The sequence below is a fragment of the Pelophylax lessonae genome (assembly GCF_965119305.1).
Source record: "Pelophylax lessonae genome assembly, chromosome: 8".
Classification (NCBI taxonomy): Eukaryota; Metazoa; Chordata; class Amphibia; order Anura; family Ranidae; genus Pelophylax; species Pelophylax lessonae.
The window spans coordinates 26,978,283-27,122,461 of record NC_138775.1 but is presented as its reverse complement, the minus strand read 5'-3'; the positions used below and the strand labels follow the sequence as shown (position 1 = coordinate 27,122,461).

Genomic DNA, 144,179 nt, shown 5'->3' with positions numbered 1-144,179 from the left:
AGGGGTTTTGATCTCTAGGATGCCCTATAGTAAGGTTTTGCCACTGTCCCTGTGAAATCGTTGTGTTTTGGGTTTGGTGCCTCAAACCAAGGTTGTTGGGACTTTAAGGGCAAGAGTAAAAAAAAGTAAAGTATCCTAGAATAAAAATTGAACAGTTTATTATCAAAAAAGTTTTACAAGGTAATAGACAAGTTTGTCGTGGATGGGTTTACGGTCCATCGGTGAGAGAAGTGAAGAGGTTAGAAAGGTAATCTCCTGGACATTTTCCTCTGAACAAAGTTCCAAGCCTGAAATACACGCATGGAACAACAGAGACAAATGTTCCTCAAAAGTCACCATTTTTCACCTTGTCACCTACCTTTCTAACCTCTTCACTTCCCTCACCGATGGACCTTAAACCCATCCACAACTAACTTGTCTATTACCTTGTAAAACTTTTTTGAAAATAAACTGTTCAATTTTTATTCTATGATACTTTACTTTGTTTACTCGGGACAAGGGGGGAGAAAAGGCGGGACTTTAAATGAGACGCATGGTGGGACTAACCATGCGACTCCATCCCTAAATCATGTAGAACAAGGTAAAAAGGTTGGGACTTTGTGTGAGAGACATGGCCATGGTAGAGTAAAAATATCACATTTATTGCACTCATATTGGAGACCAATGGCATAAATTTTGTACAAGGTAATACATATGGTGTGTATAAAACGGGAGTAATAAAGGTAATACGTAATCCCCAGAACAGCTACAAAGAACCAACATAACAATTGACAACCATAGGAGTATTGGAGTAAAGTCCATGAACTAAGAGTATTAGAGTAATGTCATAACATCATAAGCTGATGCGTTTCGTGGCATAATCCCGCCACTTCTTCAGAGCAGATGCATGATCCATATCTAAGGATAGACAATATACATATATAAGGTATTACAAAGGATGATGGTTAGTGGAGGCTGAAAAGGGGAAAGGGAAGGGAGGAATAACCCCCACAGACCCAACTTACATGGTCGCCATAGCAACGGCTGACAATGGAGGCAGAAGGACCCAATTGTCTCCCCCGGGAGCTGAGGACGCCGAGGATCGCGACAGTAGCGGAAGGGGCCACACACCGGAAAATGTAAGATACAAGGAACTGTAGTACTCTTGATGATAACGTGTATCTGTATCAATGATTAAAAATGGAGTAAAGAAGTATATATCGTATAAAGGGTCATGATATAGCTTGTATCTTAAGAGTAGGAAATGTAAGAGGGGAATGTAATGTATATATGACGTATGAGGGGTCATAATACAGTTTACATAATAGGAATAAAAAATTATTAGAAGAAAATGAAATGTGTATGAAATTTGACTATGGAATCAAAAAAGAAAAAATGGTAAAAGTGGTTATGTTATATAATATATATAGCATTGTTTGCAAAAAATTATAAATAAGAAAATATATATGGGATATAGGCTGTGAAATATATAAGATGATATAAGAATGTGACTGGAAAGGAGTGTAAAGAAAGTGAAAAAGGGTTAGATTGAATGTTAAGAAATAGGACACTGAGATAAGTGAAGAGAGATGGTGATGAAAGGGTGGCGTTTTACAAAGCCCAAAGAGTGAATGTCCGATTGGAAACAAAATACCAGAGTGAGGTTAAAAAGGTGCTTGTAGTAGTGAAAGTGGGGTAAGAACCCCCTAATAAGGTAAGTGTGCTAAAGGGGTAGTCATACATAAGAAAAAAGTGATCCGGGAATAGTGTGTAACCCAAGGTGATAAGGATAAGAGGGAGAAGGTAAGTAAAGAGAGTACCAGAAATAGGAGCTGAACAAGGTGTGCTTAACCTCCGCCACGACCGCCGCCTCAAAGCGTCCAACATCACGTCGGTGCATACATAGAGAGAGCCGCAGGAACGGCAGACATGCTGAACCTTCCGGCGGACTTCCCCTTATGCACTGTGATTGAAAACAGTCGTCGGCGTGTGAGCGTCATATGACGCCACACGTCGGCGCAGAGCGTGGCGCCGATGCGTGGTGGCACCGCCCCCGCCCCTCCCAGAGGGGAGAATCTCCCGACCTCCAGAGGAGGGGAGAGAGGGAGGGGGGCATACAGCACGCATCGCAGCTCCCGGGGGGATAACGGGAAACAACCCGCCGGCCACCCAGCAGTGACAGAGCATCCATGTAAGGCAACAGGACAAATTAGCCAATTGATTGTAAACATGTGCACAGTATGTTATGTATCTGAAGGACACAAGAAAGCAAATAGTATATATATATTTTACAGCCTGTGTGCTTGGCTGGGGTGCGCAGAGCCCCCAACTGGTCCAGACCCAGTCTGTGTGACACAGTATACACTGGGGGACAAGGACCATCGCACCCAGTCAATACACACTCAATGGCTGTAAAAACCTGTCAGTAGAGGCCATGTCTCTCCATCCCTGAATCATTTGGGACAAGGGGGGAGAAAAGGCGGGACTTTAAATGAGACGCATGGTGGGACTAACCATGCGACTCCATCCCTAAATCATGTAGAACAAGGTAAAAAGGTTGGGACTTTGTGTGAGAGACATGGCCATGACAAGGTTGGTAGAGTAAAAAATATCACATTTATTGCACTCATATTGGAGACCAATGGCATAAATTTTTTTTGTACAAGGTAATACATATGGTGTGTATAAAACTGGAGTAATAAAGGTAATACGTAATCCCCAGAACAGCTACAAAGAACCAACATAACAATTGACAACCATAGGAGTATTGGAGTAAAGTCCATGAACTAAGAGTATTAGAGTAATGTCATAACATCATAAACTGACGCGTTTCGTGGCATAATCCCGCCACTTCTTCAGAGCATCTGGGGATTACGTATTACCTTTATTACTCCAGTTTTATACACACCATATGTATTACCTTGTACAAAATTTATGCCATTGGTCTCCAATATGAGTGCAATAAATGTGATATTTTTACTCTACCAACCTTGTCATGGCCATGTCTCTCACACAAAGTCCCAACCTTTTTACCTTGTTCTACTTTGTTTACTCTTGCCCTTAAAGTCCCAACAACCTTGGTTTGAGGCACCAAACCCAAAACACAATAAATTATAACTGAAGGCAAAAGGGTTTTTTGTTTTGGATAGAGGGGAGAGGGATTACAAAGCTTGTCAATTTTTTTTGTTGTACTCTGTGTTCCTGTTAGGGAGTAATACTCTCTCTATTTGTCCTGTTTACCATTATCATTGAAATTGAATGTAAAAGAAAATCCCAAATTTTGGTTAGTCCCCAGAAAAGTGATAGAGGGAAAATCTACCAACAGAGACACTAGTTCTGGTGAATCTCCCCAATGGGACAAACACGGCAAAAATAAGCCTTACAGCGGTTATAATCCTCCCTTACCGTACCCAAAATGAAAGTAAAGTTTGCCTATAGTTCTACTTTAATTGAACAAGCTGAAGTTACAAGCTGATTTGGTTACCATGGACAGCTGCACCAGATTTTGCACTCTCCAGTTTTAGTAAATCAACCTCAATGAGTAAATGGAGTTCTCGACCTTACCTTAGGCAGTAGGGTGGTGATATATTGCCTACGATCAGTTAGGCTGGACTCAATCCATTTGATGATGGCTTCAAAGATGACTTCCTCCCTTTTAACATTAATTTCATGGTCAGGGGATGGAAATGCTTCAAGCTGCAGCAGACAAAGGCATCCAACGCTTACAGAAGTGTTGAATGCCGAAGAAAGTGACGGAGGCTGCAGCGCTGGAATGTAGGTGTTTATAAGACCATATGGTTTTTAGGTGGTAGTCTATATCTTACCTTGCCATTGAGGGTGGTGGCTTTTGCATCACTTCTTATTTAATTCATTGGAGCTATAAGATCCCATTGATTGGTTTCTGGGTTATTATAACATTCTGCAGACTTCAGGTTAACGTGGCCATCAAACCTGCCCATGGCATAGATTCGGTTTTCCAGGACTGTCGTGTTAACATAGCAGCGTTCATTGGAGCCACTTGCTGACAGATCTTCCTGACTGGGTCAAACTGTCTTATGTTGTTGAGGAAATACATGCTGTCAAGCCCTCCAACCAGGTACACATAACCATTGAGGTATGCTGTTCCATGGTAGGCCCTGGGGCTTTCCATACCATATGTAATGTCAACCCAGCGGTCGACTATGCAGTCATAGACCATCATGGTGTTGGTGGGGACCTCAGAGTTATAGCCGCCAACGGCGAATAGTATGTCACTTGGCAGTCGTGGCCTTGTCAATGGGTTAATGAAACCTGACCCAGAGGGATCCATTCGTGTTTAAGTCATTCTTTGTAATCAGCACACTGGTGACAATATTCATACATTCTTGGTTGTACTTTATGTGGATGGTGGTCATCACGTTGTTCATCAAATACTGGTTGTCTATCAAGGCCATTCGAACCTGAGGAAGAAGAGAAAAAGGAGTTTTATATTGAAGAGGTCAACAAAATTTAAAAGACAATTATCGATGTACAACATTACAATAAAACATTGGCACCACATGAGCTGTGAAGTACAAAGTTTCCTTATCTAAAGAATACTATTAAGGAAGCGGACTTTATAAAGTAGTGTTTTAAATTCCATTTAGAATTTCACAGTACCAGAGGAGTGCTTCATTGGAGGGGTGGTGGTAAGGTACAGTGCCACTGGGTTCCACTAGGCCTCTGCAGTATATGATGTTCAGAGACAGTCTGTTCAGAATGGTGCAATGGAGACACCCTAAATAGGAATCCTACACATCCCTGCTCCTCTGAAACCTCTCCCTACACCTGCACCTGTGCTTTTCCTAACCAGCTCTCTCCCTACTTAGTGCTTTGTGAATGGTTCTGCAGTTTTCTGGGACCCAGAAGACTGTGGGGAGATAGGGGGAGAGAAGGAGAATTTCCGCTGAGATCCCCTAGGAGATCTCAGCAAGGGGGAGCAGGTACCTGTCAAAACTAGGTACCCGCTCCCCCCCCCCCCCCCCCACACACACACTCAAAAAAATTGACATGCCAAATGTGGCAGTGGAGGAGGACTTAAAGCCGAACTTTCCCTTTGGGGTGGGGTTCCACTTTAAGACGACCTAAAACATTTTGTGTACATTTTTGCAAACCATAAACAGGAAAGGGTTAAAACCCTTCACTCAAGAAGTTGTTTAACAAGGATTGTGATTGCACTGTGCAAGAATGCACCTACAAATCCCCACAACAAATTTGGACTATTGTTTTTCTTGCAGTGGGGCTGATTTACTAAAACTGGAGAGTGCAAAATCTGGTGCAGCTCTGCATAGAAAACAGTCAGCATTTAGGGTTTTTGTGAAAGCTTAAATTATAACTGAAGGCAAAAGGTTTTTTAGTTTTGGATAGAGGGGGAGAGGGATTAGAAAGCTTTTCAGTTTTTATTGTAGTCTGTGTTCCTGTTAGGGAGTAATACTCTCGCTATTTGTCCTGTTTACCATTATCATTGAAATTGAATGTAAAAGAAAATCCCAAATTTTGTTTTTTCGCCCCAGAAAAGTGATAGAGGGAAAATCTACCAATAGAGACACTAGTTCTGGTGAATCTCCCCAATGGGACAAACACGGCAAAAATAAACCTTACAGCGGTTATAATCCTCCCTTACCCTATCCAAAATGGAAAAAAAAGGTTTGCCTATAGTTCTACTTTAATTGAACAAGCTGAAGTTACAAGCTGATTGGCTACCATGGACAGCTGCACCAGATTTTGCACTCACCAGTTTTAGTAAATCAACCCATAATGAGTAAATGAAGTTCTCAACCTTACCTTAGGCAGTAGGGTGGTGATATATTGCCTACGATCAGTTAGGCTGTGCTCAATCCATTTGATGACGGCTTCAAAGATGATGTTTTTTTTTTTTTGGCTTTCAACTGGTGGTAAATATTAAAGGATATTTTCCATTTTTTTTTTATTATCGAAGAAAAACTTGCACAAAATAGTAAAAAATTAAAAAATAAAAATGAAATATAGCTGTATATTTCTTGCTATTACCATAACTTACCACCAAAGAAACACCCCAAAAAAATGTCCTGCTTCTGACAATCGCAGCGATACCACATATGTGTAGATTATTTGTTGTTTGTACCCATAATAGGGCCCAGAAACAATATTGTGCATTTTGCTTTTTTTTTCTCTTACCTAAAATACACTGACACTGACCTTTGACTCTGACCATGACCTCTGACCCTATCCTTGGCCCTAAATCTAACCCTTACACTGACCTAAATCAAATCCTGATTTAGCTTTATGTTTTTTTTTTTGTTTTTATATTTTCTTTATACCCACTGTCCTTTGTTACATTTCCCCCTATACATGTTTTTTCCCTCATTCAAGAGAAGAAAAACAACACAGGGGGAGCTGTACAGTGACTGATCACTGTGATAGGCAATTAGAGGCTATCATAGCAATCAGGTATTCAGGAACTGGGCCTTCTGGTTCCTGATCGTTAGTGCGGGACCTGAAAAACTCAGTGCGGCTCTGTGCTGGGAGCAGCACAAACATAACGCTGCATATATGTGACCCAACGGATAAAGATCCACTCCTTTGAGAATGCATATATGCATAGGGCTGTCGGAAATGGCTTAATAAAATGTAACACAAAAAGTGCATTTGTTAAATGTTTGCATTGAAGCCTGCAGGGCGTTGCAATTGAGTGTATCATTGGTGCAATGAACAGGCTCTTGGATTGTTTACCCCCCAGCCCCAGGACCGTACAGAGGTATGGACCTTCTGATAGGGTTGGAGGATGGCATTTGTGCTGCGCATTCTGTGACTCCATCTGTCGCGGTGGCAGATGGAACTTGTAGTCATCCCATTTCACTGGTCTTGGTCAATGGATTACATAGCAGTATGGAATACCTGCACGTGTGCAACTCAGTGTACTTTGCAAACAGGCAAGTAAGAATACTTTTGTAGCGCTATTTAGATCACTCTTGGCGGCTACTGGGGTATGATGACGCCACCTGTGTAGTATTTAGGAGCAGAGTATATAATCTGTGTGATCAGGACAGGATTTATAGTAAGTGCCAGTGCCTCCACTCAATCAGGGCTTGTGATTAGCAAGTGAAATCCCAATTGAGAAAACATATCCATATAGACAGTAATCCACACAGCAGAGTGTTTAAATGTCTATGTATTGAAGAAATAACATTCAGTGAGCCATACAGCATAAGATATTCTCCTCAGGAACATGAAATCATCAGCAGTGTCTCTGTGTGTCTCAGTGAGGGGATGTTACAGCACTTACAAGTCTGCTCTCCAGCAGGAACATGTCTGTCTCCTCATGTCTCTCTTCTTCACAGTCTTACCCATCAAACCTTGCTCTGCCCTTTTTGATGACCTCATCCTTCTTGCAGAGATAAAGAGCACACCGTTGCCATATTGAAAAAGGGCAAAACAAACACTGCATAACAGGAATACGCATTTGAAAGATGGGCAAAGAAATTATCACATCACTACATTCTCCCCCTGCTGAAAATCCTTCCGGCCCGGCAAGGATATACACATAAAAGAACAACAAAAATTAACATCGTTGTCGCCTTCTGCAGACCACTTCTCCAGAAGCAATCTGTTACAGAGCTTAGCTGCAAAGAAAGTATGGTTAGTAACAAATAGGCATCATGCTAACCAGTCTAGAATGAGCTGCAATCATGTCCGTCAGAACATGAGGTTGTACATAGTTCTGTACAGCATAGCAGGGTCTTCCCAAAGTGTCATAAGTAAACACCGGTGGAGGACGTCGAACACGATCTCCTCTCCTCAACCCCTCAGGCATAAATCCAGAGAACTCTGGGACAGCATTAGTGGGGAAACTTGGTGCTCCAACCATGCCTGGAACTGTAGGCACAACATTTTGGGCTGTTGGTTCAAAAGCCGGAGTAGCTGGGTTCAAACCTCCCCTCTGAGGAAGGCCCCCATCAGTACTAGGTGAAGGAACCTGTGCAGGAGACTCTAGTGGAGGTGTAAACCAGTCACTGTCATCACTCTGGTCTCCACTGTTGGCACAGGGCACATCATTAGAATCTGTAGCAATGTCAGATTGTGGCTCCTCATCAACAGTAGCAACTTGTGGTACCGGAAGCAAATGATTCCTATGCCAGGCTTTGATCCGACCCTCGGGTCCTCGAATCCTGTATACTGGAATCCTAGGCAGTTTTTCTACAACTTCAAACAACTCATTTCTCCAGCGATCAGCTAACTTATGTTTGGCTGAGGGTCCCAAATTGCGGAGAAACACTTTATCACCAGGTTGTAAGTCTTTGTAACGAACTTTGGAATCAAAACGCCTTTTATTGGCAGCATTTAGTTTCGCAGCATTTTCCTCAGCCATCTGATAGGCCTCTTTCAAACTCTGTTTAAGTCGTGCCACATACTGATAGTGATTTCTCTGTTCCACTCCATCAGTAGACACGCCTAACTGAATGTCAATAGGGAGACGGGCTTCTCTCCCAAACATAAGAAAATAAGGAGAAAAGCCAGTGGATTCATGTCTGGTGCAATTGTAGGCATGTACCATAGCTCCAACATGTCGGCTCCAGGTCTGCTTAGCACCATTAGGGAGGGTACCCAACATGTTCAACAAGGTACGATTGAAACGTTCAGGGAGAGCATCACCCTCTGGATGATAAGGGGTGGTGCGGCTCTTGTTGATGTTAAGCAATGTTAACAGCTCTTTAATTAGGCGACTTTCAAAGTCCCGCCCCTGGTCAGAGTGAAGCCGATTTGGCAATCCATAGTGAACAAAAAACTTCTCCCACAGCACTTTGGCTACAGTTACTGCTTTCTGATCTTTAGTGGGATAGGCTTGAGCATAGCGAGTATAGTGATCAGTCACAATCAAAATATTTCCCACACCACTGCTGTCATTGTCAATAGACAAAAAGTCCATGCACACTAAATCCATGGGACCAGAACTTTTCAAGTGTTCCATAGGAGCAGCTCGAGTAGGCAGAGTTTTCCGTTGCAGACATCTCACACAACGGCGGCAATAGTCCACAACAGCTTCCCTCATCCTTGGCCAAAAGAATCGGTCTTGGATTAATCCATAGGTTTTTTCAACTCCTAGATGCCCATGTTGATCATGCAAACTTCTCAAAACAGAGTTTCTATAGACTTGAGGGAGCACTAGCTGTCTTCTTCCAGGATGATCATGAAACAAATGTACCCTGTATAAAAGTCCATCAATTATTTTGAGCTTCTCCCATTCCTTAAGATAGTAGGTACTCTGCTCAGGTAGGTATTTTCTCATGTAGGTAGGATCTTTCCGGAAAACAGACTCTCTGACATGTCTGATTATTGGATCTCTTTTTTGTAGAAGGATCATATCTTTCTTTTGCAGCTGGATGTTTTCTGGCACCCCTAAAGCAGTGGGGCAGCAATACATGTTTGGAATACACTCTTCACCAGCTCCCAGGGAATCAATAGCTCGTAGGTCAGAGAAAACAATATTGTCTCCTTGTACAGCAGCTGTAGCACAATAGGCAGCCACAATAGGCCCAGGTACTTCCTCCCAGTCACTTTCTTCTAAGTTCATGGGTAATCCAGGGCGCCTAGAAAGAGCATCAGCCCCAATATTCTTGGGACCCGGCTTGTACTTGAGAGTGAATTGATAATTAGACAAGGCAGCAAGCCACCTATGACCAGTGGCATCTAGCTTAGCTGTAGTCAAAACATAAGTGAGGGGGTTGTTGTCGGTTCTCACCTCAAACTGAGTTCCATACAAGTAGTCATGCAGTTTTTCAACAATAGCCCACTTCAGGGCAAGAAATTCCAGTTTATGAACAGGATAATTCTTTTCTGCTGGGCTTAGACTGCGACTGATATAAGCAACAGGCCTTAGTCCTCCTGGGTACTCTTGATGTAAGACTCCTCCCAATCCATCATAGCTGGCATCCACATGCAGAATGTATGGCTTTTGTGGGTCTGCATAAGCCAACACTGGTGCTTCTGTAAGACTTTTCTTAAGCTGTAGAAAAGCTTCCTCACAAGCAGAAGTCCATCTCTCACTGAAATGGGTTTTGCGGTTTGTGTCCATGCCAGGGGTTTCTTTGAGCAAGTCATTAAGAGGCCGAGCAGTCTTGGAATAGCCTCTAATGAATCGACGATAATAGCCACAAAATCCCAAGAAGGACCTCAGTTCTGTCAGATTTGTGGGACGGGGCCAGGTTACCACAGCCTCCACCTTAGCAGGATCAGTTGCTACCCCTTCTGCAGATACGATGTGACCCACAAAGTTTACTGAAGAACGAGCAAACTTACATTTGTCCAGTGAAAGTTTCAGACCTTCCTTCCTCAAACGATCTAGCACTTTAAACAGTCTCTGGTCATGCTCCTCCAGAGTGGAGCCAAAGACAATTATGTCATCCAGGTAGACGATACATTGAGTGGGGCAAAGGTCTCCCAGGGTCCGATCCATTAGACGTTGAAAGGTTGCAGGTGCACCACTAATGCCCTGAGGCATGCGAACAAACTGGAAAAACCCTAGGGGGCAAATAAAAGCCGTCTTTTCTTGATCTTCCTCACTCATTGGGACCTGGTAATAACCAGATCTTAAGTCCATTACTGTGAACCATTTACTGCCTTGCAAGGCATCAAGAGCTTCCTCAATGCGAGGTAGCGTGTATTGATCTGGGACTGTTCGCCGATTTAGAGTCCTGTAGTCAACACATATTCGCACTCCACCATTTTTCTTTCTGACTACCACTATTGGGGATGCATACGGGCTTTTAGACTCAGCAATGATGTTTTCATGTTTCATTTTGTGCAAGCACTCTCGAACATCATCCAGATCTTTAAGAGGTATGCGCCTGGATCTTTCTCTAAATGGGGTGCTATCTGTTAGGCGAATACTGTGCTGAATACTTTTTGCACACCCAACATCCATGTCATCGGTAGAGAAAACATCATTGTATTCCATTAGCTGCTCTCCTAGTGCCTGTTGGTGTTCTGCAGGACTATCAGCATCATTCAAGTGAAAGTCTAATTTGATTTCTTTCTCCTTGACTTTGGCAGTGTAGGAGCTAATGGTTTCCACTGGGTAACAATAGGCTACCTCTTTCCAGGCTGGTATTATAACTGGGTGTGTGGTAATGTTTCGGACAGTCACAACATCCATTCTTGGACATTTTACACGATAGTCTTTCCTTTCTGGTACTATCTCCCAGCCATTCTTTGCAGCCTCTTTTGTATCAGTCTCTAGCAAAAAGAAACTACCATTTGCACTTGGTGAAATTTCCACATAAACCCGCAGCACTCTCACTCCCCCTGCTGGAAGCTCTATGGGACGCCATGGATTTCCCACACACCCTCCAGGAAGATCAGGAGCAAAAGTTTGGCAGATATTTTGAAGTTCTGGAGCAACAGGCAGTGAAGGTAGGGGAGTTCCCCGTTGGGGCTGAAGAAACCGTATGAAAGCAGCCTCAACAGCTTCAACATTGGAACCCACAATCATAGGAGCATACTCATTACCCCCAGGTGGAGGGCTCACATAAGCAATAACTTTAAGTGGGGGATCCTCCTCAGCTATCACGCCAGGAATGCGAAGCTCAACTTCTAGGCAACCATCCATAAAAACAGGATTTTCTCCCACACCATAAACAGGCAAAGTGTCCACGGGTTGCAAAGGGAGGTGGTTTAAGTGTTGCTGATAGAAGGGCCTGTATATGATTGTCAGCTGAGAACCAGTATCAAACAGAGCAGTAGTGGGTATATCATTAACAAACAAATTGAAAGTACATCTGCGGCCTACCCCAGGTAGCTTGGTAAAGGTTTGTTTTCTTGATCTTCCCTGTTTTCTTTGGTACATATGTCCAGCTTTACTGTGAATTTCAGAACTGTCAGCAAGCAGTGGACACTGACGAACTGTGTGGCCTGCTTGTCCACAGCGGAAACATTTAATGTGGAAGAGAGGCTTATCACTGGAGGTTTTATCAGCAGATAGAGCTCTAGGCTGTGGGAGTCTACCCATTTCTTTGTTCTTAGCAACAGTCTCATTTGTGGGCTCCACCCCAGCATTCTGTTTAACTTTGCTCTTGGAAGGGGTACTAAAAATAATATAAGACTCCTGTCTCTTTACTTCAGTCATAATTTCAGTGAAAGTAAAGTTCCTCTGTCTCAAAACCACTCTTAGAACTGGTGATATTGGGTGATGTGGCAGTAACCCCTTTATTATTTGAGCAGTCCTTAATCTGTCAACATCTGTAGGAGAGATGACCTTGTCAGTGAGCAATCTCCCCAGTAGTACTTCTAGCCTCCTCACAAACACAGAAACATCCTCTCCCTCTTTATGCTTTGTCTGTTTAAAGTCAGCAAGCATCTGATCCGGGTCACGGTGCAATCCGTAAGCATCTGTCAAAATATCAATATATTCTTGAGCACTGGTACTCACATGAGTCTCCTTGTAAGCTCTGATGATAATGGATGCTGGTGGTCTTAAACTTTCCATGATGCGCTGTTTTTTCTTTTCCTCTGGGCAGGTCCATTCCTCTATCACTTGCTGTGCAAAATCTCTCCACACCTCAAAGCTTTCTTCTCCAACAGGGACAGGTAGCACTCCTGAAAAAGCCTTTAATTTGCGATAAGAATCAGCATATAAGTTCTGGGCAATGACTTCAGTGACTTTTAGCAGAAGATGCTCAATATCTGTTTCCTGCTTAACAGCCGCAGCAGTCAGCATTACAGTTTCTCCTGATGAAGCAGTTGTATTCAATGGTTCACACTTTACAGGCAGGACTGGTAACTTACGCCTTACTGGAGGTGAACTTACTGGAAATACTACAGCACAACCAATTTCTTCAGCCCCTTTCGGATATATACAAAAGGGCCCTTTAACTGGATTTAAATTCACCTCACTGAGACAGAGATAATGGGTATACAGTTCATAACTCTCATCTTCCTCTCTTTTATCCACAGGAGCGGCATACTGCAAGGTTTCATTTGCTTTTAGCGCCTCCTGCAGTTTGTGGATGCTCACACGAATAGGTACATATGAAATAGCAAATGTCCTTTTAGGTGGCAGTCCCTCTTCCAGGGCCCACTGCCTCACAGCTTCTGTAGATAACAATGACATGGTCGTTCCTTAATGTCCTGATCCAAGATTTTTATCTCAGCAGTGCCTCCAAAATGTAGCGCTATTTAGATCACTCTTGGCGGCTACTGGGGTATGATGACGCCACCTGTGTAGTATTTAGGAGCAGAGTATATAATCTGTGTGATCAGGACAGGATTTATAGTAAGTGCCAGTGCCTCCACTCAATCAGGGCTTGTGATTAGCAAGTGAAATCCCAATTGAGAAAACATATCCATATAGACAGTAATCCACACAGCAGAGTGTTTAAATGTCTATGTATTGAAGAAATAACATTCAGTGAGCCATACAGCATAAGATATTCTCCTCAGGAACATGAAATCATCAGCAGTGTCTCTGTGTGTCTCAGTGAGGGGATGTTACAGCACTTACAAGTCTGCTCTCCAGCAGGAACATGTCTGTCTCCTCATGTCTCTCTTCTTCACAGTCTTACCCATCAAACCTTGCTCTGCCCTTTTTGATGACCTCATCCTTCTTGCAGAGATAAAGAGCACACCGTTGCCATATTGAAAAAGGGCAAAACAAACACTGCATAACAGGAATACGCATTTGAAAGATGGGCAAAGAAATTATCACATCACTACACTTTAATACAGAAGTATTCAAATATTATTATTATTGATACTTCTACAGTATACAAATTATCAGTATGTCTGTATTTTGAAGACTGCCAGTTCACAATTTTTATTTTTTAAATATAGACTTGCTTTAAGCCAGCAAGGGCACCAGCTATGGAAAAGTTTTGTCGGTTATCTCTGTGAGCTCTTTGGCATACCTTGGCATACTCTGGTGAAGTCTTCTCTTGATTGTTGACTTTGACACACATACACCTACCTCCTGGAGAGTGTTCTTGATCTGGCCAGCTATTGTAAAGGGTGTTTTCTTCAACAGGGAAATAATTCTTTGGTCATCCACCACAGTTGTTTTCCATGGTCTTCCAGGTCTTTTGGTGTTGCTGAGCTCACCGGTGCGTTATTTCTTTTTAAGGGTGTTCCAAACAGTTGATTTGGCCACACCTAATATTTTTGCTATCTCTCTGATGGGTGTGTATTGTTTTTTCAGCCTAATGATGGCTTGCTTCACTGATAGTGACAGCTCTTTGGATCTCATATTGAGAGTTGACAGCAACATATTCCAAATGCAAATAGCACACTTAAAATGAACTCTGGACCTTTTATCTGCTCCTTGTAAATGGGATAATGAGAGAATGTCACACACCTGGCCATGGAACAGCTGATCAGCCAATTGTGCCATTACTTTTGGTCCCTTAACCTCCCTGGCGGTATGATTCTTTCGGATTTTAGGTGCTGAAAGCGGTACCATTATTTTGCATGTAATTCTTGTGAATGAGCAGCCCAAACCAACTGTATACATTTATTTTATATATATATATACGTATATATATATATATACAGTATATATATATATACACACACACACACACATATATATATATATATATATATATATACATATACATAAAAAGTACAGTAAAACTGCAGGAAAGGGCACTGGGGGGCAAAGTAATGTGATTTTTTTTTTTATTTTGAATTGTATCAGTGTGTTCAGTGTGTTTTACATTTGAATTTGCCGCCGGTTCCACCCCCCTGCGAACGTCACGTCGCAGGAGACGGAAGCCGGGGCACGGAGAGGATCAGGAGGAAGAACCGCCGCCAGACACCGCCGGGATACATCGCTGGATCCTGCTGACAAGGTAAGTAACCTTGCTTACAGGATCCAGCGATGCTTCTGGCGGTACCCCGAGTGTGGCTCGGGGTTACCCCTTTTGGCTCTGAAATTTAACCCCAGAGCCACAGTCGGGAATACCGCTAAGAAGGTTAAAAAGTGGGAGGCACATATACAAACTGTTGTAATTCCTACACCTTTCACCTGATTTTGGATGTAAATACCCTCAAATTAAAGCTGAAAGTCTGCAGTTAAAGCTCATCTTGTTTGTTTCATTGTGGTGGTGTATATAGCCAAAAAGATTAGAATTGTGTCGATGTCCCAATATTTATGGACCTGACTGTAGGTGAAACTCAAGGGTAGGTCAGGGGTCTGACACACGTCACGCACCCCCTGATGTGGGGGGGGGGGGGTTGTTGGACTTCTATGCATCTTCTACTGGGAACTGAGGAGACCAGTTGCTGGAGTTTAGGGAGAGGAATGTTGTCTCAGTTTTTGCTTGGACATATGCAGCTCTAAAACCTGAATATATCTTTCAGCATTGATGATGTCTTTCCAGATGTGAAAGCTGCCCATTCCATACACACTAATGCCCCACCCCTCCATACTATCGGAGATGCTCGCTTTTGAACTGAGCATTGATAGAAAGCCATAAAGGTCCCTCTCCTTTTTAGAGTAAATGTGACTGGTGTTGCGCAACCTATGTTACATATAACAAAAAATCCAATCAGCAAAACAATATTAATTAGCCAAGTGATCAAAATCACATCCCAAATAAGTGCATACTGCTCATTTAGTCCATTATCAAAGTGTGCACAAAATATAAACATGCATAATAGTTCATAATGCAATAATAAAAGATGTGTATAATCCACTTGCTTCTATATATTGATTCTTGTGTGACAACTTGTAAACAAATGGTTTGGTTGCAACTCCTTATTACACCTAAGTGCTCCCAGTGCTCTCACCTTAGTGAGTAATCAAAAATGCCTTTTGATTACTATTGAATCAATCTCCATTGATGTTGGTTCAGTCCTGGTCCAGTCCTGGAGTCTCCTGTTTTTATAGGGTAGTGGTCCCTTTAGGGCGCCGTACGCCGCATGTGTCAGTATGTTAGGGCAAAACACAATAACCTCATCTATGGCACCTGTCTGTTCAATTTTTTTTAAAAAATGCTTTCTGATTGCATCATTTCCCGGGACTGTGATAGTGTGTCGGACAATCTGGTGCTAGCTGACGCTGGCTGGAGTGTACACTAACTGACTGACATCAATAGTGACACCAATACAGTGATCAGTGCTAGTATTGCACACTGTCACTGTACTGATGACACTGTCTGGGAAGTGCTGTCATATAGTAGGAATGAGGAGTGATAATTAATATTATAATTGTTGTTGTTGAGGCAAGAGTTTGCTAGCCGGTATGGAATGCAAAATTCCTCTATCCAAAAAGTGAAATATTCCCGCAGCAATACGGTTCATAGAGATGCATTTATTGAGTCCTGTGATGGATTAGGTAAAATATCTATTTTTCTGTGTCTATTTTTGTACATGTAAATATGCTTTCTTATTCCTTACTCAAAATGGCCACTAGCAGCTCCCCCTCCCATCGAGTGTAGCTCGTTTAACTAAGAAGGCGCCTCCATCCAGGACTACACCCAAGATGATGACACCTAGATCCTGGAGGAAGTTTACATTATATGGACATGCCCAATCAGAAGCTACAAGCAATCAGATAACGCTATCTTTATGTCGTTGTTGTCTGAACGAAGTATAACGAGTTATTTTTTTAATTGATTATTTTCTTTTTAACAGCATATACCAATCATAGTTAATACAGACTAAAATAGAGAATATATAGGTATATTTATTCACAAGACATGTATTCACAATAAATAGGTAGATTTGGGGTGACACAAAAATATAATTTCACATAAAATACAAATTTAAATGATAAATGCGAATGGGATATATTTGGTTCAGTAATAGGAGTAAAAAGAAAACAGTCAACCAACATACCCAACAGTCACTCCGCTGCAGTTGGAGTGAGAATAGGCTATGCAAAATGGGAGACTAATTCGCTAATATAGCGCTAAACCGGTTATAATAAAAAACTTTGAAAAACAAAAATAGGTTTTTAGAGAAAAATCTACTATAGTTAATATGACTGGGAAGGTAATCTATTTAACCTGAGCATATGATTTAAAGCATATAAGGAAACAACAATCAAATAATCGACAATGTATATTTACCACTTCAAAATGGCTGCTGGCTCAAATTGGTCTTTATCAGAGTCCTAAGATGGTTGCCTTTCCCAAAATGGTGGCTGGTTAGGGAGGAGTTTGCGTCTGGCGTCCTTCAGAGGTTCATGCGTCAAATAAGGGATGGAGCAAGATGGAGTATGTACAGTGGGTACGGAAAGTATTCAGACCCCCTTAAATTTTTCACTCTTTGTTATATTGCAGCCATTTGCTAAAATCATTTAAGTTCATTCTTCTTCCTCATGAATGTACACATAGCACCCCATACTGACAGAAAAACACAGAATTGTTGACATTGTTGCAGATTTATTAAAAAAGAAAAACTGAAATATCACATGGTCCTAAGTATTCAGACCCTTTGCTGTGACACTCATATATTTAACTCAGGTGCTTTCCATTTCTTCTGATCATCCTTGAGATGGTTCTACACCTTCATTTGAGTCCAGCTGTGTTTGATTATACTGATTGGACTTGATTAGGAAAGCCACACACCTGTCTATATAAGACCTTCCAGATCACAATGCATGTCAGAGCAAATGAGAATCATGAGGTCAAAGGAACTGCCTGAAGAGCTCAGAGACAGAATTGTGGCAAGGCACAGATCTGGCCAAGGTTACAAAAAGATTTCTGCTGCACTTAAGGTTCCTAAGAGCACAGTGGCCTCCATAATCCTCAAATGGAAGACGTTTGGGACGACCAGAACCCTTCCTCGAGCTGGCCGTCCGGCCAAACTGAGCTATCGGGGGAGAAGAGCCTTGGTGAGAGAGGTAAAGAAGAACCCAAAGATCACTGTGGCTGAGCTCCAGAGATGCAGTCAGGAGATGGGAGAAAGTTGTAGAAAGTCAACCATCACTGCAGCCCTCCACCAGTCGGGGCTTTATGGCAGAGTGGCCCGACGGAAGCCTCTCCTCAGTGTAAGACACATGAAAGCCCACATGGAGTTTGCTAAACACCTGAAGGACTCCCAAGACGGTGAGAAATAAAATTCTCTGGTCTGATGAGACCAAAATAGAACTTTTTGGCCTTAATTCTAAGCGGTATGTGTGGAGAAAACCAGGCACTGCTCATCACCTGTCCAATACAGTCCCAACAGTGAAGCATGGTGGTGGCAGCATCATGCTGTGGGGGTGTTTTTCAGCTGCAGGGACAGGACGACTAGTTGCAATCGAGGGAAAGATGAATGCGGCCAAGTACAGGGATATCCTGGACAAAAACCTTCTCCAGAGTGCTCTGGACCTCAGACTGGGCCGAAGGTTTACCTTCCAACAAGACAATGACCCTAAGCACACAGCTAAAATAACGAAGGAGTGGCTTCACAAAAATTCCGTGACTGTTCTTGAATGGCCCAGCCAGAGCCCTGACTTAAACCCAATTGAGCATCTCTGGAGAGACCTAAAAATGGCTGTCCACCAACGTTTACCATCCAACCTGACAGAACTGGAGAGGATCTGCAAGGAGGAATGGCAGAGGATCCCCAAATCCAGGTGTGAAAGACTCCTGGCTGTATTAGATCAAAAGGGGCCTTCTACTAAATACTGAGCAAAGGGTCTGAATACTTAGGACCATGTGATATTTCAGTTTTTCTTTTTTAATAAATCTGCAACAATGTCAACAATTCTGTGTTTTTCTGTCAGTATGGGGTGCTATGTGTACATTCATGAGGAAGAAGAATGAACTTAAATGATTTTAGCAAATGGCTGCAATATAACAAAGAGTGAAAAATTTAAGGGGGTCTGAATACTTTCCGTACCCACTGTACATACTCCATCTTGCTCCATCCCTTATTTGACGCATGAACCTCTGAAGGACGCCAGACGCAAACTCCTCCCTAACCAGCCACCATTTTGGGAAAGGCAACCATCTTAGGACTCTGATAAAGACCAATTTGAGCCAGCAGCCATTTTGAAGTGGTAAATATACATTGTCGATTATTTGATTGTTGTACTTTCCGTACCCACTGTATGAGTGTGGATGAATGGATGTCTGTCTGTTTGTGTTGATGTGTGTCTCATCTCTCCTCTGGGTTCTTTTTTATTATGTATGGAACAAAAGGGCCGTAAAAATTACAATAAGTCAAACCCAGAAGGAGAAACTTCCTTCCCATTGGTTGGGATAATTTAACCATTAACTGGTTGGGTCATTAGGCAACACCTCTACTAGTCACCATGTATGTTGGATATTAAAAATATGTGATAATAATTTCTTCATCTAGTTATAGTAATAATAGAAATTTTTAATCTGTCCAGATTCCCATGGTCCAGGCATTGCCATCTGATATCTTTGTAATATCTCTTGACAGGTTCAGTTCTGGTAACACCGTTTAATGGGTGTGAATATTTCTACCATATATATATATTTATATATATCTTAATTAAGACTTAGCGATAAATTATTAAATTGATACCTAATACCCTGGGATTATAATTGTTAGATATATGTTATACATTCAATCAAAAGGGTTATCTGCTAGAGAATTACTATGCTAGTTAATAATATAATCATCACATGGTCTGCGATCTATTATATGAAATGAAATTTAAACATCACTTACTATATAACTGATATAATATAACTCCCTTGGGGGATTGTCCGTATAATCATAAAATCCACATCCCCTCTTGGTATATGATGGGACACGGAGGTTGTAGATGCTTATGATTATATTAAATTCATTTGAAGATACAGTTCTAATAAGTCTTAGTTAATGATCACAAAATTAAGTAGAGTTTTTCTTTTCATGGTTCCTCTGTTATTTATCTTCCCATAGTTGAAACAATGGTTTCTTTGCTAGATAATTGATGACACAGCTGCTCTCCTGAAACTGGTCTAGTATCTGCCATTGTGTGGAAACACTTCATGGCCAAAACACAATGTTTACGATCTCCCCTGATACTTCCCTTTTCAAGATCAGAGGATATAGGTGTTTAAGGAAGTGTCAATAGTGGCTTAACACTGTTCAACAATAAACAATGTATCCTTGAAAACCAAGAGTTTCTGACTGAGCTTGTGGTGAGGTAATTTGAGGCCTATGGCATTTCATAATTCCTTACATGTAATATGAAAAATATATGTCTATTTCGTATCATAAGCCTGACAACCTACTTGCCCACGACACTAGCCGCTCGCCTATATAACCCCACGTACCCAGTAGCTATAAAGGAAGTATCATTTATCTGAACACGTTTTCAGTGTAGTTCTTCTCGTGCATGCACCAGATTATATAGGCCAAATCAGGAAGGGGGCAGATACTCACCAGACGATTGGTCTGATCCAAAACAGCTGGCGCCAAAAAGTGGGGCCCCTGGGTTGTGAACCAACGGACAGCCGACCGAGAGGACGCCGAGGTGGACCAATGCGGACGGGGCGGGAACTGATCACCTCCGAAGTACAGTAAGACATATTCTGATACCTTACCAGTACAACCTGTCTCCGTCGTTGGTCTATTTCTTTGTCTCATACGGCTGTCAGCGGTCACCAAAGACAGGTAGTAACTTGCCCGGAGCCTAATTTTCGAACCTGTCATTTTAAATATCTGATTATCTGCTGCCCGGTTTTGTGTTTGTGTAAATATGTTATCTGGTCTCGAAGGGAGAGAAATGACTCCCCCTTCCCTTCGCATCTGTGTGTTTGTGCAGAAAGGGAGGGAGAACCTGAGGAGGAGTGCTGTGCAGAGGGTATTGAATTGACACGCAAATTCCCTATTCGCGGCACCCCGGAAGTGTCGAGTGCACGTCACGGTTGGTGATAGTGCAGAGACTCTGCAAAGGCTTCCTCTTCTCGGAGAAAGCCCTCACCTGATATGTCATGTCCTAAATGTATATGTGGATTGATGTTTGGCATTAATGAGGGTGGCAGGGGTCTGTTGAAGGTGAAAGAATTAGGCTACAGCCAGGAGCTGTTAGTGCGCCACCCTCTGAAGCCTGAAATACCTGAGGTTTTATTCTTCTGCCTGAACGTTCACTAGGGAAAATAGGAAAGTCTGTATAGCAGAGATAGAGAGATGGGACAGAAAACAGTTAAACCATAAAAGGGAGTTTTAGCATGTGACCTGGTGACAGAAAGGGAGGGAGCAGAGCATGTGAAGAAATGGGAAAAGTTAGCAAAAGTATGTGGGATGACCGTGAGTGGAAGCTGGCTACAGCCGGGGGAGTGGCGGAGAATAATGATAAAGAAAAACAAGGTGTTCTGACAGGGAACAGTGGCTAGAGCAGGAAGTGCAGCACAAAGACAGACGGTATATGTGTATCGGTGTATGTGTATCATCAATGCATTAATAAGAATGAACCGTTATGTGTGCTGACTGAAAATAAACCAGCCACCGCCCTATGATGATTCTAACACCTGTCACTCCACTGAGTCCCTCCCAACCTCAAACGCCCCCCTTGCTGCCCATGTTTCCAAGCCCGGCCCAACCCACTAAAACACCCTCGATGGCCTCTTCCAGAGCAGCCATCGTGATACACCCAGTCAGGATACCGGAAGGCCTATACGCCCTGTAACCTCCGTGGACCTAGTCCTGAGGGCAGACAGTACCTATTACGTGCCTCCCCCACTGACCCAAACTCCTATCATGCCCAACATATTAGGGTCAAATGCTGATTCAATGGCAAGACCTGATGTGAGCTTGCACTCATACCCTCTTTCTCAATATCTCCCAGCGTCCATGCCGGAAGCTCCCTGTCTCTCCCTACCCAATTCCTAAGTACCTGATTACTTGGGACCTCGCTCCCCCAGCCTACCCGGTACCACGGGCATCAACAATAAATCCTGGGCCAGTACCCGATGCCCCAGTGATGTATATCACGTTCACTCCATCCCAAGCATCCACTCTAGTGACCACTCTGCCAGACCCAGAAAAACAATCCATGCCCTTTTACTAAAGGTTGGCCCAGGTAAAAAAAAAACCAGCAGCATGGAGAGACAGAGTCGGTTTATGTGAAATAAAGGCAGGGGATGCCTACTGGCCAATCATGGAATTAAGTTTCCAGGATGCAAGTATTGTCAATGACAATACCTATATTTCCGGTGTGGAATTCTGTGAACATTTACGTGAATGGGCAAGGGAGAGACTGGCCGGCCAAGCCACTAGCATTCAGGATAGTACCCAGAATTAGACAGAGTCAGTAGAAAAGTTTTATACCAGGTTGTCACAAGTCTTTTCAGATTTAGGATTCACCGTGCACAACAAAGTACATCTGTCTTCTGTCATCAGCCTTTGTGACGGGCCTTAAAGAGTCAATCAGGAAAGGCCTCATCATGGCCGCCCAGAGTCAAGGACCTTGTGTCAAATGGAGCCCTGATACCCTGCACATCTCCATGCAACACACCTTTGTTTCCTGTGAAGATGCGAACCCCTAAAGGGGAACCGGAAAAATACAGGAGGGTCCAAGATCTCCAAGCAGCCAATGAAGCCATGATTCTGGGCACACCAATTGTCCCAAACCCCCACACTCTGCTTGCAGGAGTACCCCCAACAGCAAAGTACTTCACAGTTGTGGATCTGGCAAACTCATTCTTCAGTGTTCCCCTCCATCCCTCCTGCAGGTACCTTTTCACATTTACCCATGACCCTTCCACCCTCCTTTCACTTCCTGAGGGGGGAATAGAGGATGAGCCAAGTCCTGACTTGTCACCCCATGACTGAATTGAATTCAAAGGAAGCTCGAGGCAACCATTTTGCAGATTCAGCAGCCAAACAAGCAGTCTGTGGACCGCGAGAAGTGGAAAGAAGGGTGATATCAGAAGATCACCCAGTACTAACCCTACAAACTTTACCAGTAGGCAAAACTTATCTGAAGGAATTACAGGAAGCAACATGCCCGGTCGAGAAGGAAATCTGGAAGCAGAGAGGAGCAACCCTCAAAGATGGACTATATGAGTGCAACAAGAAACCCTGCTTACCCAGGAACATATACCCGGCTGTTGTACAATGGGCACATGGAGCTGCCCATCAACAAATACTATGGGTCACCAGGAATCACTCCACTGACTAACAACTTCTGTAAGTCATGCACTATTTGTGCAAAGTGTAACCCGGGACGCACAGAGAAGACGCCACAGAAATACCTGGCAAAGCCCTTGTACCCTTTCCAAAGGATACAAATTGACCACATCCAAATGCCAAAGAGTGGATGATTTGAGTACACATTGGTAGGGGTGGACATGTTCAGTGGATGGCCGGAAGCTTACCCTGTAACCAACATGACCGCCAAGACAACTGCTAAGAAAATCCTCGCTGAAATAATTTGCAGATATTGGGTCCCAGAAATGATAGAGAGTGACCAGGGCCCCGCCTTCACAGCAGCAATAACCAATCAAGTGTGGGCTGCACTGGGAGTTACCTTAGCCTTCCACACCCCCTACCACCCCCAGAGTAGTGGGAAAGTTAAAAGGATGAACAGTACCCTGAAAACCTGAATGCTCAAAATGGCCCAAGAGACAGGTATGCGTTGGCCAGACAGTCTGCCCATTGCCCTATTCAGCGTCAGATACACACCGAGAGGGGAACATTCCCTTTCCCCTTATGAGATTTTATTTGGTTCAACTGTTACAATTGCAGTCTGATGTGTTGACTAACTATATAACCACATTATCATGAGAATTAACCCAAATACATGCCCAAGTGTTTTCTTCCATTCCAGATCCTGAATAAGATACAGATACACACCAACTGCTACCTGGAGATTGGGTACTGGTAAAGAAATTTGTGAGAAAGCATTCCCTTGAACCAAGATATGATGGTCCGCTCCAGGTTCTGCTGACCACAACCACTTCTGTCAAGTTGGCCGGGAAAAACACTTGGATACACGCTTCTCACTGCAAGAAGGTTCCAACCCCTGAAGACGAGGCCCAGCCTACGCCATGATGGCAGTGATATATATTTTTTTCCTGTTGAACTTAGCAAGGGCTCAACAAGCAGCCGTTACCAAGAAAGATAACTTGATTAATTATCTTAGCCATACTCGCACTAATAATCTGCTGTGTATTACCTTGCTTGAAGAAATTGCTGGAAAAGGCTGTAGACAATAGTATCTCAACCTTCCTAAACCAGGAAGAGGATGATCTCTATGCAGAAGAGGAGAAACTTTATACCCCATTACAGTCCTTCCTTGCAAAACATAAAAGTATTTTCCCGTAGGGACAGCATCTGACTTCCTCATGTGCAAAGCCTGTGACAAGGGGGGTGATGGGATAGCCATCACCCGTCTAACGTACAGCACAAAAGAGTTCCAAGGCACATATGGACAGATGAGTTAGGAGGGTGCAGGGACAGAGAAAATAGTAATTTCAAGGGGGGACTGTAATGGATTAGGTAAAATGTCTATTTTTCTGTGTCTATTTTTGTACATGTAAATATGCTTTTTTTATTCCTTACTCAAAATGGCCGCTAGCAGTTCTCCATTGTATCGAGTGAAGCTTGTGTAACTAAGATGGTGCCTCCATCCAGGACTACACCCAAGATGATGACACCTAGATCCTGGAGGAAGTTTACCTTATATGGACATGACCAATCAGAAGCTACAAGCTATCAGATAACGCTATGTTTATGACGTACTTGCCCACGACACTAGCAGCTCGCCTATATACCCCACGTACCTAGTAGCAATGAAGGAAGTATCCTTTACCTGAACACGTTTTCAGTGTGGTTCTTCTCGTGCATGCACCAGATTATATAGGCCAAATCAGGAAGGGGGCAGATACTCACCAGACGATTGGTCTGATCCAAAACAGTCCCAGCACAGAATCGTCCACAGAGTACTTGTAACAGATGATAAAATCCAGCCGAGTATTTGTAAATATTACAATGAACATCGAAGTCCCACTTGTCATTCATGTCATAGCAAGCATAGAGACACTACAATGCAGCATAATACGTCCAATCTATAATATGCACCTAGGTAGCTTCCATGCATGCAATATTCTGTGTTATATTCTATAGCTGAGCTCCCATAATGATGAATGAATGAAGGTGTGAATGTAATTTTAACAGCTAAAAACTTCCCCTGAAATACTAGTGAGAAAATCAGTCAGCGCAGATCGACACTTCCCTAGGTAATAAGGCGGAGATAGTTGAATAAATTATCACCTTTTTTATGCTCTATCCTAAAGTGCTACTGCAATTATTGTAAACAATCACTCTTACATAAACGTGACGAATCAGTGCCACAAAATTCCATGTAAAAAATATAATGATGAAACTTCACATTCATAAAGTGCATAACAAACATATACAGTGAATCCAAAATGAAGTATCATGTTAAAGCAATCTAAAAATCAAAAACCAAAAAATTGGCCCATATTTTCTAAAGTTCCAGAAAAAGAGTAAGAAAAAATTGTGCATGTAGTAATGTTCAAAATCTTCAAAAGCAAATCTGCACAATCCTTCCACTGATAACCCCAAACTGACTTTCCAGATGGAGTGGCTGGTAAGATTATAAACCGAATATAATAAAAATCTCTCGCGCTCAAACTCAAATAGCACAAATGCATGCCGCTGCTTCAATTGATCAAAAATAAACATATAGTGAAACTCACACCTAATTGATTGAACACACCAGCAAATAAAATGATAGTGAATAAATAATTAATGATTAATTATATAAAGTTTGAAGAAGGTACTTCTTAAAATTAGGAGTACTGTAACCATATTCCAAAATACAAACCAGCTTCAACGTCTTGTTATAAAAATATCCAGCAGATAACCCTATAGTTGGTATCCCCATCTTTGTAATCAGGCCCTCTCATAGAGATGTACGGAGGTGAAGAAAGGAGAATCCACATAGCGTAAATCCGCAAAACTGTATCAGTTTATTAAAAACCGCAATAGTATCACTCACATTTTAAAAGTGTCCCCCCGACACTAAGGATCAAGTGCTTTTTGTGTAAATGTATCCGTATTGCCTCCAGCTGTCACTCCAAAGCCACGAGCGTGATTCTGACATGCGCGGTGGTATCCAACGTCCTGTCTCCGCCCGACTAGTTTCGTCATTCGACGTCCTCACGGAACGGCAGGATGTTGGACACAGCCGGGCCATCTTTATAGTGGGGAATCCACCCACTCATAAGCACTAAATCCAAACATAGTATTCGTTATAAGAACATTTATTATTACATCGAATTAAAACATGACGTCCACTGAATATATCCCCAATCTATTGACACTTTTTATTATTGATTTGTAGAGCTAATATTTCTCAATACCCCAAGTACACATTTATGCACTCAGTGTCCACCTCTAATTATAACCAAATTCTTATTGTTTTTAATACATTTTTTTATCTGTATATACATATGAAATAAACCTAGATATATAAGCTCCAATTTATTATCCATTCCATTAATGTTGTTCTTATTATTATTAATAATAATAATAATAATGTTATACAGAATTTATATATTATTTTACCAAATGTCTTTATCTCTTAGAAGAAAAAACTTTAATATTATCAATCCTACTGAGTAAATAGCTCTTAAAGGGGAAGTGTGTCAATCTCAATCCCATTACTATTGTTATTAATCCACTACATTATCATGTCTCTTAGAGGGAAATTGTACTAATTTCATATTATCTGCTTCATTAAATATCTTTTAAAGGTGAAATATACTTTTATTCTACATTAGTAATTGCCAGGCATCCATGTTTAGTTTTATAAAAGTCTATTCATCTAACATTGTTAAAGAAATTAGAGGGAAAGCCTAAGAAATTAGATACTTAGTATATACTCATTTATGCCTATTTACAAAAGATATGTAACTGTAGAAGTACTTTCATTTCCTGAAATATACGTAACTGTAGAAGTAGTTTCATTTCCTGAAAAGATATGTAACCACTAGCTAGTTTCGTTTCAAGAAAAGTATCTAAGACAAGGCTTTCCCTCTTAGAAGGATGATGAATAAAGGTCAACCTTTATTCAGGGGAGGCCGAGTCAGATAAACAAAGTGTATTTTAAGTTAAGCTGGGGGGACAAAAATTAGACAAGCTAGTACCTTTTCTGTACCTTGTCTCCTCGTACAAGTAAATAAACTTCTTAACTTAATCCTGAGTGTGGTCTAAGGTAAATTTCCCTCACAAACTTGGTCCTTCAAGCCGGAACCCAAGATCCTATGACGGGACCAGATCACCGGTGACCGTTACCATATGGGGAGTCCCAACACACGGGATTCTTTTACTGCAGAATTGTCTGAATTGACGTCAACAGAGGCCGGTCTACCAACTGGTCCCTATCAGGTGATGGGTTCCCAAGAATTGGCAGAATAAAAGACCCATTTTGGTTCAAGGTAAGAGTGACTTATAATTTGTTTTAATTTGGTTAGAGAGTCTGTGTATGTATAATTGTCTGTGTGAGAAGATCTTTATAAGAATACCAATATTTTTTAGTGGAACACAGAACTCTGAGAGTCTGTGTAAGTCTGCGAGTTAACAAAAGTATTGTGTATAAATGTAAGAATACCAATATTTTTTAGTAGAACACAGAACTAGGAGGGTTGAAGAAGTGCAGTAAACCGCTCAGAGAGTCTGTGTATGTCTGCCAATTTACAAAAGTATTGTGTATATGTGTCTGTGTGAGACCTTAACTAACTCCGTGCGCATGTTAAAATGTACTAGAGATGTATGAAACAAGAAGAAATAAGTGAGAATACCAAATACATGTTATCTGAATTTAGATAGAATAAGTTTATTGTGGTGTCAGTGTCTTTAAGTGTTATACTTCGGAACTAAAAAAAAAAAAAAGGGTATTGTCAGTGTCTGCCAGTGCATGGCAGCCTTCCAGTGAAGAAGAGACCCTGACACCATAATATTTAGTGCTTTGTTTAACTACTGTTCTGTTTTAAGATGGGTAAAGTCCCTGGTAAGAGACCTCTGCCCAATGTACCTAAGCCTCCACGTAATAAGTAATATTATGAAGAAAAAGAAAGAGAGCGGAACAAATGACATAAGAGTTATAAAATGTAATTAACATGTAAAGAGTATGTTATGAGAATATTTCTATGGTATGATTAATATGTAGATCTATGAATTAATAATTTAGCAATCCCATGGTTTTCAGGGAATCCAGAGTGGGACATAAAGTATTTGAGAGCGGGAGGACTAAATTGGTTGCAGTCTGCCCCCATTAAACAAGTAGAACAACAATTCCCAGATAGCCAGCATGGTGTGGGAGGGGAACAGGGAGCAAGAGGAGAAGAAATTCCAAGGGAAGATAAGGCTGCCACAAGTACTTCATCGCCTGACTCCATAGTGGTGTATTCCCCTATTACATGACGATTAGTGTAGAAAGTAAGATCAGGGATGCATTTTCCATATATTATAATGGGAACTTATGTAGTAATTAAGCCCATAGATAAGCCTGAACTAAATGATATAATAATTGACAGAATTTTGGGATCTGACTTAGACTCGGAGTTGACTGGACACCAGTTTGCAACTTTGTTTTTGTTTGATAAATTGGGTGATAGACTGATATACAAATGAAACTGTTGTATCTTTGGGAAGCCTCAATTTGTAATAGTAATAGTATTGGTATCTGGACGGTAGAAGTTTTGGAGCGTTGTTTGAATATCAAAAACGATTAGCTGACTGCTCAGATTGTAAAACTGCATGTAAGATGTGTGTGTATGTCCTAATTGCTCGTAGCTAGCTAATATTGAGGACATGTTGCTTGTATGAAGATGTTGAATGCTTGTTGTATTGTCTTTATTAAATGACAATGTTACATGAATTAAGACAGAGAATTAAAGTTAAGTATGGCTGATTTGTAACATAAGATGTGTTACTTATGTTTGAGGGTCTGTGTAAGTTTAGCATTGGAAGAGTTAAGTAATGAAACTGAGACAAAAGTTCTATAAAGTTGTAAATGAGAAAAGTAAAGAAATACAAAAGGGTTATAGTGTAGGTACTGAAACTGAGAAAATGGTATATGAGAAAGACAGAAGTCTTTGTGTGTTTAAAAATAAATCATTTGTAGCAGAGATGGCTGCATGTCTGTCCAGATTCCTCCCCCTCCCTTCGCGTTTTTTGTGGAAGGAGAGAGAGAAATGGTGAAACTATTGCAGACATTCCATCCCTTTTTACTGTCTTTAAAGTGGAGTTCCGGCCTATTTTGCAACTTTAGTGATTCCTGGAGTGCTCGCTATGCTGATCAACAATTGGGCATTTTCAATTTTTTTCAGGGGTCCCTTACCTTATTTTCAGGGCATTTTTTATTGTACTTCCTCCTTCTCCCCCCCTCTGTGGCCACGGCCACCGACATCACTTCCGCCTTTGCATTGCATCCTGGGAGCTGTTTGTCATCACTCCCAGGAGGCTGGAATCAGGAAGAACTCCCAGAACACTCCCTGGAATCAGGAAGAAGGACACAGCAGATTACACTGCGGCTTCAGATGCCCACATCCAAGATGGCCACGCCCAGACAGCATTTTTAAAAGTAAGATTTTGACAAAAATCCAATACCGTACACCTTGTAAGTATGAGAATAGCAGTTCTGTAAAGGGCGATGGATTAGTATTATAGGGGTGTTTTTAGTTTAAAAGGGTATTTGAGGCCGGAACTCCGCTTTAAATGATTGTGTCTGTCTGTGAAGCAGAAGAGTTATGAATATCTAAGAAATGAGTAATATACTGTAACTAGTGTTGAGCGAACACGGACTGTATTATTCGTGTTCGTACCGAATAATTGGATTTTTTGTACCCGAACACGGACACGGACACTTTACTGTATGTTCGGGTAAAAATCCGTGTTCGGTCGTTTTATTTCCGGGTTTTGCATGCTTTGGCGCTCTTTTCATGGCGGGCTTTCAACAGCCAATCAACAATCGTTTAACTGGTGTGCCTTAAGCCATCCCAGCCATGCCTGCAAATGTCTCAGTAGCTGTGATTGGCCGTCTGAAGCATGTGACCAAGTCTTTATAAGTTCGAGGCAGCCGCAGCGGCGTCATTATGCTGCTTAGATTCAGGGACAGAGCACACATCAACGTGCTGGCTGCTGATTAGGGAAAGATAGGCAGGAAAAAACCATTTGTGTCCGGATAGAATTGAGGGACAGGTCGGAGTGTTTAGGCAGGGCGAGTTGTAGGCATTTTAGGGATAGAGTCTGCTGAATTATAGGGTCAGTGTCTTCTACAAACTACAATCGATATTGCTGTGTGGGGGGTGGGGTCTGCACTCAATCCTGATCTACGATCTCTTCTCAATCCTGTTAGGGACAGAGTCTGCTGAATTTTAGGGAAACTGTGTTCTACAAACTACAATCGATATTGCTGTGTGGTGTGGGATTGGAGATAGGCAGGTGTCAGTGATCCACATCCATTTTTCTGTGTGTGAGCTGCAGTGAACACAATCTTTTTGGGCTGCAGTGAACACAATCTTTTTGGGCTGCAGTGAACACAATCTTTTTGGGCTGCAGTGAACACAATCTTTTTGGGCTGCAGTGAACACAATCTTTTTGGGGTGCAGTGAACAAAATCTTTTTGGGGTGCAGTGAACACAATCCTTTTTGGTGTGCAGTGAACACAATCTTTGTGGGGTGCAGTGAACAAAATCCTTTGTGGGGTGCAGTGAACACAATCTTTTTGGGGTGCAGTGAACAAAATCCTTTTTGGGGTGCAGTGAACAACATCCTTTTTGGGGTGCAGTGAACACAATCTTTTTGGGGTGCAGTGAACAAAATCCTTTGTGGGGTGCAGTGAACACAATCTTTTTGGGGTGCAGTGAACACAATCTTTTTGGGGTGGAGTGAACAACATCCTTTTTGGGGTGCAGTGAACAAAATCCTTTTTGGGGTGCAGTGAACAAAATCATTTTTGGGGTGCAGTGAACACAATCTTTTTGGGGTGCAGTGAACACAATCTTTGTGGGGTGCAGTGAACACAATCTTTTTGGGGTGGAGTGAACAACATCCTTTTTGGGGTGCAGTGAACAACATCCTTTTTGGGGTGCAGTGAACACAATCTTTTTGGGGTGCAGTGAACACAATCTTTGTGGGGTACAGTGAACAGAATCTTTGTGGGGTGCAGTGAACACAATCTTTGGGGGGTACAGTGAACACAATCTTTGTGAGGTGCAGTGAACACAATCTTTGTGGGGTGCAGTGAACACAATCATTGTGGGGTGCAGTGAACTCAATCTTTGTGGGGTACAGTGAACACAATCTCATACTTCTGAAGGTTTGAGGGTGCTGCCTGTTCCATACTCCCCCTACTCCTCATCTAGCCTTTTAGGGGTACAAACAATAGTAATTGGGGCCTAGTGTGGTTGTGTACGTGTGATATACATACACTTTTTTGGGATCATATTTTCTATTCCGCTATTTAATCAAAAACCTTTGGGGATCAGTTAAATTGGGGGATAGTCTGTGTTGGTACGTGTGAGAGAGATCCACCTTTCCAAGTTGTTGGGGTTCATCTCATACTTCTGAAGGTTTGAGGGTGCTGCCTGTTCCATACTCCCCCTACTCCTAGCCTTTTAGGGGTACAAACAATAGTAATTGGGGCCTAGTGTGGTTGTGTACGTGTGATATACATACACTTTTTTGGGATCATATTTTCTATTCCGCTATTTAATCAAAAACCTTTGGGGATCAGTTAAATTGGGGGATAGTCTGTGTTGGTACGTGTGAGAGAGATCCACCTTTCCAAGTTGTTGGGGTTCATCTCATACTTCTGAAGGTTTGAGGGTGCTGCCTGTTCCATACTCCCCCTACTCCTAGCCTTTTAGGGGTACAAACAATAGTAATTGGGGCCTAGTGTGGTTGTGTACGTGTGATATACATACACTTTTTTGGGATCATATTTTCTATTCCGCTATTTAATCAAAAACCTTTGGGGATCAGTTAAATTGGGGGATAGTCTGTGTTGGTACGTGTGAGAGAGATCCACCTTTCCAAGTTGTTGGGGTTCATCTCATACTTCTGAAGGTTTGAGGGTGCTGCCTGTTCCATACTCCCCCTACTCCTAGCCTTTTAGGGGTACAAACAATAGTAATTGGGGCCTAGTGTGGTTGTGTACGTGTGATATACATACACTTTTTTGGGATCATATTTTCTATTCCGCTATTTAATCAAAAACCTCTGGGGATCAGTTAAATTGGGGGATAGTCTGTGTTGGTACGTGTGAGAGAGATCCACCTTTCCAAGTTGTTGGGGTTCATCTCATACTTCTGAAGGTTTGAGGGTGCTGCCTGTTCCATACTCCCCCTACTCCTAGCCTTTTAGGGGTACAAACAATAGTAATTGGGGCCTAGTGTGGTTGTGTACGTGTGATATACATACACTTTTTTGGGATCATATTTTCTATTCCGCTATTTAATCAAAAACCTCTGGGGATCAGTTAAATTGGGGGATAGTCTGTGTTGGTACGTGTGAGAGAGATCCACCTTTCCAAGTTGTTGGGGTTCATCTCATACTTCTGAAGGTTTGAGGGTGCTGCCTGTTCCATACTCCCCCTACTCCTAGCCTTTTAGGGGTACAAACAATAGTAATTGGGGCCTAGTGTGGTTGTGTACGTGTGATATACATACACTTTTTTGGGATCATATTTTCTATTCCGCTATTTAATCAAAAACCTTTGGGGATCAGTTAAATTGGGGGATAGTCTGTGTTGGTACGTGTGAGAGAGATCCACCTTTCCAAGTTGTTGGGGTTCATCTCATACTTCTGAAGGTTTGAGGGTGCTGCCTGTTCCATACTCCCCCTACTCCTCATCTAGCCTTTTAGGGGTACAAACAATAGTAATTGGGGCCTAGTGTGGTTGTGTACGTGCGAGATACATACACTTTTTTTGATCATATTTCCTATTCCGCTATTCAATAAAAACCTTTGAGGATCAATTGAATTGCGGGATAGTCTGTGTCGGTACGTGTGAGAGAGATCCACCTTTCCAAGTTGTTGGGGTTCATCTCATACTTCTGAAGGTTTGAGGGTGCTGCCTGTTCCATACTCCCCCTACTCCTCATCTAGCCTTTTAGGGGTACAAACAATAGTAATTGGGGCCTAGTGTGGTTGTGTACGTGTGATATACATACACTTTTTTTGGATCATATTTTCTATTCCGCTATTTAATCAAAAACCTTTGGGGATCAGTTAAATTGGGGGATAGTCTGTGTTGGTACGTGTGAGAGAGATCCACCTTTCCAAGTTGTTGGGGTTCATCTCATACTTCTGAAGGTTTGAGGGTGCTGCCTGTTCCATACTCCCCCTACTCCTCATCTAGCCTTTTAGGGGTACAAACAATAGTAATTGGGGCCTAGTGTGGTTGTGTACGTGCGAGATACATACACTTTTTTTGATCATATTTCCTATTCCGCTATTCAATAAAAACCTTTGAGGATCAATTGAATTGCGGGATAGTCTGTGTCGGTACGTGTGAGAGAGATCCACCTTTCCAAGTTGTTGGGGTTCATCTCATACTTCTGAAGGTTTGAGGGTGCTGCCTGTTCCATACCCCCCCTACTCCTCATCTAGCCTTTTAGGGGTACAAACAATAGTAATTGGGGCCTAGTGTGGTTGTGTACGTGCGAGATACATACACTTTTTTTGATCATATTTCCTATTCCGCTATTCAATAAAAACCTTTGAGGATCAATTGAATTGCGGGATAGTCTGTGTCGGTACGTGTGAGAGAGATCCACCTTTCCAAGTTGTTGGGGTTCATCTCATACTTCTGAAGGTTTGAGGGTGCTGCCTGTTCCATACCCCCCCTACTCCTCATCTAGCCTTTTAGGGGTACAAACAATAGTAATTGGGGCCTAGTGTGGTTGTGTACGTGCGAGATACATACACTTTTTTTGATCATATTTCCTATTCCGCTATTCAATAAAAACCTTTGAGGATCAATTGAATTGCGGGATAGTCTGTGTCGGTACGTGTGAGAGAGATCCACCTTTCCAAGTTGTTGGGGTTCATCTCATACTTCTGAAGGTTTGAGGGTGCTGCCTGTTCCATACTCCCCCTACTCCTCATCTAGCCTTTTAGGGGTACAAACAATAGTAATTGGGGCCTAGTGTGGTTGTGTACGTGTGATATACATACACTTTTTTTGGATCATATTTTCTATTCCGCTATTTAATCAAAAACCTTTGGGGATCAGTTAAATTGGGGGATAGTCTGTGTTGGTACGTGTGAGAGAGATCCACCTTTCCAAGTTGTTGGGGTTCATCTCATACTTCTGAAGGTTTGAGGGTGCTGCCTGTTCCATACTCCCCCTACTCCTAGCCTTTTAGGGGTACAAACAATAGTAATTGGGGCCTAGTGTGGTTGTGTACGTGTGATATACATACACTTTTTTGGGATCATATTTTCTATTCCGCTATTTAATCAAAAACCTTTGGGGATCAGTTAAATTGGGGGATAGTCTGTGTTGGTACGTGTGAGAGAGATCCACCTTTCCAAGTTGTTGGGGTTCATCTCATACTTCTGAAGGTTTGAGGGTGCTGCCTGTTCCATACTCCCCCTACTCCTAGCCTTTTAGGGGTACAAACAATAGTAATTGGGGCCTAGTGTGGTTGTGTACGTGTGATATACATACACTTTTTTGGGATCATATTTTCTATTCCGCTATTTAATCAAAAACCTTTGGGGATCAGTTAAATTGGGGGATAGTCTGTGTTGGTACGTGTGAGAGAGATCCACCTTTCCAAGTTGTTGGGGTTCATCTCATACTTCTGAAGGTTTGAGGGTGCTGCCTGTTCCATACTCCCCCTACTCCTAGCCTTTTAGGGGTACAAACAATAGTAATTGGGGCCTAGTGTGGTTGTGTACGTGTGATATACATACACTTTTTTTGGATCATATTTTCTATTCCGCTATTTAATCAAAAACCTTTGGGGATCAGTTAAATTGGGGGATAGTCTGTGTTGGTACGTGTGAGAGAGATCCACCTTTCCAAGTTGTTGGGGTTCATCTCATACTTCTGAAGGTTTGAGGGTGCTGCCTGTTCCATACTCCCCCTACTCCTAGCCTTTTAGGGGTACAAACAATAGTAATTGGGGCCTAGTGTGGTTGTGTACGTGTGATATACATACACTTTTTTGGGATCATATTTTCTATTCCGCTATTTAATCAAAAACCTTTGGGGATCAGTTAAATTGGGGGATAGTCTGTGTTGGTACGTGTGAGAGAGATCCACCTTTCCAAGTTGTTGGGGTTCATCTCATACTTCTGAAGGTTTGAGGGTGCTGCCTGTTCCATACTCCCCCTACTCCTAGCCTTTTAGGGGTACAAACAATAGTAATTGGGGCCTAGTGTGGTTGTGTACGTGTGATATACATACACTTTTTTGGGATCATATTTTCTATTCCGCTATTTAATCAAAAACCTCTGGGGATCAGTTAAATTGGGGGATAGTCTGTGTTGGTACGTGTGAGAGAGATCCACCTTTCCAAGTTGTTGGGGTTCATCTCATACTTCTGAAGGTTTGAGGGTGCTGCCTGTTCCATACTCCCCCTACTCCTAGCCTTTTAGGGGTACAAACAATAGTAATTGGGGCCTAGTGTGGTTGTGTACGTGTGATATACATACACTTTTTTGGGATCATATTTTCTATTCCGCTATTTAATCAAAAACCTTTGGGGATCAGTTAAATTGGGGGATAGTCTGTGTTGGTACGTGTGAGAGAGATCCACCTTTCCAAGTTGTTGGGGTTCATCTCATACTTCTGAAGGTTTGAGGGTGCTGCCTGTTCCATACTCCCCCTACTCCTCATCTAGCCTTTTAGGGGTACAAACAATAGTAATTGGGGCCTAGTGTGGTTGTGTACGTGCGAGATACATACACTTTTTTTGATCATATTTCCTATTCCGCTATTCAATAAAAACCTTTGAGGATCAATTGAATTGCGGGATAGTCTGTGTCGGTACGTGTGAGAGAGATCCACCTTTCCAAGTTGTTGGGGTTCATCTCATACTTCTGAAGGTTTGAGGGTGCTGCCTGTTCCATACTCCCCCTACTCCTCATCTAGCCTTTTAGGGGTACAAACAATAGTAATTGGGGCCTAGTGTGGTTGTGTACGTGTGATATACATACACTTTTTTTGGATCATATTTTCTATTCCGCTATTTAATCAAAAACCTTTGGGGATCAGTTAAATTGGGGGATAGTCTGTGTTGGTACGTGTGAGAGAGATCCACCTTTCCAAGTTGTTGGGGTTCATCTCATACTTCTGAAGGTTTGAGGGTGCTGCCTGTTCCATACTCCCCCTACTCCTCATCTAGCCTTTTAGGGGTACAAACAATAGTAATTGGGGCCTAGTGTGGTTGTGTACGTGCGAGATACATACACTTTTTTTGATCATATTTCCTATTCCGCTATTCAATAAAAACCTTTGAGGATCAATTGAATTGCGGGATAGTCTGTGTCGGTACGTGTGAGAGAGATCCACCTTTCCAAGTTGTTGGGGTTCATCTCATACTTCTGAAGGTTTGAGGGTGCTGCCTGTTCCATACCCCCCCTACTCCTCATCTAGCCTTTTAGGGGTACAAACAATAGTAATTGGGGCCTAGTGTGGTTGTGTACGTGCGAGATACATACACTTTTTTTGATCATATTTCCTATTCCGCTATTCAATAAAAACCTTTGAGGATCAATTGAATTGCGGGATAGTCTGTGTCGGTACGTGTGAGAGAGATCCACCTTTCCAAGTTGTTGGGGTTCATCTCATACTTCTGAAGGTTTGAGGGTGCTGCCTGTTCCATACCCCCCCTACTCCTCATCTAGCCTTTTAGGGGTACAAACAATAGTAATTGGGGCCTAGTGTGGTTGTGTACGTGCGAGATACATACACTTTTTTTGATCATATTTCCTATTCCGCTATTCAATAAAAACCTTTGAGGATCAATTGAATTGCGGGATAGTCTGTGTCGGTACGTGTGAGAGAGATCCACCTTTCCAAGTTGTTGGGGTTCATCTCATACTTCTGAAGGTTTGAGGGTGCTGCCTGTTCCATACTCCCCCTACTCCTCATCTAGCCTTTTAGGGGTACAAACAATAGTAATTGGGGCCTAGTGTGGTTGTGTACGTGTGATATACATACACTTTTTTTGATCATATTTCCTATTCCGCTATTCAATAAAAACCTTTGAGGATCAATTGAATTGCGGGATAGTCTGTGTCGGTACGTGTGAGAGAGATCCACCTTTCCAAGTTGTTGGGGTTCATCTCATACTTCTGAAGGTTTGAGGGTGCTGCCTGTTCCATACCCCCCCTACTCCTCATCTAGCCTTTTAGGGGTACAAACAATAGTAATTGGGGCCTAGTGTGGTTGTGTACGTGCGAGATACATACACTTTTTTTGATCATATTTCCTATTCCGCTATTCAATAAAAACCTTTGAGGATCAATTGAATTGCGGGATAGTCTGTGTCGGTACGTGTGAGAGAGATCCACCTTTCCAAGTTGTTGGGGTTCATCTCATACTTCTGAAGGTTTGAGGGTGCTGCCTGTTCCATACCCCCCCTACTCCTCATCTAGCCTTTTAGGGGTACAAACAATAGTAATTGGGGCCTAGTGTGGTTGTGTACGTGCGAGATACATACACTTTTTTTGATCATATTTCCTATTCCGCTATTCAATAAAAACCTTTGAGGATCAATTGAATTGCGGGATAGTCTGTGTCGGTACGTGTGAGAGAGATCCACCTTTCCAAGTTGTTGGGGTTCATCTCATACTTCTGAAGGTTTGAGGGTGCTGCCTGTTCCATACTCCCCCTACTCCTCATCTAGCCTTTTAGGGGTACAAACAATAGTAATTGGGGCCTAGTGTGGTTGTGTACGTGTGATATACATACACTTTTTTTGGATCATATTTTCTATTCCGCTATTCAATAAAAACCTTTCTAGGGCAAGATCTTAAATTACAGAAATATGAGGAGACCGTCAAATAAGGGCCGTGGCCTGGGTCGTGGTGCTGCTGGTAGAGCTCCTGTTGCAAGGAGAGGACATGGTCGATCTGTGCCAGCTACACGCACAAGTGAAACACCTTCCTCAAGTGTGAGTAGGCGACAGAACCTGCATCAGTATTTGGTAGGGCATCAAACGCCCCTAGAAGTGATGAGGCCAGAACAAGTTGAGGCGATAGTAGATTGGTTTGCTGCTGACAGTGCCTCCAGTTCCTTCACATTGTCTCCCACCCAGTCTACTGCAGAAAGGTCAGAGTTGGCACCTGCAGCCAATGTCCAACCGTCTTTCACCTCACCCCCTTGCAAATCAGGCCAGCAGTCTGAGCCCCAAGCCATACAGCAGTCTCTTATTCTTTTTGAGGACTCTGTCAGCAGGGTTTCCCAGGGCCATCCACCTAGCCCTGCCCCAGAAGTGGAAGAGATTGAGTGCAGCGATGCCCAACCACTTATTTCTCAAGATGAGTACATGCAAGGATCATCGCAGCACGTCTCCGATGATGACGAAACGCAGGTGCCAACTGCTGCGGCGTTCAGCATTGTGGAGACCGACAAGGAGGGCAGGGGTGAAGACTGGGTGGAAGATGATGTGGAGGACGATGAGGTCCTCGACCCCACATGGAATGAACGTCATGCAGGTGACCTGAGTAGTTTGGAGGAAGAGGCGGTGGTCGCACAGAGCCACCAGCACAGCAGAAGAGGGAGCAGGGTGCAGAAGCGGAGCGGCCGTGCCCTAGACACTACGCCCGCTACTGCCCAACGCAGCAAGGGAACGAGCGCACCAAAGTCAGCTCAAAGGAGTTCTCTAGCGTGGAAGTTCTTTAGAAAATGTGCTGATGACAGGACACGAGTGGTTTGCACCCTGTGCAATCAGAGCTTGAAGCGAGGCATGAACCTTCTCAACCTGAGCACAACCTGCATGATCAGGCATCTAAGTGCAAAGCACGAGCTGCAGTGGAGTACACACCTTCAAAACCAAGAAACGTCTCTGGCTCATCCTGCTTCCTCTTCTGCTGCAGTCTCGGCCGCTCCAGCCACATCTGTAGTGATACCGGCACCTGCCACCCCGCAAACAGACGATCTGTCAGCAACACCACCACCTGGGTCACCAACAACCATCTCCACAATGTCCCGTGGAAGCGTTCAGCTTTCCATCTCCCAAACACTTGAGAGGAAGAGGAAGTACCCCCCTACCCACCCGCGATCCCTGGCCCTGAATGCCAGCATTTCAAAATTATTGGCCTTTGAAATGCTGTCATTCCGTCTGGTGGAGACGCACAGTTTTAAAAACCTTATGTCGGTGGCTGTCCCACAGTACGTCGTGCCCAGCCGCCACTACTTTTCCAGGCAAGCCATCCCTTCCCTGCACAACCAAGTGGGGGAAAATATCAGGTGTGCACTGCGCAACGCCATCTGTGCCAAGGTCCACCTAACTACGGATACGTGGACCAGTAAGCACGGTCAGGGGCGTTATATCTCCCTAACGGCACACTGGGTAAATGCAGTGGCGGATGGGCCTGAGGCGGATAGCAATTTGGCGCATGTCCTTCCACCACCGAGGATTGCAGGGCGCTTCAGTTTGCCTCCTGTTCGTAACTCCTCCTACTCCGCTTCCTCATCCTCTACCGCCTCCTCATCCGGACAGCGTAACACCTTCACCACCAACTTCAGCACGGCCAGGGGTAAACGACAGCAGGCAGTTTTACAACTTGCCTGTTTGGGGGACAAACCACACACCGCGCAGGAGTTGTGGAGGAGCATGGAACAGCAGACAAATGAGTGGTTGCTGCCAGCGAGCCTCAAGCCCGGCCTGGTGGTGTGTGATAACGGGCGAAATCTCATAGCAGCTCTGGGCCTAGCCGGTTTGACGCACATCCCTTGCCTGGCGCATGTGCTGAATTTGGTGGTGCAGAGGTTCCTTAAAAACTACCCCGATATGTCAGAGCTGCTGCAGAAAGTGCGGGCCGTTTGTGCGCACTTTCGGCGTTCTCACCCTGCTGCTGCTCGCCTGGCAGCGCTGCAGCGTAACTTCGGCCTTCCCGCTCACCGCCTCATATGTGACGTGCCCACAAGGTGGAACTCCACCTTGCACATGCTGGAAAGACTGTGCGAGCAGCAGCAGGCCATAGTGGAGTTTCAGCTGCAGCACGCACGCGTGAGTCGCTCTGCGGAACAGCACCACTTCACCACCAATAACTGGGCCTCCATGCGAGACCTGTGTGCCTTGTTGCGCTGTTTTGAGTACTCCACCAACATGGCCAGTGGCAATGACGCCGTTCTCAGCTTAACTATCCCACTTCTATGCCTCCTTGAAAAAACAATTCGGGCGATGATGGAAGAGGATGTGGCACAGGATGAGGAGGAGGAGGAGGATGAAGAGGTAACATTTCCAAGGCTTTCAGGGCAGTCATTCGCAAGGGGCTCCGAGGGTGGGTTCCTGCACACGCAAACGCCAGGGACGCAATTGTCCAGCAGGGGCACAGTTCTGGAGGATGAGGAGGATGAGGAGGAGGAGGAGCTGGAGGAGGAGATGGAACCATGTTCACAGCAGGGTGGCACCCAGGCCAGCTCATGGCCATCACTGGTGCGTGGCTGGGGGGATACAGAGGACACGGACGATACACCTCCCACAGAGGACAGCCTTTCGTCGCCTCTGGGCAGCCTGGCACACATGAGCGATTACATGCTGCAGTGTCTCCACAACGACCGCCGAGTTGCCCACATTCTAACTTGTGCTGATTACTGGGTGGCCACGCTGCTGGATCCCCGTTACAAGGACAACGTACCGTCCTTAATTCACTCACTGGAGCGCGATCGCAAGATGCGCGAGTACAAGCGCACGCTGGTAGACGCCATGCTGCTGGCATTCCCATCTGACAGCGGGGCCACAGTGGAAGCACAAGGCAGAGGAGGAGGAGGAGGAGGTCGCCAACGCAACCAGGGCACCGCCAGCACCTCAGAAGGCAGGGTTAGCATGGCCGAAATGTGGAAAAGCTTTGTCAGCACGCCACAACAAACAGCAGCACCAGCAGCTCAGATGGAACGTCTTAGCAGGAGGCAGCATTTTACCAACATGGTGGAGCAGTATGTGTGCACACGCCTACATGTAGTGAATGACGGGTCTGCCCCCTTCAACTTCTGGGTCTCCAAATTGGGCACATGGCCTGAGCTTGCCCTTTACGCCTTGGAGGTGCTGGCGTGCCCTGCAGCCAGTGTATTATCTGAACGGGTATTTAGCACGGCTGGGGGCGTTATAACAGACAAGCGCAGCCGCCTGTCCAGAGACAATGTGGACAAGCTCACGTTCATTAAAATGAACCAGGCATGGATCCCACGGGACTTTTCCGTACCTTATGCAGAATAGCAATGGATACCGACCTTACCCACCCATTGTTCCATTTTTGCTCTTTCTCACTCTTTTGGGGTGTACCCTCATTTAAAATTTTTGAAAAGAAGCAGTGTTGGCTACCTCGTCCTCCTCCTCAGGGCCAGATTAATGTAGGGGCTATTGGAGCTGCAGCTCCAGGCCCCTACCTTTTATATAGGCCCCGGGTTGGCCATATTCACTGTTACCGCTCTTCTGTCACTTGTAAACACAGAAGTCTGGCTTCTATGCTCGCTTCCCCAGGCAGCACCCTCAGAACCTCCCCACACAGCGTGAAGGCCGGACAAGGAGGGACAGTTGGCGATGCATGGATGTGTTTATGGGCTTCAGAGACAGCATCCCATGTTGAATTAGGCATGCATGGCTGCACCCTTCCTCCTCTGGGTGCATGGCAAGGCACGGCCCTTAAGGCCCTTCAAAATCCTCAGCACCAAGCCCATGATGCTGTTAATCCGGCCCTGGTCCTCCTCCACCGCCGCTTCCACCTACACCGCCCATAGGTGTGCGCAGCCTATTGCATTAAGGTGTGCACCCCAAAGTTGAAATACACATGCATGTGTTTGCCAGCAGGGAGAGTAATGTATCGGGGCCATGTACCTGTAGGCAAGGAGAAATAGAGCAGAGCAGGTCCCAGGGAGATCTTTCCCATCTCCTCACTGGCAATGCTATGTGCCCTAGGTGATTAGGGTGTGCCCAGGCACACCCAGCACACCCTGTGCGCACGCCTATGTCACCGCCACATCCACCACCACCTCAACCTCCCTCCTACTCCATATGGGCCTCGTCCTTCAGAGATGAAGAAGAACATTGTTTTATTTTTCTGTTTTTTTTTTTGTTGTTTTAAGTTATTTCCCTATCCACATTTGTTTGCAGAGCACTTGCCATGCTCTTAATTACGTTTTGCTGCCATTTGCAGCACTCTAGCCCTTTCCTTTGGTGTTTTAGAGCCATTTTAGTGCCTTAAAGTTCGGGTCCCCATTGACTTCAATGGGGTTCGGTGTCCGGGAAAAGTTCGGTAAAAGTCCGGGACACGGACCCGGACTTTTTTTTAAAGTTCGGCCGAACCCGTCGAACACGGACATCTAGGTGTTCGCTCAACCCTAACTGTAACGTGATGTTCAAATGTAGGTGATGTAAAAAAAAATAAAAATAACTTTGTTAGGTAAAGGAAAATTTTAAATATATTTGTAGAAATACATTCTAGTTGAAATGGTTAGTTTTTCTTTTGTAATTCTAGGATTAATTGGAAACAAAGAAAGAAAAAAGCTGACTGAAGTCAACACTCTTTAAATTTCAAAAAGCAGCCATTAATATTATAATTATTTAAATCTTTAGTTTTCCATTCCAGCCCACTGGGCATGGAAAGGAAGAACGCTCCGCCCATTGATAAAAAAAACTGTGTGTGCTTTTATAATGGCAGTTAGTTGAACAAGATAGCTGACTAGACAAGTTCTGTATAACATGTTAAATGTATGACTAAGCTAAGAGTAACAGTATAAGCTAGGACAACAATGAATGATCACTGGAGATGTATGTCTATTTTGTATTGTCCTTAATAGTGATTATATTGAAGTGTGATACGTTAGAATACAACACTAATGATTGTTTTATTCGTTTTTGTTCATACAGAAAGAACCAGATCTGTTCCTAAAAGTATTCCAAGATCTGTATAGTTGGGCTTGAATAAGAGGTTGCGTTACTCAGTATGAATGGTGATGTATAATCTTTTTGTATAATGTGCAGAGGTCCTGGGGTTTCCTAATTATGAAAACGTTTTTTTATCAAACGATAGTTCTTTTTCACCCTTTTGTTCTGAGGGTTCCACATGCCATTTCAGTTATCTTGTTCCAGGACAAAATCTTTTATCTGTCCCCAGCAAGATATCTGTCATGTTTGACCACTCTCTTAGGACAACCTCACATCACTATTAAAAGATGTACTACTCTGAACCCTTCTACACTCATGCCTACACCCATTGAAGGGGATCCACATGACTGTATAGCTCAAATTGATGAAAGCATACTTCCTAGAAAAGACCTCACGAATATGTTATTTAATAATGTTGATATTCGTTATTTTGTTGAGGGATCGTGTAAAAAGAATGATGCAGGTACAAATCAAAGAGGGTATGCTGTTTTAACACGTGACCAGGTTGTTGAGGCTGGTAAACTATCTAATTTATATTCAGCCCAACAAGCAGAGATCATAGCTCTAACAAGGGCATGTGACTTGGGTAAAGGGTAAAAAGGTGAATATATACACAGACAGCCAATATGCTTTTTCCACCATATATGTGTTTGCACAATAATGGAGAAATAGAGGCATGGTCACATCAATAGGCAAATCCATTCTACACAGAGATCTCATTCTGGGCCTGTTAGACAGTGTACAAAAGCCAACTCAAGTAGCTTTATGCAAATGTTCAGGACATAAGAAGATACAGACCCAATTACACTAGGAAAAGCCCTAGCCGATAGCGCAGCAAAAGAGACAGCTGAAGGTAAATAAGAAATATACTTCTATTTTTTAAAACCAGCAGAGATGCGGAAAGCAATAGATGAAACATGGTTGATGGAAATGCAAAAGTCTGTACCTGAGAATGAGAAACAAAAATGGTTATCAAAAGGGGCAATACAGGTAAATGGTATATGCACGGATAGAAAACCCATATTACCTACCTCATTGTTCAGATATGCAGCCTTATTGAGTCATGGGCAGAGCCATGTCTCAAAAGGGGGGATGGTACAGTACAGATTATTAACAGAGTGTTCACAACCTACAGGTTCACAAATTACAAAAAAATTTTTTTGTGGAAGACATAATGGTACTATAACAAGTAAACTAAGAAAGCTAATGGAGGAGATAAAAATAAAAAAAATGGGTCCAGTGTCTGCCAATGGTTTTATTGTGTATGAGAACAACCCCTACAGCAAAAGGGTTGACATCTTATGAAGTACTATATGGCAGGCCATATTATATTTTACAGTTTAAGCTATTTGCTAGGGAAGATGAGGAAATAGATTGTGAACTATATGAGGAACTTATTAATGTCAAAGGAAGTTTTGTTTCCAAATTCTGTTACAAGTCAAGAAACACCAACAGAGCAGGACATGCTAGTTTAACCAGGGGATTGGGTTTGAATAAAGAAAATCAAGAGAAAGCAGTGTTCAGATCCAAAGTGGGAAGGGCCATACCAGGTACTATTGTATACACCCACAGCAGTCAAAATAGCAGAAAGTGTACCCTAGATCCACCTCTCACATTGTAAAAAGGTAAATAATCTAGGGCTAGACCAGGGAATGTCCACAGAGTCTTGAGTGTAAGTCCGGCTACAAAGGGGGGTGACTCCAATAGGGACCACCCGTCTCAAACCTGGTGAAGAAACATGGCACAAAATAGACTCATAGGGGCGGTAAAACAGCTTAGGGAAAGGCAACTGTTAGACCCAGGGTACTTTACCAAAACATGGATGGGTAGATTCCTAATAGGGATAATGATAGTGGGAAGCATTATAGCATTAGTACTAATACTCTTGGATCTAAACTCTAGGACCCAAAAACAGGATAAAGGGTTACATAAGAGAGAACTGACAAAAATGCCCAATGGTGATTTAACCATAACCATATGTGAAGGACCCATCATACCAGTCAAATTTGATGCCTGTCAGGTAATAGAATGCCCACGCAACTGGATACTTACATATAGCAATTACGAAAAATATATGTGTGGAACTGCCACCTGTTCTTCATGGTCTGAAGTATGGTGGACTACAGATTTGGATAGTTACCTAACCTCTTCAGTCCAGACTCCCCAACAAAAAAGTTTAGTGCAGTGTTTAAGTTTGCATAAACACGGGGGAATAGCTATAGCTGTTATTAGTTTTGAAAAATGCAACAAAGGAGGATTCAGGAACCTATAAGTTAGGTATATATACTGTATATACCCTAGGAAGAGATACAGTGGGAACAACACAGATTCAAGTACTTGGGAAAGGACAAGTTGCACTTTCAGTTATTAGCATGCCATTAATAAAGTTTTGTCCAGACTTGTTTAAAACTAATTTTATTTACAAAGAACAGTTAAGTATAGAAACAGGGTTTTGGGATAAAAATGAGTGGGTAGAATGGGTCGTGGGCAACCAAAACCAAAGAGCTCGGAAATTGTATCTCATGTGCCAACTCACGGCCTCAGCTAGCGACTGTTCCTTTCCTAACTGACAAAACAAACCTGACATGTATAATAAGAATGTTCAAGGAAAAACTCACAAACACTGAGTGTAGGGAAGAGCAAAAATTGTATTCAGTCACCAAGTTGCAGAGCATACCCCCCTCTGTTAGGGCAGTCTCAGGAAACTGTATCTGCTTTGTCAGCACCGAGAGTGATGGACAGCAAGTAGGAGACTTACCCCCGACTTACTGCATGCAAAATATATCAACCAGTGACCCACCTTACCAGCAGGATTGGTTTCAGAACCAAAATAAACAACTGATGTTTGGTGGCTGTGTGGGGATATGAAACTTAGAAACAAACTCCCTCCCAAATGGAAAGGGAGCTGTGCCATAACCCATTTGCTTCTTCCCTTTTATGTGATACCTGTAGGTGATGAGATAAATATGCCGCAGTTGAAGAAACAACATTTTCGAATAAAGAAAGGCTCACCACAAGGATCATTTGACAATCGAGTCTACATTGATTCTATCGGAGTACCACAAGGAGTCCCTGATGAATTCAAAGTACAGGACCAGATATCAGCCGATTTCACCTCCGTCTTCTTGTGGGTTCAACCTAACAAGAATGTCGATTGGATAAACAAAATCTATTATAACCAGCAAAGGTTTGTGAACTACACCAGAGACGTCTTTAAAGGAGTGGCCAGCCAACTGAGTGCAAACTTCTTGACAGCCTGGCAGAATCGTATTGCTCTCGATATGCTGTTGGCAGAGAAGGGAGGTGTGTGCAAGATGTTCAGAGCTTTTTGTTGCACCTTCATTCCTAACAATACAGCCCCTGATGGTAGCATAACAAAGGCCCTGCAAGGATTGCAGATGCTGTCTGAAGAACTGGCAGAAAATTCTGGCGTGGAAAATTCCCTGGCTGGACTCTTTGAGACATGGTTCCGTAAGTGGGATGAGCTGATAAGGAATATGTTGATCTCAATAGTAATGGCTGCCACTGTGCTAACCCTGTGTGGTTGCTGTTGCATTCCCTGTGTCAGAGGATTCCTTCAGCTATTCATTGATTCATCTTTGGCAAAAACTATGTTTCTCCAAAATGATTTTAATGAACTATATTCAGGACTTCATTCTGAACCAGATGAGGATGAGTACAAGAACTATACCCCAGACTCTCATGTATGAACTATATGATGGACCTTGGTGAAATCTTGAAAGCTGAGGTGCTGAAAGAACTGTCATAAATGAGTATAAACAGGGGGGAAATGTTGAAGAAATTAGATACTTAGTATATACTCATTTATGCCTATTTACAAAAGATATGTAACTGTAGAAGTAGTTTCATTTCCTGAAAAGATATGTAACCACAAGCTAGTTTCATTTCTAGAAAAGTATGTAAGACAAGGCTTTCCCTCTTCTTAGAAGGATGATGAATAAAGGTCAAGGCCATATATTTGAATCAACCAATCATTCTCCGGAAGGGGAGGCCAAGTCAGATAAGCAAAGTGTATTTTAAATTAAGCCGGGGGGGGGGGGGGGGACAAAAATTAGACAAGCTAGTACCTTTGCTGTACCTTGTCTCCTCGTACGAGTAAATAAACTTCTTTACTTGATCCTGAGTGTGGTCTAAAGTAAATTTCGCTCACAAACATCCCTTTTCTTAACAGTTAGTTAGAAGATGGTCAAGAAACAGTTCAAATCTATATCTACTGTATATTTAATCCATATGGTTGTAATGTATCCATCTCATGTACCCATCTGGGTTTTTAGATACTTCTTTCATCCTATCCATCCCTCTCCAATGTCCCATGACTCTATGCCATATAAAGGAAGTACGCTCAGATCCTAATTGTGCCTCAGTTTAAAGTGTCTGGACACACTATGTTTATCAAATCCTTTTTTATGTTGTTAATATGCTCCCCTATACGAATTTTTATTTCCTTGTAGTCATACTTTTGGTGACATGGACACTCTAAAACATAAACCACACAAGTGGAATCACAAGTGATCAAGGATTTTATGTTGTACTTTTTATTAGTGGTGATGGCCTTAAACTCCAGTTCCCTTTTTTTCTTTAGCAGTAGTACGACTTGCTATACACTGATTACACCTAAAAAAAACCTTTTCATTTCGGGAAACATTTGAACTTGATCGGGGGGGTGTCCAAAATGTGATTGACAATCCTGATACATACAGACCTATCTTTTTCTATAAATACATTTTGGATAAGAAGGGAGTAGTTTCCCTTAAAGTGTTATCCTGCAATAAAATAAGCCAATGTCTTTTAATAGCACCTTCAATTTGTTTGGACTTTGGACTTTAGCCCCCGTTCATATCGGTGCAATTTGACAAGTCTAATCCCATGACAAATCGCAGCCTATTGCCGGTAATGGCCCTGCATCGATTTCCAAAAGAAGTTCCTGCACTACTTTTGGTGACTTCAATAGACATCGCACAGATGTCTTTCAAGTTGACCCCCCCCCCCCCCCCCGAAGTCGAACTGAGATGCGGCTTTGAAATCGTGCGAGTTCAGATGAAGTTACACGATTTCAAAGCCTTGTTCAGTGTGAATAAGGGCTCACTCTCTGTCTGATCATTTGATTACCCATCCTGTTACAACTGGTGTCACAGAGCAGAACTGGCCATGACCATGTCACACGAAGGGTGATAGGAGCGGTATGGTATTCTCATAGGGAAACAGATCAACAGAAGAATATAGTGAACTTAGCCAATGAGCCTGCTTGCATTAAGAATAGGGGGGGGGGGGGAACGCAAGGCATCCCAGCGTAATTATCCCAAACGATGATTTACATTGTTGCAAACATAAAGAGAATCCCCTGGACCTGACAGGTAAATAGTCTTGTCAGGGGCATAACTACATGGGTTGCAGGGGTTGCAAATGCAACCGGTCCCCATGCTCCAGGGGGCCTGTGCAGCTCCCCTGTACACCTGGATAGGAGGAGCGACGGGGGCAGTATGTCAGGGGACCACTGTCCTCCTTTTTCCTCCTTCCTTGGGGAAAATGGTTCCCCTGTATGCTGCCCCCACCACTCCTCCCATCCAGTTCACTTGTGTTCTGCTGTCTCTGGGCCCCTGTGTGCTCCCCTGGTCCCCCCCCCCCCACCACTGTGCTCCCTCCCCTCTCCTGCCAGCTGCTGCAGGGGATGTGTCACAATAGAGAACCAGGAAGGGGGTCGGTAAATATGTAATTTACCAGCTTCTTCCTTTTCTGAATGGACAGAGTCATAGTCAGTGACATTGTAAAAAAATAAAATGATAAAAAAAATACAATTAAAATATCAAAAAATAAAAACTACTGACACCAGTGGGTGAACTTCCAGGATCACAAAGGTCACACTTGCAACCAGGCCCTGGCATTCCCCACCGTGGGGAGGCCTCAAGATGGCAGGAAGGGAGCCCACTGCAGAACTTGTAAAAGGGTCCCGCTGCAGGACCGTAATAAAAGGGCACCGCAACGAGAGTAAAGGGCCCCAAGGTCAGTGGGAAGAGCCCAAGACTTGAAGGGAAGAGCCCCGGCCAGGGGTCTGGGCGGCCCTTCATGGTTTCTTGCACCGGGGCCCTGAAGGTTTTAGTTATGCCTCTGAGTCTCGTACTGTGCCACCCTATTCCTAATGCAAGCAGGATCATTGACTAAGTTCACTATATTCTCCTGTTGATCTGGTTCCCTATGAGCATACCATTCAAGGATAAATTTTACTTTACAGGTCCTGACTAGGAAACTACTATTTCCAAGGTACAAGACGATTATCTCTATTGGCTATCTGTAGAATACAGCACAGTGGTCGCTTTTTTCTAAGGTATGAAGATATACCTATACACTACTTCCATAGGATATTGTTTTGCTCCATGGTCCCGTTATCCCCTGTGTCCACCCCAAGCTGGCTTTCCTTTGAGTTTTTGGAGGAGGGTCGCCTGCTAAGTAAATTTTTCAGTACATCTACATGATCTTGATGAAGCCTAGTGCGATACACATCGACCTATGAACAGACGTACTTTTTCATCCACGTGAATTTGATATGTATTTCACTTTCTGTACTTGACCTATACTGAGTAAAACATCATTTTATATGTGTTCCTTCATGGTTTAGCTGAATCCCACCCCTTTTTGGGTCAGCTCCGTTCATTCTATCTGTATTGGTTTTAATATGATATCAATAAATGTGTTTTTTTTACATTTTGTGTACATTTATCTGTCTCATGATGTGATGTGCCCTAAAAGTCCACATAAGTTACAGATGACCTTACACGTCTGTTGTTCCAATTTATCGAATATATAGGATTGTGGCACGTTGATCAGCAGATTGCACAGCTCAAGGCCTTGTTTAGACTTGCTGTTGGGGGAGGGGTGGAAAAAAAATGCGTGGGTGAGCTGTGTGCCACCCACCAACTGTCCCCCCCCCCTACCTTAACCTCCCTGGCGGTATCCAATACATTTCGTTCCACTTCATGATTGTGTCCCACTTGTTGTTGATTCTTCACAAAAAATTACAGTTTTATATCTTTATGTTTGAAGCCTGAAATGTGGCAAAAGGTCACAAAGTTCAAGGGGGCCGAATACTTTCGCAAGGCACTGTATATATATATATATATATATATATATATATATATATATATAATAAAAATAAGAAGCTGCAGCTAGTCAGGGAACTGCTAAACCTTTGTCCACATCCATAGTTAATTCATATAAAAAAGAGGGTAAATCTCACTTGGTATGGGACTATTACCGGTGTGGATTACCAGGGTCAAAGGACTTTACTGGACAGGTATAGCAGTGGTAAGCATGACAAAGATGTATAAAAATACAAAGGTCTAAATCTATCCTTAGGCTGCAGCCCCCAGTGACTAACATGGAAGAGCATGCATGTCTAAAGGGTTGATGTGAATGTGTTCTTTCATATAACTATTGAAAGAAGCTCCATGGCAGAAAAGAAAACAGGCACAGAAGTGAAGGTGTGGCCAACAGCAACCAATGAGGTTTTACCCTTTATTCAATGAACCTTTATCTGTTCTCTATTCTCATACATCGCTATTCATCCTGTATAAATGTAGAGACGTTGTAATACAAAACAGCCATTTCATTTTATTTACAGACAGAAGTTACATCACAGTCATACAAATATTTCAAGGTTGTAATTGATTTACATATGAAGGCACATAAACAGTTTCAATAGAAGTTTAATGACAGAAGGATCAATAGAGGGTTAAAACAACAATAAGGCCTCTTGCACAGAGAGGATGAAAAGCTGAAAATATGGTGAGCGCAAAATTCTGGGTGTTGCCCAGGGAGCTGCAGGTGCTGCGTGCAGCCTGCCATACAAGTTAATAGCTGTAGGCGGCCATACTCTTGTAAAGGCCAAGGCTACTGTGCATCATTGTTAGCAGCACATGTACATACAACATATTTCCTAAGTGTGAAATTTCTGCATGTGCAGAATACATTGTACGAGCATGCGTGGGTAAGCGCGTATGTACAGAAATATTTACAGCCCTCTTCAGCCATTTAATTGTATGGGAGGCTGAATGTGGCATCTTTGGCTCCATTTGCTGCAACAAGCACAAGTAAAAGGTTGACCGCACTCTGACATGAAAGGCAAATGATGGACTTTTTTGATTAAAATAATTTCCAAGTATGGCAAACATCATGGACATGACAGACGAACAAAAGAAGCAGTTGACGCGTTTCACAAATTAGATTCCCTTTTTAACCGCCTAACGACCGCCCGCCGCAGTTACACTGCGGCAAGCAGCTGCTCCTAGGCAAACCAACGTAGTTATACGTCAGTCGTGCGCAGGCAGCTAGGGGGTGAGCGCGCGCCGGAGGCGGCACACTCCCGTCCCCACTTGTCAGTGGGGAAGCCGATGCAGCAGGCAGGCGGCTCTGATTGCTGCCTGACACCCGCGATCGTTCCCAGTTGAGAGAGAAGGATGGTCAGCTGTTGTAAACACAGCTGACCGTTCTTCTCCCTGAAATTATCACAGAGCTCCTGTGATCCTGCTATATAGGAACACAGGTCTCTGGGGTGAGTTCACAAGCCACGCCCCCCACAGTTAGAAACATGCCCCTAGGTACACATTTAACCCCTTGATCACCCACAGTGTTAACCCCTTCCCTGCCAGTGTCATTTATACAGTAACAGTGCATAATATTTAGCAATGATTGCTGTATTAATGTCACTGGTCCCCAAAAAGTGTCAAAAATGTCAGTTAGGGGCCCGATCTGTCCGCCGCAATGTCGCAGTCCCACTAAAAAACACCGATCGCCACCATTACTAGTAAAAAGAAAAAAAATAAATAAAAATTCCAAAAATCTATCCCGTCGTTTGTAAACGCTATAACTTTTGCGCAAAACAATTAAAATACGCTTTTTGGGATTTTGTTTTACCAAAAATAGGTAGCAGAATACAAATTGGCCTAAACTGATAAAAAAATTAGATTTTTTAAATTTTTTTATTGGGAATGTTTTATAGCAGAAAGTGAAAAATATGGCGTTTTTTTCAAAATTGTTCTTTTTTTGTTTATAGCGCAAAATCTAAAAACCGCAGAGGTGATCAAATACCACCAAAAGAAAGCTCTGTTTGTGGGGGAAAAAGGACATCAATTATATTTGGGTACAGCGTCGCACGACACCGCAATTTTTCATTAAAATAATGCAGTACTGAATCGCAAAAAATGGCCTGGTCATTAAGGTGGTAAAACCTTCCAGAGCTGAAGTGGTTAAGCGAATCGAATTTGTGAAATGCATCAAATGCTTCTTTTGTACGGCTGTCATGTCCATGATGTTTGCCATACTTGGAAATTATTTTATTCCATAAAGTCAATCATTTGCCCTTCATGTCAGGGTGCGGTCAACATTTTTCTTGTGCTTGGACTTGCTCAGACTGCGGACTGGACGTGTACCCGACCTTTAAGGGTTTAATTACTTACACCTGAGCGGCTACCTCTCCATTGTTGTCTAGCTTTCCATTTGCTGGAAAACACCCGGAATTTTTTGCCAAGCATATTTTCAGCCTCTTACTTGACCAACCAGAACATTTTCACATTTCATGGGACTCTGAAAATAACTGCCCTTTATTAAACCTAGGGATCCTTATCTTGGTGTGTAATCTTTATGAACTGAACCCTACTTTCTGAAAAAAAAAACAAATGACCAGTGCACCGTTCTCAGATATGTAACTAGAGGACGAGCAAATTGGCGACACAACTAGATGCAGATCCGATTTCCTCTCACTTAGTCCATGTGACAGTTTTTATGTGTATTTGCGACCCCTGCCCCTGCAATCCTGGGCAGACAAATGTGATGGATTTACACAAGTTTGCTGCAGATTTATTACTCTAATTGAGACTGAAGTGGTGTCACTTGAAGGGCTCATTCAGGCAGGCGGGTAGACTCCGCATCAAACTGTCTGCATCCAGGATCGGTCAGAGCCCCTAATTGCATTTGAGTGGTTTCATGCAAACAGTGGCGTCGTACGAATCTCCCTGCCTCATTGCTGGCTGCAGCTTTTCGCACACATGGAGGTAATCTCTCCACTGGCAGGAATTGCAGATGCGAGTGGGTGTCTGTGTGAATGAACCCTAAACAGATGAATAAGTAGTCAGGGTCAGGTTTCACACTACTACAGTGCTACTTTAGGGCAGCTGCTGGAGGAATTTATGACTCAAGCTGTAACCTTGTAATAAATCTGTAGCGCAATCTGTGTCAGCAATGCCTCACTGTGTGACAGAAATGATAAATGTCCCCCGTAGTTACTTGGAATCTTGCCATCTATTTCAAGGAGATCTGTATTCTTATCCCAGGCAACCTTATGTCTGTAGGCAAATATTCATTTCACAGTCTTGTGTCCGGGCAACCCTGCAAGACAATAAAAATCAGATAAAGAGCATGAAAATTCTACATCTATTGATGGCCAAATGCCCTCAGGCAGAAGGGACACTATGAGCATTGGCGTTGCTGTGGGGAGTGTGAACCAGGGTGACACCCACCACAGGGTGACACCAGGGGCAGCCATGAACTGACCGTTTGGTGACAGGAGAGCAAAGCAGAAACAGGAGGCGGTGGTGGGTGCAGCCTCTGATCCTGGAAGTAGCTTGGCAGAGCAGGTCGGAGTCCCGGGCTGTCAGCAGCCTCGCCACACACAGCTGGTAAAAAGGATCCGGCAGGCTGTAGGAAGGTGAGAGTCTGGTGTAGAGATGGGAGAGCCTCCTAGTGTAGTATAGAGAGGATAGGGGAGTCTCCCTCTCTCTCACCCCCCTCTCTCTCACCCCCTTCTCCCTCTCTCAGCCCCCCCCCCCTCTCTCTCTCCCCCCTCTCATTTCACCTCCCCTCTCTCTAACCCCTTCTCTCTCCCTCTCTCACCCCCCTCCTCTCTCTCTCACCCTCCCACTCGGTCTCTCTCTCACCCTCTCTCTATCTCACCCCCTTTCTATTTCTCACCCCTCTCTCTGGCTCTCACTTCCCTCCTATCTCACTACCCCTCTCTATCTCACCCCTCTCTCACTCCCCCACCCCCTCTCTATCTCTCACCTCCTTTCTCTCTAACTCCCCCCTCTCTATCTCTCACCCCCACCTCTTTCACCCCACCTCTGAAGAGGTGGAGCTCTAATAGGAAGAGATGGAGCATAATGAGAAAGGGGTGGAGTTTACAGGTTAAGGGGTGGGTCATAAACAGGAAGGGGTGGGGCGAATTTAGATGGAGGGTGTCCAATTTTGCCTAGGGCAGCACAAAAAAATACACCACCGCTCATATCAATAGGACACAGGTTCTATGCAGCTCGTATATAAACGCTGAGGGTGCGTTCACACCAATAGGGAGGGTGAGTCTCCTCAATGGGGACACAGTAATAAAAACCTGCAAATAAATGGATCTAAGACTAAAGTGCCACACTACAATACTATTCCAAGTACAGATACAATTTTTGCAAGTAAAATCCCATGGAAGAGTATACGAGAAAGCCAAAATTAGGGCGAAAACTTACCCCACGCCTCCCCCCCCACATTAGACGGTAAAGCTGAACCTTATTCCTAGGGGGTAGCTCCACTTTTCTACCCCCCTCCTTTTTAACTTTTGAGCACTTTTTTGGGGGAGAGTTGGTACCAGATTTTGACATGTACCAGCTCCCACTTCCACCCAGATTGCCTAGATGATCCGAGCAGAAGTTTGGCCCCCTTCCTCCTCTGCCTGCAGCGTCTTGGAACATGTCACAGGTCCCAGAAGGCTGTGGGACTATTCACGAAGCACAGCGCAAAGAGTCACAGCCGGCTTCCTACAGTTAGCATAGCAGCACTGGGGACCTGAAGAGCGGTGCAGGACCGGCCCGGGTGAGGACAGTGCTGAATCCCTGTTCAGGTAAGTGTCCTTTTATTAAAAGTCAGCAGCTACAGGATCTGTAGCTGCTGAGCTGACATTTATTTATTTGTTTTTTTTTTTTTTTTATGGTGGGGCTGAAAAAAACTCTTTAAGGATAGGAAACAGATGCATATTTGCCGATGCATGGGGGTGACATTTTGAGCACTTTCTCAACAAGCACAGATGTGAACCACGCTTTAGTTCAATCCATAAAATGTCCTGCACCGATGTGAGCTGTCCTATGAGAAAAGCGAAACAGTAAATAAGGACACAGACGTGTCATTAGTGGATGTGCAGCATGTCAACACTCACATTGACACCACGGATGGAGATGTGGTCAGGATCCATGGTGAGAAATGTAACGGCGTCCTGGATAGAGGGAAACACCTGAGATTTGGTGATGGTTTCATTAAACAGGTTCCCTTCCTCTAGGCCGGTGATCACTGTCACTGTATGAATGAAATATTGATATAATTGTCACTTGATATTATTGGCAATCTATAGAAACATATGAAGCAAAGAAGCTAACATCTCTTTTGAATAATAGGACCCCATTCACACTTGGCGATTTGGAATCACGGGGGGAATCGCACTGTTTTAAATCACGTGGCAATCTCTGCAAAACATGCGACATGGGTTTGGTTACCATCATAGATGTGCGCACACCAAAGCTCTATGTATGTATCTATGTATATATATATATATATATACACACACACAGTATATATACACACACACACAGTATATATACATATATATATGACACATTGCTACAATGTAAAGTAGTGAGTGTACAGCTTGTATAACAGTGTAAATTTGCTGTCCCCTCAAAATAACTCAACACACAGCTATTAATGTCTAAACCGCTGGCAACAAAAGTGAGTACACCCCTAAGTGAAAATGTCGAAATTGGGCCCTATTAGCCATTTTCCCTCCCCGGTGTCATGTGACTCGTTAGTGTTACAAGGTCTTAGGTGTGAATGGGGAGCAGGTGTGTTAAATTTGGTGTTATCGCTCTCACTCTCTCATACTAGTCACTGGAAGTTCAACATGGCACCTCATGGAAAAGAACTCTCTGAGGATCTGAGAAAAAGAATTGTTGTTCTACATAAAGATTGCCTAGGCTATAAGAAGATTGCCAAGACCCTGAAACTGAGCTGCAGCACGTTGGCCAAGACCATACGTGGTTTAACAGGACAGGTTCCACACAGTGCACGCGCTGCATGTCTTTGGGAAATAGACGTATCAGTGCTGCCAGAATTGCTGCAGAGATTGAAGGGGTGGGGGGTCAGCCTGTCAGTGCTCAGAACATAGGCAGCACACTGCATCAAATTGGTCTGCATGGCTGTCGTCCCAGAAGGAAGCCTCTTCTAAAGATGATGCACAAGAAAGCCCGCAAACAGTTTGCTGAAGACAAGCAGACTAAGGACATGGATTACTGGAACCATGTCCTGTGGTCTGATGAAACCAAGATAAACGTATTTGGTTCAGATGGTGTCAAGCGTGTGTGGTGGCAACCAGGTCAGGAGTCACAAAGAAAAGTGTGTCTTGCCTACACAGTCAAGCATTGTGGTGGGAGTGTCATGGTCTGGGGCTGCATGAGTGCTGCCGGCACTGGGGAGCTACAGTCCATTGAGGGAACCATGAATGCCAACATGTACTGTGACATACTGAAGCAGAGCATGATCCCCTCTCTTCGGAGACTGGGCTGTAGGGCAGTATTCCTACATGATAACGACCCCAAACACACTTCCAAAGCGACCACTGCCTTGCCAAAGAAGCTGAGGGTAAAAGTGATGGACTGGCCAAGCATGTCTCCAGATCTAAACCCTATTGAGCATCTGTGGGGCATCCTCAAATGGAAGGCGGAAAAGCGCAAGGTCGCTAACATCCACCAGCTCGTCATGGAGGAGTGGAAGAGAACTCCAGTGGCAACCTGTTAAGCTCTGGTGAACTCCTTGCCCAAGAGGGTTAAGGCAGTGCTGGAAAATAATGGTGGCCACACAAAATTTTTACACTTTGGGCCCAATTTGGACATTTTCACTTAGGGGTGTATTCACTTTTCTTGCCAGCGGTTTAGACATTGTGTGTTGAGTTGTTTTGACGGGACAGAAAATTTACACTGTTATACAAGCTGTACACTCACTACTTTACATTGTAGCAAAGTGTAATTTCTTCAGTGTTGTCACATGAAAAGATAGAATAAAATATTTACAAAAATATGAGGGGTGTACTCACTTTTGTGAGATACTGTATATACACATACATACATACATATACAGACACACACTCTTATTGTAAACAAACTTTTTTAAATGTATTAACACGTGGACGGTGTCAGTAGAACAGTGGATGTGTCAGTAGGGTAGAGGTTGGTGTCAGAGCATTGGATTGGGTTGGATCAACATTGGATTGGGTCAACAGTTTTTATTCTTTTCTCAGCTGCACTGGACAGGGAATGAATGGGAAATGCTCTGTGCTAAGCGGCTTACTCTTCATTCACAATCTCAAGTATAGGAAACTAGGGATCGACCCATTATCGACAATGACGATATATCGGGGGCCGATATGCACTTTCCCCGATATATATCGGAATCGGTCCCTGAGGTTACCGATATTTCGGGAAAGTGCTTGTACCGGAGTGATGGCTGCAGCTAGAGGCATCACCCCGGTACCGGCGTCCATAGCCAACGGTCGGCTGTCTTGTAATGACAACTGACGCGGCTGAGAAGGAGCTCGGCTGTCATTACAAGGAGCAGGAGGGGACGTCCCCCCCTTCCCTCCCGCCGCCTTCTGCGGCTCGCCCGGGTCTCCTGTCCCACCGTGAGACCCGGGCATCCTACCTGCATGACCGCCGAAAACCCGATCAAAGCCGCATTTGGCTCTGATCGGGTCTCCATGTATAAAACCCGGAAATTATGTCATTAAATTACTTCCGGGTACTCGGCGGCAAATTAAAAAAAATGACAGCATTCAAAACAGCCAAACTTGGCGTTTTGAATGCTTTTAAGTGCAGAGGAGGGGTTTGGGGTTTTTTAGACCCCCAGATCCCTCCACCAGAGTACCTGAAATGAGTGAAAAATAAAAAATAAAAAAAATACATTTTTTTAAATGTCCGAAAAAATCTGCAAATATCGGCCGATACCGATACCCGATGACCAAAATATCGGTATCGACAATAAAAAAACGATATCAGTCGATCACTATAGGAAACACAGTTTATTATGCTTTCATTATGAATAGACGCAGGAGCGACCAAGTACTGGGGGGGTGAACTGCGCCGCATAGGGTATTTAGGGTGTGCCCAGGAATACCCAGCACACCCTGTGTGCACGCCTATGGGTGCTATTCATTCTAAATGGCACCCCAAACACGGTGTGATTTTGCCTCGATTGATGCATGACAGAATCACTCTGCAATCGCAGCAAAACGCATCTTTAAAAATCATGTGAAGCTTGTCACCCCAAAAAGAGGCAAGAGTTTATTTTGGGCAACAAACGCGTTTGGGAAGCCCTTTGAAGTAAATGGGCTGCTCTCTGCGGGACACGCAGAATCGTGTAAAAATCGGCCACGCAAAATCGCGAGCCAGAACGCAAGTTCACTATACGTGAAGCGTGAATGGGGCCTAAAGCAAAACAGCAAAAGAAAACATCCTCAGTAGTCCACTCCTTTAGCAATGCATGCAGATGGTAAAGTGAATGGACTCGTTCGCTCCATACTCCATGTGTTAGCGAGTGCATAATGCGCATGTGTCGGCATGCATGTTAAAACTTGTGCATTGAGGCGCGTTATAAGACATCAGAAGACACTTTATGAAAATGTAGGGGTTTAGCCGTCTTTCCCTAGTCTATCCAAAATTAATTAAAAAAAGAAAGATTTGTCTACATGTATACACACACACGTTCCTTTTGGAATGGGAAAGAGGGACATCGCTCAGCACAATACACATCACTAACGTGCCCCAATAAATGGACTCTTTCTGTGATGTGGTTACTTCCTAAAGATTTGTTTAAAAACAGTTATTTTGTTATATTCCATCTATTTTTTTCTATTGTTTATTCTATTATTTTATTTTCTATTCTATTAGAATTTATTTTTTTTTGAAATTTGAATTTCAGAAGAAGGTAATATTCTATTTTATTATATTCTATTCTTTTTTCTATTCTATTGTTTTCAATTCTATTTTTTTTATATTCTATTATTTTCTATTGTATTCAAATTCAAATGTATTCTATTTGAAAATCAAATTTCAGAAGATGGTTATATTCTATTTTATCTATTTTTATTCTTTTCTAATCCTTTAATTTCAATTCAATTTTATTCTGTTCTTTTATTTTTTTTATTCTATTTTGTTCTGTTTTACTCTATTCATTTCTATTCCATTCCTTTATTTTCAATGCTATCCCTGTATTTTCTATTATATTTTTCTATTCTTTTATTTTATTTTCTATTCTGGTCAGTTTTACTCTATTATGTTCTATTCTTTTTTTTATTTTCTATTCTATTCTTTTCTATTCCTTTTTTTTTCTATTCAATTTATCCCTTTATTTTCTCTTCTGTTTTATTCTCTTCGGAAATTCGAATTTGATTCAAAAACTATTAGAATTTGAAAACATTTCAAATTTGATTCGCAAAAATATTCGAATTTCGGCTGAAATATTTTTTCGCTATTTTGGATTTGTTTAGATTTGTTTAAATTCGCGCATAGGGCAGCCCTTTGAAGTGAATGGACTCATTTGCTCCATACTCCATGTGTTAGCTAGTGTATAATGCGCATGCGCTAGCATGCATTTTAAAACTTGTGCATTGAGGCGCGTTATAAGACATCAGAAGGCACTTTATGAAAATGTAAGGGTTTCGCCGCCTTTCCCATTTCTATCCAAATCTAATTAAAAAAAAAAAAGAAAAGATTTGTCTACATCAGGGGTGGGGGACCTTTTTTCTGCCAAGGGCCATTTGGATTTTTGTAACATCATTCGGGGGCCGTACAAAATGTATGCATAAATGTAATAGGCATTGCGGCAAAAAACGCTGTAAAAAATTGTGTGACTTTGAGGTCACAAAAGTGTGAAAGGGGCCTTCAGTAATCAAGGTATAGTGTGCCCCCTTTCAATGCAGAGTGACCACAGCGTGCCCCCTTTCAATGCAGACTGACCATTGCGTGCCCCTTTTCAATGCAGACTGACCACTGCTCTGTGCCCCGGGTCCACCCTTTTCTGAGACTCGCACTGTCAGGACGGAGCCATCGGCTCCTTCTGACACAGCAGCACAGGGGGGGGGGGGGGGGGGGACGCAACGATTGTGTGGGCCGCACACACACATTCCTCTTGGAATGGGAAAGAGGGACATCGCTCAGCACATTCTATTATTTTATTTTCTATTCTATTAGAATTTATTCTTTTTGAAATTTGAATTTCAGAAGAAGGTAATATTCTATTTTATTCTATTTTATCTAATTAAAAAAAAAAAAAAAAAAAGGGACATTGTTCAACACACTACACATCACTAACGTGCCCCAATAAATGGACTCTCTGGATTTCTGTGATGTGGTTAGGTGGGATATTTATTGAATCCGCTAAATAGCCTTCACTCAAAAAATCATTATTTAGTGGCAGTACAAACATTTTAACATTAAAAGCATTGTTACCATTGCAACCTGCCAGGTACACATCCACTTCAATTTCAGCAAAATGCTTGAAAATCTGTAAGATAAAAATAACTTTTTTTTTACATTTATTCATTTGCTTCCTGGTTTCTGGCCTAGGCCAAAATGATCTCATACATCCCAGGAGTCTTCATGGGCTTTTTTCCCCTTTCTCTGGAGAAGGAGGGGCTTTCTTAGCTAAGCACTGAGCGAAGGGCAGATGGATTCCAGGAAGTAAATGGTACATGATGCATCTGCCCTTATTTAAGATGGCAGCAGCTAGAGATGCCAGGGGGGTGTTTTTCACAGTGATTACTCAACAAAATAAAGCATGGAGACATGGGTGGATGGGGAAGTTTGCTTTGAATATTAAAAACTAATTAAAGAAGAATTTCACTCCCCCTCCCCTTTTTTTTCTCCCCTGGTTACTTGATGCTGGTTGAAATACTTACCCACACAGCATATCCAGCACTGTCCTGCTGAGATCCTCTTCTCAGCAGCTGCCGCCAGGTCCAAAGCCGCCATGTTTTTCTGTGAGATCTATGGTTCGTTTAGGTTCTTGCACAGCCTTCCGATCACGCTCCGCTATGTTAGGAAGTGCAGCTGGCGTTCGCGCATGCGCGAACCATTACCTGGTTTAACTAAGGCTAGCGCATATTCGCCAATGCGCACGCGCGTACGCGATGTGCGTGACCCCGCGCACATCACACATCCCTGACCTCGCTTATCTGCTGCCTGTCCTGACCCCGGCTTGTTTGACCATTCTTTCGGATCCTCCTTGTCTGTTCATCTGCCTTCGGACCTTGACCGGTTCTCCTCCCTGGTGGGTCGACCCTGAGGACCGCGACCTGGTATTCACATGCAGCGAAATCCATCCTCACCATCAGAAGCTCTGGCGAAGACCGGTGGATCTCAGGCTAGCCTGTGTCACTTACCTTGGGGTGTCCCGTCCAAGCTCCGCCTTCTGGCAACGATAGGCCTTCCTCTGCACGTCAGCCTACCACCAGCCGCATAACACGCTAGGTCCACACCCTCCTCTGTTAGTGAATAGAGAGACGAGCAGGGGCTCCTGGTGAATGCCAGGAGGGGTTGATGTCATTCGCCCAGGTGAAAGAAGAAGATAGGGGAGGGGCAGGCAGAAATGTATTCTTAACCACTTGCCGACTGGCCAGTAGTCATTTTATTGCTCCCCTGGGAACCGGGATGTACCCATACGGCATGGCCACACCCCCCCGCCTTTTATGCTGTGGTTGGACACACCACAAGTTCATTAGCAGGCTCGCAGCCAATGATTTTGGCTGGGGACCTGCTGATTGCAGTGGCCAATCAAAGTACAGATCTGTGTGTTTACTGGAAAACATCAGCATGGAGCGTTAGAACATTTAATGAACTTACTTTTCTTAATACTTTGACGCAGGCGGTATCTACGAAATTTGCAGCAGAAAAGTCCAGGATCAAAGAGTGGAAATTTGGTTTGTCCAAACCCAGAGATTGCAGCAGGCTCCTCCCACCAGGCTCGTCGCTGGTCGCCTGGCCGGGGACGACGATAATGGAGCCCTCAGTCATATCTTGCTCTTTGTTCTATCATTATGGGCGGGATGGGGAAAGATAATAGGTTACTCTTCACATTTTTTTACTCTGTTTCCATTTTTTTTTGTTGCGGAGATGCAACAAACAATGTAAAAAAAAAAGTATTTTATTAACCACTTCTGGACCGGGCCTTTTTCTGACACTTGTTATTTACAAGTTAAAGCGGAGTTCCACCCTGGATTTTTTATTTTTTTTTTTTTTAATACCCCCGGGACAGTCAGGGCTAGTGCATTCCACAATGGCTAGCCTCTGATCTGTCCCGGGTTGCACTTACCTGTTAGGACAAATACTTACCTTGCAAACGTCTTGTCCAGCGCTGCCATCTCAGATGTGGGCAGCTTGAAGCCAGCGCGTCCTCTTCGGCGTCTTCTTCCGCCTTCTTTGGTCCCACGATGCTCTGCGCCGGCCCCGACGTCACTTCCGGGTCGCGCGCGTCATCCCTCCACAGCTTCTGGGCATGCCCAGAAGCTGTTTAGAAGGGGATGACGCGCGCGACCCGGAACTGACGTCGGGGCCAGTGCAGGTGCAATGATTCCTGGGAGCTATGACGTCCAGCTCCCAGGAATCATTGCAGAGCCAGGAAGTGACGACGGGCCGCGGCCGAGGAAGGAGGAAGAAGGAAGTAAGGTAAGTATATTTTCTTCGCTACGAGGTAAGTAAAAAAAAAAAAATATGCGATTATCCATTTCTTTTTCAGGTGTCCCGGAGCGAGAAGATGGAGGTAAGTATAAAAATAGGGTGGAACTCCACTTTAAAATCTGTTTTTTTTTTCTAGAAAATCACTTAGGACCCCTAAACATTATATATATATATATATATATATATATATATATATATATATATATGTTTTTTTTAGCAGAGACCCCGAGACCCTAGAGAATAAAAATGGATTTTTGTAAAATCTTACCGTAAAATCCTTTTCTCTTAGCTCATCGACAGACGTAGTCCTCGGTGATACACCACCTTCGGGTTATGTTACCTCCGCAGGAGCAGGACTAGACAGGAAATTAAAAAGCTCTGGCCACACCCTAGGGGCAGTCCCAGAGGGTATATCCTCTCTCTCTCTGCCTCAGCAAATCAGTTATGTGAAAAAGCAGTGCTTAGAGAATTTAACCCAACCCAACTCCAAAACAGAGGGGCGGGGACTACGTCTGTCGATGAGCTAAGAGAAAAGGATTTTACGGTAAGATTTTACAAAAATCCATTTTTCTCTAGCGCTCATCGACAGACGTAGTCCTCGGTGATACACCACCTTCGGGACGTCCCAGAGCAGTATCACAACTGAGGGGTGGGAAAATGAAAATCAAATCCCAATCTAGAAGGCCCAACCGGTGCCAACTAGAAGTTTACAATGCTCATCCTTAATGATGAGACTCAACAAAAAAAGGGAAAACAAATTTTTTTTTTTTTTTTTCAAACAGAAAAAAACCCTTGAGGTAGACCACCGGTCTCCTCAAATTGCGGCCTGCAAAACCTTGCGGCCAAATGAGGCATCCGCCGATGCCGCCACATCAATTTTATAGAATTTTGTAAAGGTATGTACCGACGACCAGGTGGCCGCCTTACATACCTGGACCACTGACGCCTGATGGCGAAAGGCCCAGGAAGTACTGAGCGCTCGAGTGGAGTGCGCCCTAACAGGGAACGGAGGACTCTGACCCTTAATAGAATAAGCCTGTACCACCGTTTGTCTAATCCATTTGGCAATGGTCGCGGCAGATGCAGGCAAACCCTTTCTGGGGCCATCCGTGATCACAAAAAGTGAATCCGTCTTACGGAATGATTCCGTAGCTTTCAGGTATACCCTGATTGCCCGAACCACATCTAAGGAATGCAACGCATGTTCCCGATGATGCTTGGGCTGAGGACACAAGGAAGGTAGTACAATATCTTCATTCAGATGAAAATCTGAAACCACCTTGGGAAGAAAAGATGGCTTAGGATGAAGTACTACCTTATCCCTATGAATCACTAGGTATGGGGACTGGCATGATAATGCAGCCAGTTCTGACACCCTGCGAGCAGAAGTAATAGCCACCAAGAAGGCCACCTTCTGGGATAAAGTAAGCAAGGGAATCTCCCTGATGTTTTCAAAGGGAGGTTTCTGTAGAACCGACAAAACCAAATTAAGATCCCAGGGCGGTAAGGGCGCGCGGACTGGAGGAGCCAGGTGCCACACCCCCTGGATGAAATTCCGCACCAAGGATTTGGTAGCTAAAGGCTTCTGAAAGAAGATTGCTAATGCTGAAACTTGACCCTTGATGGTGCTCAAGGCTAGCTTCTGCTCAACCCCTTGTTGCAAAAAGGCCAATATTCGAGACACCGAATAGGTACGTGGAGGAAATCCTAAAGATTCGCACCACGCAATATAAGTCTTCCATGTGTGATAATAGACTTTGCTGGAAGTCGCTTTCCTTGCTTTAATAAGGGTAGGAATGACTGAAGTAGACAAACCTCTGTCCTTCAGTACTTGGGTCTCAATGGCCAGGCCATTAAAACCAGCGACTGTAAAGCACGAAGGTAAATTGGTCCTTGAGACCACAGACACTCCCTGAGACGAAGTTCCCACGGAACGTCTGCGACTAACATGTCCAAGTCGGCCAGGCCGGCTTGAGGAGGCCAGCCTAGAATTTCTAGGACCACTGGCGCTGATTGGATCTGAACCAGGCGTCCCTAGAGCTATCTGGCCCCGACCATCCGAGAAAGTCTGGTCGTTTTCTGTTCCCACACATTTATCAGATACCTGATAGTTATCAAGAAAGGTGATCTTTTCTGGTTGAACCTCAGGGACCGAAGTCACCTGACTAGAGGCTACTTGGCCTATCTGGTCAACCAGATCCGATTCCTGTGAGGTATAGGGACTAATCTTAGGAAAAGGTAAAGGAAAAGATCTTTTCAGGGAACGGTAACTACCGCTTCCTGTGGTACTTAAATGTTGGAAGGGAAGAATCGCACCGGTAGTAGTGGTTGATGCTCGATCTAATGTCCTGAATACCGGTGAAAACGTCCCCCCACCCTGAAACCGGGTGGGGGCGCACCTTCAGGCTGTGTACTCCTTTACTTCGGGTTTGGCTGGGTTGGTCCCCTGCTTGTCCGACCAGCCCTTCTTGAACCCTCCTGGAGGAGTCTTGCCTTTCCCGTTAGTACCAGCCGGGCGCCCTTTATGGGCGGTAAAGAAAGGTCCTCGCTTGTTGCGAGGTCCCTTAGCTTTTGCAGCCTGTGGCAAAAAAGTGCTCTTGCCCCCAGTGGCATCCTTAATGATTTCATCTAGGTTGGCCCCAAATAGACGATTCCCCTGAAAAGGGAGATTGGTCAAGGTCTTTTTGGAACCTAGGTCAGCTGACCAGCATTTTAACCACAGCACACGTCTGAGGATCACTGCTAACTTAGATGCATGCCCTAATAGGGGAGTAGTGTCCAAGGCTGCGTCACAGATAAACCGTAGCCCTTGTATGATCTGTTCCATCAAATCAGATGTCTCCTGGGGAATATCTTTTCCCCTAAGATCTTGGCGTACCATTTTCGCCCATTCCGTAAGTGTCTGGGAAACTAGACCAATAACGATTACTGGTCTAAATGCTGACCCTATCAGAGAAAAGATAGTGCGGGACTCTGCTTCTATCTTTCGATCCACCGGATCCTTAAAGGACGAAGTGTCCTCCACTGGAATAACCGTGGCTTTATTCAGCCTGGAAATAGGCGGATCCACGATTGGTGGTACCGTCCATTTCTTAATGATGGATTCCTCAAACGGATAGCGTCTAGCAATACGCTTGGAAATAGTAAAGGTACGCTTAGAATGCTCCCATTCTCCTTTAATCTGATTACCAAAACATTTAGGTACAGGAAAAGCCTTCGCCGTCTTGATGGGCTTATTAGTACCAAAAGGCATCTCTGTTTCAGTTGCCTCTGCCGGTAAAGCCTCAAGTTTTAAGGTTTCTTGCACTGCCACAACTAGTGCGTCCACCAATGCTTCTTCCTGAATAATAGCAAGAGAAGAAGCGTCCTCCTCACTTTCTGAGGGGGCTTTACCTGGGATAGCAGCCCTTGCAGAGGAACCTGCAACTGCCGTGACCATCTCTGAATCTGAGTCAGAGGTGTCAGATAGTATAGGGGTAGGCGGGGGTCGCTTCCTTGACCCCCGTCCCTGACAGGCCGCCTCCACCCGAGCCACCATAGACTCCAAAATTGCTGTAAATGACTCTATACTCTGTGCACCGGCGGGTCCCGAGGCCCCCTCGAGGGAAACAGGTGGGGGAATATGTGTGGCAGGGTCCATGATAAGTCCAGTTACTTCCTGGATAATATAATTCAAAAGTAAAGAAAAAAACTTTTTTTTTTTTTTTTTTTTCTGACCCCCAGCGCCACAAAAAGCCCCTTAGTGTTACCTGCTAGCTATCGATCGAGAGAGAGAGAGATAGACCCCCAGGCTCACCACCTGATGCTCAGAGTTAAACTGCAACAGCTTACAGCGCTGTCTTGACAAACAGGAAGTCTTTTGGCTGGCTGCCCAGGAAGAAAGGAGGCGGCTCCGCCCCTCTGCACGCCTTCCGGCGCCTCCCCCAAGCTCCACGAGGTGTAGGATCACCTCAAACATGGCCGCCCCCATGCTGGAGACACGAGGCTACGCCAAAATGGCGGCTCGTGCGATCCTGCAAGAAAAAATGGCGGCGGCCTGCTGAATGGCGGTGTGCTGCAGGGCACACAACACTGTCTCTGCCTGGGGATCTGGCGTGGTTGGCGGTATCGGCCCTGGCGGACCGCATGGCCGTTCGGGAGGCCTGCTAATAGCTGGAGATCTGATTTGGAAGGCAGTCTACATGTCCGTGGCTTCTGACTGGTAGGTAGCTTATACTTAACCCATAAGATTCCCAGAATGCCACAGATTACATCTTTTAAACATGTATACAATAGATTGTTAGCTCCCAAACCAAGCCTCCTGGCTTTTTGTACACAAAAAATCACACTCAAAGTAGGAGGATCTGTGACATGTTATAGGATAGAAAGGACTCTTTCTTACCATACAGAGAGGGGCCCGCGTTCACCACAAAACCCGTCAGGGAAAAAGGGGGAACATACTACTCACCATACCGGAACCAGGCGGGCACCAACTCCTGACAGTACCCCTCTCCACCGGGGCGGGAGGGCTGTCGACCGATACGGACGCCGTGACTCATGGTCTTTGGCGTTTCAGCGAGACGTTTAACTCGCGGGTTTAGTCCTTTTAATGGGACTTTGTCGCGGCCGACCCAGCGCGGAGCTATGGCCTGCACGCGCTCGTAGGCTGAACTGGGGTGACCACCGGATCTCAACATCCAGCCCGTCGCCCAGTTCAGCTTTCTTGCTTGAAGATCTCACAGGAACACTGGAGAAAAAAAGCTGTCTAAAAATCCTTTAAGAAAAAAATTCTTGCCAGGACCTAAGATCCCAGCAAGGTATCTAGGTCCTTACTCCTAACTAGACAGAAAATAACTGATTTGCTGAGGCAGAGAGAGAGAGGATATACCCTCTGGGACTGCCCCTAGGGTGTGGCCAGAGCTTTTTAATTTCCTGTCTAGTCCTGCTCCTGCGGAGGTAACATAACCCGAAGGTGGTGTATCACCGAGGACTACGTCTGTCGATGAGCGCTAGAGAAAATGGAGATTGTTGCAATATTTTTTATCACACCGTATTTTTCGGTGTGATTTGCGGTGCAATAAACATGTGCGGTTAGTTTCATTAAGAATTCAAATTCGAACATATTTTTTGTTATTTGGAAATTCCGATATATACGAATTTCTGAATAACAATAGTAACAAATTTAAACAAATCCAAAATAGCGAAAAAATAAATAAATTTGGCCGAAATTTAAATTCAATTCGTTTTGCAAATCAAATTTGAAAAGTTTTCGAATTCAAATAGTTTTCGAATCGAATTAGAATTTCCGAAGAGAATAAAATAGAAAAGAAAATAAAGGAATAAAATAGAATGTAAAAAAAAGGAATAGAACAGAATAGAAAAGAATAGAACAGAATAGAAAAGAATAGAGCAAAAAAAAAAAAAAAAAAGAATAGAAAATAATAGAGTAAACCTGAACAGAATAGAAAATAAAAAAATAGAAAAAAATAAAATAGAAAATAAAAGGGATAGCGTTGAAAATAAAAGAATGGAATAGAAACAAATAGAGTAAAACAGAACAAATAGAATAGAAAATTAAAGAACAGAATTAAATAAAATTGAAAATAAAGGAATAGAAAAGAATAAAAATAAATAAAGAATATAACCATCTTCTGAAATTTGAATTTCAAATAGAATACATTTTGAATTTGAATAGAATATAAAAGAATAGAAAAAAAAAATAGAATAGAAAAGAATAGAATAGAAAAAAGAATAGAATATAATAAAATAAGATAGAAAGAATATTACCTTCTTCTGAAATTCAAATTTCAAATAAAGTAGATTTGAAAAGAATAGAAAATAAAATAATAGGATAGAATAGAATAAACAACAGAAAAGAATAGAAAGAATATAACAATATAACTTTTTCGAAAATTCAAATTTGGAATAGAATAAATCTGAATTTGAATAGAAGAGAATATAATCGAAAAGAAGAGAAGAGAGCAGAAAATAAAAGAATAGAATAGAGAAAAATAATAGAATAGAATGGAATAGAAAGAATATAACCATCTTCTTAAATTTGAATTTCAAATAGAATAAATTTGATTTAGAATAGAATTAGCTTCAAATGCAATTTGAATAGAATTGGATTTGAATTCAAATGCAATTCTCATGAAATTTGAATCAATTAGAATTTTCTGAATTCCAAAAATTTAAATTGATTAGAATAAGCGAAACCTATGCTGGCCATTCACTATACGAAAAATCGTTCAAACTCATTTTTGAAAAATTAACACTCGGTCATGAGAGCAGACGATCGTGCCATCATGTAATGACCGAATTTTGATCGACAAATCGTTCCATGGACATAATTTGTTTTTCCGTTCAGCCGAGTGCAAACAGTTCGGGCCAGAAACTCATTAACCTTTCAATTTATCATTCGTTCGGCAGAATTTTCCAAACTGTTCCTTCGATTTTTCAGCTCTGAAAAGTTAAAACCTGATTTTCTATTTGTGCCCATTAACTGGACGAAAAACGAACGAACCAAATGACAGATTTTTGAACGATTTTTCGGCTAGTGTATGGCCAGCATGATTCCGAAAATGAATTAAACTTATTTAACTAAACAAATGTATGTAAATACCGAATCGAAACAAAATTTTTTTTTCTGTTCTGCACATGTCTATGATGCGGTAAACTGCATGCAATTCGGACAGGAACCCGCATGCGAGTCTTTGGAGTGCAATTTGAACCCATTCATTTTGTATGGGTTCAAATCGCACCACAAAGGTATCAGTACTCGGTATCGGGGAGTACTTGAGCAAAATTTTTGGTACTCGTAACTTGCTGGTAAAAAAACAGTATCAGTGCAACCCTAGCACACAGGAAAGGAATTGTCATCAGTCAGGCCCCAATCATACTATGACATGTGAAGCAGGGCGTCAGGTTTAGAACTCATTTTGTGTGTTTTTAACCACATATTTTGACGCATTTCTTGCGTGTTTTTTGTGTGGAAAAAACGCAAGTCTGCTTTGCCACATTTGGAGTGCCCCTAACAATAAATGGTACTGCAAGCATGGCGTGTATTTGCAGGTTTCCCTTAAATACGCTGCATTCACACCTGAGTGTAGTGTCTGAGCATTTTTTCGGCATTATTTTTGCACATTTTAATGTGCAACTTTGTCGCGTTCTTATGTGCGATTTGCTAATTTTTATACAGCGTTATTGAGCTTTGGTGTTTTATTTTATTAGCCGATAAAAAAAACTATCATCTGTTACATAATTTGCCTCTACGTTTTTTATTTTTTTTAATATTAATTATTATTTTATTTTTATTGTTAGGGTAAGGGGTTAGATTTAGGTTAGGTTAAAGATTAGGGGATGGGGTTAGGGTTAGAATTAGGGGTTAGGGTATTTTTTCTTTTTTTAGGGTTAGGTTGTTAGTACTACTACTACTACTATTACTAATAATAATAATAATAATAATAATAATAATAATAATAATAATAATAATAACAATAATAATAATAATAAATGAATAAATAAATGTAAAATAAATATACAAATACATTAAAATGATCATAAATAATAAATAAATACAATGAATGAATGCTATCTAATTATAAATATTTAACCCCTATCCATAACATAATAATAAATAACTAAACACTCTAAATCCGAACACAAAATATATTATTATTATTATTATTATAAATAATAATAATTATTTATAAATAATAATTATTAGGGTATTTTTTTTTCTTTTTTATCGTTAGGTTGTTAGTACTACTACTACTTCTACTACTACTACTACTAATAATAATAATAATAATAATAATAACAATAATAATAATAAATGAATAATAAATGTAAAATAAATATGCAAATAAATTAAAATGATCATAAATCATAAATAAATACAATGAATGAATGCTATCTAATTATAAATATTTAACCACTAACCATAAAATAATAAATAACTAAACACTCTAAATCCGAACACAAAATAAATTATTATTATTATTATAAATAATAATTATTTATAAATAATAATTATTAGGGTATTTTTTTCTTTTTTACGGTTAGGTTGTTAGTACTACTACTATTAATAATAATAATAATAATAACAATAACAATAATAAATGAATAATAAATGTAAAATAAAAAATATACAAATAAATTAAAATGATCATAAATCATAAATAAATACAATGAATGAATGCTATCTAATTATAAATATTTAACCCCTATCCATAACATAATAATAAATAACTAAACACTCTAAAACCGAACACAAAATAAATTATTATTATTATTATAAATAATAATAATTATTTATAAATAATAATTATTAGGGTATTTTTTTCTTTTTTAGGGTTAGGTTGTTAGTACTACTACTACTACTATTACTAATAATAATAATAATAAATAATAATAATAAATGAATAAATAAATTCAAAATAAATATACAAATAAATTAAAATGATCATAAATAATAAATAAATACAATGAATGAATGCTATCTAATTATAAATATTTAACCCCTAACCATAAATAATAATAAATAACTAAACACTCTAAATCCGAACACAAAATAAATTTTTATTATAAATAATAATAATTATTTATAAATAATAATAATAATTTATTATTATTTATATTATTATTATTATTTATGATGATTTTTAGTTATTTGTATATTTATTTTACATTTATTTATTCATACATTATTACTGTCTTGTTCCCCGTGTTTTTATTTGAGAAGAAAATTGTGAAAAAACTTGTGAAAGTGCATAAAAAGCACAAATCGCGCATTTCCATTTATTTCTAAAACAACAGTGCATATTTTTAGCACTGATTACTGTAGTAATGTCACTGATCCCCCCAAAAATGTCAGTTAGGGGTCCGATCTGTCTGCCGCAATGTCGCAGTCCCGCTAAAAATTTGCATATAGCCGCCATTACTAGTAAAGCAAAAAATTAAATAAATAAATAAAAATGACATAAATCTTTCCCCTAGTTTGTAGACGCGATAACTTTTGCACAAACAAATCAAAATACGCTTATTGGGATTTTTTTTACCAAAAAGATGTAGCAGAATACAAATTGGCCTGAAAGGATGAAAAAAATATGATTTTTAATTTTTTTGGGGAATGTTATGTTTTTTTTTTGTTTGGGTTTGGGTGGTTATTTTATTATTAATAATTTATATCATAATATTTATTATTATTAATAATAATAACAATAATAATTTAATATTTTTTTAAGGTTAGAGGTTAATTATTATGTATTTATTACATATTAATATTTTATTTATTATTTATTGATGATGGTTTTTAATTATTTGTATATTTATTTTACATTTATTTATTCCTACATTATTACTGTCTTGTTCCCCATGTTTTTATTTGAGCAGAAAATCGTAAAAAAAAAGCGTGAAAGTGGATAAAAAAATGCACATCGTGCATTTTCATTTATTTCTATAGGGAAAAAAAATGCTCAAATCTGCCCAATTTGACCTACAAAAAAAAGCTCCAGAAATGTTTTGAGCTTCAGGCAACTTGGAGTGGAGATTTGAACCAACTCCATAGAGAATAATTTTTTTCTAGCTACAAACTACAAAACACGCAGGTCTGAGTGGAGCCTTGAGGGTTTTTATATCTACTGTAATACTGGCAATAAAACATGCAGGAGCAGAGCTGGAAAAAGAAAGGACAGGCTAAATCTCACCTCCTCGGTTTCATATTCAAGTTTTCCAAGTTCCAGATGACCAAACGCCAGATTGTCATGTCCCGAGATCTGTGGAAGGGGGAAGTAGATCGATGCATTAATGTCATATGTCAGGGTGTCCATGGAAGCCATTATTACCAGTTTATAGGATGAACTGGATGAGCCTTTGTCTTATTTTAGTCTTATAATCTATGTAGCTCCATGAAAAGGAGAAAAAAAAAAAAACGTTGTTATGACGGTACTCACCGTCACTGGGAGTGAAAGACAGATACTTAAGGGACACGCTGAGAAAATGGTTTGGATAACTTAAAATGGGAGAGTAATATTTATCAACAATATCTCTCAAGAAATATGAAGATTTAATCCCACTTAACACTGTGAGACCTATAGCCTGTTGCCATGAAGTCTGTGACACCTAAATAATCATAGCAATAAGTAGATGTGTATTCCATGTACTTCAATGTAGGAGACGGACAGACAGTCACTGGCAGTCTTGTCCTATTGTCTGTTTTGAACTGGAATGTGGATTGTGTTAAGTCTGCCTGTCCCATTGTTAAATGTTAATGCCCTCACTTTGTTCGGTCCAGATGGCTAGATAATTAGTTCAGGTTAATTCGGTTTCTGTACACAATTTCATCTGCATATGATAATGTAATCAGGCATAGGGGAGGGATTGTGTACACTGTATGGGAGTGACTGAGTGTAAAACTCTGTTTTTATTGGATTGTGAATTTCATGTCCTGTTCCCCACAAGGTCCACCTGGGCGGTCTACTTCACCCTCAATCTAGAGTCCTGTCTGTTATTCTGCTACAAGGGATTGCTATGCTCTTCATACTCCCTTGGATAATCACCAAGCTCTTGTAAGAGCTTGTTCCTGTTCCTGCTTCACTCTCTGGGGAAAGAGAGGTTCACCCACAGGAACCTGGAGCCTTGTCGTAAGTCCAGGGTTGGTAGGAGACAGTGAGACCCCAACCAAGCTGCGGCGGTTTTTAGCCTATAGAATTAAGCTATTTTATCTGCTGGCCAAATGTTCTTTACCCGCATCCTGCCCAGCCTATAGCAAAATGATGGCCTGCCGGTGGCTTTCCTGTTCTGACTGTACGTCATATGACGTCCTTCAAAACATGTCGCTTGAGCGCCGATCAGTGGTGCGGTGTATCTCTTGATGTGTCCAATCACAACTGATCACAGTGTAACTAGGAAGTGCTGGTTATCGGCATTCCTCTACTCACTCTGACAAGGCGTAAGTAGAGGAGAGCCGACAAGCAGCTTTTCTGGCAGAGGGGGATCTGCAATTATAATCAGTGCAATGATTATCTGTGCAGCCACCTCAGCGATGCCCACCAGTGCCCGTCAGTGATGCCCACCAGTGCCTATCAGCGATGCCCACCAGTGCCCATCAGCGATGCCCACCAGTGCCCATCAGCGATGCCCACCAGTGCTACCTTTCATTTCCAATCAGTGATGCCTATCAGTGCCTCCCATTAGTGCTCCCCATCAGTGCTCATCAGTGCCACCCATCAGTGCACATCAGTGCCACCCATCAGTGCCACCCATCAGTGAACATCAGTGCCACCCATTAGTGCACTTAAAGGCTGCCCATCAGTGCCCATTAGTGCTGCATATTAGGCCTCCTTATTACTGCCCATCAGTGCCACCTCAGTGCAGCCTTATCAGTGCCACCCATTAATACACTTAAAGGCTGCCCATCGGTGCCCATTAGTGCTGCATATTAGGCCTCCTCATTAGTGCCCATCAGTGCCCCCTCAGTGCAGCCTCATCAGTGCACATCAGTGCCACCCATCAGTGCACACACAGGCTGCCCATCAGTGGTGCCTATCAGTTCGCATAAGTGCTGCATATTATGCCTCCTCAATAGTGCCCATCAGTGCAGCCTCATCAGTATCAACCATCAGTGCACATCAATGCCACCCATCAGTGCACATAAAGGCTGCCTATCAGTGCGCATAAGTGCTGCATATTATGCCTCCTCAATAGTGCCCATCAGTGCAGCCACATCAGTGCCACCAATCAGTGCTTATCAATGCCACCCATCAGTGCACATAAAGGCTGCCCATCAGTGCTGCCTATCAGTGCGCATAAGTGCTGCATATTATGCCTCCTCAATAGTTCCCATCAGTGCAGCCTCATTAATGCCACCCATCAGTGCATATAAAGGCTGCCCATCAGTGCTGTCTATCAGTGCGCATAAGTGCTGCATATTATGCCTCCTCAATAGTGCCAATCAGTGCAGCCACATCAGTGCCACCCATCAGTGCTTATCAATGCCACCCATAAGTGCACATAAACGCTGCCCATCAGTGCTGCCTATCAGTGCGCATAAGTGCTGCATATTATGCCTCCTCAATAGTGCCCATCAGTGCAGCCTCAGTTGAGGAGAAAAATTACTTATTTACAAAATTTTATAAACGAAACAAAAACCTTTTTCCATTTTTTTTTTTATTTTTTTATTTTTGGTCTTTTTTCATTTGTTTAGAAATAAATTAAAAACCCAGCGGTGATACAATACCACCAAAAGAAAGCTCTGTCTCAGAAAAAAATGATAAAAATTTATTTTGGGTACTGCATTGCATGACTGCGAAATTGTCATTCAAAGTGTGACAGCGCTAAAAAAATTGGCCTGGGCAGGAAGAGGGCGAAAGTGTCCGGTATTGAAGTAATTAAAACACTTCTGGTCGAACGTTCTTAAGGAAATTTTCTCTTAGGGTCGAATGTTAGTGAATGTTAAATTCACCTTGCAAAGGGCAACAAGTAGAAACTGATATTTCAAACATATTAGGAACATTACGGGTTTTATTTATGACTTTTGCGTGAATGCTGAGACTTTCATATTGCAATTTTTTTTTTTTTTTTATAAACAACGCTGTTGCCAATCCAAATGTTAAAACTTTCATGGTCCCTGGTGACAAAGCCATTCTATTTTTGTCCATTTATTTTATAAACAGGCCTTAAAGGATCAAGCTAGTAGCTCACTCGTGATGGACGCTCCCGGAACTTTATTACGATGGGGTATTTGGTTTGCCAAGCCTAAAAAATGTAAAACAATCTCTGCTTACCTCTTTGTTGGGTTCATTTTCCTTCTTCGCTTTTTTCAAAGCTTTCTCTTCCCTTCTCTTCAGTTTTTTTAAGACTTTTCTCTTCTTTTCGATTAGTCTTTCAACATCAAGTCCGCACTGTCACAAAAGGAAGGACAAGCAGAAAATGAATCCTTAGAAGTGGTGGCTGCGTTAGTTTCCCCTTTTTTCCTTTATGTTTTTCTGAACATCACAATTCCTGTCCTAGGGTGACAACGCTCATTCCCCACATTGTATCTATGGAGGGAGGAATAGTTGTTACCCCAGTCTGCTCTTCTGATTCGGACTACTAATCGCCATCCACTCCTCTTCTACATTACATAAGGAGGTGTTCTTTTGTAGTTCACAAATGTAGCTGGGAAACTGGTTAGTTTATTTTATATATCAGTTTAGTGCACAGGAAGTTACCAGGACACTGAGATTTTAGAGGGGTCAACAGGTATTTATTAGAGATGCACCGAATTGAAATTTTGGCCCCGAAACCGAAAATGCAGAATGCACTTGGCCGAAAACCAAAACTGAAACTGACAGTTTTAAAAATATATACAGTATCTCACAAAAGTCAGTACACCCCCTACATTTTTGTAAATATTTTATTCTATCTTTTCATGTGGCAACACTGAAGAAATGACACTTTGCTACAATGTAAAGTAGTGAGTGTACAGCTTGTATAACAGTGTAAATTTGCTGTCCCCTCAAAATAACTCAACACACAGCCATTAATGTCTAAACTGCTGACAAAAAAAGTGAGTACACCCCTAAGTAAAAATGTTTAAATTGGGCCCAAAGTGTCAATATTTTGTGTAGCCACCATTATTTTCCAGCACTGCCTTAACCCTCTTGGGCATGGAGTTCACCAGAGCTTCACAGGCTGCAAATGGAGTTCTCTTCTACTCCTCCATGAAGACATCACGGAGCTGGTGGATGTTAGAGACCTTGCGCTCCTCCACCTTCCGTTTGAGGATGCTCCACAGGTGCTCAATAGGGTTTAGGTCTGGAGACATGCTTGGCCAGTCCATCACCTTTACCCTCAGCTTCTTTAGCAAGGCAGTGGTCGTCTTGGAGGTGTGTTTGGGGTCGTTATCATGTTGGAATTTTGCCCTGCGGCCCAGTCTCCGAAAGGAGGTGATCATGCTCTGCTTCAGTATGTCACAGTACATGTTGGCATTTATGGTTCCCTCAATGAACTGTAGCTCCCCAGTGCCGGCAGCCCCAGACCATGACACTCCCACCACCATGCTTGTGTGTAGGTAAGACACACTTGTCTTTGTACTCCTCACCTTGTTGCCGCCAAACACGCTTGACACCATCTGAACCAAATAAGTTTATCTTGGTCTCATTAGACCACAGGACATGGTTCCAGTAATCCATGTCCTTAGTCTGCTTGTCTTCAGCAAACTGTTTGTGTGCTTTCTTGTGCATCATCTTTAGAAGAGGCTTCCTTCTGGGAAGACAGCCGCGCAGACCAATTTGATGCAGTGGGCGGAGTATGGTCTGAGCACTGACAGGCTGACCCCCCCATCCCTTCAACCTCTGCAGCAATGCTGTCAGCACTCATACATCTATTTCCCAAAGACAACCTCTGAGATATGACGCTGAGCACGTGCACTCAACATCTTTGGTTGACCATGGCGAGGCCTGTTCTGAGAGGAACCTGTCCTGTTAAACCCCTATATGGTCTTGACCACCATGCTGCAGCTCAGTTTCAGGGTCTTGGCAATCTTCTTATAGCCTAGGCCATCTTTATGTTGAGCAACAATTCTTTTTTTCAGATTCTCAGGAAAGTTCTTTGCCATGAGAAACCATGTTGAACTTCCAGTAACCAGTATGACAGAGTGAGAGTGACAACACCAAATTTAACACACCTGCTCCCCATTCACACCTGAGACCTTGTAACACTAACGAGTCACTTGACACCGGGGAGGGAAAATGGCTAATTGGGCCCGATTTGGACATTTTCACTTAGGGGTGTACTCACTTTTGTTGCCAGTGGTTTAGACATTAATGGCTGTGTGTTGAGTTATTTTGAGGGGACAGCAAATTTCCACTGTTATACAAGCTGTACACTCACTACTTTATATTGCAGCAAAGTGTCATTTCTTCAGTGTTGTCACATGAAAAGGTATAATAAAATATTTACAAAAATGTGAGGGGTGTACTCACTTTTGTGAGATACTGTAAATTATACATATATATATATATATATATATATATATATATATATAATTGTATTAATATATTTAACTTTTTACTATCATGAATTTAAATTAATATGAATTTATTGTCGGCCATTTTTGGCACCTTTAGCGCAAGAAACGCTTAAGAAAAATGTATCCCTTTAAGTTCTATGTATGTCTTCACAATGGTCCATTACGCTTCCGTTGTGGTGTTAAAAATCCTGCTTGCTGCATTTTTGGTCAGTTAAAAAAACCGCATCAAAAACACACCACCCCGTTAAAATACATTGAAAACGAAGCAAGAACGCATCAATAACACACCCGTGTTACGTTCTTGATGTGGTTTTTCAGTCATATGACCTATTAAAAACAAACCGTAAGTACAGTAAAATCGCAAAAATTCTGATAACACCATTTTCAGTGCATCTCTAATATTTATATATACTTGCAAAAATGTACAAGAAAAAAGTAAGGAGAAATAGTAAAACCAATACAACCACCAAGCCTAAGGACTGGTAAGCTGCAACCTATGACTTTTTTGTTTTGGGGTTTGGATATCCCTTAACCTCCCGCCCAGTCCTCTCATCCCTCTAACTGGTCTTATCCGATCATGTGATTGCTGTGATTGGCTGTCACATGATCAAAGGATGGTCCCTTCGACTCCCAATCATTACAAGAGACCAGGAATTGTCTGTGACAGCTCAGTCATTGGTCTGGGAGCATGTAGTGAGTGTACTCTTGGCACGGAAACCTCTGCTGCCCATGGATACGTATGTAAGACATGTGGGCATTAAAGCCCACACTCCGAGCCACCGCATATATGCGTTAAATGGGCAGCAACAGGTTAAAGAATATGTAAACCTAGCATTTCATATTCCTGATATGTGCCTGTTGTACCATGTACTTGTACGAAAAAGTCTAATGTTCTTTGTTTTGCTTCCTTTGTATGAAATCCCTGGTGTTCCTGCCAGTCACTCTGCTTTCCCTATTTTAAAAAAACTGACCACCCTAGGCATGAAAGTGAAGCATGGTCAGTTTTCTGGCTGTGCCGAGAACTCAGCCTGCTCTGTTCCAATGATCAGACTTGTGCTGAAACCCCCCTCCCCTTTTCCACAGGCATTCACTGGGAAGATCAATGTACTGCTGTTTCTTATCCCCCGGCTCTCTAAGCTCCTTATGCAGCTGAGAACAGAGGGAATGTGATCACTTTTAAAAAAAAATGGGAATTTTGTTTTCCTAATGTTTTTATATATATACACAAATCTTTTGCTTGTCATTTTTATTATAAACTAAATGGGCTGTTTAACAAGGTGAGGGTTTACATATACATTAAGGGTGAACCACACCGGTTTCTAGAGGTAGCTTATCTCAAAGCCACAGAATTTTGCACCTTTAAAGTGATACCTAAACACACAATGTTTAATTTACATTGTCCTTTCTATTTCTGTATATGGATGATGGCACTGTAATTATTTTAATTAAAAAAAAATCTAAGTACTTTTTTTCTAATTGATATACAGCTGTCATATGACCAAGCACTTTCCCAGCCTGTGTGCAGGGAAACAGTGGCAGGAGGAGCTTCTAGTCCTCTGCTGCTGGTCACATGATTAAAGTAAAGATCATTTGAAGTAAAAAAAAAGGCCTTGGAATAAAGAGTAAAAATAAACTGTTTTAAATTGTCATAAATTATATATTTGAAATTAAAGCTTGATTATTTTTTTGGCAATAATATGGTTTGAGTGGATTTCTGCCAGCCACAGGCTGTGTCATGACCCTCCAGCCTGTGTCTTAGATTAGGAGGGAGGCGAAGCCTCCAATAACCTACATGTAAAATCCTGCCCCCATTGTGATTAGCTGGTTAGTAGGCATAAAGGAGGAGAGAGGGAGTGGGCTATTTACCACTGTATATATATACCCCCACATGTGTGACTCTATAGTCACATGGGCTGCTCAGATGTGATAGGGAGGAAATGCTCAGCATAGAAACTCACTGAAAACTGAGCATGTGAAGAGCTGCCAACACTGTTCTGCAAAATCCCCAACTGCATTGGGGATATGGACAGAAGGAGGAGATAGAGAGCAGCAGGATCAACTAGGTTGAACTGGTTGAAATAAACTGATCCAGTTCCTCCATCCACACATACAAGCAGCTGAAATCGACAGGGAAGTTGTACAGAAGTCGATAGGTAGACTGACTCCTGTTCAACCACTGTGCCCAGGCATGGATCGAATTTTTGAGCAGTCCCTGCTGAACCGGCCGAATTTCCATCCATGTATGGCCAGCTTAAGAGGAGAAACCCTTCCATGTAGTGAAATCTTCTTTCTCTTACCTTCCGGTACAGAGCCTGGATGTACTGCTCGGCGTTGGCGTAGAAGACTGTGGATGAAGAGTGGAAGATCTTAATTCCTGGCAGCTCTTTGGCCTGTGAAATACAAAATGTACATTTTAGCACACATAACCAAAAAGAAGCATAGCAGATAATTTAAAAAAAAAATGGTTTACAAAGCAGAATCTTTACCTAGCTTGCATAAAGCGCTGATGGAAGCAATGTTAAGCTGACAGCAGTATGCAAAGCAGGAGAGCTGTGATTAGCTCCAAATTCGCCTACCGTTTCCCTGATTGGTGCTGAGCAGCGTATTAGAGGGAAGTTAAAATAAATAAACACTTGCCAACCGCCCTATAGCAGTTTTACTGCTACAGGGTGATCCTGCACTTCTAGGTAGTGGGAGAGTCTACACAGCGGGAGCTGATCAGTGGGTCCCACGGACTCGATGTCTGCCGAGACCCACCAATTGTTTGGTACACAGACAGAATGGCAGTATTCCTATGTAAACAAGGTAGATTGAAATTCTGTCAGTAGGGAAGGCATGGATCCTGTGTCCTTGCAAAGCAGGAACACTGATCCATGCCTTCCTCTAGTAAAAAGCACCACCCCCCCCTCCCCACGACACTAAAACACCGGCTAGGCACACATTTACCAATCTAGGAGGTGATTGTACGTGTTGATGCTGACTGACCCTTCCTTAAGCCATGCCAGAACCAAGCACAGATTTTAGCTTTCCTGAATGTAAAAGTATCTGCCAAGCAGGTCATCAGAGCTAGATCAACATCCAGGGGATGTGGTTCTCTCACTTAACCAAGAAAGACAGTAAATGGACATCCCATTCAAAGTGGAAGGAGAAAGATACCCCATGGATAAAAAGCAGTCTGGGGATTTTGGACTATTAGGTCCAGGTAGAACGCTAGGTGAGGCTCCTTGAGTACAAAGCCTGCAGCTCTGACACCCTTTTCACAGAGGTTGTAGCAACCAAAAATATGGTATTCAGGGTTAGATTGCAGAGTGTAGCCAATTTTGTAGGATAGAATTGAGGCCTTGATAAAGCTGAGGACCATAAGCAAGTCCCACGTAGGGAACAATGGTTTCCTGGCAGGTCTATAACTTCATATATTTATGGAATTCATATTTATTTATTTTTACTAGTAATGGTGGCGATCAGCATCTTATTGCGGCGGACAATTCGGACACCAACTTACACTTTTTTGGGAACCAGTGACACTAACACAGTGAACAGTGCTAAAAATATGCACTGTCACTTTACTAATGACACTGGCTGGGAAGGGGTTAACATCAGGGGCAATCAAAGGGTTAACTGTGTGCCTAGCCAGTGTTTGTGTACAGTGGAGTGAAGGAATATCTATCCTCCATTTCACATTGACTGGGCTATTTGGAAAATTATTGCTAGAGGTTTAAGACAATGAGAAGCACCACATCCCTGAAACAAATAGTAACTACAATGGAGGGGGCAAAGTGGGACTTTAAAGGTGCAAATGATGGAGAAAAATCTGGATTCTCAAAAAATACACATTTTATTAAACGTATAGAATTAGGACAAGACACAACATTGATTAAAATGTTAAAAGCAAAAAAATGCACTCGATAATATCAACTCAAATAGTTGATATTATCTAGTGCATTTTTTTGCTTTTAACATTTTTTTTTTTTTAAACAATCTTTATTTTCAACTTATCGCAAAAACACACAGTACAAGAAGAAAACGCATAGCGAAAACAGCGAGTTAACCAATAGGCAAAGTGACAAGTGTTGCATGTGGGGAACAACAATCCCAAGCATCCAAAGGTGTAATGGCTTCATAAACTTCAGGAAACAACAAGGGTTGGTGAACCATAGCCCAGGGGCGAGAGGCATGCCACCAGGCGTCAGTGGTGAACACAAAAAAAAAAAAAAAAGGAACACTCAGTCTGCCTGGCGTGCGGAAAAAAAGAAAAAAGAAAAATCAGGAACAGGAACGGCACCCCATAGGGGGCCTCCGGCGGGGCTCTCCCAGGGAGAGGGGGGCCAAACAGGGCCTCCAACATACCGCTCCCTGGGGAGTCGCCCCAGCAGAGGACATTCCCACCGCTCGACCCACCACCCAAGCCGGGCGGCGGGGAGGGGGGGGGGGGCCAGGTTTACGGCACACCATAGTAGCCAGTACTGATAGCGGACAGAGGGTCTGCAACCCACCGGGTCAACGAACCCGACGCCGGCAGCATACCTGTCACAGGGCATATACAACATAAGCTGTCAGCAGCACACAGTCAGTAAGAGGAACAGAACGAGAGGGGAAGGATAACAGAAATAGGAAAGAACAAAGGGGGGGGGGACAGTAGAAAAAAAAGGGAAAAAAGGGGGGGAAGAGAGAAACTTACCTTTTGCCATCCGGGGCCCGTCCATCTCCGCCACACGTCCCATTTAGCGCTCTCCAGCTGCCGGCGGCGAGCAGCGCCCAATTGCAACCTAAGGGGAGGAGGAAGCTGGGTCCAGGGGCCGGGCCGTGGGCGAGGAGCTAGCCAAGTCCGCTAGGGACGGGTCGGCGAGCACTAATAGGGCTCTATCCAGGCTGGAGGGTACAAGGGCAGGGTCACCAACATGATCCAGCCAGGGTCTCCACTTCTCCGCATCGCGGTCTCCGGTCCCCCTGCATTTAGCAAGCCATTCTTCCGCATCTCTGATGCCGTCCACCACCCGCCTCCACTCCGAGCCGCCCGGCACCTGTGGCCTTTTCCAGTATATAGGGCTCAATCTTCTGGCAGCATTAAGAAGATGGGGCAGTATACTGCGCTGGTATCGGCTAAGCGGCTGGCATGGAACGTGCAGCAAGAAGTGGAGGGGGGTCGAACCTCAACATCCAAGATGGCTTTAATCTGATCTCGGACTTCCCGCCAGAAGGGGGCAATGACCGGGCACCCCCACCAAATATGGAGGAGAGTACCGCGGCCACCGCATCCCCTCCAGCAAGTAGCAGGAACGGAGGGAAAAACGCGATGAAGGTCGGCAGGGACCCTGTACCATCCAGTCAGTATTTTGTAATTCGTCTCTTGCATTTTGGAATCCACGGAGCTCAAGTGTGTAAGCTGGTAGAGATGAGCCGACCGCTCCTCAGAGAGCTCCTGGCCCAAGTCCCGCTCCCATGCCCGGAGAAATCCGGGCCTGGAAGCAGGAGCCGCCTCCCCCAGAAGTTGGTACATTTCTGATACAAGACATGGTGGAGCTTCGTCTTGAACGAACAAGCGCTCAAAGGGCTTGAGAGAGGCAGGGGGGCGAATCGAGGGGCCGTGAACCCGGAAGAAATGATGCAGTTGGGGGTATTTCCAGAAATTTTTTGGGGAACCACCCCGGCGGCCCCCCAGCCTCTCGTAGGGCAATAGCTTGCCACCCTCTAGCAGCTTACCACAACTGGCGTTCCCATCGTCCACCCAGGGGTCGAAGAACGACATCTGCTCACCCGGAGGAAACCAGAGGAAACCTCCCAAGGGCGCCAGCGGGGAGACAGGGGGCGCCAGGTCCAACAGCTTATTGATGCAATCTCAAGTGTCCAGGACCTGGGTCGTCAGAGGAGACGTGTAAGCCGACAGCCCCCTGTACTCCCGGGACAGCCAGGTAGCATAGGATAGGTTCCTACCCGCCATACACTTTTCTAAGGAAACCCAAAGCTTGGAGTGGGTATGGAAGCGCCAGTTCAGGATACGCTGAAGAACAATTGCCTTATAATAGCGATGCACATCTGGCAGACCTAGGCCACCCAGATATTTCGAACGTTTCAGGGTAGTCAGTGCCAGGCGGGGACGCTTTGCGTTCCAAACAAAGTCAATGAGCATGCCGTCTAGGTGGGTGAAGAAACTGCGGGGCAGGGGGATAGGCAGCATTTGCAAGTAAAACAGCACCCGAGGGAGGACAGTAATTTTCACAATATTAACCCTCCCCAGCCAAGTAAAAGCCGTCTTAGTCCAATGAAGGAAGTTCTGTTTAATGTTAGATAGCAGTCGGGGGTAGTTCTGGGCGTAGAGCGTGTCGAAACTGTTAGTGAGTTGGATGCCAAGGTACCTCAGAAACGCGGTAGTCCACGTAAAGGGAAAGGCAGCCCTAAGGGACTCGGAGAGGGACGAGGGAACGGATACCGGTAGGATCTCCGACTTGGTGAGATTAATTTTAAAGTTGGAAACAGCGCCGAAGCGTTCCAGTTCCCGCATCAGGACCGGCAGTGAGAGCAAGGGGTCAGTGAGGTGGAATAACACATCGTCAGCGTAGGCCGAGAGCTTGTGTTCCATGTTGCCTACTGTCACACCCCTAATATCGCCATTCGCCCGAACCTTGCTCAGGAAAGGTTCCAGAACAAGGGCAAAAAGAAGGGGCGAAAGGGGGCACCCCTGCCTGGTACCGTTCCTGATCGGGAAGTCTGCCGATAAGCAGCCATCGACACGAACCCTAGCTCTGGGGTCCGCGTAGAGCGCCAGAATCCAAGCCATCATATGGGAACCGAGGCCCAGGGACTCCAACACCGCCCGCATATAATGCCAGTCTACTCGATCGAACGCCTTTTCGGCGTCGGTCGAAAGGATCAGGTAGGGTGGGGATTCAGGGTGTGAATTGGCCCAGTGGATCAAATGCACAGCCCGGATGGCATTATCTCTGGCCTCCCTACCAGCGATGAATCCCGTCTGGTCTAGATGAACGAGGTGGGGCATTAAAAATTTCATGCGGTTGGCCAGGATTTTAGCAAGTATCTTCACATCGGTTTTTAGTAGCGAAATGGGGCGGTAGCTCTGCGGGGAGGTGGGGTCCTTGCCCTCTTTAGGGAGCACCGTGATATGCGCCAGCAACGCCTCAGAGGGGATCGATCCACCCGTGGCCAGGGAATTAAAATACTTGCACATCGGCCCCTGCAGTGACGGGAGAAATGCTTTTAACATTTTAATCAATGTTGTGTCTTGTCCTAATTCTATACGTTTAATAAAATGTGTATTTTTTGAGAATCCAGATTTTTCTCCATCATTTGCACCTTTAAAGTCCCACTTTGCCCCCTCCATTGTAGTTACTATTGACTGGGCTATGTATATTTGCTACTGACTATAAATGCTGCACATAAATACATAACACGTTTTTGAAATCCCTGATTATTTTGAGATAATACAGAAACACAGACAGGAATTTTGCAGGAAAAAAGCCGAATCTATAACCAAAGATGGGTGGAGTCCTTTTAAGAGTGGGTTTGATTTCCCCTTTGGGTCAATATTTGCATGGATAAGGGAAGCTGTGATTCTTATTGTAATGGTATTGCTTTTTGTTTTATCTCTATACTTATGCTACAAGTCTGTTTTATGCATAATACATAGGGACACCAAGACAGCACCTCATTCTGAGGGAACACAATACTTGTAAATGCTGGAAATGAGTTATGGAACAGAATCTGAATGAAATCACTATATTTGAAAGTGATTTAAGAGGGCATTGAAGGAATATCCATCCTCCATTTTGTTCCCTCGACTCCATCTTGTGATTAAAACCCTAGACTCAGCTTAATTAAAAAAGCTTATCTAAGTAAATGTCCTTGAAAGTTTCCAGGACGTTACGCTTTGTGGTCAAACTGACCCTTAGAGCAAGCTTGTTTGAAGTAACCAATTATGCCTTATCTTAACCCTTAGAACAAGTCTGATGTAATGTCAATTATAACTATGCCTTATTTTAATTAACTCATATGCAAGTACGTGACTTGAAGCACGTAATGGTAAACTGCTGAAACTATTATTATTCTTGTACCAATTCTATGTATAATCTACTGTAAAGGGACTTCTCCTTTTTCTCTCTATAAAACGTTCTTCACTGTTTGAATACAGCGAGCATTCTGTGACATCATACCTGCCGTCTCTGTGTCTCATTGAGTGCTCCCAGATATCTGAAGGAACTTTGATGCCTAGGGCCATGCGTGTCTGAATTATTGCCAACATGTAGGAGATGCTTTTACTAAGGGAAGGCATGGATCCATGTCCCTGCTTTGCAGAACCACAGGATCCATGCCTTCCCTACTGACAGAACAGCGATCTGCCCTGTGTACATAGGTGGACTGCTGTTCTGCCTGTGTAACAAATGATCGGCAGATGCCGGCATACATTTAGTCCGTGGTACCCACTGATCAGCTCCCATTGTGTATAATCACAGTGGGAGCGAGCCAGCAACGGTGCACATTCGCGCCCGCTACCAGGAAGAGCAGGATCATGTATCTATACTGCTATAGGGCAGTCGGCAAGCGGTTAAGGGAATTCCTTGGGGACCCCCCAGGTCACCAGAACTAGAGTCCCCATTGGAAGATTTCCCCTCTATTACTTTTCTGGGGACAGCCCAAAATTCAGTATTTTCTTTTACTGGTACTTTAACTTTCAATGATGATGGTAAACAGGACAAATAGAGAGGAATAATCTTCCTAAGGGGGGCATAGACAGCAATAAAAACTGACAGGGGTTCTAATTACTCTCCACTCTACCCAAAATTTAAAAAAAGTTTTGCCTTTAGTTATACTTTAAGAGCTAGGGACAGTGAGGACAGCTTTAGGATTTTCAAAAATTCTTACAGCTAAAATCTCCACTCTGAAAACTACCACATGGGGCACTGGAGCGAATGTACCGTGCATACAACCGTGAGTGCGAATGTTAGGTGAACAGAGGCATTAAACGATCCAGTTACCTGCTGACAACTGGACACGTCTCTGTAGACATCAGTTCCATAAACTTGCCCAAGGGCTGAGTAATTGGACCTAAAAAAAAAAAAAAATCACATTTTATTCCAGTGGACTTAAAGCGGAGTTCTACCCAAAAATGAATGGAATAAAGTTGTATCTGGACCTCTTAGCAGTGGTGTGGCGCTTAAATTTCTACCCGTCTTACTATGTACTTTTTGGACTGGGATGCCGGCTCAGAGACAACAAAGTCTTGTAAATCCTGGTGCCTGTGCAGTTTTTGGCTGTTTTGACAAATGTTTGGTACAGATTAGCCCCTGCTGCCACCTCTCACCTGGTTAACAAAGTTACAATATTCAGTCTGATCACTGGGGGAAAGGAGACTGAGAAAATGCTTCTTCCTGCCTGCGACAGACTGATAATATCATCTAGGCAAAGTCACAGGACTGGAGGTTAAGAGTCGGTTCACACTGGGGGCGGCACGACTCTGTACTACTTCAGGGGCGACTTGTGCATTCCCATGCACCACGAAATTCAGAGCGACTTGCATGGACTTCACATAATGAAAGTCTATGCAAGTCGCTCTGAGGTCGCCCCGAAGTAGTACAGGAACCTTTTTCTAAGTCGGAGCGACTTGTGTCGCTCCTATTAGAACGGGTCCTGTAGCAGTCAATGGACCTCGAGGGAGCGCGACTTGTCAGGCTGACAAGTCGCTCTAGTGTGAATCGAGTCTAAGGACGGCTTCTGAAAATGTACTGTTGCCATCCACTTTAAAAAACAAACAAACAAGGAAATATGACAAATAATTTTCTCTTGGGAAAAAGGAGAGCTGCAACTTAGTTGGCTTCCAGGGGCAAAAGACCCCACTCCTTCTAGTTCTTACATAAAATTCTCAGGTAACATGTCATATCTAAACTTTGTTCACATTGGCACACCGGCTCCATCCATCTTCCCATCAACTCTGACCAGCTTCCCCGTCCCTGCTAAGGAAAAGCATCCCCACTACATGATGCTTTCACCACCATGTTTCACGGTGGGGGTGGTGTGTTCAGGGTGATGTGCAGTGATAGTTTTCCGCCATATATAGCATTTTTCTTTTAGGTCAAAAAGTTTGATTTTGGTCTCATCTGACCAGAGCACCGTCTTCCACATGTTTGCTGTGTCCCTCACATGGCTTCTCGCAAACTACAAACAGGACTTTTTATGGCTTTCTTTCACCAATGTCTTTCTTCTTCCACTCTTCCATAAAGGTCAGATTTGTGGAGTGCACGACTAATCGTTGTCTTGTGGACAGATTCTCCCACCTGAGCTGTGGATCTCTGCAGCTCCTCCAGAGTTACCATGGGCCTCTTGCCTGCTTCTCTAAAGAATGCTCTCCTTGCCCGGCCTGTCAGTTTAGGTCAGTGGTGGCAAACCTTGGCACCCCAAATGTTTTGGAACTACTTTTCCCATGATGCTCATGCACTCTGCATTGTAGTTGAGCATCATGGAAAATGTAGTTCCAAAACAACTGGGGTGCCAAGGTTCACCATCACTGGTTTAGTTGGAAGGCCATGTCTTGGTAGGTTTGCAGTAGTGCCATACTCTTTCCATTTTCAGATGATGGATTAAGCAGTGCTCCGTGAGATGTTCAAAGCTTGGGATATTTTGTTATAACCTAACCCTACTTTACACTTCTCCACAACTTTATCCCTGACCTGTCTGGTGTGTTCCTTGGCCTTCATAGTGCTGTTTGTTCACTAAGGCCCCTTTCACAAGGCTTTCCGAATCAGGTCCGCCTGTCAGTTTTTTCAGGCGGACCTGATTGGATGCTCCATGTACCTCTATGGAGCAGCGGATGTCAGTGGTGAAATCTCCGTTGACACCCCCTGCTATCCGATCCGATCCTGTCCCTGAAATCCAGATGGATGGTAACCTTATTTTCCATCCGTCTGGAGGATCGGATGAGACAGGCGGTCCGTTATCATCCAATCTCCCATAGAAGAGAGCGGGGATCTGACAGATCTGTCTCTGCAAAGTAAGTGGAGACAGACCTGTCATCCTTCTGGTCAGTGGGGATCACTGGATCGATCCCCACTGAGCAAAATGGAGTCCGCTGGGTGGAAAGCCTGTGTGAAAGGACCCTAAGGTTCTCTAACAAACCTCTGAGGGCTTCACAGAACAGCTGTATTTATACTGAGATTAAATTACACACAGGTGGACTCCATTTACTAATTAGGTGACTTCTAAAGGCAATTGGTTACACTAGATTTTAGTTAGGGGTATCAGAGTAAAGGGGGCTGAATACAAATACAAACACACATTTCAGATATTTATGTAAAAAAATGTTGAAAACCATTTATCATTTTCCTTCCACTTCACAATTATGTGTCACTTTGTGTTGGTCTATCACATAAAATACCCAAAAAATACATTTAGGTTTTTGGTTGTAACATGAAAAAATGTGGAAAATTTCAAGGGGTGTGAATACTTTTTCAAGGCACTGTATAATCAGCACTGACACCAAAGCGTAATAAAAGTCAGTAAAAAATAACCAAACAATGCTGCCTAAATGTAACACCGGAGTCTACAGTACTTACATCTGTGTCCGAAATATAATGGTCAGCAAAGAAAACGTCACCGAGACTGCCAGGCCAATGTCCATGTTTAGCAAAATGGTTGCTGCAAAGGTCACCCACCAAATAACCTGAAGGAGAAAAAAGAAATATCTCAAGAATATAAAAAAAAAAACTTGTGAACATAAGAAGAATAACTACTGCTTAGACACCAAGAAGGGTGACGGCAGAAAAAAGACCAAGTGATCGATCGAGCCTGCCTCATTTATATATAATGTATAATTTCATATATATATATATATATATATATATATATATATATATATATATATATATATATACACAGTGGGTATGGAAAGTATTCAGACCCCCTTAAATTTTTCACTCTTTGTTATATTGCAGCCATTTGCTAAAATCATTTAAGTTCATTCTTCTTCCTCATGAATGTACACATAGCACCCCATACTGACAGAAAAACACAGAATTGTTGACATTGTTGCAGATTTATTAAAAAAGAAAAACTGAAATATCACATGGTCCTAAGTATTCAGACCCTTTGCTCAGTATTTAGTAGAAGCCCCCTTTTGATCTAATACAGCCAGGAGTCTTTTTGGGAAAGATGCAACAAGTCTTTCACACCTGGATTTGGGGATCCTCTGCCATTCCTCCTTGCAGATCCTCTCCAGTTCTGTCGGGTTGGATGGTAAACGTTGGTGGACAGCCAATTTTAGGTCTCTCCAGAGATGCTAAATTGGGTTTAAGTCAGGGCTCTGGCTGGGCCATTCAAGAACAGTCACGGAGTTGTTGTGAAGCCACTCCTTCGTTATTTTAGCTGTGTGCTTAGGGTCATTGTCTTGTTGGAAGGTAAACCTTCAGCCCAGTCTGAGGTCCAGAGCACTCTGGAGAAGGTTTTTGTCCAGGATATCCCTGTACTTGGCCGCATTCATCTTTCCCTCGATTGCAACCAGTCGTCCTGTCCCTGCAGCTGAAAAACACCCCCACAGCATGATGCTGCCACCACCATGCTTCACTGTTGGGACTGTATTGGACAGGTGATGAGCATTGCCTGGTTTTCTCCACACATACCGCTTAGAATTAAGGCCAAAAAGTTCTATTTTGGTCTCATCAGACCAGAGAATCTTATTTCTCACCATCTTGGAGTCCTTCAGGTGTTTTTTAGCAAACTCCATGCGGGCTTTCATGTGTCTTACACTGAGGAGAGGCTTCCGTCGGGCCACTCTGCCATAAAGCCCCGACTGGTGGAGGGCTGCAGTGATGGTTGACTTTCTACAACTTTCTCCCATCTCCTGACTGCATCTCTGGAGCTCAGCCACAGTGATCTTTGGGTTCTTCTTTATCTCTCTCACCAAGGCTCTTCTCCCCCAATAGCTCAGTTTGGCCGGACGGCCAGCTCTAGGAAGGGTTCTGGTCGTCCCAAACGTCTTCCATTTGAGGATTATGGAGGCCACTGTGCTCTTAGGAACCTTAAGTGCAGCAGAAATCTTTTTGTAACCTTGGCCAGATCTGTGCCTTGCCACAATTCTGTCTCTGAGCTCTTCAGGCAGTTCCTTTGACCTCATGATTCTCATTTGCTCTAACATGCATTGTGATCTGGAAGGTCTTATATAGACAGGTGTGTGGCTTTACTAATCAAGTCCAATCAGTATAATCAAACACAGCTGGACTCAAATGAAGGTATAGAACCATCTCAAGGATGATCAGAAGAAATGGAAAGCACCTGAGTTAAATATATGAGTGTCACAGCAAAGGGTCTGAATACTTAGGACCATGTGATATTTCAGTTTTTCTTTTTTAATAAATCTGCAACAATGTCAACAATTCTGTGTTTTTCTGTCAGTATGGGGTGCTATGTGTACATTCATGAGGAAGAAGAATGAACTTAAATGATTTTAGCAAATGGCTGCAATATAACAAAGAGTGAAAAATTTAAGGGGGTCTGAATACTTTCTGTACCCACTGTATATATATATATATATATAGCACCCTCCTAGGTAGGTGCTAGTTAGGGAGCGTAGTTTGCTCTTCCTGCTTATCAGTCTGATCAGTAGTTAGGCCTGTTGCATGTGTGATTCTTCTGGTCTGAGGGGAGCCTGTTGGACAGTGGAGGAAACCCAGCCAGTGACACACAGGCTTTGCAACTATCCCAGTGGGTTGGCACAAACAGTGGTGCATCCTGGGATACGTTATAAAAGCCAAGGGCATATGTGACAGGGCATCTTTGGGCGGGTAGCCAGGTCCCAGGAGGAGGGCGACGGCTGTCTCTCCTCCTGTCGGTGTGGAAGATGGTCAAAGGCGGTCGGCCTAGTGAGCCAGAGGTATGGTATGGGGCAAGAGGTCCAGTGGATGCTGACAAGGGAGTTGAAGGCAGAGCGACCTTGGGAAAAACAGTGTCCGTGAGTACTGGGAAGCTTGCCAGGGGTTTGTCCAGGAAGGGGACCACTCCAGTAGAGTGTCAGTGAACAGGAGGTCAGTTCACACAGCAAGTGAGAAATGGGGTGCCAAGTTAGACCCTGAAGAGTAACCTAAACAAGTGTTCTTATTCTTTATTTTCACTTCAGTGGCAAAGTGAAGCAGCTGCCTTGCCGCATACTACAGTCAGTTGTCCTCAAGTTGTGCATAGTTCAAGTTGGAGCATCCCACTCATCCCTTCTCCCGTCCCAGTTCTAAATAAAACATAAAAAAACAAATCCCCTGGACTGTTCACTGTCTGAGCCAAGGACTTTAAATGCTATTTGTCTGCTATCAGTTGCTAATGGTAACCCAGGGGAATCCAGAAGGTGCAATTCTCAGCAGCTCTCTAGGTGGCAGTGCTACATATATATATATTATACACTATATCACCAAAAGTATTGGGACACCTGCCTTTACACGCCCGTGAACTTTAATGGCATACCAGTCTTAGTCCGTAAGGTTCCTTCCACTGACACCAATGATGGGGTATAATTCCTTTCACTGACACCAATGATGGGGCATAATACCTGCCATTGACACCAACAATGGGTCACTATTCCTTCCACTGACACCAATGATGGAGCATAATTCCTTCTACTGACACCAATATTGGGACATAATTCCAGCCACTAATACCAACAATGGGTCACTATTCCTTCCACTGACACCAACAATGGGTCACCATTCCTTCCACTGTCACCAATGATGGGGCACTATTCCTTTCATTGACACCAACAATGGGGAATAATTCTTTCCACTGACACCAATATTAGGACATAATTCTAGCCACTGACACCAACAATGGGTCCATTTCCTCCCACTGACAACAAAAATGGGGCATAATCCTCTGACTGACACTATTTCTCCCCCTAATAACAGAGATTGGGCATTGTTTAACCCCCCCCCCCCCCCTAAAGCCTGAAGGACAGTAAAGCCCTTTCTTTAGCACTTAGTCACTTCTGGTTTGGGAAAATGTAAACAGAGCCATTTTTTTCTGGAAAGCATGAGATCAATGAGACCCCAGGTGTCTCCACAAAGAGGACCTGTCACGCTTTATTACTAGGGATGTTTCTTGTGATAGCAATAAAAGTGATAAAGAATTACATACATAAAGGGACAGTTTAAAAATAAAACATTCTAATAAAATAAATAATAAAAAAAACTTTTTTAAGGGGGCCCCTCTTTCCGTGCTTGCAGCAGAGACAAACGCATGCATATGAAAACATTGGTCGCACCACACATGTAAGTTTTTGCCATGAACAGAATAGTGAGAGCAATAATTCTAGCTACAGACCCCCTGTAACTCTAAATTGGTAACTGGTAAACCTTTTTAAAGCATTGCCAAGGGAGATTTTTAAAGTGTTACTACACCCAGGAGCCTGCATTTACCATATCTGCTCCCCCCAGGAGCCTGCAGTCACTATATCTGCTCCCCCCAGGAGCCTGCAGTCACTATATCTGCTCTCCCCAGGAGCCTGCATTCACTATCTCTGCTCTCCACAGGAGCCTCCATTCACTATCTCTGCTCTCCCCAGGAGCCTGCAGTCACTATATCTGCTCTCCCCAGGAGCCTGCAGTCACTATACCTGCTCTCCCCAGGAGCCTGCATTCACTATATCTGCTCTCCCCAGGAGCCTGCAGTCACTATATCTGCTCTCCCCAGGAGCCTGCATTCACTATATCTGCTCTCCCCAGGAGCCTGCAGTCACTATATCTGCTCTCCCCAGGAGCCTGCAGTCACTATATCTGCTCTCCCCAGGAGCCTGCAGTCACTATATCTGCTCTCCCCAGGAGCCTGCATTCACTATATCTGGTCTCCCCAGGAGCCTGCATTCACTATATCTGGTCTCCCCAGGAGCCTGCATTCACTATATCTGCTCTCCCACAGTACACAGAACATGGAAATTCAATTATTATAGTAGATACTTACTTTAACTATCGTAGTTTGTCGCCATTCCATGAGCATGTGCATTCAAATAGCGTGACATATACAGTAAACCCCCGTTCCATCGCGGTTCTGTTTTTGCGGTCCTGGTATATTGCGTTTTTTTTGTAATGTTATTTTACTATATAAATCATTAAAAATGAAATATTTTTGTGTTTTCCATAGCTCCTGCTCTGTCTCTCAGTATCTTTTATGTGTTTAAATTAGTTTCTATTGTTTTAAAAGTGTGTTTAAAAACCTTAAAATGCTTTTACATGTACAGTGACAGTAAAAAAAAAACATGCCTACAGTGTATTTTAATAGGGTTTTTCTATTTCGCGGATTTTCACTTTTCGCAGCTGGGTCCGGAACGTAACCCCCGCAATGGAGGGGGGTTTACTGTATATATATATATATATATGTTTGGGCTTCTAAGTAATTTGGTTTTATTGAGGGTAATAACTTGGATAGGGATGGGAGGTTATGGGTTGCCCATTCGACTTCAACATTTTCAGGGACAACTTTTCTTATATACAGTCTCCATATAAAGTCTCCTTAGCTGGATCACTGTGATTACCTGACAGTCACTAAGTCAGATGAATCAATGCCCCTTTACAGGCAGGAACCCAGGGCCCATTGTGTAGCAGAATTTCAGTGTCCAGCTTGCATCAACTCTGTGTTTACTGATCCCAGTACCACCTCTTCAGGCACTGCCAACCGGCTTGGCTGCAGCTGCCCATTTCACTAGCCCTCCAGGCTATCTTCTCCCCACAGTCCTCCAGACTGACACTCACCAGCCCACCCGGTTGACTCTTAGGAGTTCCCCCAGACGCGCTGACCTTCTCCTGCAGTCCTCTCCTTGCTCCTGTCCATCCAGGAAAGGTTTCCTCCAGTAGCGGAACTATCAGAGTCGCAGCGGTCGCGCTTGCGACCGGGCCCTGGAGTTCTGCCACTGTGGGGGGGCCCGCCGGCCTCCGCTCTTCTACCGTGGGGGGCCCGCCGGCACCTGCCAGTTCTGGATGTGCGAGTGAGAGCCTCCCTCCCTCCTCAGAATCAGTCTGTCATATAGTTGTGCCGCGCGCGGGGGGGGGGGGGGGGGGGGTAGGAATGCTGTGGCCGGGCTGTCAGGAGGAGGCTGAGCTGAGCTCTTACTGTGATGAATGAGAGAGCCAGCCAGCCAATCCATGTAGAGAGCAGGGAGTAGAGAGGCGGAGTTTCACAGGCACTGGAGAGTCAGCCGTCCAGAAGGGGGTGGATCTCTCCTCCACATGTGATTCACAACATGCATCCCTGATCCCTGGACTGTGGAGGCACTTTTCGTGACCAGTGAATGAGGGGAATCGACTGAAGGACATGTAAGTGTCAGTGACAAATTTCTAACCTCCACCACTGATCTCAACCACCACCATTGCTGCCTCTTACTGATCCCACACTACAGATTTCATCCCTATCCCATTCCCCCCCATCACTTCTACAACAGAGATACTTGGTGTGGGGAGGGGATGGGTGGAGATGGGATCAGTAAGAGGCAGAGGTGGGGGAGGTTGGCACCACCACTAATCCCACCCCTCCTTAACCACTGATCCCCCCCCCCTCACCACCATCACTGGTCCCCCCCCCCCTCACCACCATCACCAATTGCCCCCTCACCACCATCACCGATCCCCCCCTCACCACCATCACTGATCCCCCCCTCCCCATCGCCGCCACTGATCCCACCCCCCTCCCCACCATTGCCGCCACTGATCCCCCCCTCACCACCATCACTGATCCCCCCCTCACCACCATCACTGATCCCACCATCACTGATCCCCCCACCATCACTGATCCCACCATCACTGATCCCCCCCTCACCACCATCACTGATCCCCCCCTCAGCACCATCACTGATCCCCTCAGCACCATCACTGATCCCCTCACCACCATCACTGATCCCCCCTCTCACCACCATCACTGATCCCCCCCTCACCACCATCACTGATCCCCCCCTCACCACCATCACTGATCCCACCATCACTGATCCCCCCACCATCACTGATCCCACCATCACTGATCCCCCCCTCACCACCATCACTGATCCCACCATCACTGATCCCCCCCTCACCACCATCACTGATCCCCCCCTCAGCACCATCACTGATCCCCTCACCACCATCACTGATCCCCTCACCACCATCACTGATCCCCTCACCACCATCACTGATCCCCCCTCTCACCACCATCACTGATCCCCCCTCTCACCACCATCACTGATCCCCCCTCTCACCACCATCACTGATCCCCCCTCTCACCACCATCACTGATCCCCCCCCTCCCCATCGCTGCCACTGATCTCACCCCCCCCTCCCCACCATTGCCACCACTGATCCCACCCCCTCCCCACCATCGCCGCCACTATTACTGGTCCCATTCCCCAGGTCATATTTTACCGATCCTGAGGTGGAAAATCAAACATAACATAACATTAACCACTTAAGGACCGCCCACCGCAGTTTTACTGTGGCAGGCAGCCCCTCCTGCGCAAACCGACGTAATACTACGTCAGTCACTCGCCTGGTGCTAGGGGCGAGCGGGAATGCCAATTCACGGGGGCCTGCAGCCGTGATTGCCGCTGACCACCCGTGATAGGTCCCCGCTGAGAGAGAAGGACGTCGGATGTTGTAAACACAGCTGACCGTTCTTCTCCCTGAAATGATCACAGAGCGCCTGTGATCCTTCTATATAGAATCACAGGTCTCTATGATCATTTCACAAGCCCCTCCCCCACAGATAGAAACACTCCCCTAGGCTTACATTTAACCCCTTGATCACCCCTCTGTTATCCCCTTCCCTGCCAGTGTCATTATTACAGTAACAGTGCATACTTTCAGCACTGATTACTGTAGTAATGACACTGGTCCCCCCAAAAAGTGTCAAAAATGTCAGTCAGGGGTCCGATCTGTCCGCCGCAATGTCACAGTCTCACTAAAAAGTGCAGATCGCCGCCATTACTAGTAAAAAAAAAAATTACATAAATCTTTCCCCTAGTTTGTAGATGCAATAACTTTTGCACAAACCAATTAAAATACGCTTAGTGCGATTTTTTTTTTTCAAACACAAATATGTAGCAGAATAGAAATTGGCATAAAATGGTGAAAAATTAGATTTTTAATTTTTTTTTTTTGGGGGGGGATGTTATATAGCAGAATGTGAAAATAAAAAGTGTAAAAATCATGTTTTTTTTTTGGGGGGGGGGGGGGGGGCCTTCATGATTTCTTGCACCTGGGCCCTGAAAGTTCTAGTTACGCCTCTGGTTTCCTCCATGTGTTTTGGAAGGAATCTTCCAGCACCCAAGCCACAGTCTGAGGCCTCTCCCCCCCCAGGCTAGGGGGCACCCTCAAGGGCCACCAACAGACTCCTCAGAACTCCATCGCCATCTTCCACCCGACTGCCCTCCCTGGCATGACTCATGCCTATTTATGTAGTGAATCTACCCCCTTCTAGCCTATTTGCTGGAAATTGGCTAAGGTCCTCATAAATATTCCAAGCAGCTCCTCCTAGCTTCCACCCACTATGTCCAGAACATTCTCCAATGTCCCAGAAAACAGGGGGAGGCAATAGAGAGGCTGCTAAGATGAGTTACTTAGCCCTGAGTCACTGAACCCTTGACCCAGATTCACAGCCCAGGCTTGGCCCTAAGTCAGGCTAAAATTTTCCTACACTAACCGCTACACCAACATTCTAGCACGCTAAAGGGTGCTGCAATAGATTTTGGGTGGAATTCCACTTTATGTGTAAGAGAGAAGCTTTAGGCTGAGGGAAGGTGGTAAATGTTTGGTGAAAATCTTCCCTCTTCTCCCCTGGGCTTCTGTCTGGTGAGGATGACACTGTGAAGAGGGTCTTTCTATCTTGGACTTGACCCCAGCTAAGAGCAGGTCTTAAAGGCCAAGAAAATTCCCACTGCCATGTTGGAGGGTAGATCCAGGGGAAGCATGAAGATGGCTGCCTGTATGGAGTGTCTTTGGAGGAGACTTCTGTGCTCAAGAGTGTCCTGGGTGAATCTTCTAGGCTGGACATTGCAAGAAGAACTTTAAAGTGACTGTAAATGGTCACCTTGTAAAAGAATCCATTCAGTTTGAAATTGAAATGAAAGGAAAATAGATAGATATAAAAAAAAAAAAAAAACAAAACTTTTTCCCCTTTTTTTTATGTGATCGCATTCCCTCTGTTCTCTACATAAGAGCTAGGGTAGGGAAAGCAACAGCACACAGATCTTTCCAGTGAAAGGCTGTGCATGGGGGGCGGGTGTCAGGACAAGTCTGATCATTGGAGGAGAGCAGCCTGAGTACCCAGCACAGCTAGGAAACTGACCACATTGGTCTCTCCTGCCTAGTGTGGTCAGTTTTTAACAGGAAAGCAGAGGGACTGGCTGGAACTCCACAAAGGAAACAAATAAAGGGAATGGGATACTTTCTCATACAAGTACTTGGTACAGCAGGCACTTATCAGCAGAGATGTATAGTAACTAAGTAGAACTACTTCACTACTGTACTTGAGTACCGAAAGGCGGTATCTGTACTTTCCTAGAGTAGAATTTTTTTCTCCTACTTCTACTTTTACTTCACTACATTTTCTCAATGATTTCAATACTTCTACTCCGATATTTTTTTTTTTGTGCTGCATAGTTACTCGTTACAATTATAAAAATTACCACTGCCAGAACAGTAGATGTCAGGTTTCATGAAGCTCAAAACATGTGTATCCTCAGCAGGGAGCATTGATAGTTTCAAAAAACTATTAGATGGACACCTTAAAGACCACAACATAAAGGGGTATACAATGTACGGTGGTTAAAAGCAAACACTCACACGCATCATGGGTTGAACTGGATGGACTGATGTCTTTTTTCAACCTCACTAACTATGTAACTATGTATTATCAGTGCATACGAAAATAAATGCTACTGTATGTATAAATAAAAGCTGCATTTGAAATAATAAAAAAACAATCTGATGTTCAAACTTTTGACTTCTTTCTTTAATAACTACATAACACAGTACTTGTACTTTTAATTTCAGTACTTGAGTAGCAAAATTTTTAAAAAAAACTACTTGCAATACTTAAGTAAAAAAAAATGTTGAATACTTTAGTACTTCTACTCAAGTCACTTTTTGATCGAGCACTTGTACTTTTACTCAAGTATGGGTTTCGAGTACTTTATACAACTATGCTTATCAGGAATATGAAGTGTTGGGGTAACAAACACTTCTAATGAGCAAACAAATTCAAGAAAATTGGCAACCAACTTTATCTACAATGCGATAAGCCTAAGATTCTACCCTGAGACTTAAATAGTAGCCTACATCATCATCTTGGCGGTCATCTTCAGCCACCCAGAGACACAGGGTCCCACTTTCTGAAAGACGTTCCCCTCATTATAATTGCCCAGCTCCATATATTTCCTGTGCAATGTCCCATCAGACAGAGGGCAGAAAACTGCTGGCCAGGGGCAAGCACATTTTCTCTTTTTAGGGACATTGCCAATGTATTTGTTTTCTCCTGTTTACTTCAATATACCATCATCCTGGTTACTTGTAACCCTGCCAAGCATGAATATGAAATATTTCTTACCAGATCGATTCTATTGGTTCGCCACTAGGACACCGACCTCCGAGAACTGTTTAAACATCCCCTTCAAATTGACTATAATGATTGCTGCTAAGATGGCCTGCAATAGCAAAAGGATAAGTTAGGGTCTCCAAAGGCCAGAATTATTTTAACCACATCTTCAAACATCCCCTTAATGACCCAGGCCGTTTTTAGCGATTCGGCACTGCGTTATTTTAACGGACAATTGCGCGGTTGTGTGATGCTGTACCCAAATAAAATTGATGCCCTTATTTTCCTACAAATCGCGCTTTCTTTTGGTGGTATTTGATCACCTGTGCAATTTTTATTGTTTGCACTATAAACAAAAAAAGAGCGACAATTCAGAAAAAAAACTATATTTTTTACTTTCTGCCTTATAACATTCCCAATATAAAAAAAAATTAAAAATCACATTTTTTCAACCTTTTAGGCCAATTTGTATTCTGCTACATATTTTTGGAAAAAAAAAAAAAAAAAAACGTCACGGCACGGGGCTCTGAAGGAACGGCACCAGTAGCCGTTCCTTCAGAGCGCATGCGGCAGTGATGTCACTGGCTGCATGTAAGGTAAATATCTCCTAAACGGTACAAGTTTAGGAGATATTTACAGTACCTATAGGTAACCCTTATCATAGACCTACCTATAGGTACAACTTGCAGAGGAGGGTTTACTTCCTCTTTAACCACTTGCCGACCGCCGCACGACTATCTACGTGGGCGGTCAGCCCCTCACAGGCAAAGTGACGTAGGTCTACGTCGCTCGCCTGTGAGGGTTTAGGGAGCGAGCGCGCGCCGCCGGAGGCGCGCTCCCGCTCCCGCGTGGTCACGGACCCCCCCGCGCGCGTGACCGGCGGACCCGATCGCCGCCGGCCACTCTGCGATCGGCGGGGGAGAGGGAGATAGTCAGGCAGCTTGTGTAAACAAGCTGCCTGTCATTCTCCTCTCTGTATGAGAGCTGATCACATGGATCTACTATGTAGATCCATTGATCACTCCTCATACAGTTGAAGCCACAGCCAATCACAGTTAGAATCACGCCCCTAGGGACACACACAGCCCCTCCCTCTCAAATAAAGTTAACCCCTTCACTACCAGTGCATTTTTACAGTAACAGTGCATATGTATAGCACTGATTACTGTAGAAATGTCACTGGTAACCCCAAAAGTGTCAAAAATGTCAGTCAAGGGTCCGATCTGTCCGCCGCAATGTCGCAGTACCGCAAAAAAAATCGCAGATCGCCGCCATTACGCGTTAAAAAAAAAAACAACAAAAATGACAAAAATCTTTCCCTTTGTTAGTAAACGCAATAACTTTTGCGCAAACCAATCAAAATACGCTTTTTGCGATTTTTTTTACCAAACATAGGTAGCATAAAACAAATTGGCCGAAAATATTAAAAAATTTTGATTTTTACATTTTTTTTTGGGGGAATTTCATATAAAAAAAAGGGAAAAATATTGCTATTTTTGCAAAATTTACGCTCTTTTTTTGTTTATAGCGCGTGATCAAAAAATCGCACAGGTGATCAAATACCACCAAAAGAAAGCTCTGTTTGTGGGAAAAAAAGGACGCCAAATTCGTTTCGGTACAGCGTCGCACGACCGCGCAATTGTCCGTTAAAGTCACGCAGTGCCGAATCGCAAAATGCCCTCTGGTCGTTTAGCAGCCAAATCCTCCGGGGCTTAAGTGGTTAATAGAGTCCCTGGAAATGTATAAAACATTTTTTTTTTTTTTTAATTATTAGATATGATATGAACACATTTTGGGGGCTCACCAATCCTCCTTCATTAGGGAGATTTGCAGTTGGGCACCGGTATTACACCCTGTCATACTGGTGTCCAACTGCAACTGTCTCAGATAATGGGGGGGATTGGTGAGCACCCGAAATGCATTGGCTTCCCACTTTCATGTCATATATAATAAAAATAATAAAAGAATCATGCATAGCCACTAATATACAGTATCTTTCACTGCCACAGTGAATATAGCAATGACTGCTACGGTGAATATGACTGCATTTTACCATCGTGAATATAAACATCATCAGGGTCGTCTTTACCACAGGGCAAAAGGGGCAGCTGCCCTGGGTCTAGTCATTTTTGTGGGGCCCAAAGCAGCTGCCCCTTGAGCCCGCACTGGCTGCAAATAGGTAATAAGTGGGTTTTGGGAGGGCCCAAGAAAATATTTGCCCAGGGTCCAATCATAATTAAAGGATGGCCCTGCACATCATCCTTATTTTAGATCTATTCGCTTACCTTTGGTAAGTCCTGGAAGAGTTCCCCAGCCCGGAGGATGATCACAAAGATAACAAATGATGCTATGGCGCTGGCTACCTGTTTGCAAACAACCAAAGAATAATAAAATCATATCACATCCTGCATTTCAGAATAAAATAATAAGCCTCAGACAAAATGATATGAACTGTAGCAATCAATTAGATCCTAGATTATTTTTTTTAAGTATAAGGACAAATATCTTTACTGTGATTGGTTACAGGATTTCCGCGCTGACCTGTGTAGGTAACCCACCTGGCTGTTTCCTCCGGTACTTTCTTGAAGCACGGACCGCGACACAGAGGCACTGATGGGAAAACACTGGAAGAAGCTTCCAACAAAATTACTGATGCCAATAGCGATCATCTCCTAAAAAAAGGATGAAAAAAGGAGATTATTCTTTGTTTTTGATACATTGCCAACAATTTACACAGCGCTTTACATACTATACATTCACAACAGTACCTGTCCTCAAAGAGCGTACAATCTAAGGTCCCTGTCTCATACATCCTAAGGCCAATTTACCTACCAGCATGTCTTTGGAGCATGAGAAGAAACCAAAGTACCCGTAGCAAACCCACACAAGTACAGGAAAACATACAAACTCCATGCAGGCAGTGTCCTGGTTGGGTTTCGAAGCGAGGATTCAGTACAGCATGGCAGAAGTGCTAACTACATGACATCAGTGGACCATGCCTATGTAATGAGACTTGTAGTGTCCATCGGAAGTCAGGGTCACAAGGTGACAAGGAAATACCACAACTGGGATGCAGCCACGGAGTTTTGTCACCCTGTAACAGAAAGTGCCTGAACAAGAACCTCCAAGGAAGGATCTCTAGGGATTTTTTGAATGAAATCAGGTTTTTTGCATTGCAGAGAAGCTGTGAGTCTTGCAAACTGAACTTTCGAATTAGAAATGAGAACACGTAGATGCAGGGCCGCTGATAGGGGGGGACCACCAGCCCTCTTGTAGGGGGCCCGAGCACACAGGGGGGCCCACACAGAGAGGGGGATTAGTGATGGACAACAAATACAAAAATCTTCCTCCAGCACCTGTATCTGATCTGTCCCTCTCCATGCTATCAGCTTTTATCTGCTGAAAAAGAGACAGTTGTCCCTCACTAATCCCCCTGCCTTGTGTGGCCCCCCCCCCCTCCCAGCACTGGCTCTAATGTTATCTCTGCTCAGGAGTTTATTTGTAAATTGTAACTTCGTTTCTCTCTCTCTGTCTCTCTGATCACAACTCCAACTGTCCAGCGTGTATATTTTTCTCATCTCATCTTCTTTTTTATTTAACATAGTTTTTTTTTTTAATTTAGCAGGAATTATGCGAGTTATGTTATATTTGTGTCTGCTAATAGTGATTTTGTTGTAATTTTAGCTAAATATATCTTTAATATTTTCTTGGAGGGGGGGGGGGGCCTGCCAGGTAGTCTGTACGGGGCCGTGCGATTTCTAACAGCAGCCCTGCGTAGATGACCTCACTTTTGAGCTGCTTCTCTTTTACTATCCTCTCACAGTCTTGCCCAAGCTGCATGTCATTTAATGCAATAGAGAAAATCAAATGGTCAGCATTATTGTAAAATAAATTATGCATACAGTTGGTATAAACACCCAAACCTATCTTGATATTAGTTACCCTGTTCTAATTATATAATACCACCGCTTGGAGTCAGGAAGCCTGTAAAAGGTGTTATGGTAATGATTTACAAAGCTGAAGGTATGAATTGATGTCAAATCATCAAGAGTAGTGATAAAATCGACTTTTCACGCCTTCAGCCTTGTAAATCCAAGAATTACCACCTTTTACTGACTTCTTGACTCTAAGGCACAGGTGTCAAACACAAGGCCCGCGGGCCGAATCCGGCCCTTCAGGCCATTTTATGTGGCCCTCACACCTCTCCTGTATCTGCAGGAGAGCTCCAGTCCTCCTCCAGACCTTATACTTTCTGCTTTCCAGCAATGCCTCCAGCTTCTTCCCAGCAGCACCCCAAGGTAAGAGAGGTGTACTGTGATGTAAGGGAGAGTGGGGGACTCAACTTCTGATGATGGAGAGACTCTTGACGCCTTATGTAAGGGTAGGAGATGCTCTTGACATCTAGTCTTACAGATACAACCGGCCCTTTTGAGGGCAATCATAATGCTGATGCGGCCCGCGATTAAATTGAGTTTGACACACCTGCTCTAAGGGATAGGATAAAGTTATCAGAACAGGTTGACTCCACAACCTTTACACTACCCATCCTTTTCTTGGACAGTCTGCATCTACCTTGACATATTCCATAATGACTGGATTAGGGTGAATGGGTCATTTGGGTGGCAATAAGTATGTTCCTGACACTCAGTGGAACTGAAGGCCTTCAATATTACAGAACAAGTCCAGTTAAATATGACTAGCTAATTCTAGTTCAGAAATGAATGTGGAATTCAAGCCGCATCGTTCTGTTCTCTAGTGGCAGCTTCTGTGTAGAGGGAGAAAGCCATCAATGGCTGGCAAATCAATAGGTGGTGACGTCACCTATGGACTTATTAAGGGACATCTTTTGTCAGCTGCCTCTGCTCTACACAGAAACCGCCGACGGCATCGCAGCCTGGGATCGGACTGGAGCAGCTTCAGAATAGGTAGCAATCTTTTCTTTACAGGGTTAGATAGATTAGGATTAGAATTAGGCTGGGAGTAGGTTTAGGTTTTGGCTGAACTTCCACTTTAACTTTTGGGTCAAATGAGCCACCATACCTGGTTGCTGTCCACCTTGTAGCCATGTTTAGAAGCAAATACTTTTCCCAATGAAATAGTAATGGCGTATCCCACCACAGCAATAGCGAATGAGTTTCCAACAATGTCTCTGAACAGGCTGAAGTCAGGTAATATGGGCACCTTCAGGCTGAAAATAAAAAAAGAATTAATTTGGGTTTTAAGGTATAAAGAATTGACTGCCTTAGAGAATCCCCCACTGCCCTTACACTAGATGTATCATAAACCTGTCATTTTAAAGTACGAAGGTAGATGTTTTTATGGGTAAAAACTGCACATCAAAGGACAGATTTGCTCCAGAGATAAAGGCAGAAGAATTTCCTGGCATTTGAGATCTCTCGTAAAAGTTAAACCTGGCCCTATCTGTCCCACCATCTGGGCCATCTCAATGGTCTGTCATTGTGACCTTCACATTAACAGAACAACAAGAAAACTTGGGAGGCAGGAAATGGCGGGGTCAGGAAAAGTGCTTATCTGTCTGAATCTGTTGATTGTTATCTTTCCTCGAAGATACCATGAGCCTATCCACTTTTCAGGATATGATCATATTTCCTAGGTGGGTGAGGTCATTACATTAACAGACAATTAAATGTTTAATCAAAAATCCCTTAATATCAGATTACCCTTTAGATCAGGGGTCTCTAAACAATTTCCCGCATCCAGCCGGCTATAATATTTATTTGGCCCACAGCTAGGGTCATTGGGCTATCTTCAAAGTTCACAGATTGAGGATTTAGGTCAGCAGAGGCTGTCTATGGCCTCCTCTTCTCTAATGGGGACCCTAATGTAAGGAAGCACTCTGATGGGGACCCTGATGTAAGGGGCACTCTGATGGGGACCCTGATGTAAGGAAGCACTCTGATGCAGGGGGGGACTCTGATGGGGACCCTGATGTAAGGGGGCACTCTGATGGGGACCCTGATGTAAGGGGTACTCTGATGGGGACCCTGATGTAAGGGGGAATCTGATGAGCACCAGGATGTAATTGGGGGCTCATTCCTTTCTAAAACTGATTTTTTTGGGCTCAAATATTTGTAAATAATATGATGTGGCCCTTGTACTAAAAGTTTGGAGACCTCTGCTTTAGATTCCACAAAATAGAAAAGAAAATATGTCAACAGTATACAAATAGTGACAAGTACCATCTCAATTTTTCAACATTGTATACGCATTAATACAACAAAACAATAAATGATGTGAAATGTATTTGGAAGTACTAACAGCAAATAATTCTTACAATTTTAATAAAAGTTCAAAAACATCTACATAGAAATCCCAAAGTGTGCAAAGGCTTTGTTCAGAATCCACTTGCTGTGAAATAATTTCAGTGATCTTCATCCCACACTAATGGAAAGGAAGACCTTGTTTGTATTAGGCCTATTAAAAGATGACGATTGTTTTGTACTTAACATTTTAACATTGTATTTCTTTAAAATTCTAAACACCTTTATTTTTCACTGCCTGCTAGGAGGCAGTTAGTAAAACCTTTGCTCTTTTGAAAAACTATGGGCGCCACTGGCATCTGACACTTCCTGGTGTGTCGGATAGTATGTCCTAGCTGGGTGCAGTGGTTTATTTCATTAAACTTGGGAGGACAATCATCTGTGGATGATGGGCACTGCTTAAGCATTGGGACTGGATTGATTTTATGCTTTGCCATTGTTTACCTTTGTGAGTACATTGGATTTTATTTTTCCTACAATAAAGTGTCTTATGATAATGCCTTGGGCTTGTGCGCCCTCTCTCTTTGTTTTTATTTCAGTTCATGGTTTACGGATTTCCCCGATCTGAAGTGGGCAGCAAGGTCTGTATGTTGTAGAATTCCTCATTGTTGGTTTCCTCCCAAGTCTGGTGAGACAGAAGAGTATGTTGTGAGACCATCCATTTGGACTCATAGTTTTGAGGCTCTCATTCTCCTCTTACACTGATAAGTTTTTCTTTGTATTTTGGACAACCATTTGTGTTGGATTGGTCAGATGAGATGGGTCAGATTAGAGCTAGAACCTCTTCTACTGTCTGGACTAAAGCCCCGTACACACGTACCGATCATCGGCCGAACGATCGGCCGTCTTTTGTCCAAGGCTGTTGTGTCTGTTGAAAACTGCAAAAGACTGCACACGAATTTTGTCGGCCAACAACAGCCGACTGCAGAAGTGATGTCATGTGATGGTTAACTTTCCGTGTGTTTTTTCTTTTCTGAGCATGCCCAGTCTTGCAAATCTGCTGATTGTCGGCCGAATTCTGTACTGACTGGCGAACAATCGGCTGTTCTGGTGTTGGCCAACAAAAATTTTAATGCCTACATGACAGATTCTTTTCGGCCGAAAGTGCGCTGTCGGCTGTCGGAAGCATCATACTAACAAGCCTACAATCGGCCGATCGTACGGGTGTACGGGGCTTTAGACTAGCTCACTTCTATCCATTTTCCAGTTGCAATGTTGCTGAAAGCCAGGAGAAAAACCCGACACCTTTCTTCCCTTTATCTCTTATACATCTTATTATCCTATATGAGACTACGCATCTAATTAATGAACAAATGGGAAGGCTTGGGAGCTATTGACCCCATTAAAAAGTATCATCAAGGTCATAAAACTGTAGATTTTGTGACTGATTTAGGAAAACACTAGAAAACTAAGTCCAGTAAACATAGAAAGTTTAGTCAAAGATTACAATGTTCTCTACCTAAATGATTCATTCATACAGTGTTTGGCCAACAAATTAGGACAAAATTAATTTATAAGTAGCTTGGGTACCTGTTCCAGGTTGCTACAACTATTATTATTTAGCCAAGTTGTATGGTTTTAAGATACCTGTAAGAGTGGGTAACAAAATCTTTCAGATATTTGACCTTACTTCACCCACCATAAAATGTTTTTTGGATCGGTGAAAGCAGTCCTCCAGTTGGGAGAAAGGCATTTGTTACTAGGGGTGAAGTTCCATTTGAGACTCGGACACCTCCACGCAGAAGCCAAATGTGTGGTGCAGGATATACCTTGGGTATATGTAGTGTGTGGCTCCAAAAGCTTCCGGAGTTATAAAGGTTGTCTAAGATCTGAGGAAGTATGAGATGTTTCCCTCTTCACTTCACTTATGGCCCACCAGGCATTGAAGGTTTCCTACTGCCAACCAGATCATTCATGCTACTAGCTATGATTGAGGGATTTTTCTCAACATGGTACTTAAAGAACGTAAGAACGTATACCAAAATAGGGCACATCCACATATTGTCACCTTGACACAAATGTCATTCATTGTACAAAGAGTACCTGGAATTTATGTACAACTTACCCAACAGGGATTTCTCCAACATTTTCTATTCCATATTTGTCATACAGTCCAACACCATAAGAGATGCCGGTACAGACAATGAGCTGGTGATGAAATAACAAAAGATAAGTCAGTATAAGACGTCTTCATACAAACATTGGTTATCTATATGTTTCCTACCAGATGTTGGTTTACTTCAAGGCTTTATAGCTGCTCCATAAAAGAATATCCGTCTTTAAACCATACCAATGGCCTTTGCCTGCCCATTGAACCTTTTAAATACTGTCATTGTCATGGTTCCATATGAAACATGGCTGCTTTACCCTGAAGAACGGGATTCCGTTTTTAGAGGCTGCTATTTTACCTCCCGTACACACGATAAAAAGTAACATTTCAACCGACGAACTATCTGACGATTTTCGGATCGTTGGTATGGTGCTTTCGACAACTGATTATAAATTTTCGTAAGACAAAAACTGGATGTGCAGGCTATAAAATTTTTATCGTACATGAACACCCCACGTCCGATTTGTTTATTTAGTACAGTTTTCGTCCAAAAAAAATCGTTAGAGCAAGACTACGCATGCTCGGAATGTAAAGATTACATACAAACAATTCAACACATTACATCACTTCTGAAGTTGAATTCTGTCGTACAAGAATTTTCATATGAAAGTAACCTCTTCACTTTCCATATGAGAATAGCATGCAACAAAAAACAGATGAACATTTGTCCGATAATCTGATCGTGTGTAGGAGGCTTAAGTTTCCTTTCTGCCTCCTGATGCATGTTTGAGATCTAATGGCACCATCCCCTCAATACTCGAATCAGTAGACTATCAAGACTATCCACTTCAGCTGTGGAAGATTTTACCCCCCCCCCCCCCCCCATTGACCAGGCTATTGTTTGCTATGTCACACCGCTCTGCTTTAACTGACACAGTTATGCAATGCTGTACACAAATTAAATGTATATAATTTTTTCCCCGCAAATAGAGCTTTCTTTTGGTGGTATTTAATCACCACGGGATATTTTATTTTTTGCGCTCTAAATGAAAAACATTTTGGAAAGAAAAATTATATTTTTTACTTTCTGTTATAAAACACATCCAATAAAAATTAAAAAAAATCAGGTTTCTTCATACATTTAAGCTAAAATGTATTCTGTCACATGATTTTGGTAAAAACAAAAATCCCAATCAGTGTATATTGATTTTTTTTTTTAAAGCCCGTGGTGTGTGTGAACACACTCAGACTAACACCCGGTGCATAAAAAAGTGCACACACACAAACGTGAGACACACAAAAAGTGCACTGGGCATACACATGGCCCTCCTCCGAAAAGGAAGGGCCCTGACCCTGATCCCCCGGGGCACAAGACTCCTGACAGGGATTGAGGTACTCACTTGGCCGAAACCAGGCAGACCCCATTCTCTGGGAGGACTGCCGAAACAGCCCACCCCAAGTACTAGATGGGGCTCCCTCAAAGGGAGACCCCATGAGAGAGGGAGAACTAAGCCAGAAGGCCATATCCACCCCCTCCCAAGACTTTCAGGGCAGGCCCGAGAACCTACGCCCTACTAATCGTGCTGTGACAAAGTATACAACCACATGAAAAAAGACAAAACGTGAACACACAACACATAAAGAGTGGGGAAGGGGAAGTGGAGAAGTGCAGGTTGTGTCAAGGTGCAGGACCTTGACAGGCCCCTTGGCCAGGAATAAAAAATTCCTCTGGTCCTAGACAAAAGGCCCGTCCCAAGAGGCAGGTGCGAAAAAAGTGTGTATGTGGTGCAGTGACCAAGGTGCCAAAAAACAAGGTGAGCTGCCCCTACCCAGTGAGAATTAAGGCACCTCTGGGCTGCCAACCCAGGGGCACGTACACCACAGGCTTTTTTCGGTCCCGGCCTTCAGCATGACCAGCGTAGCCCATCCCTACCAGGAGGCTTGGAACATAGACAGCTTAGGGAGAGCCTGCCTTCAACTGGGGACAAGCCTTTTGCAAGGCCAGATTCAACCCAGGAGGAAAAGCTCTCCCACCGCCATCCGCCATTCCTTACAAATTACATCAAGGAGCAGTACTAACTGGCCCTTACCAGCTTTCTTGCTCCCTTCAAATTGATAGGGGCAGATCCCATTCAAATCAGGAGGCAATGGACCCATTGCTTTCTCTGACAGTACCTACTTCCCGGTCCCCCAGTTACGCCCAGGGCGCCCCGGTTCATTTCAGATCCTGCCAATACTAACCATCAAGGTCCATACCAACTGATAAGAAAAGATACTACACTTGATCTTAGCCAAAAGGCCAAGAAGCGATAACTGGGTCACTGAGAATGCACCCAATTGGATGCTGCTCAGGGACAGTACCAGTGGTAGGAAAAGGTTCCTGATGAGGAGGGAAAATGCAGGGTCACCATTCCTTTGGACGTCATCCCTCTTGGGCACAAGTTGGCCAGACCTTAATTTCGCTCTCTTAACAGACACTGTCAACCCGGCTAATATCTCTTCTCCTCACATTGTTGGAAACCCTGAGTGTGTCCGGTTGTCCCTCCAGGCTTGTTGTGAACTCTCGCTGCATTACTTCAATACGTGTTTCTTTTGCGACTGTGTGAATTATTGCAGCCGCACTACACTGCACCCCACCTACAAGCAGCTATAGCCGCCAGCAGTAATCCCATATAAAAAATCACAGGCACCCACATTTAATCACTTCTGCAATGGTCAAATCCAACCCCCCTCTGGGGTTCTCGCATCTAATCGAAAGTAGGAAGCATTCGCAGGTGTGAATACACCCTAAGGCAGAATGGGCCCATAGGCAAGGTAGCAGCTTTGCCCTACGCCCCTCCCCATTTCTTTAATTGGCATTGATAGGGATTGCAGAATGTACAGAAAAGCTGCTCCATTTGTATTTTCGGTACAAGCATGGCTCCATCAGACACAATCTGCCTACAAGTACATCTTGTCCTTTGAAGTGACAGGCAGGTGCACAGCTTTGACCAATTGCCCTTAGCCCTCTGGTTTATTGTAGGAGCATGAAGGCTCTACAAAGCTGGACATCCATTAGGCCCTAGGTTCCTTGTAGATATTCCAGCTCTGATTATATGAGTGCTGTGCAGCATGGAAGTAATCACTGGTGATCACAAACTGCTAGAAGCAGCCCATGCACAAGTTTAGCTACAGTACAGCATGTGTTTCCTGAGCAGGGCCAAGAATAAACATGTCATCATGGAACCCACTAGGTGTCTTTTGTCCTTTCCACACTTGCCTGGAATCGCATATAATAAAAGATGAGCAGAGCTCAGCTAAACTCATACAGACGGTGCCTGCTTCTGTGATTCCAGGCTACATGAGTGCATTGCAGAAAATGAAAGACAGAGATAGGAGATTAAATCTGCAGAGTTACTTGGTGTTCCCTGAATATACTAAAAGAGCAAGAATTTCAAAGCTTTTTTATAGTTTAAGACAGAAGTCTCCTTTAGTTTGCGGTTATATTTACCATGATCAACTCAATTGGAACAGGAATTATAAGCTTGGAGGCGAACTTCTCATTCATAAATTTCATCAGAATGAGGACCACAGTGGCAACAGCACTGGTGACCAACGTGCCAATATTGGTCTGGGTGATTTTTGAGAGCAGTTTTATTATCGTCTGCAGAAAAAAAAAAAGAAGGCAACATGATTACAATATGAATTATACCCAGCCCTGAAAATGCAATCTGTGTCACAGTCTACAGAATGATTGTTATAAACCTATTTATCAAACTGTCCGAAGGAAGGACTGTTCTTGTTATGTTACCATATGCTGATATATCTGCCTCAGCAATATGGGTGACAGAGAGGAAAGAACCTTGCTAGTTGATCTAGGGACTCAGAACAGCTTTTTCTATTTGACACTTTGATAAATAGGGTGCTCAGATTTAAATTATAGACATACTGCCTACTGTCATACCCTCCACACTCTGCCCCTCGTCTCACACTCTGCTCTCCTCTCCTACACATACTGCCCCTCGCCTCACACTCTGCTCTTCTCTCCTTCACATTCTGCCCCTCATCTCACACTCTGCTCTCCTCTCCTACACATTCTGCCCCGCGTCATACACTCTTCTCTTCACTCCGATACTGCCTTCATACCCATTGCATTCCTCTCCTGCACATATTACTCAGTGCCATACCCTCCTTACTCCTGTAGCACCCACTAGTGTGCTAGAAGTGTATATAGTTGTTAGAGTAGGTAAATTTGGCTTGGCTGGCAGCCAAGCCTGGGTTGAATCTGGGTCAGGGATGAGTGACTCAGGGAGGCTGGATTACCTACCAACAGCACCTCTGGTAACTCCCCCTGCTCACTGGAACCTTGGAGAAGCTTCCAGAAGTGGAGGAGGGAATCTAGGAGGAGCTGATTGGAGTATTGTTGAGGGCCCCAGTCAATCCCCAAAAGGTGGGCTAGAAGGGGGCGAGCACCTCTTAAATACTCAGGGTCAAGCCAGCAGGGGCAGTCAGGTGGAAGATGGAGAAGGAGTGTTGAGGAAGCTGTTTGTGGGCCTTGAGGGTCCCCCCTTAATCTGGGGGTGACCTCGGGCCCAGAGCTCGGATGCTCGAGGGACCCTCTACAACACATGGAGGATATCCTTCCTGAAGGCACAGGAGCAAGTGTGAGGACAGCAAGAGCAGGTCAGCACTTCCAGGAGTTCTCCAGGAGAAGTCAGCCAAGTGGGCTGGTGAGTGTCCAGTCTGGGAGGATTGTGGGAAGTAGCCAGGTGGGCTAGTGAGAGAGACAGCTGCAGCCAGGTGGTCTGGCACTGCCTCAAGAGGTGTGCTGGAATCAGTAGTCACAGGGATGTAAGCTGGACACTGGACTTTGCTACACAACCAAAGGGGCCCGGGGTACCTGCCTGTAAAGGGCTGTTGCTAGAATCTTGCGGACTGCTTTGCTCCAGGAGGAAGAGAAAGGAGTGTATAAAGACTGTATATAGCAGAGTTGTCCCTGAAATCCCATAATACCCCTACTCCCCATTTAAGTTTTATCCCCTCAATAAAAATACAAAAATAAGCACTGGACTGTTTCCTAATTAAAGTTTGGCTGAAATTGGGCTTGCCTGGCTGTGCACTGTGGGGGATCCCATTTTGTTTGCGGCTCCTATGTAGGGTGCGATAGACTCCTCTACTGCACTGCCTTTCACTGCCTAATCCTCTGCACTCCTCTCCTGCATATACTAACTAACCACTGTACCCTCCACACTCTTCTCCTACACATACCACCCACTGTCATACCACATGTTTTTTTCTTCTACCCGACTGCCTGCTATCATCCCTCCCCCAGACTCCTCTTCTGCACATATTGCTGCTGTTAAAACTTCTGTTCTCTCAAACACATACCATCCTTTGCGATACCCTCCACACTCCTATCTTACACATTGCCCATTATCAAACCCTCTGAACTCCTCTCCTGCACATACTGCCCATAATCATACCCTCCACAATACTCTCCTGCAGATGTTGCCCGCTGTTATACCTTCTGTCCTCCTCTGCTACACATACCATCCTCTGTGATATCCTCCACACTCCTATCTTACACATACTGCCCACTGGTATACCCTCCGCAATCCTCTCCTACACATACTGCCCACTGTCATACCCTTCACACTCCTCTCCTGTCCATACTTCCTGCTGTACCTTCTGTACTCCTCTTCCACACATACCATCTTCTGTCATACCCTTCATATTCCTCTCCTATACATACTGCCCACTGTCATACCCTCCACACTCTTCTCCTGTACATACTGCCCACTGTCATACCCTCCACACTCCTCTCCTGTATATACTGCCCACTGTCATACCTTCCACACTCCTCTCCTATACATACTGCTCACTGTCATACCCTCCACACTCCTCTCCTGTACATACTGCCCACTGTCATACCCTCCACACTCCGCTCCTGTACATACTGCCCACTGTCATACCCTCCACACTCCTCTCCTGTATATACTGCCCACTGTCATACCTTCCACACTCCTCTCCTATACATACTGCTCACTGTCATACCCTCCACACTCCTCTCCTGTACATACTGCCCACTGTCATACCCTCCACACTCCTCTCCTGTACATACTGCCCACTGTCATACCCTCCACACTCCTCTCCTGTATATACTGCCCATTGTCTTACCTTCCACACTCCTCTCCTGTACATACTGCTGTGCTCACTGTCATACCATCCACACTCCTCTCCTATACATACTGCCCACTGTCATAGCCTCCACGTTCCTCTTCTGTACATAATGCCCACTGTCATACCCTCCACACTCCTCTCCTATACATTTTGCTCACTGCCATAACCTCCACACTCCTCTCCTGTACATACTGTCCACCATCATACCCTCCGCACCCTTATCCTGCACTTACTGTCCACCATCATACCCTCCGCACCCTTTATCCTTCACATACTGTCCACCATCATACCCTCCACACCCTTCTCCTGCACATACTGCCCACAATCATACCCTTCGCACTCTTCATCTACACATACTGCCTGCTGTACCTTCTATACTCCTCTCCTATACATAGGGCTGCCATCATAGCCTCCACAATTCTCTCTTCACATACTTCCCCATTTCATACTTCTCTCCTATACATACTACCCGCCATTATTCTTTCTGCACTCCTCCTCTGTATATACTGCATGCTTTCTTATTTTGCCACTTCTTTCTTACACATACCACTGCTGTCATACCCCATTCCCTCCTCCACTGCACATACTACCTGATGTCATATCCTATGCAATCCTCTCCTGAACATACTTTCCACTGTCATACCCTCCACACTTCTCTCCTTCAGGCTGGATTCACACATGTCTGGCTGCAGTTAGTAGTCTGGAGTCCGGTGCGGTTTTGTTCACCGGTTCAGATGTGATTTAGGTGGAAATTTTTACTTGAATTCACACCTGAACCGGATCCAAAATCACACAGAACCCTTTTTAGAAATGGACCACGGCCATGTGTGAACTAGCTGCATTGAAAGCCGGTCCGATTCACATGTTATGAAAATTGGATGTGCTTAAAAAGCATCTGTTTCACATATATGTGAAGCAAGCCTTACACTATCATAACCTCCCCCCTTCTCTCCTACACATACTACTCCCGATATACCCTCTACACTCCTCTGCTGCACATACTTTCCATTATCATACGTTCTCCACTTCTTTCCTACACATACTTCTGCCTATTTTACCCTCTGCACTCCTCTCCTACACACACTGCCTGCTAAAACAGTTTTTGAATGTTGATGAAGACATGTGCAGTGGTACTGGTTTGAAAGAAAAAATACATGAATATGTAAATCCTAATGTATTCTGTTAGTCCCCGTTCACACTGGGGCGACGCCACTTGCCGGGGCGACCTCATAGGTCGCGGCGCGCTGCTCGCACCATGACCTCGGAGCGGCCGGCACGGACTTCATAACATTGAAGTCTATGCAGGTCGCTCTGGGTCGCCCCAAAGAAGCTCCGGACCCTTTTTCTAAGTCGGAGCGACTTGTGTCGCTCCTATTAGAACGGGTCCGCAGCTTCTCTATGGAAGGCGACCTACGGCGACCGGTCAGGCGACCAGGTCGCCTGACAGGTCACCCCAGTGTGAACGGGGGCTTATGGTAATATTTATTTATTTGACAGTACAGATCAATAATAATATCTAGTGGAGTAAATCTCTTCATGTATGGTCGCTACCATGTTGTGGTTGTGAATCCTGTACTTACATATATTAATGACAGTGGCTCAGTTTTCTGGGTCATTTTAATTCCAAAGAGGTATTTGAGCTGTGACACCAAGACGTGGACTGCTGATGCTGTGGTGTATCCGCTTATCAATGGGTCCGAGAGATACGTCACCACAAATCCAAACTGGATCAGACCAAGAGCCATCTATGGTACAAGACACATGTCAGTAGGATGGAAGTAACTTTATAACACTTTCATCTACTGGAGTGAAAATGCAAAATGTATCACAATTATAAAATGGATGTGGGTGAAAGGCTTGGAGATGAGGAGCCAAGGAAAAGGAAAACGGAAAGTGTACCTTAAAGTATAAATAAAGGCAAAACTTGTTTTTTTAGTTTCGGATACAGTGGAGAGGGATTAGAGCCCCTATCAGTTTTGATTGCTGTCTGGATCTCTATTAGGGAGCTTCACCTTCTCTATCTGTCCTGTTTACCATTATCTTTAAAAGTGAAAGTAAATGAAAGCCAACATTTTGGGTTGTCTGCAGAAAAGTAATAATGGGGATATTTTCCAATGGGAACACTAGTTCTGGTGACCTGGGGATCCCCAATGAATTCCCTTAATTTGCAAGGATTTACTTCCGGTTTGGCTATGGGACAGGAAGTAAAGGTAAATCCCCCCAATAGGACACAGATGGTGAAAAATAAACAAACAAGGGTTATAACCCTCCCTTACTCTATCCAAAATGAAAAAAGAAAGTTTTGCCTAATAGTTCTTCTTTAATGTCCTGGTTCAACAGCATTCATATTTTATATAGACCCTAGTGGGGAACTACAAATAATTACTAGATAAAGGAGGAGATGAGGGGAAGGAGGAGGGAAAAAGAGAAGGGGTGAAAGAAAAAGGGAGAAGGAAAATTAGAAAGAGAAAGGGATAAGGAGAAGGAAGAAGAGGAGAAAGAGAAAGGGATAAGGAGAAGGAAAAATAGAGGAGGAGAAATAGAAAGGGAGAATGAGAAGGAAAATAGAGAAGGGGAGAAGGAAAGAAGGATAAGGAAAAAGAGATGGCGATGGGCAGAAGGAGATTGAGAGAGGGAGAGGAGGAGAAGTGGAGAAGAAGAAGCAGAGAAGGGGAGGGAAAGAAGGAGAAAGAAAAAGAGAAGCAGTGGAGGAGAAGGATAAGGGGAGTAGGAAAGAAGGGGGGAAAAAGAAGGGGAATAGAAGTAGGGGAGAAGGAGAGAAGGGGAGAAGAAGAAGGGGAGTAGAAAAGAAGATGAACGGGAGTAGGAAAAGGGGAGAAGAAGAAGTGGAGAAGAAGAGAAAGAGAAGGGGAAAAGGAAGTGGAGTAAAGGAGATGAGAAGGGGAAGGGGAGAAGGAAAAGGGGAGTAGGAGAAGGGGAGAAGGAGAGTGGGACTAGGAGAGAAGGTGAAGTAGAGAAGGAGAAGGAGAGAAGTAGAGAAGGAGGAGAAGGAGAGAAAGATAAGGAAAAAGAGGTGGCGATGGGGAAAAGGAGATTGGGAGAGGGAGAAAGAAAAGGAGAAGGGGAGAAGAAAAAAGAGAAGGCGAAGGGGAGAATGAGAATGACAGTAGGAGAGGAGGAGAAGGGGAGAAGAAGAAGCAGAGAAGGGAAGGAGAAGAAGGAGAAAGAAAAAGAGAAAAATAAGAGGAGCAGTAGAAGGGGAGTAAGATAGGGTGACCACGTGTCCCGGATCGCCCGGGACAGTCCCGCATTTGGAGAGTCTGTCCCGGGTCCCGTTCACCCTCATTCCGGGACAATGCAGTGTCCCGGAATGATCTGAGCCCGTAAGCCACCGACAGCTGCTGTGCTGTGACAGATAGTCACTTCCTTATACTATGCGATCGCCGAATCAGATCGGCATCGCATAGTACTGTCCAGTGTGTGTGGCTCCTCCCCTGCCTTGCTGCACGCAGTGCGCGGCCGAGTCATGCGACGACGGTGAAGTCAGCCGGAGCCGGGATCTCTACTGTGCGGCGCCTCAGCCTGCTGTAACTGACTGTCTGTAATCCAATGGCCATTATTATCAGCATTTAAGAGGACAAAATGTAAGTTTAACTTATTAATGGATGTCTGCCTATTCTTTCCTTTGTGTTCAGGGCAGCAAATATTTATTGCTTAGAAACTTAGAAAGTTGGACTTGTAAAACGTGTAGTATGTTTTTGCCAGTCTCACGTATAAGTTTGATGAAATGCACTTGGGAAAGTAAGCGTCCCTGAATGGCAGTTAGGAAATGTGGTCACCCTAGAGTAAGAAAGAAGGGAAAAAGGGAAGGGGAGCAGAGGGGGAGAAGGAGAGAAGGGGAAAAGAAGAAGAGGACTAGAATAGAAGGAGATGGGGAGAAGGAGAAGGAAAAGGGGAAAAGGAGAAGGAAAGGGGGAGAAGGTGAAGGGGAGTAAAAGAGAAGGGGAGAAGGAGAAGGGGAAGGGGAGAAGGTGAAGTAGGGAAGGAGAAGGGGAGAAGTAAAGAAGGAGGAGGAGGAGGAGAAGGAGAAGGGGAGAAGAAAGAGAAGGGGGAAAAGGAGAAGGAAAAAAGAAGAGTTAATAACCAGTTATAGTAACAAGTAAACATACCAAATATACACAGTATCTTACAGTAAGTGAATGAATCTCTTAGAAAGCTATAAATTGCTATAAGAAGTATTCTTACTAAAGGGGAACCCCGGGCTGGCCTATAGTACCTGTATCCTAGTGAGAGATTAGGTAATCTAGATACCAGTAACGTGTCCCCTTTCAGAGCAATGATGATATAGCAATGTTCAGTATGCAGGGCCTTGCTAGTATCTTCACTGGTAGTTGGAGCTTAAAGAACAAATGATACCCCAGTGTAGCACAGTGTGAAACAGGCAATGAAAGGTAGCTGGTTCTGATTAATGATGAGCCACTAACTGATCCCAGTGTAGAATGTCTGTGCTCAATGTCTAAGGGAAACTGTAGCAACTGGTAACTGGACTCTGAGCAGGTGCTCTCTCACTAATCCTGATGTCCCTCCTATGAGTTCTGGAAGAATAGGCAACAGCAACTCTCCACAGTGTGAGACACTGAGATGGCTGCTCTCTGCTGCTTCAGTGAGTCCCGCCGACTCCAACTCGATCAGCGATGCTGTAGGGATGTCCACGATGTAGCGATTATCATCCGCCCCACCTGGGCTGAGTCTACAGACAGCTGGGTGGTGTGCAGTAGGCCGCAATCCTCTCTCTCTGCGGCAAACCGATGCAAAAACAATGGATCCCGGGAAGCAAGAGAGCGTGAGCCTGTTCAGCAGATCCCTTTATAGTCTCTCCCACAATTTTTCTCTGGAGTGAATGGCCTGCTGGGAGGTGTAGTTCATAAACAGTTCAGCAGTGCAGTATTATCCTTTTAGAAGACTACAGTTCCCACAATACTTTTCTTCCAGTCTCAGGAGTATGATGCATGAAATCTGAGACCAACACTAGGGGAGCATAAAGACAGTCTGAGAGAGCAGAGAATAAGTCTGCAGTGCCAGATAATGGTAGACTGCTCCCGGCTACAAAGGGAAAGAGAAGGAGGTGGAGAGAAGAAGGGGAGGAGAGAAAGAAAAGGATCACAGGTATACACGATAGACTTTAGCCTTGAGCCAGATAGTAAAGAGTAAATTTGCCAGAGAGCCATCAGAGGATCCAAAGATAAAATGACTTTGTTGCTTCATCAACCTCAACGACCCATATCATATCAGAAGTAAGTTCACCATAACCACATGAAAAGGTTAATCTAATGACACGGCTCTTTGATCCAATCTCAGCCATGGCAATATCTGTAAGACAGAGGATCAGCAAAACCAATATTTCCCTATGATAGCAACTCACCTGAAACAGTCCTACAAGGAATGCCAGTGCTGTGGCCAGCTCCACCCTTAGCGCATCTCTGGCTACAGTGTCAATAAATGTTGCATTTTCTCCTCTCATAAAGTTCTCATTGGGTGCCAGGGATTCCGTAACACTGCCAATCATAACACAGACCACAGCAAATGTTCCTGTATCCCAAAATAGACAGAGTTTATAAATGTGTAGCCACCTTGTCCCTAGCAGGAGTGTCTATTTAAAAGTTGCTAGGCTGTAATCAGCTTATCCAAACATTAGGCAGATAGAGACTGCCCTAAGGACCATATGGATGAGCCATCGGGGTACTGGTTACTTAAGAAAAATTGTAGAAATAGAACAAAGTGAAGTATCACTTATACAGGAACCATCTACCATCACCAATAAGAAAAGACAACGTTGTCTTCACTGTGCAAATTCTATATATGCCCTTGGAGGTTGGGGGTTCCTACAAATGTTAATATAAACTAGTGATCGACCAATATCGTTTTTTTAATGCCGATATTTTGGTCATCGGATATCGGTATCGGCCGATATTTTCGGACATGTAAAAAAAACATTTTTTAAATTTATTTTTTTCCAAAGGTTCTCCTTGTGGAGGGATCTGGGGGTCTAAAAGACCCCAAACCCCTCCTCGGCACTGAAAAGCATTCAGAACGCCAAGTTTGGCTGTTTTGAATGCTGTCAGTTTTTTTAATTCTGCGCCAAGTACCCGGAAGTGATGTCATGACATCACTTCCGGGTTTTTTACATGGAGACCCGATCAGAGCCGAGTGCGGCTTTGATCAGGTCATCTCTTTGGCGGCGGTGGAGGTAGGATGCCCGGGTCTCCCGGTGGGACAAGAGACCTGGGCGAGCCGCGTGAACGTCCCCTCCCACTCCTTGTAATGACAGCCGAGCGGCTTCTCAGCCGCATCCTTTTGTCATTACAAGTCAGCCAACCGTCGGCTATGGACACCGGTACAAGGGTGATGCCTCTAGCTGAGGCATCAATCCGGTACAACACTTTCCCTAAATATCGGCAATATCGGTAACCTCAGGGGCCGATTCCAATATATCAGGGAAAGTGCATATCGACCCCTGATATATCGGTGTTGCCAATAATCGGTCAATCCCTAATATAAACCATCTTTTCTCGCAGCCTTAAGCCTGGCCTTACACCTGTAGAATTTCATTCAAGCGTTCAGACAAGAAATTATAAAAATGGCTCATCTTTCCATTTGATGTGACTTTATGGACTTCACTAATTTTGAACAATTTTTCATTTGGGTATCAGGTCACTATATTAATCAAACAGCATGTTCTACTTCCGAATTAACTTTTGATTATTAGTGCATGCGCATAAATAGATTTTTCTCGGCCAGAAGAGAATGCAACAATTAGAAATTTGATTGTTCCCATTGAAAGTCAACAAAAATTTTCCATCCATGTCTTTACGCTTAGATAATTGAACGTGGGCTCTGAAAACGATGATTTTCCAACTAAATTCTACAGGCGTAAGACCAGCTTAAGCGCTGCTGTCAGGGGTCTTGATCGTGATACAAATACGTACATCAGTTGCATTTAAAAAATCCTTTTTTTTTTTCATGAATACAGAACTGCATTTCTTGTTAAGCAGTTTTCACATCTGGCTAAAGTTTAGCTTTGTTAAAATCTGCTGTAAATTACGACCTTTGACTTAGTACATATCCTTTCTGAAAACAGAACTCACCTACTGATATGTGCCTTGAGGTCCCCAGAAGAAAATACATGAACACGGGATAAAATGAGGTGTAGAGCCCAAAAACAGGTGGTAAGCCTGCCAGAAGAGCATACGCCAGTCCTGAAATTATAATAAAGATCATATTTAACATTTCAATACTTAACACGCAGTGACTGATTTACCCCTTCCTGCCCAGCTTTGGCATCCTGTTAATAGGGTCTGTAAGTGGTGTAAAGGATCAGCCGATCACATGACAGCTGTGATTGGCTCTCACAATAGTCACATGATCAGGAGTTTGTCTCTCATACTCCCAATCATAATCATGTACCGTGAGCAGAGGGGCTGACTGGCAACTTTCAGCCAAGGGGCAAGTACAATCCAGAGGTCCATGGTGCAGCGGCTTGGCCCCCCTCCTCCCACTCTCGCTCTTCCTGGCCTCCTTCTGACCACCATTCTGGGCTAAAGCTCCGCTTCAGGTACTCTCTACCCACCGGCCGAATCCCGACCTGGCCAGGCAGGGGGCGGTTGGGGGGGAGCTGGAACAGCTCAGGTGGGGCTGGCCGGGGGAGAGTCTCCAGTGGGGCATGGAACCGGTCTCCGCTCAGACACAGTTTACACCATCCATGCTGGGGGGGGGGGGGGGGGGCTGTGCTCTGTCCTTGTCTTCATCCCGCATTCAGTTGGTCAGCAGTGGGGACTTTTAAATTCTCTTCACCCCCTGGCCCAGTCCTCCCCTAACCGTGAGCTGTTTTTGAAAGTTTGGGCACTGTGCTTGGAGTGCGCTCCCTGCACATAAACCTCTGCCACATATGGACGCATTTGTACGCTGTGCTGGCATTAAAGTGTTACTAAACCCAGGAGCCTGCATTCACTATATCTGCTCTCCCCAGGACCCTGCAGTCACTATATCTGCTCTCCCACAGTACACAGAACATGGAAATGTAATTATTTTAGTAAATATAAACTGCTAAATACCTTTTCTCATCAGCAGTCATCGACAATATGTAAGGCTAGTGTTCCCAGACCCACAGCCAAAACGCGCTGCTCTTTTGCTTAAAGTGTTACTAAACCCAGGATTCTGCAGTCACTATATCTGCTCTCCCCAGGAGCCTGCATTCACTATATCTGCTTTCCCCAGCAGCCTGCATTCACTATATCTGCTTTCCCCAGCAGCCTGCATTCACTATATCTGGTCTCCCCAGGAGCCTGCATTCACTATATCTGCTCTCCCAAAGTACACAGAACATGGAAATCCAATTGTTTTAGTAGATATAAACTGCTAAATACATTTTCTCATCAGCAGTATATAGCAGTCTTTTGACTTCTATCAGTATCTGGCTGAGCACTGGTTAAAGCTTGTAGTACAGGGGTCTTCAAACTATGGCCCTCCAGTTGTTCAGGAACTACAATTCCCATCATGCCTAGTCATGTTTGTGAATGTCAGAGTTTTACAATGCCCCATGGGACGTGTAGTTCCACAACAGCTGGAGGGCCATAGTTTGAGGATCCCTGTTGTAGTAGGAGTTTTAATTCTCCTTTGACTGTCCTGTGGGTCTGCAGGACCCCTGACCCTCTGTCTGGACAGTGCTGATTGGCCCTGTGCCAATCACATGCACCCTCCCAAAAAAATACACACCAAACTGAGCATGTGCAGAGTGCCCCCAAGGCTCTGTTCTATCACCAGGTATATTGGGGACAGTAAAAGAAGGGGAGGATCAGAGAAGAAAGGATAAAACAGCCTTTTTACACAATTCAGAGGATTAACCTCTTAGGTTCCACAGTGAGTATAACAAGCATGCTTTACTGCATATACAGACTGATTTTACTGTTGTGGGTTTACTAACACTTTGTGTGAACCTCATATATTGGTTAATAATTCCAATTGCTAGGCTAGGTTTATACCTTTGCAGGTCAGGAACCTGTGCATAATCCCATTTGTTGCCAACCTCCAGGCAAAACGTTCTGCTCTTTAGCAGACACGTAGGAGTGCCATTAATTATTTTTGTGTATGTGTGCTAACATTTCATGTTCAGTAACAGCAAGCCGGTTTTTTTCTTTTATGATGGGTTTACTGCTATAAAATAGAGGACCACCTATTAATCAGCACCAAGCTATATTAGTTACCTTGAGGAAGCTGGACTATGCCAACACTGAATCCGGAGATGGCATCTCCCAGCAACCATTCCCGGGCCGGGTACCGCGGCAGCCAGCGCAAGACAGGAACGTATTTCAGCAGTAAGCACCTGGCTGTTTCTTGGGAGCATCTTGGATAAAGAACAGGAAAGGTTATCTGTATTGCTGTTCATTTTTTATACCTGCACACTGTCATGAGGTTTTGTGTTTTTTCTAGAGATATTATTCTACAGGTGCATCTCAAAAATTAGAATATCATCAAAAAGGTCATTTATTTCAGTAATTCAATTCAAAAAGTAAAATTCATATGTTTTATATAAATGAGTGATAGATTTCAAGCATTTATTTCTTTTAATTTTGATGATTATGGCTTACAGCTAGTGAAAAACCAAAAATTAGGGGTCTCAGAAAATTAGAATATTACATAAGACCAATAAAAAAAAAAAGGATTTTTAATACAGAAATGTTGGCTTAGTGAAAAGTCTGTCCATGTACAGTATAGTATGCACTCAATACTTGGTTGGGGCTCCTTTTGCATGAATTACTGCATCAATGTGGCGTGGCATGGAGGCGATCAGCATGTGGCACTGCTGAGGTATTATGCAAGCCCAGGATGCTTTGACAGCGGCCTTCAGCTTGTCTGCATTGTTGTGTGTGGTGTCTCATCTTCCTCTTCCTCAGCAGCGGCCTGTCCATAAGGGGAAGCACATGATTAGAGCCTGAGGCTCTAATTGGCTTCAAAAAGGTTGGGCTCAGGGCGCAGAGCACTGCGCCCTGAACACGCCCACTTGTGACATTAGAGAAACAATATTCGCTATTGTCTTCCGGCTTCTTCTCCTGGCCAATCAGGACAGGAGGCGGATCTTAAGACCGGATTAGCCGGGAGGAGAAACCGGGGAACCAGCGACCTGGATGGGGTAAGTGCAGACCTGGCGGGGCGGGGGGGAGGGTTTGTTTGCCCCCCCCCCCCCCCAAAGAAAAAATGAAGCACCAGCCGCCACTGCTCTTGACAATACCCCACAGATTCTGGATGGGGTTTAGATCAGGCAAGTTTGCTGGCCAATCAAGCACAGTGATACCGTGATCATGTGACCAGGTATTGGTAGTTTTGGCAGTGTGGGCGGTGCCAAGTCCTGCTGCAAAAATGAAATCCGCATCTCCATAAAGCTGGTCAGCAGAGGGAAGCATGAAGTGTTCTAGAGTTTCCTGCTAGAGGGCTGCGCTGACTTTGGACTTGATAAAACACAGTGGACCAACCCCAGCAGATGAAATGGCTCCCCAAATCACCACTGACTGTGGAAACTTCACACTGGACCTCATGCAACTTGGATTCTGTGCCCACTTTTTGAATTGAGTTACTGAAATAAATTAACTTTTTGATGATATTCAAATTTTTTGAGCTGCACCTTCATACATATTATCATTGTACGCTTGAAGTTTTTCTTATCACAATTCCATTACAAACTAGAAAGGCAATTGGCTTATAGCCAGCTAGGCTCTGGGACTTAATTTCCTGTTCAGATGACCACAAACGAAGTGAGAACAAATGTCCCCAATAGGGACACAATCAGCAAATGAACCTGACTGGGGATCTAATCCATTCCCCTAGAGATCTGGTTAGTGTTACACTTTTAAGTTCATTTTAATGTGCAGCAGAATTCATTTGTGTGATAAAGATGAATGAAAAAGATATGAAGACCAAATAATTAAAGCTGACATTTGATTAATTTATTTTGCCTTCCCTGGTTTCCGCTAACCCCATCAACATGCTAATTACATTTTTAAATATAATCTTTCCATTTTCATTAGATTACTTATTTTACACCCAGTGATGTCATCACTGGCTCTCTGTGCTTCTCCATGTAATGCAGGCAGATCATGGCTGGTGGGAGGGGACAGCAGGGTGCTGTATATAGCTTCCTGAAAACATCACAGCACCCTGCTCAAGCGTTCTCAGCCCTGATGTAGGCAGGGGACTGGTTCTTGGGACGGGTTATGCAAATATCAAAATGCTTTAATGGACGGATATCAGTCTGGAGGAGTGGGCATTCCTAGGCAGGCTGTATTTGTATGAAGACCACCCTAGCTAAGGTCCACATGTGATGTTGAGCCTTCATGACTGGAATTACTGCAATCCAATGAACGAAAGGGTCGGGCCAGGGACAGTCAGGCTGGGGGAGGGAAAGGCTCAATAATACCGAACATCCTCAGCCAAGAAATGAGGTGGGCTCTATCTGACTTCTAATGCACATAGTGAGAAACTTGCAGCACGCAGTGAAATCAGAGTAAGCAATTTCAGTCCAGGAGAGGCGCCTGTACAACTGTGCAAGACTAAAGGGGAGGCTTTAACCGGTTGCCGACCGCCGCATGTCTATGTACTGCGGCGGTCAGCCCCGGCCAGGCAAAGTGACGTATATATACGTCCAGTGGCGGCTGGTGAAGTTTTAAGATGGGGGGGCGCAAGACCCCGCCCTTCTATTTTGACCCCTCCCATTTATCAGAAGCCCCACCCCTTATAGACTCCACCCATTTTGTCCCCTATATTTTGCTTGCGTGAACAAATTCTCCCAATATATCACATATTAAGGGGTCTCTCAGTACTAGTATATCCCATAATAGGGAGCAGGGGCCCTATTATGGGATATACTGTGAGAGACACCCTATTATGGGATACACTGACTGAGAGTGGCACAAACCCCACAGTACAGACCCCGCCAGCACTAATCCCACAGTACAGGCCTCCTAGCACAAACCCCACAGTACAGGCCCCCTAGCACAAACCCCACAGTACAGGCCCCCTAGCACAAACCCCACAGTACAGACCCCCTAGCACTAATCCCACAGTACAGGCCCCCTAGCACAAACCCCACAGTACAGGCCCCCTAGCACAAACCCCACAGTACAGGCCCCCTAGCACTAATCCCACAGTACAGGCCCCCTAGCACTAATCCCACAGTACAGGCCCCCTAGCACTAATCCCACAGTACAGGCCCCCTAGCACTAACCCCACAGTACATGCCCCCTTTCAATGTAGTGACCAGCGTACATGCCCCCTTTCAATGTAGTGACCAGTGTGCATGCCCCCTTTCAATGTAGTGACCAGTGTACATGCCCCTTTCAATGTAGTGACCAGCATACATGTCCCTTTCAATGCAGTGACCAGCGTACATGTCCCCTTTCAATGTAGTGACCAGCATACATGTCCCTTTCAATGTAGTGACCAGTGTACATGCCCCCTTTCAATGTAGTGACCAGAGTACAGGCCCCTTTCAATGTAGTGACCAGCGTACATGTCCCTTTCAATGTAGTGACCAGCGTACATGTCCCTTTCAATGTAGTGACCAGTGTACATGCCCCCTTTCAATGTAGTGACCAGCGTACATGCCCCTTTCAATGTAGTGACCAGCATACATGTCCCTTTCAATGCAGTGACCAGCGTACATGCCCCCTTTCAATGTAGTGACCAGCATACATGTCCCTTTCAATGTAGTGACCAGCGTACATGCCCCCTTTCAATGTAGTGACCAGCGTACAGGCCCCTTTCAATGTAGTGACCAGCGTACATGTCCCTTTCAATGTAGTGACCAGCATACATGTCCCTTTCAATGTAGTGACCAGTGTACATGCCCCCTTTCAATGTAGTGACCAGCATACATGTCCCTTTCAATGCAGTGACCAGCGTACATGCCCCCTTTCAATGTAGTGACCAGCATACATGTCCCTTTCAATGTAGTGACCAGTGTACATGCCCCCTTTCAATGTAGTGACCAGCGTACAGGCCCCTTTCAATGTAGTGACCAGCGTACATGTCCCTTTCAATGTAGTGACCAGCATACATGTCCCTTTCAATGTAGTGACCAGCGTACATGCCCCCTTTCAATGTAGTGACCAGCATACATGTCCCTTTCAATGTAGTGACCAGCATACATGTCCCTTTCAATGTAGTGACCAGCGTACATGCCCCCTTTCAATGTAGTGACCAGCGTACAGGCCCCTTTCAATGTAGTGACCAGCATACATGTCCCTTTCAATGTAGTGACCAGCGTACATGCCCCTTTCAATGTAGTGACCAGCGTACATGCCCCTTTCAATGTAGTGACCAGCGTACATGCCCCCTTTCAATGTAGTGACCAGCATACATGCCCCTTTCAATGTAGTGACCAGCATACATGCCCCTTTCAATGTAGTGACCAGCTTACATGTCCCTTTCAATGTAGTGACCAGCATACATGTCCCTTTCAATGTAGTGACCAGCATACATGCCCCTTTCAATGTAGTGACCAGCGTACATGCCCCCTTTCAATGTAGTGACCAGCGTACATGCCCCCTTTCAATGTAGTGACCAGCGTACAGGCCCCTTTCAATGTAGTGACCAGCGTACATGCCCCTTTCAATGTAGTGACCAGCGTACATGTCCCTTTCCATGTAGTGACCAGCATACATGTCCCTTTCAATGTAGTGACCAGCATACATGTCCCTTTCAATGTAGTGACCAGTATACATGTCCTGCCTGTACCTACCTGTTCTGGCCTGGGTCTATCCATCCATCATGGATGAATGGACCCAAGCCAGGCCAGAACAGGTAGGTACAGGCAGGTCACCGTGCAAGATTTATCAAGTTACCCAGGCCGGGCCCAGACCAGAGTGTGCAGATATCATTATCATCATGGATGGATGGATGGATGGATGGATGGACCCAGGCCAGGCCAGAACAGGTAGGTACAGGCAGGTCACGGTGCAAGAATAATATCCCAAGCCAGGCCCAGACCAGAGTGTGCAGATATAATTATATATATCATCATGGATGGATGGATCATCCATCCATCCATGATGATATATATAATTATATCTGCACACTCTGGTCTGGGCCCGGCCTGGGTAACTTGATAAATCTTGCACCGTGACCTGCCTGTACCTACCTGTTCTGGCCTGGGTCCGTCCATCTATCCATCCATGATGATGATATCTGCAGCAGATATCATTATCATCATGGATGGCATGGCAGGCAATGGATGGCAATGGCATGGATGGCAGGCAATGGATGGCAATGGCATGGATGGCAGGCAATGGATGGCAATGGCATGGATGGCAGGCAATGGATGGCAATGGCATGGCATGGATGGCAGGCAATGGATGGCAATGGCATGGCATGGATGGCAATGGCATGGCATGGATGGCAGGCAATGGATGGCAATGGCATGGCATGGATGGCAGGCAATGGATGGCAATGACATGGATGGCATGGCATGGATGGCAGGCAATGGCATGGCATGGATGGCAGGCAATGGCATGGCATGGATGGCAGGCAATGGATGGCAATGGCATGGCATGGATGGCAGGCAATGGATGGCAATGGCATGGATGGCAATGGCATGGATGGCAATGGCATGGATGGATGGCAAAGGCATGGATGGATGGATGGATGGCAATGGCATGGATGGCAATGGCATGGATGGATGGCAATGGCATGGATGGCAATGGCATGGATGGATGGCAATGGCATGGATGGCAATGGCATGGATGGCAATGGCATGGATGGATGGCATGGATGGATGGCATGGATGGATGGCTGGCAATGGCATGGATGGCAATGGCATGGATGGCAATGGCATGGATGGATGGCTGGCAATGGCATGGATGGCTGGCAATGGCATGGATGGCAATGGCATGGATGGATGGCAATGGCATGGATGGCAATGGCATGGATGGCTGGCAATGGCATGGATGGCTGGCAATGGCATGGATGGCTGGCAATGGCATGGATGGCAATGGCATGGATGGCAATGGCATGGATGGATGGCTGGCAATGGCATGGATGGCAATGGCATGGATGGCAATGGCATGGATGGCAATGGCATGGATGGATGGCAATGGCATGGATGGATGGCTGGCAATGGCATGGATGGCAATGGCATGGATGGATGGCTGGCAATGGCATGGATGGATGGCAATGGCATGGATGGCAATGGCAAGGCATGCATTTTTTTGTGAGTGGACAGAGGCCTGAGGAGGAGGAGGACGACTGAGGACTTACCGGGCTGCTGCTGCACAGGGCTGGACTCTTCTCTCTCTTCCGACCTGAGGCCTGGATCCGAATGCTGTCTGCCGTCCGTCCACTTAGAAGGCCCGCCGCCGCCGCCCGATCCGGCTCCTGGTCTCCTCCTGGTCCTGCACTGGTCCTCCTGGTCAGGCGCCGACTCAGCGTCGGCGAGTGCTCTGAGCGGATGGGACTCGGGAGTCTTCTATCTTCTCTCAGCCGCGGCCCGGGAAGGAATGGAACCCGGAAGGCGGAAGCGGTGTCGGTGATCGTGACGCCGGGGCAGTGCACCGCCCCACGTGTCACGTGACCAGATGATGTCCTTCTGTGATTGGTCCAGGCTGGAGTCTGGACCAATCACAGCCAGGTGGGGGTGGCCAAGCGCTCTTTTCTGCGCCCAGGTTACGCCCCAGAAGGCAGCCAATCGGCGCCTCTTCTGGGTCGTAAACCCCACCCCCCCTTTAGCCACCACATAAGCCGGTCAGGCCGGCGAACCCAATTTTTTTTTTTTCCTAACTTTATTGTTTTTTTTTTGTCTTTTTTTTTTTTTTTCCTTTTTTTTTTAGGGGGGCGGCGCCCTGGCGCCCCCTATGCACGGGCCGCCACTGTATACGTCACTAGCCTGGGAGCCAATAGCGGGCAAGCGCGCGCCCCCGAAGGCACGCTCCCGCCCCGACTCGTTCATGAACGAGTCCGCGCGTGTGACCGGCGGACCCGATGTCCACCGGTCACTCGCGATCGTCCGCCGCGAAGGGAGATAGGCAGGCGGCTAATGTAAACAAAGCCGTCTGTCATTCTCCCCTGTGTATGAATAGTGATCATACGGTTCTACTATGTAGGACCGTTGATCGCTGTTCCTACACCTCAAGCCACAGCCAATCACAGTAAGAATCACGCCCCTAGGGACACACATAACCCCTCCCTCTCAAAAAAAGTTAACCCCTTCACTGCCAGTGTAATTTTACAGTAACAGTGCATATGTATAGCACTGATTACTGTAGAAATGTCACTGGTACCCCCAAAAGTGTCAAAAAATGTCAGTCAAGGATCCGATCTGTCTGCAGTCCCGCAAAAAAAAATAAAAAAAAAAAAAAAAATTGCAGATCGCCGCCATTACGCGTTAAAAAAAAAAAACAACAAAAATGACAAAAATCTTTCCCTTTGTTAGTAAACGCAATAACTTTTGCGCAAACCAATCAAAATACTCTTTTTGCGATTTTTTTTACCAAACATATGGTAAAAAAAAAAAAAAAAAATTGGCCCAAAATGTTAAAAAAATTTTTTTGGGGAAAATTCATATAAAAAAAATGTGAAAAATATTGTTATTTTTGCAAAATTGACGCTCTTTTTTTGTTTATAGCGCAAAAATTAAAAATTGCACAGGTGATTAAATACCACCAAAAGAAAGCTCTGTTTGTGAGAAAAAAAGGACGTAAATTTCGTTTGGGTACGGCGTTGCATGACCGCGCAATTGTCCGTTAAAGTCACGCAGTGCCGAATCGCAAAATAGGCCCTGGTCAGGAAGGGGGTAAAATCTTCCGGGGCTTAAGTGGTTAAAGTAAATCTAAAGCCAAAACTGTTTTCCATCTGTGTCCCATACAGAGGATTTCTCCTCACTTCCTGTACTGTAGACAGATCAGGAGCAAGATGAAACCCCCTCTTAGAGAGTTGTCACCAGAACAAGTGTTCCCATTGATTTCCCTCTATTCCTGTTATGGTGACAAATCCAAATTTTGGATTTTCCCTCACCTTTATTCCTAGTAACATTGACCACATGGGCAAATTGAGAGAGTAAATCTTAACAGGGACATAGACTGCAATAAAAACCTGGCAGAGTTTCTAAACCCTCATAGCTTTATCCAAAACGTAAAACTTCTTATGGCTTTATCTATACACAAGCTTTACAAGTCATTGAATCAGAGCTTCTCACCTCATCCGGTTCCTGCTCCTCGTCCAGAATGATGGTTTTTTAACCCTTGTCCTAGGGGCGATGTGGTCCAGGTCAGCCTCGCTTACCACCTGGGGCTTCATAGGATGACCCCTCTCCGAAGCCTGGACCTGCTGATCCTCCATCATGGTCAGATGACCCTCAGTGACTCCCTTACAAGTCTACCGTCATAGACAATGTAGAGTATAAACTTACTATTGATGTCAGCTGGTGAAAAACTGAAAGAGAAAAAAGTTACAGGAATGCAGAACTCCTGCAAGAAATAACAATATAAAAATGAATAGCGCATTACAAGATGAAAAAATGAAACCAGATTTTTCTGCGATATTCATTGTCAGCCATCACTCCCAGGACGCCTTCTTTACACTGAAGATAGTTCTTAATGACATTGGTTGTATGTTTGGGGTTGTTTGTCCTGCTGCAGAATAAATTTGGGGCCAATCACACGCCTCCCTGATGGAATGGCTTGATGGATAAGTATCTGCCTGTGTTTCTCAGCATTGAGGACACCCTTGACCCTGACCAAATCTCCAAGTCTATTTGCCGAAAATGCAGACCCAAAACATCCAGGCAGAGATGTATAGTAACTAAGTAGAACTACTTCACTACTGTACTTAAGTACCGAAAGGCGGTATCTGTACTTTCCTAGAGTAGAATTTTTTTCTCCTACTTCCACTTTTTCTTCACTACATTTTTTCATTCATTTCAATACTTCTACTCCGATATTTTTTTTTTTTTTTGTGCTGCATAGTTACTCGTTACTATTATAAAAATTACCACTGCCAGAACAGTAGATGGCAGGTTTCATGAAGCTCAAAACATGTGTATTATCAGCGCATACGAAAATAAATGCTACTGTATGTATAAATAAAAGCTGCATTTGAAATAATAAAAAACAATATGATGTTCAAACTTTTGACTTCTTTCTTTAATAACTACATAACACAGTACTTGTACTTTTACTTTCAGTACTTGAGTAGCAATTTTTTTTTTTCAAAACTACTGGTACTTTTACTTTCAATACTTGAGTAGCAAAATTTTTAAAAAAACTACTTGCAATACTAAAGTACAAAAAATGTTGAATACTTTAGTACTTCTACTCAAGTCACTTTTTTATCGAGCACTTTCACTTCTACTCAAGTCACTTTTTGATCGAGCACTTGTACTTTTACTCAAGTATGGGTTTCGAGTACTTTATACAACTCTGCAAGGGAACCTCCACCACGCTTCACTGTTGCCTGCATTATTGCCTCCCATTATTGTACTGCTCTCCAGCCCTTTGGCAAACAAACTGCGTCCTGCTACAGCCAAATATTTTACATTTTGACTCAACACAAAGAAAAGAGAGCACACAACCACCCTATTGTAATCCAGTTTATTAGGAGCAACAATAAAACTTCACTCAATACACACTCACATAGTTCCAAAAGTGAAGATCAGTATGTCTGCATCAACACCAACCCTCCTCAAAGGCAGATGCAAGATCCGGATGGAATATCACCTCCAATTTGGCCAGCAGACAGCTTGGGTTGAGAAGAACCTGCCGATGCTGGTCTCCAGTGTGCAGGTGCTATTGTGCATGCGCTTGATCCAGCCGGTACCTTGATATGTAGCCAGGAGACCACACACATTTTCTCATCAGTCTAGAGCAGGGTGTCTCAACCAGGGTTCCGTGGAACATTAGGTTTTCTCCAAAGGTTGCTAGACTTCCTTGAGCAATGACCAATTTCTGCCCTTCAGATAAGTTTCCCACTGACATCAATTATCATTTTAGCTATCTGACAGGGGGAAATTCTTCCCAATGACCACAAGTGTAAGGAACATTCTTCCCATTGATCCTCACACGAATGGGGCTCTGAGGAAGAGGTGAAGCCTCAAAACGCGTAAGCCCAGCTTCAGAGGACACTATGCCCTGTGGTTCTGACGCGGATGGCACTACATCCATTTGATATGCTTTTACCAAAACTCTGTTTGTGGGTATTTTTATACCTTTTATTCAATAAAAAGCTTTATAGAGGATAATGCACTAGGCCGATGCACCCTTGTGTTTTTTCTTTGATTTTAGTGGTCGCAGACTACCCAGGTCTTGAAAAGGGGCTGCAAGGCCGAAGCATCCAAATAAAGTAAAGTAGAAAGTCTTTGGTAGCCGCTTGAGTGTGGCTGGATGTGGTTAGAAGATTACCTCTCAGAGCACAGGAGATAGGTGTTTTGCACCAATTTTTTGGTTTGGCCTCACGCAAATGTGTCATGAGTTATACTGATGATATAGTATAGTATTTCTCGGCTCCTGTGTGTTGAAAAGGTTAAGGAAGTCTGGTCCAGAGCATCTGCTGCCATTTTTGCACCCCAGTTCATATGTTTTCATTCATAGTTGAGCCTTGTTCTCACATTGTAGGTATGGCTTTTTGACCGCAATTCTTCCCTGAAGACCACTTTTGGCCAAACTTCTCTAGACAGATGGGTATACCTGGGTCCCACTGGTTTCCACTAGTTCTGTGCTGATGGCATTGGTGGACATATTCCAAGGGGGAAGGGAATTAAAGCATGATATGCATTTCTTCTGCTGCATTCTGTGGCCGACCACTGCGTCAATGGTCCTCGACGTTGCCTGATCAATGGTGTCCTCAATGCTGAGAAATACAGGCAGATACTTATCCATTATGCCATCAGGGAGGCATGTGATTTTGCCCAAATGTATTCTGCAGCAGGACAACCACCCCAAACATACAGCCAATGTCATTAAGAACTATCTTCAGTGTAAAGAGATCCTGAAAGTAATGGTTTGGCCCCCACAGAGTCCTGATTCCAACATCATTGAGTCTGTTTGGGATGACATGACGATACAGAAGGATTTAAGGCAGCCTACATCTGCAGAACATCTATGCTTTTTTCTCCAAGAAGTTTGGAACAACCTACCTGCCAAGTTTCTTCAAAAACTTTGTGAAAGTGTACCTAGAAGAATTGATGCTGGTTTGAAGGCAAAGGGTGGTGACCCCAGATATTATTAGATTTGGAATTATCTTCTGTTCATTTACTTTTTTTCTACTCAGTTTGTTAGTTGATAAAAATAAATTATTAACACTTCTATTTCTAAAAGCATTCTTCATTTACAACATTTTTTCACACTTGCCTAAATCTTTTGCACAGTATTGTATATATATTCATACAGTATATAAATATAACGTATATATATATATATACACATACACACACACGAGGGGTCTTCAAAAAGTTTCCGCAAAAGTTTAAGAAAAGTGGGAAAACTTTTTGAAGAACATAGATAGATAGATAGATAGATAGATAGATAGATAGATAGATAGATAGATAGATAGATAGATAGATAGATAGATAATATACTGTATATATTTTATTGTTTTAACAAACTGTTACTTTTACAACCCAAGTCTAGCCAAAACGTACTTTGTTTTGGGTAGAATATGGAATAATAGTCACATGTTATTGGTGACTTTGCCTTTATTCAAGAGATTTCTCTACATCTAGTGATGGGTATGGGACAGACTTGTATAAAGTACTCGAAATTTCTACTTGAGTAAAAGTACAAGTGCTCGATCAAAAAGTGACTTGAGTAGAAGTGGAAGTGCTCGCAGAAAAAGTTACTTAAGTAGAAGTACTAAAGTATTCAACATTTTTTTTACTTAAGTATTGCAAGTAGTTTTTTCAAAAAATTTGCTACTTAAGTACTAAAAGTAAAAAGTACCAGTAGTTTTGAAAAAAAAATTCTACTCAAGTACTGAAAGTAGAAGTACAAGTACTGTGTTATGTAGTTGTTATTAAAGAAAGAAGTCAAAAGTTTGAACATCATATTGTTTTTATTATTTCAAATGATTTATTCAAATGATTAACCTGTGTTTGTTAGTAGTTTCTTGATGCACTTTAAGCGCTGTAGCACCATTTATTTGTTTGTTTCATATTTTCTTTTTATTGGAAAGATTTGGTATAGCAGCTTTTATTATACACAGCCTTTATTTTCGTATGCGCTGATTTACAAATGACATTATACACATTTTTTTGAGCTTTATGCAACCTGCCATCTACTGTTCTGGCAGTGGTAATTTTTTTAAAAGTAACGAGTAACGATGCAGCACAAAAAAAAAATACTTGAGTAGAAGTATTGAAATCATCGAAAAAATGTAGTGAAGAAAAAGTAGAAGTAGGAGAAAAAAATTCTACTCTAGGAAAGTACAGATACTGCATTTCGGTACTTAAGTACAGTACTTAAGTAGTTCTACTTCGTTACTATACATCTCTGGTATGGGATAGAGCAATATAGTAAAGCTGTCCATAAACTAGTAGATTTCCAAATGAACATTCATACAAAAATCTCAGTACATTCAAAAGTATTGATTTGCTTTTAACATTTGATTTCGGAATTAATGCAATTTCCCAAACGAAAGCCACATATACTGTTAGACATTCATTTGTTCAAGGACAATTTTCTGGAGTGCAAAACAATTTGTGTGTTGTCAATAAACATGGAAGAACACAGACATTTAGTACTTGCTCCTTTGAATTCTCTTCTCTTCACTGAAGTCAAAAATGAATGTTGATTTGAGCCCCACTAACAATTAAAACATCATACAAATTTTCGAGCAAAAAATTTCAAACAAAATTCCAACTAAACTTTTGTTTGTTTCCATGTTTTCAACCTTCTTTTATAGCATGCTTCTAGACTCTGACCATCTCCTGTAGGATGTTGGCAGTCTTTGACCATGACTTATAGCATGCCCATAGTCTATGCCCATCTCCCGTTGCATGTCTACAGTGTCTTTCGGCTTTCTGTAGCATTACATTCACTTCATATTACGTGGAGCCCATTGGTGGTGTCATGACCTGCACTTCAGCCCCCTATATCAAGTAGATTAACCATCATTGAACTAGATCTTCCTTATACATAAATGATTAAGTAACTTACCATGCACCTGGCCAATTCCATCACACAAAGAGAAATTCTGCCAACCTAAAGTCAATAGATGGACTATTGTTGAATTTTTTCACATACTGTGGCATGCAAAGCTCAATAGATCATTATATTTATACAGGTCCATAATGGGCATGTCCAACACTGCCTACCTCCATAACCAATAAAATGAATCATTCCATTGCTTTCCTCTTCCCAATTAATCATTTTGGCAATAAAAATGTCATATTGGTTTGTACAGCTCTAACCAAAACATCCTTATTTGCCAGTTATTTAAAAGGTCCCTTGGTGGTGCCACTAAATTCAGAAATGACCTTGATGGTGCCAACTTGCCAAGTGAAGGTGGAGCCAATGTATTCTTCTGGCCAGTCACATGGCACAGCAGTATTTGTTGCAATCTAAGTTATGGCATGAACTATGAAAGGCTGGCATTGTCTGTGGTCCTTTTTTTTTAGCATATTGTAAATCACCTCTATGTATAAATTTGTGTGTTGTCAATAAACATGGCAGAACACAAAATGTTTAGTACTTTCCAAGCACCAACACACAAAGGATACTTCCTTGTGTAATTTACAATTATGCTTTTTATTATTTACTGTATATTGATAGGACAGGACACCTGTACTGTACACAATGCTTCTCTTATGTGATATGTAGCTGAATTATACACATTCCTATTCAAATTGGGTCAATCTGTCTACATACCACCCTTCAAGCAGAGAGGCATTAGATATGAAAGACAGAACCAAAGAGATGATGGAAGGGAAAGTGTTTTGTGTTTACAGCACTGTGTCTTATTTGAACATTTACTTGCTGGGAATTTTAGTGTGACTTTGGATTTTTTGATAAATGTAAAAGTCTACATACATAAATTCATGACATGTCCCAGAAAATTAAAGAGTCTGTTAGGCAAAGAAATACAATTTAATAAAAATGCAGTGATCTCAGAACCATTTGGATTCATTATCATATGTGACAGGAAGTCAGGTAAATCTGTGGATGTTGTCACAGACAGGAGATACACTTCTGCTTGGGTTAGACAATTCACCAATTACTATAGGGTGTCGGCTGCAAAGGCAGCAGGAAGGTGTAAAGAAGTTGAAAACCATTCAGATGTTCGGAATGAGGAAGTTAAGGCCTCTATAATTTGTCCAAAGGAAGTCTATTGATTGCTGCCTCCTGACGCTGTGTGAGCTGGGGAGAGGAGGACAGTCAGATGTGTGCCTCCCGACGCTGTGTGGGCATGGGAGAAGGAATGCCCCCTGAAGCTGTGTGAGCATGGGGAAGACCTCCTGAAGCGATGTGCGCTGAGGAGGGTAAAAAGGGTGAAGACTTCTCAAGGTGAGAAAATGAACTATTTCTATGTGAAGAGTGTGAAGAGAAAAACCAATGGATGTTTTCTATGTGAAAGGAAAGTCCGATGAACATGTGCTGTGTAAAGAGAAAAGGGACATTCTCTATGTGAAGAGATAATAAATGGACTATTGATAGTCTGCTGTATGATCAGCCAAGTCTGCCCAACAGTAGGTTGGGGACAGACTTCCTTAGATAGGTTCCTGTGTGTGAGAAGGTAGCCGCCCACAGTGGCAAGGATTTATTTTGTGTTTTATTTTATTTTGGATGTTTTTGACGCTTGCACTTGTGTGAAGAAAATTGCATGAATAAACCAAACTGTTGTTTGCAACCACTTCTCGGCTATCTCCCTGTGTAACGAACCCCCCCAAAAGGGGTCATCCACACCCGCCACCGAGCTAGTCCCCTCACACATAGTATACTGTAGTGGCAACCCAATTGACACTGCAAATTACCCACAGCAATCTGATTAATAACTGATCCAGAACACTCACTAGGCTGGCGTATGGAAACAACACTGACATATATGACAATTCTCAACACAGTATAGTAGTAAAAAAGTGAGGTCACTAGTAACAGTACAAACAACAATGGTACCACCTACTTATTGCCTAACTAACCACTAGCTAACAGCGCCTGACCACTTCAGTTGTCTCAGCTAGCTTCCAGTTAAGATATGATGCAAAAGAGAAGAAGCAGAGCCCTGAGCCTTTAAGAAGAGCCCCGCCTGATACTTTAAAGAGAAAAATGGAAGATGCATCTTTCTGTATTGAGTTATGCTGTCCAATAGAGAGACATCCACTGACCCCCAGAATGCAGCCCTAAAGCATGGATTTAAATGTTGTAGAAGACGACGGGGTACGAGTTCAGTCAACCAAATTCCTCTGAATGTTTACTTCAAAATATTTCATTTATTACTGTTACTCCAAATGGTTCTACCAACGTCCCTGTCAAGTTGGTAGGCCCTTCTATAGGGCTTATCCTAAATTCAAGTTGAGGCATCTATACAAAAGCTCAACTAGACCCGGATGCTCAAGTGATTGTGCCGACTCAAAACTTTTACAAGTACAAGCTAAAGCATGTGTCTCTGTGAAAGTTTGAAGACTTTGACTTCCAGAGCATTGGAGCAGAGGCGGTCCCCTGTGATGGATACCTCAAGGTTAAGCTGATGTTCGATTCCTTAGTCATTGGACAGCCAAGGCTTGGTAATCCTGAAGATGATATTGGAATGTGGGCATATTGTTGTGACACAGCTCCACTATCAATGTTTATTTGGGACAACCAAGGACCTTTAAGATGCTGACTGTCATATGTCCTCGGCTCCCAGAGGGACAAATACAGATGACTTACCAGGTCAGTAACTATGCACCAGAAAGTGCACACTGGTCAGAGTATAAGCATCTGAGAGACAAGAGGTTTCAACCAGGGGAAATAATCCCAGAAAGGGCCTGTGGACCTGAGAAAAAAATAAGGACTCACAACCAATAGAAGTTATTGTCGAACCTTGTATTAGTGAAAAGCTCACAAAGAAAAGGGTAAAGCAATGGACTCATCTAAAGTGCCCAAAGCTCTTTTACCAAAGAGTGACACCCTCTGCTCACTACCTAACACACCATGATGAAAAGTAAATCTGCTGGAACCTTATGGTCCCCTGCAATGGTATGTAACATTTAAATCAGTGTGACAACTTTTTATTTATTGGAGAACCAAAGAGTTTTTGGTGGGGGGAGAGTGACACAGGCCAGGCTGCCATTGGTCTATTTAACTTGCCCAGCTGATCTTGTCTTTTGCTGCATGGACTGTTTCTTTTTTTCTCCCTTGGTGTGGTGGACATGCACAGAAAAGGAGGAGAGCAGCCTAGGACTTTGATGGGCCACAGCCACTGGGCCTGCCCCTAGTAATGAAGGCAAAGAGGACTTACTATGCTGTGCCAGGACATATATTGGGAAGCAGACATATATAACTCTTGATTGGGTCACAGAAATTTGGCTGGAACCCAAGTGGCAGATACGTGTGTCCAGGGGTGCTGTGGACTATACTGGGCCTGAGGGGGCTTGAGAGTACTAAAAGCCCCAGTGTATACTGGCCTGTGTATGTGTGCCCTGAGCATTACTGGAAGTTGGGGGCCTTAAAGAGGGCTGTCTTTGCTGCTGTTGAGAGTTGTAAAATGACACAGGGCTGTTGGTGATGTGCCATTAGCATGTGTCTACAAATCCATCCTGCGGGAGAAAAGCTGTTACAGGAATGTTAGCTGTGAGTGCTGCTGCAGAAGCTGCAACTGCTTCCAGAACTGCTGGAAGAAACAGCTACAGAGAACTTTGCTGTTAGAGTGTGCTAAAGATCCCCAAGGCCATGTTGGGTATTCCAGTTCTACTTCTGCAAATTGTGCTGTTTATGCTGTGCCCAGAGAGACTGTGGGCCAGGTGCTGCTGCAAGCTCAGGCTGCATGATTGCTATCCAGAGGGTCTGGTTATGTGCCAGAAGATTTCTATGCCAGGACATTCAGAGCTACTAGGAGGGAGGCTACAGCCTTTGTTGTAAAGGCCCCAAGGCCAGAAGATTGAACTGTAAGTATACTCCACTGACCAGTGGGTTAGCGTAGAGGTTAACAGTAGTAAATAGACCATTTCCCTGCTGCGTCGAATGTCTTTGTACTGGTTATGCAACTGCCTGTGCCAATGTTCATTATTTGTATTACTGACATCTAGAGATGTATAGTAACTAAGTAGAACTACTTCACTACTGTACTTAAGTACGGAAAGGCGGTATCTGTACTTTCCTAGAGTATAATTTTTTTCTCCTACTTCCACTTTTACTTCACTACATTTTTTCAATGATTTCAATACTTCTACTCCAATATTTTTTTTTTTTTGTGCTGCATAGTTACTCGTTACTATTATAAAAATTACCACTGCCAGAACAGTAGATGGCAGCTTTCATGAAGCTCAAAACATGTGTATTATCAGTGCATACGAAAATAAAAGCTACTGTATGTATAAATAAAAGCTGCATTTGAAATAATAAAAAACAATACGATGTTCAAACTTTTGACTTCTTTCTTTAATAACTACATAACACAGTACTTGTACTCTTACTTTCAGTACTTGAGTAGCAAAATTTTTAAAAAAACTACTTGCAATACTAAAGTACAAAAAATGTTGAATACTTTAGTACTTCTACTAAAGTCACTTTTTGATCGAGCACTTCCACTTCTACTCAAGTCACTTTTTGATCGAGCACTTGTACTTTTACTCAAGTATGGGTTTCGAGTACTTTATACAACTCTGCTGACATCTGTACTATTTCCATAGTTCCCAACTGTCCCTGATTTGAAACAAAGTCCCTCTGCCCCCCTTTCATCCTTATTTGTCCCTCATTTTGGTCTGATCTATATAGCTGTATTTAAAAAAATGCACTTTTTATATTTCAAAAAGTACTTCCCAGTGCTAAATTGTTCATCCAATTTCTAAATTTCTGCATTTTTGTAAAATACAAAAACAAATATAAAGGAATAGTGGTAGTAAAAAAAAGCACTTTTGGGTTTAACCATTTTTTTGTTTAATTCTCCTTCACGGGGGCATGGCAGGGGGTGTGTCCTATGTCTACCTACTTTTGCTAGGGCTTCCAGGGCTTTTTCTGTTCATAAAGCCCATTTGTATGATGCAGCGTGTTGTTGAGTCCTCCCAAATTGTGGAACAGAACAAGACTTTAAAATTATTGGACTAATTGTATTCTTATTTGGCAAAAAATATTTCTTGTGTCATCAGTAACAAGTGAATAATGGATTGGTGGTTTGAGGTACAAAGGACTTTTCAAAAATGTTGTATCTGTAAAATTTCATTTTCACCCTGGCTAATTTTGTACTCTAGGTAACCTCACGTACTTTCAACTCATTCTCATGCAGGAGCAGATCAAGATCAAGTCTCAATGGCATCATAGGAGAAGAAGCATTTTGTTAAATGAGTAAACAGCAGTCTAGATTTGAGAATATGTTATCCTTTATTAAATTGGACAGATAATTTACACTTGTAAAAAGACATCCATTTTTTGTAACTCTGGAAGACACACATTGGAACGTCCCTGGCAGTGGTGTATTTTGGTTTTGTGCTTCCCTAGGCAAGACTAAAATTGGGCGCCCCCCCCCTCCCCCACCTATGTAACTTTGCCCCACTCCTTTTTTAATGGATGTGGCTCCCTCCAAAACTGAAGGACTACAAGTCCCAGCATGAACCCCTGAGATCTCACAAAAGAGGGGGTGGGTGAGGGAGAGAGAGGGGGGGGGGTGAGGGTGGATGAGAGAGAGCGAGAGAGAGAGAGAGGGGGGTTGAGAAAGCGAGAGAGGGGGTTGAGAGAGAGAGAAGAGGGGTGAGAGAGAGAGAGAAGAGGGGTGAGAGAGAGAGAGAGAGAAGAGGGGTGAGAGAGAGAGAAGAGGGATGAGAGAGAGAGAGAGAAGAGGGGTGAGAGAGAGAGAGAGAGAGAGAGAGAGAGAAGAGGGGTGAGAGAGAGAGAGAAGAGGGGTGAGAGAGAGAGAGAAGAGGGGTGAGAGAGAGAGGGGGGTGAGAGAGAGAGAGAGAGAGGGGGTTGAGAGAGAGGGGGGAATGAGAGAGGCAGCTTTAGCAACCAGTGGCCAATAGAGTCTCAGTTGGAGGGGGGGGCGGCTTCTTTGCTGCCCCCCTGCAAAGTGCCGCCCTAGGCCTGGGCCTTGTTGGTCTATGCCTAAATACAGCACTGGTCCCTGGTGCACACATAAACCCTTATGTTGGCAATTCAGAGGGTCCACAAAATTGTGTTCCACAGCTGAACTTGGGTCTATTTTTACTTTTTATTAGTTACAATGGGCAATACAGACAGTTGTTCCCCAACTTTATGCCCCCCCCTTCTTCTCTGCCTGAAATGGAGTGAAACAAAAAATGGTTGTGTTTAAAACTGGCATGTATGAACAAGTCTGGATTTTAACTGCCTAAAGCGAACCTACACCCCGAAACACATGTGGGTGTATCTGGCTCCCAAACTTTAAGTGCTTTAACATTTTTGGTGTTGCAGGGCAGCAAGTCCTCCTTTCTCTCACCTAGACAACAGTGATGTAGCGCATGCATTTAGTTAAAGGGTAACTCCAATTTCATGGGAAAAAAATAGCAAATAAAAAAAAATATATATAATATAGCGTATACAATTGCGAAACAAATCATATTGTAGTTGAAGGTTTTTAAACATTACCTTTCCTATTCAATCTGCAGCTCTGTAATTATTTGTAAAATGCAACATGAATCCCTGAAGGCATTCTGTACACAGATGGTTTACAAAATACCCCCCCCCCCCTAGAAATGTCATTCCCTGCTTGTGTGATTGGATTTTCCCAGAAGTCTGCACTAAGATACAAGTCAGATTTTTGGTGAGATACTCCCAAAGGGAAATCGTGTCTAAAGGGATGCAGACCCTGCCCCTTTCCACATTAGAACCCTGCAGGAGGAGCAACTGATTGATAATTATAAAGACACTCCCCTTAGATTCACTGAGCACATGGACACAGATAAACATCTATACGTTAAATTCTTTGCAATGTACATTAATCACCCAGAAGGGATTTTTTTTTCTCAAAAGTGGAGTTACTCTTTAAATCTGTATGACATTTTTTTTATTCATTGGAGAACCAAAGAATTTTTGGTGGGGGGAAAGTAACACCTATGGCATATCTGCACATGCTTCTTGTACACGCTTGTGAGGACAGTGCAGAGCTCTGGGGATCGCTTTTCCTGTGCATGTGTGAATACAGCTCTGTGTGCATGCAGATGCACCTCAGGGCTCTGCCAGGTTCCAAAGGCCGGGCAGAGCCCTTTGATGCATCTGCGTATGCACCAGACTGGTGGAGGGGCTGGAGCCACAATCAAAGGGACCAAAGTGCATTAATCTACTAATCTACATTTGTCTAAAAATTATTTAAAAGCAAAAACTGATATGAAAAAATGTTAGAAGGTTTGGACTAAAATAAATTGCTCTGACCTACTTCTCCCGATCTGTAGCACAGTAACGAGGTTTTAACTTCACAGCCCAAAAATTAGTATGCAGGCCTCATACATATGGACTTCATATGGATTCAGGTGTACTTCCCTGCCAGGGAGCCAGAGGTGCTGTGTACTGTTGCCCATAGAAACCACATAGGATGTTGCTGCATTTGGGTAAACACTGCAACTTGCACAAGCACGTGCATAGAAGTACCAGCTTGGACGCAGACAGTCTGCTCCCAAAGGTGTACATCGTTGTGTGTGCTTACAGTAGTACCGGCGTATACCCACATATGCATCCTGTAACTGATTTCTTTGGGTGGCTGTACACAGCACCTTTGGCTGCTGGGTAGAGAAATACACCCAAATTTTATGTAATGCGGTCCAGGGCGACTGTGTTGATGAGGACTAAATACATTGTAAGGCATAAAAAAGCAGCCACATCCTGAGAAGAAATGTCTGTCCCCTGCCAGCATGCTGTAGAGGGGGACCCTTGCTCTTTGAATTGAAGCACTGGTTTATCTGCTTGACCCCTGCCGAGTCAGGGACAGAGCTCTCCAAAAAGCAGAGTTCTAGGTCTGACCTGCTGACCTGGGAATGGGGGGGGCCTGGTACCTCTGCAGAGAGACCACTGTTTCCACACAGTCCTTCTCTTCAGCATGCTGGTAGGGGACAGACTTTTTTACTCAAGTTGTGACTGGAAAAATAAAAAAACACAGATCACCTGTGCGATTTTTATTTTTTGCGTTATAAACAAAAAAAGATCGACAATTCTAGAAAAAAAAAACAATATTTTTCACTTTCTGCTATATAACATTCCCAAATTTTTTTTAAAAAAAATCTAATTTTTTTTTAACATTTTAGGCCAGTTTGTTTTCTGCTACATATTTTTGGTAAAAAAAAAAAAAAATTGCAATAAGCGTATTTTGATTGGT

The 144,179-nt window shown here is 43.5% G+C and overlaps 2 pseudogenes across 2 annotated transcripts in view; both read right to left on the bottom strand.

The window, feature by feature from the left end:
* LOC309562134 (kelch-like protein 35) overlaps positions 1-21,498 on the bottom strand; it is an 88,212-nt pseudogene extending 66,714 nt beyond the window's left edge. The window contains exons 1-3 of the transcript in view: positions 21,463-21,498; positions 4,275-4,418; positions 3,544-3,675 (exon numbers count right to left, since the gene is read on the bottom strand). The product of the transcript in view is annotated as a kelch-like protein 35 (transcript). The remainder of the gene's footprint in view (positions 1-3,543; positions 3,676-4,274; positions 4,419-21,462) is intronic.
* A 31,758-nt stretch (positions 21,499-53,256) lies between these two features.
* LOC309561755 (solute carrier family 26 member 6-like) lies at positions 53,257-135,965 on the bottom strand (annotated as a pseudogene). The gene is made up of 21 exons (XR_014226210.1): positions 135,884-135,965; positions 130,933-131,168; positions 122,957-123,096; positions 120,842-120,952; positions 119,119-119,285; positions 115,316-115,480; positions 111,067-111,219; positions 107,592-107,674; positions 104,286-104,433; positions 101,804-101,917; positions 101,531-101,608; positions 99,258-99,354; positions 89,276-89,382; positions 86,705-86,774; positions 80,015-80,107; positions 75,490-75,606; positions 72,412-72,480; positions 61,892-62,077; positions 60,500-60,554; positions 55,165-55,301; positions 53,257-53,357 (listed from the first exon to the last, which is right to left on the bottom strand). The product of XR_014226210.1 is annotated as a solute carrier family 26 member 6-like (transcript).
* Positions 135,966-144,179: the final 8,214 nt, after the last annotated feature.